At 35.8% G+C, this 110654-nt stretch overlaps 6 protein-coding genes across 11 annotated transcripts; 4 read left to right on the top strand and 2 right to left on the bottom strand.

The window, feature by feature from the left end:
- The first annotated feature begins 49940 nt into the window (after positions 1-49940).
- On the top strand, positions 49941-55784 carry LOC112052264 (ribosomal L1 domain-containing protein CG13096). Of its 2 annotated transcripts, XM_024091273.2 has the most exons (6): positions 49941-50064; positions 50181-50572; positions 51505-51643; positions 52765-53191; positions 53932-54100; positions 55671-55784. In XM_024091273.2, the coding sequence occupies exons 2-6, from the start codon at positions 50217-50219 to the stop codon at positions 55729-55731; spliced, it is 1152 nt and encodes a 383-aa protein (XP_023947041.2). In that variant the 5' UTR covers positions 49941-50064; positions 50181-50216; the 3' UTR covers positions 55732-55784. The 2 variants fall into 2 exon arrangements, with proteins under 2 accessions (XP_023947041.2, XP_023947040.2); XM_024091272.2 differs by lacking the exon at positions 49941-50064 and having other exon boundaries at positions 50071-50572.
- Positions 55785-55797: 13 nt separating this feature from the next.
- LOC112052263 (nibrin) lies at positions 55798-57946 on the bottom strand. The gene has a single exon (XM_024091270.2). The coding sequence runs from the start codon at positions 57761-57763 to the stop codon at positions 55898-55900; it is 1866 nt and encodes a 621-aa protein (XP_023947038.2). The 5' UTR covers positions 57764-57946; the 3' UTR covers positions 55798-55897.
- A 643-nt stretch (positions 57947-58589) lies between these two features.
- Positions 58590-68783, top strand: LOC112052271 (intraflagellar transport protein 140 homolog). The gene is made up of 11 exons (XM_024091281.2): positions 58590-58897; positions 59595-60815; positions 61123-62682; positions 63325-63499; positions 63961-64139; positions 64573-64758; positions 65252-65494; positions 65924-65996; positions 66696-66788; positions 67297-67413; positions 68648-68783. Exons 1-11 carry the CDS (start codon positions 58751-58753, stop codon positions 68740-68742), a joined length of 4089 nt encoding a protein of 1362 aa, XP_023947049.2. The 5' UTR covers positions 58590-58750; the 3' UTR covers positions 68743-68783.
- Positions 68784-69424: 641 nt separating this feature from the next.
- LOC112052258 (protein SDA1 homolog) lies at positions 69425-71789 on the top strand. Its single transcript, XM_024091267.2, has one exon. The coding sequence runs from the start codon at positions 69530-69532 to the stop codon at positions 71732-71734; it is 2205 nt and encodes a 734-aa protein (XP_023947035.2). The 5' UTR covers positions 69425-69529; the 3' UTR covers positions 71735-71789.
- Positions 71790-72135: 346 nt separating this feature from the next.
- Positions 72136-72992, top strand: LOC112052259 (ragulator complex protein LAMTOR2 homolog). The gene is made up of 2 exons (XM_024091268.2): positions 72136-72305; positions 72407-72992. Exons 1-2 carry the CDS (start codon positions 72238-72240, stop codon positions 72714-72716), a joined length of 378 nt encoding a protein of 125 aa, XP_023947036.1. The 5' UTR covers positions 72136-72237; the 3' UTR covers positions 72717-72992.
- A 6688-nt stretch (positions 72993-79680) lies between these two features.
- Positions 79681-108944, bottom strand: LOC112049686 (ubiquitin carboxyl-terminal hydrolase 7). Of its 5 annotated transcripts, none has more exons than XM_052884143.1 (23): positions 108512-108944; positions 108309-108438; positions 104563-104684; positions 103415-103743; positions 102952-103115; positions 100908-101025; positions 100149-100290; positions 99338-99512; positions 98421-98613; positions 97723-97876; positions 96853-96989; positions 95234-95330; positions 94500-94736; positions 92453-92726; positions 91629-91720; positions 89656-89813; positions 88533-88640; positions 87053-87230; positions 85983-86104; positions 84839-84974; positions 83424-83582; positions 82993-83086; positions 79681-82127 (listed from the first exon to the last, which is right to left on the bottom strand). In XM_052884143.1, exons 2-23 carry the CDS (start codon positions 108385-108387, stop codon positions 82012-82014), a joined length of 3384 nt encoding a protein of 1127 aa, XP_052740103.1. In that variant the 5' UTR covers positions 108388-108438; positions 108512-108944; the 3' UTR covers positions 79681-82011. The 5 variants fall into 5 exon arrangements, with proteins under 5 accessions (XP_052740103.1, XP_052740106.1, XP_052740105.1 ...); XM_052884146.1 differs by having other exon boundaries at positions 89656-89799; positions 91630-91720; XM_052884145.1 differs by having other exon boundaries at positions 79681-82112; positions 108512-108943.
- Between the last annotated feature and the right edge of the window lie 1710 nt (positions 108945-110654).

Below are 110654 nucleotides of genomic sequence, written 5' to 3'. Positions count from 1 at the left end.
TTCATAAACTTATTTTTATATTTTAATATATTCTCAGGTATTTTTTTTACAGAATAACATGGTTGCCGGTAACTAGTGTAATGATAGCCCAGTGGATATGACCTCTGCCTCCGATTCCGCAGGGTGTGGGTTCGAATCCGGTCCGGGGCATGCACCTCCAACTTTTCAGTTGTGTGCATTTTAAGAAATTAAATATCACGTGACTCAATCGGTAAAGGAAAACCTTCATACCAGAGAATTGTCTTAATTCTCTGCGTGTGTGAAATCTGCCAATCCGCATTGGGCCAGCGTGGTGGACTATACGTAACCTAACCTAACCCCTCTCAATCTGAGAGGAGACTCGAGCTCAGCAGTGAGCCGAATATGGGTTGATGACGAAGTACTTCATGTTTTTACTGTTGTAAACAAAAAAGATTTTCCTAATACCAATCAAACTTCGTTGAAAAGATGAAAATCATGTTCAGTTATTAACTTGGTAGTACTTAGCTCCAATTAACCTTAAATATAATTAATTAATAGCCTGCCAACTTCCAACAATTTTCAATGTACCCGCTTGCAGAACAAAAGGCAGGGCGTAGGTTAGCGGGATATCAAAATACTGAAAGTATAATATTTTCGTCGGCGAGTGGCTAATGCATTAATTTTAAGAACTGTTTCTATTTTTTATATAAAGTCGATGTTGTAATTTTAACAAGGGTGGTGATGATGTTGACAAGGGAAGGCCTCCCCCTATAGGAGAGGGTATATAGAGCTTAGATCCACCACGATATTTCAATGTTCGCTTAATTGGTTTCAGATCAAGGAGGATTCTTCTAAAAAAAAATCAGATAATATTCTCAGTCCGGATTTGGGAAGCTTAGGAGAGCACGTTATAGGTACCGTCGGTCCAGGAGGGCTATTCTGTAACCATGTTTACCTCGCAAGTGCGAGTTTTGAATTAAACTCTGTATTTCTCTTTCTATAGTATCGTGTTAGATTAATTATTGTAAAGATGTAAATTTACATGATGAAATTGTCATTTGAATTAATTTAATAACACAAATTTAATAAATAATTTGCATGCCAAATTGGCAAGATACATTTAACATCTACATCTACCGACCACCTGTATATATATCATGCATGTATCTGCAAATAAATAAATAAATAAATTGATTGATTGATTAAGAGATTGAGATAGAATCGAGTAATACAAAACATAGTTTCAGAATAGTTCTCCTGGTCATTATCATTAACATATTTAGACAGTGATTGTTAATGGAGTTAAATACGACTCGAAGGAATTTTGACCAGTTGGTCATATCAGCGCTCAATTTTTTAACGGGCGTTTATAAATATGTTCACACGACAGCGTTTTTAAAACACGACGCTTTTTTATCGAGCAATGTTGCATTTTCAACTTTGAGCGTTGGAAATAGACCATGAATTAAATTAGGAACGTTTTATAAGCGCCAACGCTGGGTCTTAAGAGCGCGCAGCGCGTCGGTACGATATGGATAAAATTCGAAGCGCAAACGAGACGCTGAATTATGACTTTCACGTGAGTGAAAAACACGGAGCGATTGACGCGCGACGCAAATTTTATGACGTGAGCGCCAAAACCATTTTTACCTAATTGCAAGTAAATTAAACAACATAACGAAAAACAAAATGGCCATGTTCAAGATATATACCTAATTTTCTATACAAAACAAAAATTTAAGAAAATAAGTTGCTTTTCCTGAGATTGAAAGCAAAATGTGAGCAAAAAATGTATTTTTCAAAAAAATAAACTATCGAGAAAAGTTTTACAAATTGTGTATTTTGTATAGTCATAACGAATTAACACTTTGAAATATCATTTACCCAAATATCCTAACCTAACTTTTAACCTAACTTTTCCAGAATCTGAGATCCAGAACCATTTATAATCACCAAATTACATATTGCACACTCTTAACATATCGCTTTTTTAACTTTCGTGCGAATGAGACGTAACGCCGCGTAGCATAGACAAGATCATGAATAAAATTCAAACTTAGAAACTATAGCATATTTTTACGATTCTTGAATCAGTTCAATCCATACCATTTTCTTCGAAAGAAAAACTCTCACGATAGTTAAAAATTCTTAAACATCATAGTTTCATGTATTTCTAATAGGTATTGTAAAAAACTGTCGAAAAGGCAGAATTTTTATACTTGAATTTGATGTGTAAAAAATGTGTCTTTTAAAAAACTTGAAAAAAAGCAATTACCAAATGAATTGTGCCGTTCTTGTTGATATCTGCTAAATTACTGCAAAAAGTCGCCAAGTTCAGCGTCGTAAACATTTTGTTTTACATTTTATACGGTGCAGTGTAATGAACTTTCGAACGTCGGGTTCTATTGGACACAAATCATTCATGAGAGATTAATTATTCCATTTATTTCCATACCTATTGCGAAATTGGGTGGACACTGGATATTCTCGGTGCATTTAACACTATCTCGATTGTTGCTCAATGTAAATTCTATTAGCGATAACAGCATACTCGTATGTATCCAACCTATATTGTTTGGGTATGTTATTAATGGTCACGTAGATATCATAGATTACCAATTTCAATCACATTATTAATATACCTACTTGCCTAATAAGCAATTTCGTTAAGTACCAACATATAAACTAACGTATAATGTTATTCCTATCCTACTGAATTCTATAGGAACAATCTTAATTGAATACATTAAAAATTAATAAGTAGTTACTTATATTTAATTACATCCGATAAGTACTTACATGTCTTGGTCTATTTATATAACTAATATCTTTGTTATTTGTGCGTTTATGTTTATAGTTCACATATTAAAAAATGTCACATTTAATGTAAGGAAGCTAAAACTGTAAAAAATTTCATCTAATTACGACAAAAGATTTTTTAAAGATTTTGAAATTTTATAATCTCATTTATTTTGCAAATATCTAGACAATCTTTGCTTTTTATGTATATATTAGTAAACATTGATCTTATTTACCCGAATGTATCATAAAAATCAATATATTCAAACCTAGTCATCATCCCCATTTATAGAAGTACACATAGTTGGAAGAGCCAATGAACGTTGGAGTCCTAAGGTGCTGGAATGGCGACCCTGCACTAGAAAACGCAGTGTTGGTCGACCCCCCACCACATCATACGATAACATATGATGATGATGGTGATAGAAGTACAAGTTACAAAAGATATGACAAATATTCTTTTTAAAAGAAAAGAAAAGAAAAAAGTCGTTGAAGGTCAATATTAAATAAGTATGGCGAATCCCAAATTTATAATGATAGCGTTTTACTTGATAGTTTTTTAGTTTATTTTTTCACTTACTTCGAAAGTTTTATTCCTACGAGCATAAATAGAAAGTAGAGTATGAGTAACGGTGCGTGCAACTAGATATAAAAAAAACTCTTGAGTCCCAATGACAAAACTCATTTTAGAAAATGCACTCTAGCTTTAATACCGTTTCATTATTCGTACCGGTAGGTAGGCTTCATCGAATTATAAGACGTAGTCACGACATAAACATACGCGTCGAATTGAAGGCCTCCTTTTTTTGAAGTCGGTTAATAAAATTACTAACCTTGACTTGACAAAAAGTAAACAAAGCATGTCAGTAATGAAAGCAGCTATGCTCCATATTATATTTCAGCGAGGCACAAAAAGCGGAATGTCAGCGCTGCGTGCGGGTGGAGCGCGAAGATAACTTGACGTACCGAAACTGAGAACAAAGTATCTACCTACTGGAAACTATGTGCTCCTGGTACCTCTATACCAGGAACACGTATTTTATATTTATTTCATTTTTTTATTTCAAAATTTCATCCTAATCGAAGACTGGGAGTGGTTCAAATTAAGATTTAAAGATTTATTACATACATAGTTACAAGTGAAGCTAATATAAAGCATGTAAACCCTTGCTTAGAGATTCTTTAAGTTCTCTGAAAAATCGTTAACGATGTATTTCGAAGGATTGTCACGAAGCTAAATGTCTGCGGCAACATGATTTATCATATAAATACGCAGAGGAAAATAATAAAAAAAAAACTAGCCGACGACGGTTTCACCAGCGTTTACCCTTTCCTGTGATAATACGGTGATAAAATATAGCCTATGGCACTTGAAAATATCGTGGCCTTGTAATGGAATTTTTACCCCCTGCAATACCACGAACTGTACCTCTTTATTATATAGGGCGGTTGAAGGTCTGAACCTTTGAAATCTGCTACCTTCCAAAATCACCATAGTCAAGACAGTCTAATTGCCTTACTGTACTTACATCCATATGTATAGTAGCCAATTAAAATCACAAAATAAGAAGGCCTTTCCCATTTTCAGCTCTCTGTGGAGCTTGAATCTCCTCTCAGGAGGGAGGGAATGAGTCAAGAGATTAGGCCAATAGTCCACCATGCTTTCAGCATTCATAAAATTAGGTACCTACTCGTATGTCTTACTATCAATATAAATTAAATATGCTACTATTTGTTTAGTCAAATTTTACCAAAGAAAGATTGGTAGACTGCTAATTTGCTCTTTTCTTCTGAAGTTTCTGAAACCAACCCCCTTTGAAACCCCCCATGAAAGAGTGTTACAACTTATTATAAATGTATGGCTTTATGAAATATTTATAAGTTAACGCAACATCCAACCGATCCTATAAAACATCTTGTTGAGTCATTCAATGAGCTATAAAATTATGAGGTGACTAAAGTCGCATTTAAATTTTATAGCCTGTTACGGTTTAGACGCGGCCCTTTACCGCCCTGAGAGCGTTATATTGTTAATCGTATTAGGACACACTTAGGTTGTTAGATATTATGTGACCTTATTGCTATTCTATAAAAGCTTTACCGTTCAGTGACCTATAAAATATATCGCCCTATAAACCTATAAATAGTACATTCACATACGCACATTACAGCTATTTTAAGGTTAACTTCTGGTTATTTACGAAGGTAAAGGTAAAAGAAAGAAGTTATTAATAGTTTTTACGACAATGTGTGAACTTGCTATTCTGTAAAAGGCTTCCGTTCCCTCGTTCAATGACCTATAAAATATTGAGGTAACCAAAGCCGCATTTATAGCCACGTTACGGGTTAGGATCGGCCCTCTTTACCTGTCATCGAAGTCGAAAGAGCGTTATATTGTTATCGCATTAGGGCGCCTTCGATATTCATTTGCATGTCGTTTGTTAAAATTTGTAACCTACAAGTATAGCTGCTATCTTTGAATGGTTACTTTTATCTGTTTAGCTTTTGAACGTGTCATTTTTGTTTTTATTGCTAAATATTATTTTATCCTTCGCGTGATATTTTTCTTATTTAAAATAGCTTGTATCACGATCATGTTCTAACATATAGACTACAAGCCCTTGAACAAAAATTACCTGTGAAATAAACCAACGTGAATAACGCTTAGAAGGCTGTTACTATATCAGAAAATAACTCTGAGCACTATTCCGCCATTTCTAAGCGGTACAATGGTGAGTAGGCTCGCTACGAGTGGCATAGTGCTAGGTAGGTGCATAGGTAGTAATTTTTAATTTAGAACATCCACGTCACTCATGAATTTAGGCTAAAATGTCGACTTTTATTTTGCAGTTACTTATACTAAGAAAAACGCTGATGACCTAAAATTGACTTATCGCATCTTCATCATCGAGTATGATGAAGATGCGATAAGTCAATTAGCATTGAATCTTCAATCACGTCAACTTTCAAACAAATTAATCCGCATCATAATCGGTCCATTCGTTTATAACCTACGATACCACAAACATGGAGTTTTCAAACAGAACTAAAAAGTGATGAATATTATTCATGGAATAATGTTCTTAGTTATTTATTAAACTAATATAAAAGAAGCGTACCTCTGCTAACTATGAATAAAAGGAAATTTATCTACATGGAAAAAATAACATTCATTATTTACGTGCGACCCTTTTAAATTTAATAGCTACCCCTATGTATACATATTTTAACGAAAGGATCGTTTTACTACCTCCCTTAAAAAACGGATGACGGATTCGCAGATGTGAAATTTACCCTTATTATTCCCACCATAGAGCATAGGCGGCCCTGTGACCCTGGGAAGATAGCAACTTTCAGTAGCACAAGCTGCCATAACCATTAACAACCCATAATCGGCTCATTGTTGAGCAGGAGTCTCTACTCAGAATGAGAGTGGTTAGGCTAACAGTCCACTACAGCCCAAGGCGGATTGGCAGACTACACACACGAAAGAATTAGGGAAATTCTCAGTTAAACAAGTTTCCTCACGTTGTTTTTCCTTCACCGTTTGAGCACATGATATTTCATCATCATCATATCAGCCGATGGACGTCCACTGCAGGACATAGGCCTTTTGTAGGGACTTCCAAACATCACGATACCGAGCCACCTGCATCCAGCGAATCCCTGCGACTCACTTGATGTCGTCAGTCCACCTAGTGGGGGTTAACCAACACTGCGCTTACTAGTGCGGGGTCGCCATTCCAGCACTTTGGGACCCCAACGTCCGTCGGCTCTTCGAACTATGTGCCCCGCCCATTGCCACATCAGCTGCGCAACTCGTTGAGCTATGTCGGTGACTTTGGTTCTTCTGCGAATCTCCTCATTTCTGATTCGATCACGCAGAGATATTTCTAACATAGCTCGTTCCATCGCTCGCTGTCTTAATCTGAGCCTTCTTATGAGGCCCATAGTTAGCGACCAAGTCTCGGATCCATAGGTCATAACTAGCAACACGCACTATTTGAAGACTCATGATATCATGATATTTAATTTCTTAAAATGCGCATAAGTGAAAAATTGGAGGTGCACGCCCCAGGCCCGATTCGAATCTATACCTTCCGAATCGTGGGTTGAGGTTATGTCCACTGGGCTATTGCGATCTGCTTTAGCATTGTTTTTGGCTTTAGGGTGTTGTTGGGGTTGCTGAGGTACCTACTGTAGTGCGAGTCGCATGTTCTTCGAGGCGCGGACTAATAGTTTCCATGCTATCATGCGTAAGAAGGCAGCTTCACTCCTGCCCAATACTGGAGAGGCTGAGCTGTCCAACAGTGGCACGTTGAGTAGCGGTGGTCACAGGCCTTATTAGTAAATAGATTAATGTAAGTTTTTATTATTAGGTCCTCTAACAATATTTATGTCTAGATTATTATTTTTGTAACCTATACTTTAATTTTTAACCGAAATAAAAATGCATTTCTTTATTTGGGACTAAACAGAGAATGATCTGTCAGATGAATCAGCACTGAGGTGTAGTGGAATAGAGGTACCGTCGATTTTCTATAAGGTCCCGGAGTCTACCAAAACGCGAAGAGAGTTGCCATCGAGGGGGTGGAAAAGTCTCACATACCCCTAGCAAGTCTCCCCTAGAAAGAGATTTTCCCCCGTCAACAATAAAAAGGATATAGACCTCAAGAAAACGAGAGCAATATTTAGAGCCCACAAAGCTGTTTGTTTGGCGGGCAGATAGTGATATTGAATTCTGTGACAGCAATTATCACAGGTTAATGACCGAGATCGTCTGTTTATCGTAGTCTCCGAGACACGTGGGTGTTACACCTGCCAACTTTCTGCTTCAGGATTATACTGAGAATTTTATTAAAAGAAAGAAAAATACAACAAGTTATTTTACAAGGGCCGAGTAATTTATTAGTTGATAAAGTCGATTTATAAAGGTATATTTAAAAAAAATGAAATATACTGACTCGACTGCCGATTACGGAGACTATTGTTTTCTATCAACAGACTATTGACGTCTATCTGTGGCGCATGTTGTTAGTGTAATGACAGATCTTGATCACGTGACCTGTCGATGCAAATGTCATTCATATACATATTTCTAGTTATCTAAGCGTTAGCGATCGTAGAAAGAGAATCGACGTGTCCCTTGGCTAGGGGAGCAGAATCGGTATCATACCTGTTCTCTTCATCCACGGCCGTGGGTTCGATTCCCACAACTGGAAAATATTTGTGTGATGAGCTTTGATACTTGACAAAGTAAGACGCTTCTTGTCATCTTCTAAACTACGCAACGCGGTTTTTATACAAGAGAAGAGGAAGAAGGAAGAGCCGTGACAGCCAAGTGGAAATGACCTCTGCCTCCATTTCCGGAGGGTATAGGTTCCAACCCGGTCCGGGGCAAGCACTTCCAATTTTTCAACTATGTGCACTTTAAGAAATTAAATATCACGTGTCTCAAACGGTGAAGGAAAAACATCGTGAGGAAAACTGCATACCTAAGAAATTTCTTAATTCTCTAGGTGTGTGAAGAAAGCCCAATCCGCATTGGGCCAGCGTGGTGGACTATTGGCCTAACCCCTTTTATTCTGTGAGGAGACACGTGCTCAACAGTGAGCCGAATATGTGTTGCTAATGACTAATGATGATCCAAGAGAAAGGTTTTAAATACGGATAATAGCCACGCGCAAAAGTCGCGAGCGTCAGTAAAATATAATTAAAAAAAATAGTTTTCTTCTATTTATCTTTTAATTTCAAATATTTCCTACAGGCAAGGAACAAAGGAAACGTAAACACGATGAAACATAACTTCTAAACCGCCAGCAAAACAAATAAATACCTTCTACATAATAAGATATAGATCTCAAAGTCAAAGATAACTTCCGGAGAACAGCTGATATCTTATTCTGTAGAGTTTCCTTTGTGCTTTCGACATAATAAATAATTTAGGTTAAGGTAATCTTTCCTTGCGAGTGCACAATGTAAAATTTATTCTTACTAGCACTGTAGGTACGTTCCCTAATATAACTTGTAAATTCCTGCGAATAAAAATTTCTGTCTGTGTATAATTTCTCAATCCAACAAAACCCTAGTTTCATCATTATCAACGCATATTCGGATTACTGCTGAGCTCGAATCTCCTCTGGAAGTTATTAGGCCAACAGTCCACCACGCTGGTCCAATGCGGATTTGCAGACTTCACACACTCAGAGAATAGAGAATATTCTCCGGTATGAAGGTTTCCTCACGATGTTTTTCCTTCAATGTTTGAGACACGTGGTATTAATTCTATAAATGCACACAATTGAAAAGTAAGAGGTGTATGCAACGGACCGGATTCGAACCCACACCCTCCGGATTTATAGGCAGAGGACATATCTACTGGGCTATCACGACCATCGGATCGGATATGTATACCGGGGTTTACATATCCGATCCGATGGTCGTGATATGGGCTTTGTTTTATTAATATTAGGGAAAAAAAATATTCTCCGAAAATGTACACTTTGATGAAGTTAGGCCATAGAAATGGCTGATAATGATGATGATGATGACACAAGCAAAATGTGTAAATGTGTTGAGGTACCAGGAAAAATAATTTAAATAATATTATAATAGAGGCTATAGCGATTTGCCGCCTTTGCACTTTAACTTCTATTATGCGCTTCCTTTAGTGTTACTATTCTTGTATATTATTTTTCTGTTTGGTAAAATCACTCTAATATGATAAAGGCGAAAGTTTGTGTGTAAGTGTGAAAGTGTGTAAGTGTGAAAGTATGTTTGTTCCTCTTTTACGCTGCGCTAAATTTGGCTGAAATTTGAAATGGAAATAGATTTTACTCTGGATTAACACATAGGCTACTTTTCATCCCGGAAAAATCCATGGTTCCCGCGCGATTTGTGAAAAACTGAATTCCACGGGGACGAAGTCGCGGGCGTCCGCTAGTAAAGAATAAATAAAACAAAGAGTGTGTCAGCTCCGACCCACGAATAGAGTTTACTCTTTCAGATCGACTGTCTAAATAGGTGTATGTTGCTCCTATGCTCTATGTACGTCTCAATACCTACGCCTGAAAAGTGAAAGGTGCGCAACCGAGGAGAAAAGGCCGCGGCGTGCGCGCCCGCCAACATGTGTACGCCGTTGGCGGCAGCGATGAAAGGTGCGCAAAATAGGTTGCGCACAAAAAAATAACTTTTTTCATACCAGGGGCTATATATGAAAAATCCATTCTTAAGGAGTAAACTCCAAAAAAAATAGTACTTATGTAGCACAAACAAAAACCATACGTACTTTATATACATAGAAAAGAATCCATCTATCAATAGTTAAGCCCATATTAACGTGAAAGGTAAATCAACAGCAAGACGAGCAAATAATGGACGAGATATCTCCGTAATGAGCGGGGAGAACTTTTATTACTTATGTTTCAAGGGACCATAAAAACTGGCGCAAATAGCTCGACTCTGCCGTGACGTATAAAACGACACGCGCCCTTACTTCTTGATGACATCATTTGCAATGGAATTATAGATACTCATTTGATATTAACGTTTATTTTCTGAATAGTTTAAGTGTACTTATTACTTGGTTATAAAATAAAATCCATTTGTCCGTAAGCCGAAAATCCAACTTTGTATTAATTGTTAAAAAAAAAATCGGTTGTCTGTAAAGTCGGTTTACTGACTATTGTTCAACGTGACAACGTCATAAGAATTAAATAAATAAAATACTGTTCGTTTTTCTAAAATCCTGTTAAATAATCTTCATAGACCAGAATATACTATTTCATGTAAAAAAAGTTGGAAACCCTAGTGCGAGGGAACGACGCATGACGTCATCTTTTTTCAATTTTACAGCCGGCTCCATCGAATTATAAGACGTTATCACGTCAAAAAACATTCTTTTCAGTAAATAGTAAATTTATTACACCTAATCAAAGTCTTGTGACTTCATTAAAAATGTTGGAAAGAAGTTTCTTATCACGCGTTGCGAAAGGGGGCTAGACAGAAATAATTAAGACCAAAAAGTTGTAACGACACTTTTTACCCGACTGCGTAAGAAGGAGGAATGTTTTTGCTATAGTTGTAAGCCGTGACCTAAAGACTGCTGGTGAGTTCTTGAGTGAGACTTAATAGTATCTGAACGCTAAGCCGTTAAGGGGATGACCGCGACTTCGTCCGCGTCAATTTCAGTTATTCGCAAATCCCACAGGAACCGGGAAACCGGAAATAGATTTTCCGGAATAAAAGTAGCCTATGTCTACGTGGTTTAATAGTTTCGGTTCGGTGTGACTCAGCAATATTCATCTATAGAACATCTACATTCGTGCTTATAATATTAGTGGGATTATCATAGAGGTATATCTTCAATCAATAGGGATAGTCTATGAGTTGATTGCTCGCGATTTTTATCATGAAACTTTCTGAAAGCTTTTTTTTTAATTTGTCAAAAAAATTTAATCGTTTACAGGAAACTCAACGTTGGGCATATTGGGGTCACAATAACCTACGCTAGATATAACATATTTAGACAAGGGTAAAATGTTTTAACATTATTCCGTGATAAAAATTATATATGGGGCGACCCTTTTTAAAATTTAGACAGAAGGTGACACGTGACAGATTATTGCCGGTTATGATGTGAAGTGCGAATTGTTTCCGAATACGTTAAACGAATAAAACTGCCTCGATGGTTTAATGGTTAGACATTGTGGATTCAGAGCACCTGGGGATACGAAATATTGAGCATTTTCTTTTTTACACTTGTAACGGATGTTGAAGGCTGTGTTATGCCACCATGCCTCGGAGAGCAGAGCTATCTGTAAACGTAGGCGTCTACTTGTATGACTTTCTATATCTAAAATCCGTTTGATGCGATGCGTCCAATGCGTACGGTGAGGATCTGTAAACGACCATAAGTCGCCCGTTCGGTTTTTATCATTAACATGTGATAGTGATCTTTAGAGAATTTAAATAAACTTCTCATCAGAAAAATCGAATTTTATGGTTTATGTCCTTATTCAACTCGAAAAAAATTTCAAGCCATGAAAAAATCACATGATTGTGGCAGTTTGACTATGACAGTGGTAAACGAAAATTTAAAATTCAAAATTAGAATTTAATTTGTTTATCATTTAAATGAAATAATTCACTATTTTGAGACAAACGTGTGTTTAGAGTTGAAGTACATTTCAAAACTAACTACATGATACAAAGTATCAAAAATGAACGTTTCTTAGCTTTTTTTTCATTTACGTGTTTCAATTTCCTTCATACTCCATACAGGGTAAAAATGACTCGTTAAACAAAATACGAAACCTTTGAAAATTTAATTTAATTTTAAAACATTAGGATTTGAAAACCTATTATATTATTCACTATTAAACGACATTTGATATATTTCTAATTATAGATTTTTTTCTGGTAATCCTTACAAAACATAAACTTGAAAGGTTGTTCAATTTTTATGATAAGAAGAGGAATAAATATGGAAAATCAATTCCAACCCTAAGGGTAGGAAAACAGGGCATGATTGATTGTTATTCCAAAAATTGTAATACAAAACCATACATTCACAACAAGTTTCACCCGCGAAGTTCCCGTATATAGCACTCGGGGATACTATAGCTTCCCAACAGTGAAATATTTTTTGAAATCGGTTTATTAGTTTCAGAGCCTATTTAATGCAAACAAACAATCATTCAAATCTTTCCTGTTTATTATATTAGAATAGATATTCGTAGTTCATACCCGGGCAATTTAGTTCACGTTGTACTAGCATTTTGCCATCTTTCTTTGACACACGGAAATGAGTAACGCTATCCTCCTCACAGTATTTGACTTCAAAGGATCAAGTTGGGTACCTACTTACGTAAGGCGCAAAACAGGCAACCTCTCCCCTGCCCCCACGTGACGTCAGTCGTGACGTCATAGCTACGTGTTGCTTCACCCGGAAACCACGGTGACGATATAATCTTATTTATTAGATAACAGACAAGGGACAGTTGTTAAAGCGCTTCATTTGTTGGGAGAAAATTACATCCAAGTAAGACTTTATTTGGATTATCTCGGAGCAACACAACAAGAACCTTCCAGAATATAATAATGTCGTTCATTTATATAATTAGTCATATTAAAGATTTGTATGAAATATAGCCCAGTGGATATGACCTCTGCCTCCGATTCCGGAGGGTGTGGGTTCGAATCCGGTCCGGGGCATGCACCTCCAACTTTTCAGTTGTGTGCATTTTAAGAAATTAAATATCACGTGTCTCAAACGGTGAAGGAAAACATTGTGAGGAAACCTGCATACGCATATCAGAGAATTTTCTTAATTCTGCGTGTGTGAAGTCTGCCAATCCGCAATGGGCCAGCGTGGTGGACTATTGGCCTAAACCCTCTCATTCTGAGAGGAGACTCGAGCTCAGCAGTGAGCCGAATATGGGTTGATAAGGAGGATGAAATATAGATTAGATTTATATCTTATTCGTTACTTGACGAATCTATACTAATATTATAAAGCTCCTTCACCAAACTGCCCAGGCTGCAATGTGTCCGAGTTTACCATATCTTAGTGGAATGTGTCCGAAGCGAAGTACAGTTTAAAGAGTTTGCTGTGATAAATGTTGTTTAAGGAAGCCCTGCCAGCAAAAACGCAAGATTTTTGTACAAAATAGTGAAAGATTATTTAGATAAACGTAGATAATATTATTTAGTCTTAAGATAGTTTTAGTTAATGAATATTTTAGCTTAAGTAGCATTACGAGAGTTACATAGTCACTTCAGTGACAAGCTCTTTAAAAGAGAATAAAAAAAAATAATTATAAAGCTGAAGAGTATGTTTCTTTGTTTGGTTGAACGCGCTAATCTCAGGAACTACTGGTCCGATTTGAAAAATTCTTTCAGTGTTAGATAGCCCATTTATCGAGGAAGGCTATAGGCTATATTATCCCCGTATTCCAATGGGAACAGGAACCACGCGGGTGAAACCGCGCGGCGTCATAAGATATAGATCTAATCTACATTTCATACAAATCTTACTATTCGTTACTTAACGAATACGATAGAATTACCATAACCCAACTATTTTAACAGCCCACCACTGGGCCAGGCCTCTCCTATATGTAAGGAGATGTGGAGCTCAGAGCCACCACGCTTCTCATGAGGCACCCATTTTCGTATTTTTTTATTTTATTGATTTGACGCAAGTGAGTCAATATTGTGGGTAAGGTAACGTTAAACCATGCCGCTAATTCCTGGGTAGTTTGACTAGGATCGGCTTCCACTATCTCTCTTAATTCATCGTTATTCACCTGTGTGGGCGGTCTTCCTCGTGGCTCATTCTTTAAGTCGAAATTTCCATCACGAAAGCGTTTAAACCAAAATCGCATGGTGTGTTCATTAGTAGACCCCTCTCCAAACGCAGCATTGATATTACGGGCTGTTTCTGCCGCGTTAGTTCCGCGTCGGAACTCGTATTCAAAAATCACTCGAATTTTCGCAGTATCCATCTTTCTTGTCTAAATTGAATAACAAAAACAATTAAAAGCCGATATTCAAATGTTTCACATTTTTTAAAAAAAGAACATCATAGAAACCATTTGAAAAAAGTTTCATTCGAAAACCTCAAACCATGAAGATTCTATGTCAATTCAAAAAACCTATTGCAATAAAACGGCAATTTCATACTTTAACCCCTATTATTAAATATCGGTAACTACATTTTAAGGATAATGACAGGGAACGGCAGCATAACGTGCTTCCCAACTCCCAGCTGACATTTTTTACTCAAAATATCTTAGAACAAAGAAAAGCTCAGTTAATATTCTATGGAGTCATGGAATGACCCAGTTTCTCAGTAACAAAAACACGAAAATATTAATTTACTTTAATAGTAATACTGGCCGGTTTTTTTCTTTGGTTTAAAAAAGCGCTAGTACACGCGCTTCGCTAATTTGTGAAAAAGTAAAAATTATTTCGCGTGCTTTTTCTTTTCGCTATATTGTTTTTATTTGAATATGTCAAGTAGTGACGAATTTATAAATTCGACACCGCCAGAAGCTCAAAGACTATAAGCCTTATACCCGAAAAATCGACCGACTTACAAAGAGTATCAAAACTTCATCATGGAAAACAAGCATACATATTATGTAGGAATAGGGTAGGGGTAGCGTAGGGGTAGGGTAGGGATAGGGAAGAAGTGCACATAGGTCAAAGCGAAGCTTGACAGGGTCCGCTAGAGTATATTATAAAACGTCGTATGACATACGTGCGGCGCAGTCTCTACTTTCTTTCTAGGTCTCGCCTCAGCTTTTTTATAAAATGGTGGTAAACAAAAAAAACCTTGGCTGAGTTGATTGTGGGCTCTTCTCGGACCCAGGCGCGTTTGGAACCCTCGTAACTTTAGTTTTAAGTTTTCGACTATTATTACCACCATTAGATTAAATTAAATTATGACATAATCTTGACCTTTCGAAAGTGCTTGTAAACTAAGCGTAATTGAAATAAATGAATTTTGACTTTGACTTTGACTTTTCAACTTACCGCACTTAGGTATATCAAATACTATATTTACGTAAAGTACGTAAACTTTATATAAATGAAATTTAAAATATTAGGCAGATATTAAACTGAAATGTTATAAATGTCCTTTCTAGAACAAAATTTAACTAGTTGACCGAAGTCCAGACCACGTAATAAGTAGACAAATTTTTTGCGTCTATAAAATTCCTGGCAATTTTCCAATCAGATGTTACAAGTAGGAGTTACACAACCCTCGTTCATGTTCGCATTTGCCAATACTGATTTGCAAGTTAGTATTCCAGGCTTTTATACATATTCGCCTACACATTGGACTAACCAATGAGAATGGTATTTATTTTTCTCAGGCTCTAAAGGTTTAATCAGGATTTCGGGCCGTTCTTTTACAAAACCCCGCACGAGAATCCCGGCAGATATACGAGGACGTGTTTGTCTCGACCCTTTTGGAAAAGTTTACAAGTGCGTGTTTTAACAACACGCTACGGAGCGAGCTTTAGTAGGCACTTCAGTTTTGTAGAATCCTGTTTTTTTTTTCGGAATAAAATACTTGTATCGACATCTGTTGGATTTTCAGACACCCTTACTTATTCTCTTTCTGGATCTATGTCATAGTTAAAAGTCATAGTTGAAAGTTTGTATGGAAAGTCTTCATTTTTAAAGTTTAGTTTGAAAAATTTGTTCATAAATCATAAAAAAAAACGAAATATTAAACCTCTAAACCACCTCTAAAGTGGTGAAATAGGGCTTGAAACTTTACAATGATTTCCACGCGGACGAAGTTGCGGACGTCCGCTAGTTAAAAATAATAACATGAATAGTTTAAAAAACTAAAAAACACTCTTGATACCCATATCATGGGGGTGCATTTCAAATAGCTTGTCCGCCATCTTGGACGTCCGCCGTATTGGATTGTGACTATTTTTTTCTTATTCCTGACAGCAACCCCTTTCATTTGATATTATGGGGGTGGATTTCAAACAGCCAGTCCGCCATCTTGGGACGAAGACCGGAAATTGAGTCAAATTAAGATTCCAAGATTTTCTTACACTACATAGTTACAAGTGAAGCTAATAAAACCGTGTTATTGAATTAGCGGAATGTTGGCATAAATTTCCCTTCTCGGTTTAATTATTGATTACAATGAAAGTTTAATGGTAACAACTAGGGCCAGCGCTGCTTTCTAATAAGGAGAGGGAATGGAAATGGCCTAATTAACTAGCACTGAAACTCAGTGAACAAACACAATCTCTACCTATGAAAAGAAATGTTCTCTAGATAGAATTTCGGCCACGGCATCTAATCTTACTGGGTTTAGCCAATTACTCAAGAGATTTTATAGTGTGCTCTCTACTAGTAACTGTAATGCGGCATGACTGGAATGAGATCAGGCGAAGGATCGACGGCTTAACGTGCCTTCCAAGGCATGGGGGTGTAATATCGCCAACAGTATACTACGTAAAATATTTTCAAAGGAAAACTCAATAAGGATTTATTTGGGTCGATCTGACGTCCGAATCCTGAAGCTAAAGATTCCACAGCGTATAGAATCGGTAAAAAATGGTAAAACAATTTGTACAACTTATAAAAGATAAATGAAATAGGTATCAACGTTTTGCTTGATTGTTACGCCATTTTCAATCGATAAATATATCAATTTGACGCCCATTTTTTTTATTTATGTATGAACACACGTAACTTTTGACGGAGTCATAGTTGGTCATATTTTGATAATTATTTTATTAGACATTATATTTTACTAGCGGACGCTCGCAACTTCGTCCGCATGGAATTGAGTTTTTCACAAATCCCGCTGGAACCATGGATTTTTCCGGGATGAAAAGTATCCTATGTGTTAATTCAGAGTAAAACCTATTTTTATTTCAAATTTTAGCCAAATCGCCGCAAAATTGACAAAGTTTCATACAAACTTTCATCCCCTATTTTATCCCCTTGGGGGTAGAATTGATCAAAATGTCATATGTCATAACATCTACCTGCATGCCAGATTTCAGCCCGATCCATCGAGTGGTTTGGGTTGTGCGTTGTTAGATCACTATGTCTGTCCGTCAACTTTGAGTTTTATATGTTTAGACTAATAATATTAATAATAATAATTGTTTATTTGCAAGAATTATTGTTTTTTACAACATTCCACTAAATTAATAGTGTGCAAATATAAAAAATACAAACAGTCACAATTACCAAAATAAATGAAATAAGATTAAGAAAAAGATAAATACAGTCACAATGTAAGTAGACTATGAAGATATATAAGTAGTTATCTTAAATTAATTGAAATGTTTTCATTAACACATTTAAGAAACAATTGGAGAAATTAACTGTTACTTACAAACTAATTTGGTAACAACATAGATACTCATAGTTACAGAATTACTTTGTAATATGCATTTAAATGTACCTATAATCATTTCAATTATTTAATATATTTTGATATGATTTAAATATTACATAACTGGCGAGAAATATACGCACAGATTTTCTAGTATAGGCAACTTACGTAGTAATGTATAATAAGGTGGCAAAATGGTTAATAACGCCATTAGGTAGCGCTGTTATTGTGTTATTATGCTATTGTGGTTCTCAAATTATGTGTATGAATGTAACGAGCAGTGAATCAGACGGACTAGAGGTAATGTCTCTAAAGCTACGCATTAACATAAAATAAATTATACGTGAGCGAAGTGGGACTAAATTATGTTTTATTTACCTACGTTATGGGGTTCGCTTAACTTGGATCGCGAAAATAAATTTTAGACTGATTCTCTGAACCAATCAACCAAATATTTTAAAATAAATATCGTGAAAATTTCAGTTTTTACCCGACTGCTTTAGAAGGAGGGTAATGTTTTTCGAGTGTATGTATGTGTGTATGTATGTTTCTTTGACACACCCTACAGCCCAAACGGCTGGACGGATTATGACATATGAGGTGTCATATCAAATAATACTTTCTTACGGGCAGAGAATGAAATACCAATATTTGTCACCGCATGAGGCAACATAAAGAATTCAGTCAGAACTATATATAGATAGCTTAAGCAGTCGGGTGTTTTGTTTTTATAATAATGTTTTTTTTGAATAACAAAGTGAAATGTTTTATTTGTCTGTAATTATAGATCTTATAAAATATCTTATCTCAACATTATCAGCTGTTTTCACCACTTGGCAAAGACCTCTTATAAGGAACTTCTAAAGAACACATTTTTGATCTGCCTGCATCAAGCGGCTCCCTGAAACCTAGATGCCATCGATCCACCAAGAGTGGGATCCACAAATAGTGGGGGATCGACCAACACTAGGCACCGATGAGGGGTCGCCATTCCACCGTAGTTCCCAAAGGCCATCGGCTCTTGGAACTACGGCCCCGCCCATTTCCAATTGTCCAGCTCAGAGTATTATAGTAGAAAAAAATACTATTCCAAGAGATATATTGTGTTGTACTGCGGTGTTATATTAAGTTCACAAAGCAGCAGAGCGCACAGTGTCGGCCAGGCGATGTATTTTGTTCACAATTCTATTGAATATTTAATATAACCGAGCCGCCAGTTTTCTCGGAAAGGCGATGTTGTAACACTCACATAATCAGAATTCAGATTTCAAGCTTAAGTAAATCCAAATGTTTTCTATACCTACATGTACTAGAATGTGGTGTTATTTAGCTGAGGAGTAGGACTTCCCGAATTGGAGAATCTGATTGGGAGAATGTTAGTCAAAGAATCAGTCAAGATCTTTTTTACTTTACTTTGGTTACTAATTGTCTTGAGGTTCAGCCGTTGCTTGTTACCACTTTACTGATAAAAGACGTATTTTCGCCGATTAAGCGTTCCGGTACCCGGTTCTATCAGATTACATTGTCACCTAACATCAAGAGAGACAGCAGTCAATGCCTAACAAGGCCCTAACCTTATCAGGCGATAGACGTCCACTGCTGGACGTAGGCCTCTTGCATGGACCTCCAAGCACAACGGTCTCGAGCCGCCAGAATCCATCGACTCCCTGCAACCCGCTTGATATCCTCGGTCCACCTAGTGGAAGATCGACCAACACTGCGCTTTCCGGTGCGGGGTCGCCATTCCAGCACCTTGGGACTCCAACGTCCATCGGCTCTTACAACTATATGGCCTGCCCATTGGAATTTCAGCTTCACGACTCGCTAAGCTATGTCAGTGACTTTAGTTCGTCTGCGGATCTCCTCATTCCTGATTCGATCACGCAGAGAAACTCCAAGCATAGTTCACCCGCTGGGTGACTTTCAGCCTTCTAATAAAGCCCATAGTTAGCGACCAAGTCATTAAATAAAATAAAAAAAATTACCAACATCGAAAACATGAAAACTCACCCACTAAAGTAAACAAAATAAAGTCTTAGATTATAATCTAATCCGGTGATGTTTTAACTAACGCTATCCACCCACAGATGAATTTTAAAATTATTACAATTAAACATTCTAAAGTTTTACAATTGAACATCTAAGGATGTTTGTTTTCGGAGTGAATATATAAATTTTCTGTCATGGCAGGTTGCCACGTCGTAGGTGTTTTGAGGAGTAAATTAGCAAAATAAATCAATTATGTATTCATTATTCTCATTAGATGTTGGAAAATGGATGACTTTACACCCCTGTGACTCGGAGAATACGTTAAGCCATCGTTTATTATCACTAAGACTCGGCAGTAACAAATTAATAGCCCACTAAGCCAACTGCATAGCAGAACCATCGTCTTAACTCTAATGATATAGACATAAGAGATTTGTAGTCAATAGTGATTTTTAATTAGATTTTTGACGCTATTATATGATTATGGTTGGACGTTGGGGTCCCAAGGTGCTGTAATGGCGACCCCGCACTAAAAAAGCGCATTATTTGTCGACCCCCCACCAGGTGGACTGACGACATCAAGTGAGTTGCAGGGATTCGCTGGATGCAGGCGGCTCAGGATCGTGATGTTTGGAAGTCTCTACAAAAGGCCTTTGTTCTGCAGTGGACGTCCATTGCTTGATATGATGATTACGATGATAATATTATTATAGTTACTTCATGAAATGCTAGAGCGTATTAAGGCAACGGTTTACATGGAGTAATATGGAACTATTATGCAATTCATTCATTCCCTATCTATCAATTCAGTTCAATAGTAGACAAGTGTCACCTGACTGGATATTTGGCAATCGGTGGACGTTATTTCATACAGCAGTAGAGAATATTCCTAATTATAGAAAATTATGAAGCAATATTGCAGGAACAGCTGTCGAAATTTATTGAAATTGCTTTAGATTGTACCACTGTTTGGCCCAGAATTATCCCAGATTTCACCCGCATGGTTCCCGTTCCCGTAGAAATACGGGGATAAAATATATCGTACAGCACTCATGGATAGTGTAGCTTCCCAACAGTGAAATATGTTTTGCAAATTGGTTTACTACTTCCACAACATATTCAAAACATGTAAAGAAACAATCAAATAGTTCCCCTTGATTAACCGACTTCAAAAAAAGGAGGAGGTTATCAATTCGTCGGAATCTTTTTTTTTTATGTATGTTCACCGATTACTCGCAGACGCCTGAACCGATTTAAAAAAATCTTTTTTTATTTAAAAGGGTTTGTTTTCCAATTGGTCCCATAGTAATTATGTCAGGATCTGATGATGGGATCCTGGAGATATCGAGGGGAACTTTTAAAAATCTTAAAAACCGCGCCTAGCTACAAACCTTTTGAGTCATGAACAGCCGTTTCAAGAAATGAAAGAACACAATCTGAAAAACCTTTATCTTAATGATATTCTATCATGGCTTGAATTAATACATCACCGTGTTAGCACCGCCTTCAAACTGAGCAGTAGGTAGAACATAATACGATTTTATTTTTCACTTTTTTCGGTTGAATTTTTTTTATTAAAATTTTTAAATATTAGTATAGTTACAATAATCGCTACAAACATTTCCCGTGTACCTACCTCTACTGTGTTGACAAAATTATGTTTATCTACCGAAAAATAACAAGCTTACTCAATAAAACAACGTATATGATATACAATTTCAGATAAAACTTCCAGCCCAAGTTCTGCACGTACGTAAGTTCAGTACCATTGTTTTCTCTAACAACCACCTCCCAGTGCTGGGACGTTGTTTGTTGTAACAGATTGCACTCCGCGAATTCTATTATTCCTGCAGATTATAGTTAAGAAAGACCATGTGTTACTGTAAACTTCTCTATCCAACTAGTTAAGAAAGAGAATTTTTGGTTTTCAAAAAATAAAGGAATATATAATTTTTTAACACGAAAATTAACTATTAAAATTATTACTGCTAATTTCCAAAACCAAGACTACAAATTAAAGAAAAAAATATTATTATAATAACAAAAAACCTGACTGCTTAAACATAATGAACTGAAAAGAGAAAACAAGTATCATACATACAATTAAATTCAAACTAAATACTTTATGTTACCGCATGCGGTGACAAACAAGGTTTGGTAGATCTTTATCCCTATGTAAGTATGTTGTTGGTCCCTGCAGCATGAAAAAGCGATCTATGTGATCTATTGCTGAGCTTTTTAGCGAAGTTGTTGTTAGATCAAAACGACACAATGTAACGAAAAAAGATCCTGACATAAAAAAGGGGACCACCCTTTAATCAAACCCTTCAAAACGAAAAAAGAATTTTCAAAATCGGTCCATAAATTACGGTATTATCGCTGGACATACATAAAAAAAGAAAAAAAGAAAAACATACATACAGCCGAACGTAGAACCTCCTCCTTTTTGGAAGTCGGTTAAAAATCGGTTGCCTCTAAAGTCGGCTTACTGACGATAGTTGAACGTGACAACGTCATAAGAAAATACTGATGGAATTATTGCATTTTTCGAAAGAAAATGTACTGTTTAATAATCTTCATAGACCAGAATATACTTTATTTCTTGTAAAAAAAGTTGGCAACTCTAGAACGAGGGAACGACGCATGACGTCATCTTTTTTCGAGCGTGCAGCCGGCTTCATCGAATTATAAGACGATGTTACGTAAAAATATAATCAACAGAGTTATTGCAACATTGTTACCTACTGACGTTATGTACCTATGATAAAAAGAGCTGCTAGCCTACATTTTTTAATCATGGATCAGTCGCAAATAAATAAACTGTAAATAGTGCAGGTAACATTTACACGATGCTATAAAAGACACCCTCGGTCACCTTATATTTATAGCTCATCGATTCAGGTCGCTTTTATAGCCTCACTGCGGTCTAGATTAAACCTCTGACTCTGTGCTTTGTACGCCCGCTGTTCCTACTGACGTTGTGAAACATGGGGTTTGCCCATTTAAATCTGGAAACCACTGCGAATATACATTTTGAACGACATACAACAAGACACAATCGTAACAGATATACTGTAGGTATAATCTCGTACATACGTAGGTAAATGCGTGCAAGTCCCATTAAAATCAGTTTAGCCGTTCCAGAGACAAACCCGGGACAAACAGTCAATTTTTTTATCTTTGTTTTTAATACCGTAAAAATCACGAGCGCGGCATAATGAGAAGATGTTGTACTCACCAAGTATGAGTTCTTGCTATAATTGGGTCGGTTTATGGAAAAAAACAACATTAGCAATACTCAACCTGTAAGTAAAAATCTATAAGCTCTTGGCAAAAACAATTAGTTTGAAATCAGAAGTAGACATTTAAATTTTATACCATCATTCATCATCATTAGCAGCCCATTTTTGACTCACTGTTGAGCATGAGTCTATTTTCAGAATTAAGAGGGGTTAGGCCAATTTTATGTAAATTACATGTATTGATGTATAGGTATTAATTTGGAAATCAGCAAGCGTTAATGAGGAAATTCATGATACAATATGATGAATAATCTTAATATATAAATGCGAAAGGTCATCATCACGAAATCTCAAAACCGCTTAACGTACAAAGATAAAATTTGGCAGGGAGGTATTTTATAGTAGAGGTCCGCTAAGAACGGATTTTGCGAGAAGGACGGATTAAGGAGGTCTAAAGGCGGACGAAATGGCGGGGGTCCGCTAGTAAATGCATATTGCTATTTTCAGTATGCTCAGGAGACATAAATTCGATAGTCTAGTCATTATCTTCGGAGTGTGTAATGTGTATGGTACATCCGGTCCATCCACTGGGTATCGGAGTGTAACGTGCGTTTAGAGTATTTAATCCGTGTAAAGTTTTGGTTTTGCGTTTAGAGTATTTTTAGTCTGATCCGTGTAGCATTGCCGCATAAAGCTTGATGAAAGTAGCAAAATTTTTATATATTTCATCATATAAAATGAATGTACATACATGGTTATAATAATACTCTGTGATTACACGTATTCTGTGAGAACATAGTTGATCTCAAACAGTATTGATAAAACTGGCAGCGTGACGGTATATACGCTGCCTCACAAATAACTGAACTCAAGTCATCAAATACGAACACTGAGACCTCCCCTCTAAAATAACATAAATAATGAAAGTTTATACTAAGTATCTTTAATTGAGGAACTTGTAACATATTAGTGTGTCTAATTGGAGCGTTTGGAAATCTTGGAGCCTTATTTTCAAGCTTACAATTTCGCTTTTAGTTCTCCATGAAACCGTATGAACATCCGAACAATAAACAGAACTATTCTTATTACTTTTCTACTTGAGTATTCTTATAATTTTTGCTTGCATGCACACAGTCGCGTGCATTGTAAACTTTACGAGTGTGTACCAACATACGTAATATTACATTTTATATTTGTACTTCGGTTTAGGTTAAGTTTACTCTACAGTAGTACGATGCTGCGATTTTGAAACAAGCTCTCTGATATAAAGGTTTCAGCTTGTTTGCTATCCGGGTAAAGTTATACATGAGACCGTTCCAGCCTCGAGCTATTTCGACTTCTCTCACTTCTCTCCCACTATATCTATATACACAGTTTTGGTATATTTTTCCTCATATTTCGCAGTTGGACTAAGAGTCTGCTTAGCCAGACTAACCTTGTTTTATGAAGGCCAAAAGTTTGTTAGTTTAGTCTCAATATGCTTCCGACCGAATTGTTTTTTTTTTCGACCGCGGCGACGATTCTCATGGTGAGATTAACCAGGAACGCAAACTTAACCTAAACTAACGCAAGGAGATATCATAATGCACAAGTGTGCAACTAAATGTGCACTCTCTTTTCCCTTACTCTCATAGTCCAATGGATGGTAGATCGACATAACCGATGAACGATCAGGCGCAGTACTGACGGCTTTACGTGCTCTCCGAGGCACGGGGGTGTACCAACACCACCAACTTCCCAACTCCAGGCTGCTATTAAGATTTTCCTTGTAAGAAAAACGTTTTTTTTTTTTATTCTTTACAAGTTAGCCCTTGACTACAAATTACAATCTCACCTGATGGTAAGTGATGATGCAATCTAAGATGGAAGCGGGCTAACTTCTTAGGGGTAAATACACCCCCCTTTTCGGTTTCTACACGACATCGCACCGGAACGCTAAATCGCTTGTCGGTACGTCTTTGTTGGTAGGGTGGTAACTAGCCACGGCCGAAGCCTCCCACCAGCCAAGCCAGACCTGGACCAATTAAGACAATCTCAATCGGCCCAGCTGGGGATCGAACCCAGGGCCTCCGTCTTGTAAATCCACCGCGCATACCACTACGCCACGGAGGCCGTCAAACGTATTTTTTGCTGGCCGGACTCGGGATTTGATCCCTCGACAGTGGACCTCACTGTCCGTAGCTAAACCAGCTAACTACGGAACTAATGAGACAGTAGTATAAACTATAACCATAGATGCCAATTATGTTTTCGACTTAGATGGTTTTGGAAGGTAGCAGGTTTTAAGGAACCTACGCCGACCAAGAATAAAGTATATTTTTTAATATTTCAATCAAAAACTACAAGACAGATTTTTAAAATTCTTTCACCATTAGAAAGCTACGTCTTCACTCAGTAACATTATCTATGTTTAATCTCAACTCAACTCAACAAAACTCAGTTTGTAGACTACACTTGTACCAAGCAAGAGCAACCTCGCATACTCGTAATTCATTATTATAACCATTTTATTACAAAATCTCGGCGGGAACGCAAATCATTGTTCTTTTAATTTTTTCTTCTCTAGCTAATAAAGGTGTTTAGAAGTAAAATGTAATGAAACTTTCTTCTTGCTTAATAACCTATAATTAATATTAGACTAAGCCACAGTGAAACATGAAAATCTGGCCAGGTTTAATTCATTAGTAAATTAGATTATTTTTTATAGTTATCTTATTATTTTTAACTTTATCAAAAGCCCCGATGACTAAAGTCAAGTGTGATTTGGGATATTAAGGCGGCTAATAACCCTAAACAATAATTTCCATACACTGTGAAGTGCATCATTGATCCCGAGTTTCTCTATATTTGCGGTACCTCCTTACAATCTCAAAAATTATTGAACTTTTTCCAAAAGCCGTACAGTAAAATTGTTGCAAAAATTTTAACTTATTTCTTTGTGTAAGTTTTACATAAAACAGACAAGCTGTTTCCAAGAAATCATTAACGTGATAAAAACAGCACTTTGTTCTTCAGAAACTGAAGTTTATTATAGTAGATTTTTTATATTTGGTTCAAGGAATTGGTTAACAATATATTTTAAAGTAAATTATCTAATACTTAGTAAATTGATGTTTTATATACCTACTAGAAAATATAAAAAGTTTGTATTCATTTAATCTTTATACATACAACGTACCTGAATGAAGCTAGTAAGTGTACCGAAGTCATAAAGTTTACTGCCGCACATAAACGTACATTAAGCATACATATTAAATTTCACATGTCTGCTTGGGGCATACAATTTATTGTATTTTTGTGGTCGCACTACATGTTAATCTGTACTAATATAATAAAGCTGAAGAGTTTGTTTGTTTGATTGTTTGAACGCGCTAATCTCAGGAACCACTGGTCCGATTTAAAATATTCTTTCAGTGTTAGATAGCCCATTTATCGAGGAAGGCTATAGGATAATATATTATCCCCATATTCCTACGGGAACGGGAACCACGCTGGTGAAACCACGCGGCGTCAGCTAGTGAAGTATATATATATATGTTAGGAAAATTAAAACATTGTAGTTTTAACGTCTTCCGTAGCGCAGTAGTATGGTCCTGGGTTCGATCACCGGCTGGGCTGATTGAGGTTTTGTGAATTGGTACAGCCGCCCTAGCCAAGTGGCAGTTCGATTCTCTTTTTACGATCGCTAACGCTTCGAAAACTGCTAGGGGGGCAGGTCTGGCTGGTGGGAGACTTCGGCCGCGGCTAGTTACCCTACCCTAAAGACGTACCGCATTGCGATTCAGCGTTTCGGGCTGCCATCTTAGATTGTACCATCACTTACCATCAGGTGAGAGAGTAGTAGTAGTTGTAGCTAACATGTAAAGATTAAAAAAAGCTTTATACTAACAATTTCTTACTGTAACATAAAAAATATTAGAATTATCTACTTACTTTTCAGAGAATATAATAGCAAATGGTAAGATATCCTTGAAAGAAAGAAAAAAAGTAGGTAAAGTAGTAGTAGTAGTTTTTTGTACATCTCTTAAAGAGGAATTACATTGTTTTATTGTATCTCGAAGACATTAGGCGTCATTTTCGATGAAAACTCCCATACCACACACTATTTTAAAAAATATTAGCTTTGCTTTAACTTTATCCTTAGGTACTATTCTAATTTTGTTGTTGTTACTAAATTCAATTTTCATCCTTCGTTCCCTTAATATTCGTAACAAGCACTGTACAAAACTTTTGCTTTACGTATAAATATGATTAAGAAAGTATACAGACTATTACAGTATACATCCCGATGTTGGCAAGGGTGTTGCATACATAATAGCCAAGTGCTTTATGTGAGCGCGTCTCAATGAGGGTCCGGTAAATCACTCAGCGCTTGTCATCTATTGTTTTACAAAGCGGTATACACTTTGTATGCGCAGTTCTACAGGCAAACTACTTTGTTACTGTGTGTAATAAACTATCAACAATGTAGGAATTAAAAGCACGATTAGTACAATAATAAACAGCATTGTATTACAAATAATCAAAAAGATCACCTAAACTACAGTAGGTATACATTTTTGACGTGAAAACGTCATAAAATTCGATGGAGCCGACGGTATACTTTAAAAAACACGACTCATGCGACGTTATCTCGCTCTGAGGCGTTCCATTTAAGGCTTGAAGTGCAAGCAAGAGCGCGGATCGAGCGACAAAGAGGCACAATCGGCCTCCGCGTTCGGCAACGTTCGACATCAGCTGTCTCTCTCCTACTTGAGTGAGCAATGCGTCCGCGTGGACAGCTGCTATACATTAATACATTTAGATGTTTTCGTCGAGTATGAACTATGAAGTGAAGTGAAAAGTGAATGTGTCAATTGTTTATAACAACGATATAAGTATTTTCTTATGACGTTTTCTCAACTTTACAGACAACCAATTTTTTTTTCGTGGGGGGAAAATCTTCATGGACACCCGTTTTGGTAGTGCCGATCTCCTATCGGATAAAAACCCCCCTACCTCAAAAAACACTGGTGTACCATTAGCCTACCCAGTCGCCTATCAAAATTAGTTGGATTGGGGGGCCCAAATGAAGGATAAAGATTTCTCACAAAATAAACAAAAATACTCCCTTAAAATAAATATAACAGTGACTTAACCTATGTAGGCAACATGTAGTATGTTTCTAACTTTTGGGCGCACGCTTAACCAGGAAAAAAAAAAGAGATTGTGCATAATCTACATTTTACTAATCTTTGCTTTCAAAGGGGCCCCTGTAGTTCGGGGTTATCTTTGCTAATATATAAAGCTGAAGAGTTTGTTTGTTTGTTTGAATGAACGCGCTAATCTCAGGAACTACTGATCCGATTTCAAAAATTCTTTCAGTGTTAGATAGCCTATTTATCGAAGAAGGCTATAGGCTATATATTATCTCTGTATTCCTACGGGAACGAGAACCACACGGGTGAAACCTCACGGCGTCAGCTAGTCATTGATACGGCTGATACTACGGTAGCTACGCCCCTGAGCCTACCACCTAATCAATACCTAATCAATACCTATTAACAATGAGTCACAAATCATTATAAAAATTTCAGCTAAAGAACATAATTATAAGGAATCAGTCGTTGATATTTTCAATATCAAACATTTACTTGGTGCTGATTGAAAAGAAAATTGTACGAAAGGAGAAGTATAAATATCTCCGTAATTAATCCGGCGCGACTGGGGCTCGCTTCAACTCGAGCACGGCGACCACTTGTCCAGTGTCGACTGTCGAGTGCCACAAGTCGCCAGCTTCATTGATATTAATGTCGCAGGTGATCTCAGAATAAGGGGCTAAATTAGCGTGACCTGCACCAATATACACAGCCGTTCATTCAGGAAGTTTTCAGTATATAATTTATTAATGTTTCATGTATTTTAATTTGTTTTTTTTTATTGAGAAAGAATACAATAAGGAACTTAAGCTAACTTATCCTAATAACTATACAAATCATGCCCACGTGGAATGGTGGCAAGAATACTGGCTGCATTTTCGCGCTGGACAGGCTGATCCTTTGCGCAAAAAATGAGCCAGCCCTTCTGTCATGAGTCGAGGCAACTAGCCGCGGTGAAATGATACGGTAAAATTTTTTGACACTGCGACTCCATGGTCCAAGGGTCTCCACGGCAAAAGGTACAAATATGTAACTCTCTGTCAGAGAGGCATACTTGAGCCACTTACCGGTTTCATTTGTTTAAAGTTGCTTGAGAACTGACTGCCGACGATATGAAGAATTTGTGTTATAATACAAATGGCAAAAAAATTACATAGTATTTTATTTGTATTGTCATTTACCTAGCAGGTTGTGGTGTTTGTTTGATTGAACGCGCTAATCTTAGGACCAGTAGGGTCCGATGTAAAAAATTCTTTCAGTGTTAGATAGCCCATTTATCGAGGAAGGCTATAGGCTACATATTATCCCCGTATTCCTACGGGAACTGGGAACCACGCGGGTGAAACCGCGCGGCGTCTGCTAGTTAATTATAATGTCAAATACTCAAATATTGGATCAATGTCAAAACGTCATGTATTTATTGATATTGTAAACAGCTGTGAATTTTAATTTTAATTTTATAGAAATATGCAATTTATGTGCTTGTATTGTATAGTGATTATATTGTAATTTGTTTATCTGTTATATTGTAAGTCTGTACTTTGTATGTGTTTTGGCTTAGCTGTAAGCATACTAAGGATATATAATAAATAAATAAATAAACAAATGTAATAGTTTATGTCTATTGTTCTTTAAGATTTTTATCTTTTACTTACCTAAAAGTAAGAACTGAATTGCTACTATATTTTAACATTAAAATATACCATTTACCTAAGTATTATTTGTCTTCAAGTTTTCAGGAATTATTTGTCTTCAAAAAACCACTACCTACAAATAAATAGACTTGCAATAGAAAATAACATGTCAAGAACATCTTATTGAGTGGGGGCTTCTATTGGCAGCAGAACCTATTTTTCGACAAGCGAATGACATCAAGAGTTATTGCGATCCACATAGAAAGCCTTCGGCTGCATTTCGACAACATCAGGGTAAGTAATCTGTCACTTCAGATCGCCTGTTTAATTACGTCTGATAACCAAGCGCAAGTTTAACAATAAACTTTTAGAATCTAAAACATGACATACTAGCTACAGGATGTCAGCGACTAGGTGCGCAAAAATGTTTACTTTTGTTTGAATATTTTTGACTTGACAACGTCTTACAATTCGATGGAGCCGGCTACACACTCGAAAAATGATGACGTCATGCGTCGTTCCCTCGCTCTAGGGTTGCCAACTTTTTTTACAAGAAATAAAAAAGTATATAATAAAGTATATTCTGGTCTATGAAGATTATTAAACAGTATTTTAGAAAAACGAATATTTTCTTTTGAAAAATGGAACCATTCTATCAGCATTTTCTTATGTTGTTGTCACGTTCAACTATCGTCAGTAAACCAACTTTACAGACAACTGCTTTTTTTTGTAAGAAAAATCCTAATAGCGTTTTTTTTTCTCAAAACTCGAGACTTTTTGTTTTTTTTGAGTTTTGTCGCCGCTTTCAATATTTTTGTAATTTTATTAAAAATACTAAGGACTACGTCTTACTCGTATAATAGCTTAGTTATATCTATCACTGTCTGCTTGTTATTGAGACTTCGATTGAATGTTAAAATTGAAATGTATCCTGTCTACAGTTTTATGACCTCTACTACTAGATCTCTTCGCATAACAAATTAATCTGGGGATCAGAGCAATTTTGCTCTACACATCCGCCGATTTTAAAGGCAGTAAAAGCTCCTTCCACTTGAATATGCAAAACTCGGATACCGATCCAAAGGGTTCGCTCATAAATAAAAAGAAACACTTTTTCAGACGTAAGTCAATATTTTTGTTTCTATAATATTAGTGTGCGGAGTTCTTTTACGTTGACATAACTATTTATTTTGCAGACAGATATTTATGGTATCGGTTTACCTCCATGCGTTCACTATTCAACATTCATTGCAGATAAATTATTAGGAAAAACATTTTTATTAGTCTTTTTATTGGCCTTTTTTATTTAAATACTAGCGGACGCCCGCGACTTCGTCCGCGTGGAAATCAATGTAAACTTTCAAGCCCTATTTCACCACTTTAGGGGTTGATTTTTAAAAATTTTTGAATTACATTATATTTCATATATTTTTTATGATTTATAAACAAATTTTTAAAACTGTGACTCTAATAATGAAGGGCTTTCCATACTAACTTTCAACCTTCTCATTTTATTTTCGCAATAAAAAGTATCCTTAAACCTCCTCCGTATTATGGTCTTGTAAATCCACCGCGCATACATCTACGCCACGGAGGCCGTCAAAGCCTCTCATTCTGAGAGGAGACTCGTGCTCTATAGTGAGCCGAATATGAGTTGTGCGAATGATGATCTTAATCGAGTTATATGTGGGTTACAATGACTAATGACGGGGCTCACTCCGCTCGTGAGATCATATCGTATCCTTAATCGCGCTTAGCTCTTTGGTCATGTTCTGTGATCATCAGGGCAGCAGATTTTTATGAAGCGCTAGTTTAAAAAAGCATAAAAGCAGCAAAATTACCTCAGCAGCGATTTCCCACTCCACCGCGACTGATTATAGTATACTAACTGAACGTAGAGCAGCAATTAGTAATTTTAAATATATAATTATTTGTCATTACACGATAGCCATAAGTGCTGGAATGGCGACCCCGCACTAGTAAGCGCAGTGTTGGTCGACCCCCCACCAGGTGGACTGACGACATCAAGCGAGTCGCAGGGATTCGCTGGATGCAGGTGGCTCAGTATCATGATATTTGGAAGTCTCTACAAAAGGCCTATGGCCAGCAGTGGACGTCCATTGGCTGATATGATGATGATGATGATGACACGATAGCAGGGATGGCCACCAACAGAAGCCAGTGGAAGGACCCGCAAGAAGTTGGGACCGTACCAGAACCACGATCTTCAGTAATGAAGGAACGACTGCAGAGAGATTTGTCATTATACATTTATATTTATATTTATGGCTATAAAAAATATGTCGTGACGTAAAATATTTTGAAACCCTCTGAACTTTGATAGTAGAAAATACTTTGATTCTTCAGCTATCCAATGATGTAACTTGAATGGAGATAATAGTTACGTGTCTCCCCAGATTTTGTTACATTCGTTTTTTTGGATTGAAAGCTATGGAAGCAATTTTAAAGGCGTCACGTCAAAATATATTCGACGTCTCGATGTCGTCCATTTAATATTCAAAGCAAGACACACGAACACATGAAAATCTATACCCATATAAAAAATCCAACGTCGTGTTTTGACTGAAATCCGTAAGCCTGTGTATTGACAACGGCCAGCGTAAGTAGCGTCTAGCTGGAAAGATGCCAAGATTCACAAAAAAGGCGCTAAAATGCTGACTCTTTGCGTTTTGCGGTTTTCCTGACTATTCGTTTGTTGGATACCACAAATCTTTTTCGCAACTTATTCCTGAGACTTGACTATTTGTTTTGCATTAAGTATTCATATAAGCAGCGATTCAGACATCGTGTCGGAATACGTAATGTTTAATCAATAAAGAAAAACCTGAAAAATATCATAACGAATACGAAATCTACACAGGTTAATAACACTTGTATGGTAATACAAACTAAGACAAGGAAAGATAGTCAAATAAAGAAAGTATACGATAAAACGCTTAGATCTTAGATATACCTTAAGTCATTATACCGTAGAGAAATGGATTTCCAAACTTAACTATAATATTGTAAAGTATGCATGTTCTTTGCATGCCTTAGACTAGGAATATCAAAATCATTGGTCTTGGTGATACTCGTAACAATAAAAAGATAACTTTGAGCGCTTTAAGTGAAGAAAACGGCCATTTACTGCTCTTATTCGCTAAGGAAACTATAGAAATGCTGGATATAATAACAGAAATTAGATAAGAAAGATAATAGATGAAATAGATACAATTTGCTGATTTAATTTACAATCTGTACAAACGGAAGAAAACATAGAAATTCACACGCTTAAATTGATTACAACTACAGAAAAGAGATGTCAAGACAAACCCTACACGTGAGTAAGGTATTGACGAGACAAATTAAATAATGTCGCGTATATTGTGAGGATATAACTTCAGTCACGTAGTTACAAAGTAATATATAACATTTCTACCCTCAACTTCCAATAAGAGTCTAGCTTCAGTATTTAGGTACCTGTGAACACGTACCCTTCATCGGTTTTCTATCTTTTCTATTTATAGTTCGAAAACTACATGTTCTCATTATAGATTAAGAGGCAGTAACAGCTAGACTGTCCTCATTTTAAAAAAGGAATAAAGTACTTCTAATTACACCACAAAGAACATACAATACAATAGATACAAAAAAATCCATAATAGGCGACCTTATCGCTAACAAGCGATTTATATCTAGGGATATAATTTCTCATATTATGCCGAGGAAAATGTAAAAAGGTACGCTTTACCTTTATACTTAGACGGTTGAGGGTCTGAATCCTTTTATACCTGCGACCTCCCAAAGTAACCACGGTCCAAACTCCATAACTGGCTACTGTACTTACCTATGTTAGGACCACGAGTTGACAAACTATCAGCTTTTAGAGATAGGTCTGGCTGTCACTGGCTCTCGTCCTATTAAGCTATACTTTTAATTCAAATCATTACCCTGGCGTTTTGTGAACGTTAAGCGTTCGTCTTCGATATGCTGTTTATAATATTTCGTCGCGAGAACGTCGTCATTTGTTATTATCTGTGTGTCTGTCATCATCATTATTAGCCTATTTTTTCGGCCCACTACCACGCCTCATCCTCCATATCCCTGCTCCATATAGGAGAAGAGATATGGAGCTCAAACCCACCACGCTACTCCTTCGCGTCCTTATGTATCTCATGCTAAATAGAGTCGGCTAAGTCAACTTTTGCGTTTTCTGTGTTCTTTGGTCGGCTACATACATACATTACATATTACAAGCTATTTACGACCTTTTATTTTATTCTCCTCTTTCTTTTCCTCTAAATTTAAAACTGAAATTTTGCACAATTTTTTAAAACTGGTGTCAATACAACAAATTGATATCAATAACTGTATCCTGTAGCCAGAAATGTCTGTAATCAAAAACATTTTCAAAAAAGCTGTTTTTTTTTTTTATTTTATGCGTTTCTCATTTAAACTTACGGAAAGTTCATTTTGTATAAAACAGTAAACTTTTTTAATAGCATATCCAAATATTTGGAAAGTACTTGGTACCTACTGAACAATTTCCGAGCTCCAAAATTGAGTTTAAGACCAAACTGCAATTTAAGTTTGAGAAACTAGCTTGTGTAAAGTGTCAAAGATGAAAAATGATAATGAAATATTATGCCACTCTTTAGTTTAATTTTGGTAAAATCTCGTAGATTGGTAAATTAATTAAATTAACATTGTTTTCTGAGATATTCTTGTAGTGTGATGTATATTTTTGCATAAAATCAAAGAAAATTTAATATTGTATGTACTTACTCGTATAATATAAAATTGTAGAGAATCTTTGTTATATTAAAAACTAGCGGACGCCCGCGACTTTGTCCGCGTGGAAATCAATGTAAACTTTCAAGCCCTATTTCACCACTTTAGAGTTTTAACTTTAAAAATTTTTGAATCCTATTATATTTCGTATTTTTTTATGATTTTTGACCAAATTTTTAAAACTGTAACTCTATAAATTAAGGAATTTCTATACAAACTTTCAACCCCCATTTCACTCCCTTTTTATTTTATTTTTGCAATAAAAAGTATCCTATAACCTTCTCCGTATTATGGTCTCAACCCGTGCTAAGTTTTATTTGAATTCATTCAGTAGTTTCAGCGTGATGCCCGAATAACAAAAAAACACGGACAAACAGATAGACAAAAAATCGAAAAAAAAATATTTTTTTTATTCTAACAAAAATTTTCAAAATATCATCCATGTACAGAATGTACAAAATGAACAGAATTCGTATTACAAGTATAGATTCTAGATGGCGCTAGTAGTACTCTATGCCACGGTAACGTTTGTTACAAATGGTATAAGTAAAATCCCAAATTGCGAATAAACGTATAGAATTCGACCAGTTTTATTATAAGTATAGATCACTCTTAATAGCAAAATGAAAAACTATTTGTTTACCCTAGAGCCATATTATGCTATTTTATTCACGACGGTACGTTATGAACGAATCCATGGAACATTTTTAACAAAAGAAATGAAAAAAAAAATCGACTAAGTCCGTAAACTATGCGGCCAAAGAAGCGAATGTTCGCTAGCAAGTTCAATATATTAAAGTGCCTATAACTTACCTGTACTATCTAAAATTTTGATATTTTTACCTTCAGTAACAGCTTCTGAAGGTAAAAGCTAAAGCGGAAGTCCAATTTCCCTCGCTGTGCAACTGCAGAAGTGATAATATTTGGTATATTGATGAGCTACTCGTGTCCGAGTGTAAGGTTCTTTTAGCAACATCCGCAGAGTGTTATGTAACTGTAAATATTGGTATTAAAACTTGTTACGTTTCGCTGCTAAAGCATTGGATAAAGTAATGGAATAGTGTATTTAACCAATCACAAGATATTATTTCGAATTGACATGCACTGTGATTGTTAACGTTAAAAATAATATAACTATATAAAAATTTTGCCAAACAACCGTTTGGTTGAGGTTTAGTGTTTATATGACGTCATGAAACAGATAAAATATAGTGCATCATGGCCGACAGCGTTTTGGCTCGTATTGTCAAAAAATATTTTAATATTGAAATTTTTATGTACCTATTCACGTCTCAAAAAATATGATATTTTTTTTTCAATCTAGTAGAACAACAATGAACGATTAAAGACTATTTAAAAAAAGTGTCAACTATATATACATATAGCCTATTCTGAGTTTTCAGAGGAGACTGAGTTGTTAATGATGATGATGGTGACGATGACTTTTTTTTTGAAATTTTCATCTTGCCTCCGAGAAGTGACCTCTATATTCAAAAATTTCAGAGTTTCAAAATTTTCCCGAAATCTTCAAGTAAAAAGCTAATTTCTGTACTTTTTTAAAATTTTTAGATAGAGTAGTTTCGGAGAAAAAGGGCAAGGTCAATTGTCGAATATTTGTTAAAATAACTTGAAAACAATTTATTTTAAAATCCTCTTATCAACATCCGTAACAACAGATTAAGACCTTTAATCTGTTGTTACTATGAAATTCACTATGAAGTTTGTAAAAGTTTTTTTTCAACTTTCCATCTAACCCCCTATAAGTGGGGCACTATATTCAAATGTTACCTATTTACGATACATCCTTATAATTGGGTCACAAGAATTGAAATGTGTACCAAATTTCAACTGGATTGGTCCAGTACATTCGGAGAAATCAGACAGACATTAAAATGTGCGCGAGTGATATTATAAGGGTTCCGTTTTTGTACTACGTACATTCGGAACCCTAAAAATAGGCAAATGATAGTAAATCTATAAGCGCACCTCAGAAAATGTACGCAAATATAGCCGCGAGCATTTTCTACTTGCCTATTAAGGTTGTCTAGGAAAACTCGTGACTTTATACTCCTAACTACGTGACTTTAGGTTACAGCAAAATTAAATTCAACGCCGTGCTTCATATTTTATTGCTCGTGTAAAAGCTGAATAACTATCTCTTAGGTCAATGCTTACACGTGTATCTACCTACCAACGTCTTTCCCACGAGTGATTATTCTACGGGTGTAACAAGTATAACAATCCATGTATTTACGTAGGTATTGGAACGAAGTTCCTTAACTTGTTTTCTTTTCTTCTTGCCGATTCGCATTGAACATTGCTGTCGTGACGATTATTTTTGGAATGGAATGGAATGGGATGATAGCTATAGCGATAGAGATAGCGATAACTTCGTTCCATCCCTTGTCCACTGTCCCTTGACACCTCAAGTTTTTTTATTACTATAATACGGCTGAAACTCACGTGAGCTCAGTCGAGCATACTCCGACGTTGAATCACGTGAGTTTTAGCCATGTTTTATTTAGCCATTCAATAAATACTAGCCCAGGATCCATGGAGCATTTTTACAATTGATTACTATCAAGTTAATTTTCCATAAGAAGTGACTAGCTTCATCTTGATGAGACGCTCTTTAGCTAAATTCTGGTAGCTAAGGTTTACCAGGTAACGAAAATTTCTGAGCGTCGAAACAAGATAATGTACCACGCAATTTGTAAGACATTGTGGCTGTTAAGTTGTATAACTATTAATTAAATTAACATCAGTAAAACCCCAAAACAGTTGGTTAGTAACAACTTACTGGTAGCTGGGGTATACGGATGGATTTGATTCAAAATGGCAATGAGCAAACTTTGACCTCAGGCCCACTGCATGTTGGCGTAGATTTTAAAAAAGAACAGGAATGAACCGAGCACGTCGCTCCCTGAAATCCGACAAATTGTAGCCGGTCAAACATGGCCGCTTGAACGGAAGTTTGATCTTTCAGGTCTTTTAGGAAGAATAAGTGAAAATGCAAATGTCGTCGCTTTTAAAACGAAAAATCTAGTTGTTGTAAGAAATTATGTAACAATAGTATTGGTATGATCTTCTTCTTCTACTTTTCAATCAATGATCTTAAAAGTTTCAACTTTAAAAGGGAATCGGGAACGGAAGGCATCAAAACCCAGTTCAGGCACAGTAATCAATTAAAAGCCAGAGCATCATATATTACGTAACTAGCGGACGCCCGCGACTTCGTCCGCGTGAAACTCGATGTAAACTTTCAACTACCCCTACCCAACTCTACCCCTACCCTACCCTACCTCTACCCTATCCCTACCTTTCCCCTACCCTACCCTACCCTACCCTACCCTACCCTACCCTACACTACCCTACCCTACCCTACCCTACCCTACACCTACCCTACACCTACCCTACAATACCCTACCTTTTCCTGAATTTTCTTTGCTATATACCTCACGGAGCCCGAGACCTTTCCAACGAATGCTGCAAAACCGGTTCGTGCGTTCTGGAGTTATAGCGTCAGGAAGGAAAACCCGACTTATTTTTATTTATACGCAATGTTCTATACGTTTTTAGGATTCCGTAGTCCACAAGGACTACGGAATCCTAAAAACTTATTATAGTTGCGTCATGTCCGTCTGTCCGAAAGTAGGATATAATTATAATTAACTATGCTAAATAGAAATTGCTATTTAAAGAGTAATAATCGGCCAATTTAAAAAACGTAATGGAAATCAAAAACTGCATACTAATTCCGTTGTTAATTAAAAAGATAAAGTTGTCAGTACGATAACTCAGAGTCTGTTAAAACTAGAAAGATGAGATTTGGTAAGGGTATGTATACTAATTACGTCTATACAGTGGTATAAAGAAAATATAAAAAAATTGGGGTTCCTTCCCTACATGCAAAGTGAGGATGAATTTTTTATTATCTATCCTATAGCGTGGGGTATCGTTATCGGTATTTTTGTGCATTACATAAGTGATTAAAGTGCTTATTTCAGCTACGGAACCCTACACTGCGCGTGGCCCGACACGCACTTGTTGATGTTTATAATTGTTTTTCACCGATTTCTTATTTTTTCTTAAAATTACACGTGGTTTTCTGACCTTTAATAAAAAAATACGGTATTTTCTGACTTACTTTGATTTTATTTATTTGACTTATGCGGGTGAAACTGCGAGGCGTCGTCTAGTGTTAAAATAAATAACTGTTTATAATGATCAAAAATATATCCGTGTAGAGTTCTATTAAACGAAACATTTCCATTAATGTAAGAATGCTAAAGGCTATAAAACTTACAAAGAGACAAAGGATGTCAACTACTCCTAACATAAAGGAATTTCCAATTGCGATATTATAGCATCTTAAAACTGAGCTCATGTGTACACAGAGTATTCAGTTCTTGTAAATGTATAATACTTTTGAAAGATTAAATGGAGTGTCATGTCAAATTGCATCATCTGCTTGTAAAGCTGATATTCTATTCTCGGAAGACGCTAACTTTGGTTGTAGTACCTACTAAGGTGTACAGACAAACACGTTTTTGCGTGAAACTGAAAGAGCGTTGGAAAAGCAGAGACGTATTATTAAATTATTTAGAGTGATACAGGGGGAGGCGTTTGACGTCGAAAACAAAAAACCGTTTAAAACCAATCACAAACAGATAGTGATTTATAAAAGGTATGGCATTCGTTCTCCCTTTTTACTATACTATAGAGTCAATCTATATAATAATGTTTGTACGCTAAAACTCGAAAATTTAACTACTGAACCGATTTTCGATAGATAATTTGTGTGATTGTTTGTGTGAAGAGAAGTGACGAGTGATTTTGAGAAAAGTTTTGGTATATAATTTATCAAGATTTTTAATTATGGTGATAATTGTTGGTAATTTCATTTATTAATCAATTTTGAAACTATTTTTTTTTTGTTTGAAATAATATACCTACTTCCAATTTCGTCCCATTTTATTTTCACGAGTTTATTATGTGTTAAAACCAAAATAACTTAATAATAACAAAAAAAAATTAACCAACTTCTCTTATACCTATGTCCTTTCTATTGAATAGAATAGATCTACTAAAAATTCTGTGTATATACATGCCATTTCTATTATACTAGCTGACGCCGCGCGGTTTCACCCGCGTGGTTACCGTTCCCGTAAGAATATGGGCAAAATACATAGCCTATAGCCTTCCTCGATAAATGGGCTTTCTAACACTTAAATAATTTTTTAAATCGGACCAGTAGTTCCGGAGATTAGCGCGTTCAATCAAACAAACAAACAAACTCTTCAGCTTTATAATATTAAGTATAGATTAGATTAACTTTACTTTCAGTATTAAAGCAGAAAAGGATTAGAAAGGATCAAAGTGGCAATATCAGTGAATGGGTTGGCAGTGCAACATTAACTTTTACTGCAACCAGTAGCGGATACAGAGAGAGGAACATATTTTACGACATATAAAACTGATGTAACAGCATGTGCATTAATGTTTTATATGCAATAAAACTGTCCCACCTATCTTTCAGTTAATTCCACATTACTCAATTTACGAAACTACTTAATGTACAGAGAATATATGGTTCAATAATTCATTGTGCTCGATTGTTTAATTAAACATTATAGCTTTACCCAGAAAAAAATACTAAAACTGATTAAGATTGGACTAAAGGACGCTCGATAATCCCCTGAGAACCTTGCGACCCGAAATCCTTTGGGGACCATGGATTTCCTCGGCATAAAAGTTGCCTATGTAAGTACTTACGTACGAGTAAGATACGTGAAAACCCAGTGGATATGACCCCTGCCTCCGATTCCGGAGGGTGGGAGGCAAATGCACCTCCTACTTTTCAGTTATGTGCATTTTAAGAAATTAATTATCACGTGTCTCAAACGGTGAAGGAAAACATCGTGAGGAAACCTGCATACCAAAGAATTATCTTAATTCTCTGCGTGTGTGAAGTCTGCCAATCCGCATTGGGCCAGCGTGGTGGACTATTGGCCTAACCCCTCACATTCTGCGAGGAAACTCTAACTCAGCAGTGAGCCGACTATGAGTTGATAACGACGATGGAAGTACAGACAAGGGCTGATACATTGAAAATTTCAGCCATATCGGTGCAGTAGGTAGTTGTCGTAATTTTAATAAAAAAATACAACTGACTTCAAAATTATAAAAATACTAAAAAGCGAAAAATAACATCGTATGTGCTACCTTCTCAGTTGGCTCAGTGCGATCATTTTGAAGGCGGTACCAAGGTAGTGCTGTGTTAATTAAAGCCGTTTACGAAAGAACTGTCTGAAAACTGTTTTTATGATTTAAACGGCTTGAAAACACTTTCGCTTAATTTTTTTAATATTTATTTAATACTCTTTATTTGTACACCACAAAAAATAAAAGAAAACAAGCAAAACAGAAACATAAGAAAAAGTAGAATACAAAAGGCGGCCTTATCTTAGTAGCGATCTCTTCCAGGCAACCTTAGGCTTAGGAACTTATTAGGACAACTGTAGGTGGTGTGTACGTAATAATAATGTACATTATACATACATACAAATAACTACACACTAATACATAAACCATAATACACAACTTATATAATAATTATAAATATCATAAAATAAACTAATATATATAATATGTCATTATGTCGTATGATAAATATTCTAATAAAATAAAATATGTAACTAGTGACTAAGATAATATGTCTTAATATTAGTTTATTGTGTATTGTGTGTTTTATAAATTCACTTGTAGGTATTACCCGTTTTTTTTTTCAAATCACTACTGTATCAGTAACAGGTTATACATATTACCATGTACGTCATATAGGTATATGCCTATAAATCTATTGTTAACAACGATCAAGGCATATAAGTATACACAACGTAATACGTACGATGTAAGTACTAACAATAGATTAACGATATGCCAACACATGTTGCCGTTGTATAAAAATACGGCAGAAACGTGTGTAGTGTATGCCGTCGACCGAAGCGATTACCTCACCCTTAATAATTTATTTTCTCTAGCTTACAAAGTAACACAAAGACCAGTTTAATCTGTTAAATAAAACATTGTCTGTTACAGTGGGGAGAAAATTGCCAACATCACATTTTCAGCTTGTATGAAATTTTTGTTTTGATCTAAGATGTATGAGATATTACGGTGTAAAGACTAGGACCTGACTGGACTAAAATCTGTCATGGCCAGACCTACGTAAAAAAAAATGTGAGCTGTCACGGGACGCCTGGCAGATGTGAAACATCGACATTATTTTGTAAAAGTTAAACAACACTGTATACACTATAGGTATCCGAGCTCAGATTAGCGAGAGAGATGGCTTAACGCCGGATCGAGTGGGAGAGAATCGCACAGTCGATTGCGCATGGCGACGCGTCGCCACACCGTACACACTACACTGCATATAGACTGTATATATATATATATATATATATATATATATATATGACAGAAATCGGCCTTACGTGCGTGCATAGATGCTTCACATCAAAAACCTTAATGTTTTCAGTCATTCTCCTACCATAGGTAATTGCGGTAGGCAACTATGACTTTTGAACCATGGTGTTTACTTTTTATCCCGAAAAATAGTACGATAGGATAGTAAAAATCCAAAGTCACTGTGGTCGAAGTCACGGGAATCAGCTAGTTGATGAATAACGAAAATCCCATCAAAATCAAATCAGTATTTTTTGTATACTTCGTGGACGTACTCGTAAAACCGTTTAAAAAGGACGCATCTGTTACAAATGTTATTGCTGTATATAAATCTCTGGCTATAGTAAATTAGCTGTACCTAGGTACATAAAGAGAAAATTTATTGTAACATGTATTGTTTCGGTGTGTAACTGAACTGCATAGCCGCACTAAAATATTTATCACGCAATATTTATAAATATATAAATATATCATTACTGACGATAGTTGAACGTTGACGTGAACGTGATGGAATGGTTGCATTTTTTCAAAAGAAAGAGCGAGATATACTTGTATAAAAAGTTGGCAACCATAGAGCGAGGGAACGACGCATGACGTCATCTTTTTCGAGCATCTGGCTACATCGAATTATATGACGTTGTCACGTAAAAAAAATTAACAATACCATAGATTTTGACCAAGATCCTGCTAACAGATGATAGATCAACTTGCTAACTTCCGCAGCCACTATCTTAATCCATATCCATATTTATAGCTCAGTATACTTATATAATACTTATTATATAAATACCTGTGGTAAAAGTATAGGCTACAGGTATACTATAAAAATGAGGATGTCTGACTATCGCAAGCTATCTTTCCGTCTATCCTAATATTATAAAGAGTTGAAGTTTGTGGTGTTGTAGTGTGTAATCTCTGGATATACGGAACCGATTTTAAAAATTCTTCTACCATTAGAAAGCCACGTTGTTTGCGAGTGTCATAGGCTATATTTTATCCTCGTAATTTCGCGGGAACGGGAACAACGCGGCTGACAACGCGAGCGTCGGCTAGTCATTACATAGTATAAAACAAAGTCGCTTTCTCTGTCCCAATGTATGCTTAAATCTTTAAAACTACGCATCGGATTTTGATGCGACTTTTTAGTCTTAGACTTTAATAGATAGAGTGATTAAAGAGGAAGGTTTTTATGTATAATAACATCCATGGTACCCGCGGGATTTGTGAAAAGCTGAAATCCACGCAGACGTCCGCTAGTAATTTATGTATAAAATAAGTAATTTGCATTTCACAGAGACCATTAAATGTTTACTTAAACGGTTATAAAACATCAGATGCTGAACGAAATTAAAAAAAAAAACAACCTTTGTGCAGACATTGATAACGGCTATGGCAATTAGCGACTTCTTAGCCACCTTTAATTAAAAGCTCTCGCTTATTGCCTGCAGATGTTTTATTAGAAGTCATACAATCTGTTCCCGCAGACGTCGGTTTCGCCATACCACAGTGAACTTGCATTAAAAGGCTCTTAAACCAGTTAAACCGCAAAGCGCAGCTCGAGTTATTTATAATGTTATGCGTAATTTTTAAACCAAGTCATTTAAAAGTCTGGCGTTTTACCAACCCTCGAGTCTGTACTGAATTTTCAGACGAAATAAATTTAGCACGAAGTAAGTAGTGTTTTTAAACGCCGAGGTTTCCGCAGTCACACCTACCTACACACATGGATTTAGAATGAAAGAGATAAGTTTTACTTTAATTTTGAAAACAACAATCTATAGTGGAACCCGTTTAATGCGAATTCGCAGGGACCCAACTAAAAACGCGTCTTAGACGGGAAAGCGTATACGGGATAGGTATGGGTGGGGATACTGAAAAATATAACGACTAATACAATACATACTGACATGTATACATACATAGTTATAAAAATTTGTGTATTTGGTGTAAAAACAACTTAATTATGGTACTTAAAGTAATCACTTTCTGGTATGATCATTATAGAGTATCAAAAAGATTTAGATGCATTAGCAATTATGAAATTTTCAATTAAATAACACTTTTGCAGTGCATCTTCAAAATTTTCAGTTTAGAATCGCATCATGTCAAGGGTCGTTTGCTGTCAGGGTATTTCAGTTCTTTAAGATACCATGTATTATAGTCTTATCCTGCAACCTTGTTTAAGGACCTTTATGATGTCCTGATCTTTCTGTTGTAATTTATTTATCGCATTAAAAATTACACGCGTGTGACATGTAGGCGTATTAAACTGGATGACGAATCGTATTAAGCGTTAGGAAATGTATGAAAACATGTCTCAAGTTGTAGGAACTGGCGTAAAATTACCTAATAAGCGAGAAATCGTTTTAAGCGTGATCGTCTTAAGCGGTCTGTATTCTTGACGGTCAAGCTGAGAGAGGACTTTGAACTTATTACCTTCCTTTGTTGAGTTGTCTAGTCCCTTAACCATGGAGCGACCGGGGCTTTTATATTAAGAATCTTATTATATTGTTACGGAGTTACCAGCGATACAAGTGAACTATAGTGAACTCGGCTAAAATTTTGGACTACGAATTGCCTATGTTTGGAAGTGTGTATTGATAATTGGATTAAGGAGTGGAATAAAGTCTTGCACGATTCACCAGGTGTTTAATTCCAAATCCTCGAACCCTAGTTCGTAACAATATTATGCAGCTGGCTCTGAGTAGGTATAATAAGTTAACTATAAATGTATGGGTAAGGTAAGTTACAGTTATTGTTGATTTGACTCCATCAAACTCTGGCGGGACTGTCAAAACAAACTATAACTAACCTTGTTAACTACAAAGTAAATTTCGCTTGAATTAATAGCTCACGGGCTATCACGCAACGCAAGTTTTGTTTTCCTGGGTATACCTACCTAAAACGTAAGGGTAGGCTGGGATGATAGGAATTAAAATAGGAAGGTAGCATTACAAACTACAGTATGCCCGGTGGCGTGCACTTCATCCTACTAAACGCGAAAGTTTGTATGGATATTTGGATGTTTTTTTGGATGTTTGTTACTCTTTAACGCCACTGCTACTGGAGCGATTTAGATGAAATTTGGATGGAAGTAGATAGATAGACAGATATGGAAATAGATAAATAAATGCCGTTTCTGAAAGAACCACAGAAATTTCGTAATTAAAGCGGCTTGAATTAAAACATCACTGGCTTGGCACTGCCTTCAAACTGATTAGAAGGCAGCACAAAGGTAAGATGTTATTTTTTGCTTTTTAGTTTAGGTTAATTTTTGAGTAGGAAGTCGGTTGAATTTTTTTTATTATAATTTTTTTAGGGTTCCGCAGCCACAAGGAATCTTTATAGTTTCGATAAATCTGTCTGTTCGTCCGTCCGTTTGTCCGCGGCTTAGCTCAGAGAAAGTTGTCATTCAATGTGAGTATGAACATTACCGTTAATTTCAAGTAGGATGGTGCGGGTGACAGTTTGTTTCACTCTTCAAAGTTTGCCGCGATTCACGATAATAGTACGTATTATGAACGTCATACAACAACTGTCACCGTACTTATGCTATCTGAAAAACACTATAAAAAGTCGTAAAATAAAATCTTCACAAAAATATTTTTTAGGGTACTTTTTCAAAAAAAGTTCGTTTTAACGTTTTATGACATTTTTAATTCATCTTTTATTTTGTCCATAATGGGGACAAGGTAAGATCGTTGACCATACAGCCTGAGTTTTATGACATTTTTTGAAGTCGATTTGTTTGTTAGTTCGTTTGCTTGATTTTTAAGCTTGTTGGTACAGAAAAAATTATTCAAAAATATAATACAGCTTCAAATAATACTTCGCCGCTTTGGTACACCGGCGAACATTTTGCCTTAGAAGAGTGATAAAAAAATGTATTTTTCTTCAAGAAACATACTTTCATTAAGCCAATTATTTAACTAGATCCATTTATTTATACATCACATTATCATCTCCATATTTGTACTTTAATACGGGGGTAAACCTGGATTCCCTTGGCCGACCTAGTATGGGCCAATGGAAAGTCCCCTTGGCATGTGTATGTAGGTATGTAAGTTTGTTACGAATTTACGCCGGTTAATACTCGTCTAAGTTCAGCCCACATTGTTTTTGTAAAACCTGTTGGCCACATCTTTTCACAGTTTTAAATGGATACTAGCAGACACCCGCGACTTCGTCCGCCCTTAGATCTCCTTAATCCAGACCTCCACGATCTATAAACTACCTCTCCACTAAATTTCATATTTGCACGTCAAGTGGTTTTTGAGATTTCCTGATGAATGACCTTTCGCATTTATGTATGAAAATTAAGATTATTATTTGGAAATCTATTCTAATTTTGAAGTGTCTGGTATAATTATAATTAATCAACAATGGCCAATGGGCTAAAAATAGTCACGTGTCATCTTTATAGCGGTGGAGTCTTTATAGCGCTAAAAATGTTAGTATTTCTCGTGGAGTTTTTGTAGTGTGCGACAGTTTGGGATGGGGGCGCGCACCGCACAGGGCAAGTGGAAGTGGGCCTTTGCGTCAGGCCGCCGTTTTTTGTCGACCCTACTTCAAACGCGCTAGAGGACTGTTTCGCTTGCTCTCATATTAAACTACGAGCGCTTTAAAGTTTTAAGACCAAATTAAAGCTGCAAACAAAACATTGCGGCGCGTGTAGGTATTGATTTTACTTTTCTGGTGTAAATTGCTTTTATTTGTTTTGTTTTTTGGCCGTTTTTATTAAACGGACAAGGTTGTTGATTCTACTTGTACATAATACCTATCTAAATCTGTGTATTTCTCTTAGGCTCAAAGAAAGGATAATAATAAAAAAAATAATTCTTAAATAAAATATTTCGAATTTCTTTCTACACTTCTGGACTGAGCTTGTTTTTTTTTCTTTTCAGTTTATTTATATTTTATGCAGTTGGGTTTTTTTTTTATTTGTTTAATTTATTTATTTATTTCTCACTTTTTGTAACGATAGATGGTGAATTTCAGATTTATTTGTTACGTTTGTTACATGTTACAATGTGCGATAATGTTTATGTACAACCGAGGTTAAATAAATATTCAAAAAATTCTACGGAACCCTCGGTAAGCGAATCCGACTCGCACTTATCCGATTTTTAAAATCAATATATTTAATTTGGTCTATTTTAGGTATTTTGTAACTTCACAACATAGGTCAACCTGCTCGCACCCTTACTCTGTCCATAGACATCCGCCTCTCGTATTTTGTACAGACAATCAATAAACAACGTTTTCATTTCTCATAATCGGAAAGTAGTGTTGTTTTGATCTGAGTAATGGGTGGAAAATGCTGCTTCCCTCCACAGGGAGGGAATAACTCATACAAATTACTTCCCACCTAAGGGCCGGAATGAACTTTAAAATTAGAACTGCTGTCATCAGCTGTGAAAAGTTTTACGTTTTTTTTTTTAATTTGTCCCCAACTAAATTCGGGGACAGGCAAAGATCGTTGACCATACAGCCTGTTATGACGTCAATGAAGTTCTTGAGGAAAAGTTTTATGTAAAAAATAAAGTAATTATAAAAAAATGCTACGGCCATGTGAGTTTCTAAACAGCCAGTTTAAACTTAGCGCAAACTTCTTAATCGGAATAAGCCGCAACAATAACGTCTTGAGTTCCTTAGATAAAATTTGAAAAGTCGACATAAATTGGCGGGATACTAATAATCTGTTACATAACTGTGACAAAACCTAAAAAAATAGGTAATGATTAAAAAAGTATGATAACAATTAATTTTAAATATCTTCTATATATATAAAAAGAAAGTCGGGTTTGTTACAACACTTATAACTCGAGAGCTGCTGCTGGACCGATTTTCATAGTTTTTGATTCGTTGGTTTTGTCTCCGCCCCGAATAGCAGAATACATCTTAAAAACAATGAAAAATGGTTTCAGGGGTAGAAGAGGTGTAATGTAGGGGTAGGGTAGGGTGGGGGTGGGAGTAGGGTAGGTTAGGGGTAGGGTAGGGGTAGGGTAAGGGTAAGTAATAATAAGGTAGAGTGGGGGTAGCGTGGGGGGAGGATAGGAGTAGGATAGGGGTAGGATAGGAATAGGGTAGGGTAGGGGTAGGGAAGAAGTGCACATAAGTCAAAGCAAAGCTTGACTGGGTCCGCTAGTTATATATATAGTATTTAATATTAAAAAAAAATCTAAACTGAATTTTGTCTAAAGTTATATTTGTTTCCGAACGACCATTTGCCGTCTCATTTCTCCTCGCGCTTTCTCTCTTTCTCTCTCCCCAAAACGGTGAGTTAAACAAGACGTTTTTAAGGTGCAGAGTGCTATCTGAAGTTTTATTTAAAAACCATATACCTAAACGTGAACCAGTAATTTTATCTTGCAATAAGCAATCTTGGCATTCTACCAAAGGAAAAGTGAATTCGGATGTAAAAAAGTGAAGTAGGATGATTTAAACGTAAGTCATTAACCTGAGAGAGAGAGGGGGAGAGAGCCGCCTAGCGGGGAGTAGCCACACCTCTCAAATTGGACGACTGCTTTACCGGCGTTCCAAGAGCGGGCCAAATAAATAGACGATAATTATAATTTCCTCGTAATCGAAATGAATTTTTCTCATATTCGAAATGAAAAATAGAGTGTTTAACACGGGTAAAAGAATCAATTCTTTCCACCCTCGGTTAACAATCTACTATTTCATTTCTCATTCTCGGAAAGTAGTGTTTTGATCTGAGTATTGGTGGTGGAAAATGGTGCTTCCCTCCACAGGGACGGAATAACTCATACAAATTTTTTCCCACTCATAAAACTTTAAAAACTCATACAACTTTAAAAATAGAACTGCTGTCAGCTGTGAAGAGTTGTATGTAAAAAATAAAGTAATTCAAAAAAATGCTGCGGCCAGAGTATAGAGTAGTTGCGGCCATGTGAGTTTCTAAACAGCCAGTGTAAACTTTATAAATCTAAATAAGCCGCAACACGCGTTTAGTTCTATATTTAAAACTAGCGGACGCCTGCGACTTCGTCCGCGTGGACATCAATGTACACTTTTAAGCCCTATTTCACCACTTTATGCTGAAAGGCCTGAATTTTTAATTTTTTTAATTATATTTCGTATTTTTTCAAAACTTTAACTCTAATAATGAAGGACTTTACATACAAACTTTAGACCCCTATTTCACCCCCTTCTCATTTTATTTTCGCAATAAAAAGTATCCTATAACCTTTTCCGTATTATGGTCTTAAACCGTGCCGAGTTTCATTTGAATTCATTCAGTAGTTTCAGCGTGATGCCCGAATAACAAAAAAACACAGACAGACAAAAATTCGAAAAAAAATATTTCCGTCGTCGTTCCGTTCGCTGTATCTGCTTATTGTTCTATACTCTGTGAATTTAAGCATAGAATCTGAAAGAACCCGAATGAATATTGTCAATTTTGTCAGTCTGACCCAAGGAATATATTTTACTCAAGTGGTCTGACCCGTGGAAAGAAGATACTATTCTTATCTATGGTCTGACCTCAAAGTCTGCAAAGCGGTCACGCGTCGAGATATCGAATATCGACTCGCCTTGTCTCGCTTCTAGAGTCCGTGCATAAGTTTTTTTTTTAGAGAATGCTACGGATATTGTTCCGTTTCATATCATCATCATTAAGTTACATATCATTTGTAAGTAGGTATTTCTAACTTAATTAAAACAAATTTGTAATAAAAACATATAAAAAAATATTCAAAAAGAATCGATTATTCTGAGGGAACAGCAAAACATCGATCAAGTCAACATTACACGTCTATGTATTGCGAATCTTGATAGTTGTGGATCAGGGCACAACTATCAAGATTCTAGGGCACGGTAGGGCATTATATTTATTGGTATATATTAGTTTTCGATGAGTGAGCTTACCTCGTCGCCCACAAGAAACGACAGACAATTTTGTTGCAGAATTTGGGTGCGATGCATCTCCATATCTAATTTGTCTATGTTGTATACAAATATACCGATTTTAATGGGCCGCTCTACCGGTTGACGGTTTCGCACTATGACGGTCGAGCTTCGGCTGTTAAACTGTGATCTGTGCGGTCGAGCTTCGCCTGACAAACACAGACGACAAATTATGCTGACAACTCACAAACTGTCAAATGACTAAATGAGATTTGAATTTTGAGGTTATATATATATATTTCAATTTTCATACTGTGTTAGGTTATGTTGTGTTATTTATATTTACTGCTCGTTTAATAAGTAATTAAATAACGTGATTATAGTTTTGCATTAATTACAGTTACATACGGAATTCCTAACTAATTCAAGGAACAAAATGGTATCCGTAAAACGTCCTAAAACACAAGTAGAAAAGGAACATGTGAAAAATGAAAAAATCAAAAAAGCTAAAACTTCCGAGTTAAAAAAAACAATACAAAAATCAACATCACCATCACCGAGTATTAATAAAGTAATAGATAAAACTACTCCTACAATAAAGAGAATGAAAAAATCGCATTTTAAAATGCCATCAAAAGTAATAACCGATGATCTTGTATCGGCATGTTTAGTTGCATTAGAAAAATTAACAACTCACTATGACAAGAAAAATGCTATTTTTGGTGACGAAACACAAATATTCATGGAGATACGGTGTATTAAAATTCCAAATACTAGAGCCAATGCAAGATTGTAAGTAATTAATTAATGTTATATTCCCCTCAAATAACTGTAATAGTGCGAAATCTGGAGAAATATACTTAATATTTCATTTTTAACATTATGGACGAAATTTAAAAGAATATATATTGAAAAATTACCTAATATTCACCATTCATCATTAAAAGCCTACTACAGCCGATAGCCGTGTGGCTAGGCCTCCCTCCTTTATGGAAGAAGGGATATGGAACTTAGACCATCTACACTTCCTTAATTTTTTAACTAGCACTATCAGATGTTAAAGATTATGACAGGGATCTGCTTATTATGCTCTTGTGCAACACAGGGCACCTTATAATAAAAGGAAAGAGAAATTTATAATATAAATGTGAATTGCTAAATGTGTTGCTAAATGCAAATCTCAAGAACGGCTGAACCAATTTGGCTAATTCTTTTTTAGAATATTCCTTGAAGCACAACAATGGTTTTTACACAGTTTTTTTTTCGGTAAGGGTATAGTAAAGTTAGGGTAGGAATAGATAAGGGTAGGGAAGAAGTTCACATAAGTCAAAACGAAGCTTGATCCGGTTTGCTAGTAATTAAATATTTACAACAAAAAATTATGCAGTATTTTGTACTCAGTTTATTAATGACTAGCAGACGCCCACGACTTTGTCCACATTTAGACCTCTTTAATCCAGCCCTTACAGTAGTATTGTTGTAAAAATGGAGTAACTTCACCCATTTTCCCAATATTTCCTTTAACTGCTCTGCTCCTATGATGAATTCATAATGAAAAGTATACTGTAACCTGCCCAGGAGTATGAAGAATAATTGTACCAAGTGTCATTAAAATCCGTCAAGTAGTTTTTGTTTCTATAACAAAAATTAACCTCTACAGATTTATTATTAGTATAGATAGATAAACCAAGTTAATCTGTTTAAATAACAATAAATCATTTCAGTTTTTTACCTCACACTACTGTGTCAACAACTGGAGAGGTGTGTCTGGTGACACCCGATTTGAAGAAAGGAAGAAAGATTGACCATGAGCCTACTGTAGAACACTGGGAAGACTTGTTAAGAGCGGCTGGAGTTAAATCTGTAAGTTTTTATATTAATATGAATGAATGGCTATTGCATTTTGTTCATTTTATCTATACTAATATTATAAAGAGGAAAACTTTGTTTGTTTGTTTGTAATGAATAGGCTCAAAAACTACTGGACTGATTTTAAAAATTCTTTCACCATTCAAAAGCTACATTATACACAAGTAACATAGGCTAAATGTTATTTTGGAAAAAATAGGGTTCCGTAAGATATTTGGGTTTATCGGACACAAGGTGTAAAAAATCAACTAGAAATGTAGGGTAGGGGTAGGTAGGAGTAGGGCAGGGGTAGGGGTAGGCTAGGAGTAGGATAGGGGTAGTTAAAAGTTTCCATCGAGTTTCACGCGGATGAAGTCGCGGGCATCGGCTAGTTTATTATATTATTAGTTGTATGTTAAGTATGGTATATTGTTGAATTCTTAATATGTTACAATACCATCTATACTTGTAGAGAGGTCAACTCTGCACATGAAATATATTTCCAAAGTAACTTCGAGGGAGTGATTAGTGATTGATACTGATGCCAAAAATGCAATCAGTAAAATTTTTGTCTGTCTGTCTTTCTGTATGTTAGTTATAGAAGCAAAAAATACTCGACAGATTTAATGAAACTTGTGCAATTATTCTTCATTCTCCCGGGCAGGTTATATTATACTTTTCATCAATAGGAGCAGAACAGTGTAGAGAAATATTGGAAAAATGGGAGAAGTTACTCCATTTTTACAGCAATACTACTGAAGGGCTGGATTACAGGACAAAGTTGTGGGTGTCCGCTAGTATCAAATAAATACTTTTCTCTGGAAATAAAGTATATGAGTGTGCAGTGCAATATATTCATTATATTATTGCTGGTGCTGGTGCTAATATATCAGTTTGCTGGGTTGCAAACTCTGAAGTTTTAGTGTTTAGTGAACTGTTGTTCTATCGTGTTACATATTTAGTATGGATTATAATATAATACCATTGTTTTACTATACCATACATTTCTTTATTGTAATAAAATTTCATTTTTTTCTTTTAAAAAAAAAAATATAGTTTTTGTCACTGCTTATGTTACAGTAATCATTACTAATAATCAAGTCATTTGGTATTCAGTAGTTACTTTTATTTTTCAGGTAAAAACTGTTCTACCTATGAGGCAATTGCGGGTGGAATACGATCAGTATGAACTCAAACGTAGGCTGATGACGCAGCATGATTTTATTATGGTCGACAACAGGATATTAAACCATGTATCGCACATATTAGGAAAGATGTTCTTCAAAAAACCCAATATGCTAATACCAGTGAAAATAAATGAAAAGAAAGATTTGAAGAAGAACATTGATATTGGTTTGCGCACAGTTACGTTGCGCATAGCCGAGGGACAGACATCAATGGTTGTAGTGGGACACACAGCTATGCCACCGAGTCATATAAAAGAAAATATTTTGGCATTAGTAAAACAGTTAAAAGATAAATTTCCTGGAGGAGAGCAGAACATAAGATCGCTGTCAATAAAATTGCCGTTATCATTGTCACTACCACTATATCTTACGTTGAGTGAGTTTTCATAAGTTTATAGAAATCTTTTGTGAATTTTGTAATTTTTTATGAACAAATTTTAATAGCAATAACAAATTTTAATTTACTTTATATAAAAGAATCTTCGAACTTAAAAGAAGAAGAAGATTCGAATATAGTTCGAAGAGCCGATGGACGTTGGGGTCACAAAGTGCTGGAATGGCGACCCTGCACTAGTAAGCGCAGTGTTGGCCAACCCCCCACCAGGTGGACTGATGACATCAAGCGAGTCGCAAGGATTCGCTGGATGCAGGTGGCTCAGTATCGTGATGTTTGGAAGTCCTTACAAAAGGCCTATGTCCTGCAGTGGATGTCCATCGGCTGATATGATGATGATGATGATGATGATGATGAAAAGAATCTAGATAAACTAGTAATCACTAGCAAAGTGGAATAAAAGAAACGCTGAAGACATATTATGTTGTACAGACCAAATCTGCACCAACCTCTCATACCAAAATTATATTAAGCTCTATAGCAACAAGCTAAGCCCCATAACACAACATCTTTTGAAAACAAGTTATTAGTAGGTCTAGGAGTCTAATCTGAATTAATTTAATTTTACTGTATTTTATTTAATTGTACTGCATAAAAATAAAGATGCTAGCATAGAGTACTTGAAACTAACAAGCAAAAGGCAACCTTGTTACTAACAGTGATTTCTTCCAGACTTACATAATGAAGGAAAACTATATTTTTTATTTATTGTTTTATTGCAGGGCCAGCAAACTCTGTTGCAGCCCCCAGAATCAAGCAAAACAGGCCAAAAAGCTCTGTTATATATGAAGATGAACTTACAACTGAACCAGGAAGTATTGTTCAGGTAGCTCCAGATGGAACTGTCAATTTGAAAAAACTAAACACATCAAAACCTTCAAAAGAGGAGAGGTAATTTCTTGACCTTTTTACTGATTTGATAGATTATTTGTCATTACATACCAATATACCTAGCTTACTTCAACAACACCACAAAATATCTCATGCAGATAAATCAACCTTTTGCGGCCAAACCAGCAATATATAAGGGTTAATTTACATGAGCGGCAACTCTACCGACGAACGCAGTCGACTGCAGTGAATATGACCTCAGCCTTCAATTAAGAGGGTATAAGTTTAAATTCACTCTGGGGGCATCTACAGGGATTTAAAAAGGGTCATGTTTTCGGCGCTGTCACAAATTGCTCATAAACGCTCCTTATTGAATTGCACGAAAGAATGACGTCCTTGTTGTGTGAAATTGTGAGATTTGTGTGTGCCAATACCAATCTAACGATTTCATGCATGCAATATGTAGCGCCGGACCTAGCTGAATCTCCAGTGAAAACCGTATGAAAAATCGTTCAGTAGAACCAAAAAAATACTATTTTTTTCTGTTGCTCATTTCTTATCTCAACCCCAACTCAATTTCTGTTAGTTTTGTTCAAAGTACAGACACTTGATACTACTCTACTGTCATAATATAGTATAGAACATACATAATCTATACTTGGTACGAACGGTATAACGAAACTTGGTACAATTATTCTTCTTACTCCTGGGCAGGTTATAGTATACTTTTGATCGCGCTACGATTGATTGGAACAGAGCAGTGAAGGGAAATGTTGGGAAAACGGGAGAAGTTACTCCATTTTCTAAGCTTCCGTCGCCGTCGCGTGGTAGGGTAGTGGTAGAGTAAGGATAGGGTAGGGGTGGGGTAAGGATGGGGTAGGGGTAGGGGTAGGGTAGAGGTAAGGTAGGGTTCCACGCGGACGAAGTCGCGGGCATCCGCTAGTCTATTCTAATGTTATAAAGTTGAAGAGTTTGATTGTTTGATTGAACGCGTTAATCTCAGGAACTACTGGACAGATTTGAAAAATTGTTTCAGTGTTAGATAGCCCATTTATCGAGGAAGGCTATTATATTATATCCGTATTCCTACGGGAACGGGAACCACACGGGTAAAACCGCGCGGCGCCAGCTAGTATAATATAACATAGTTACGATTTATGTTTTTTTTGTATGTATTATTTAGCCAATATTAACTTTATTTATTTACCTGAATTTCCGTGAAGAATTTCCGAAGAGAGCCGTGATAGCCCAGTGGATATGACCTCTGCCTCTGATTCCGGAGGGTGTAGGTTCGAATCCGGTCCGGGGCATGCACCTCCAACTTTACAGTTGTGTGCATTTTAAGAAATTAAATATCACGTGTCTCAATCGGTGAAGGAAAACATTGTGAGTAAACCTGCATACCAGAGAATTATCTTAATTCTCTGGGTGTGTGAACTCTGCCAATCAGCATTGGGCCAGTGTGGTGGACTATTGGCCTTACCCCTCTCATTCTGAGAGGAGACTCCAGCTCAGCAGTGAGCCGAATATGGGTTGATGACGACGACAACCTGAATTTCTCATGAAAATCAATATATTCAAACCTAGTTATTAACCTCATTATGGTTTCTAATTAATAATATTCTTTCAGTGAGTTGGACAACGAGGAAGCAGAAAATGAAGATATACTTTCTAGTGATGATGACAATTGAAACAATTTGATTGTGAAAGATTTTACTTCTAAATAAATGAAAAATACTATTAATCATGTCTCTTAATGTAACAAATACAGTCAAATCTAAAGCACATTACAAGTTTTTTGTTAATTATTATTATTATAAAGTATGTAATAACTATTTTATATCAGCTGATTTCCTTCTAGGATGTCACTGTGGTTTCCCCTGCCACATTGGATACAGAATTCTCTTTATTAAAAGATGATTGTGGAACAATAGTTACTTGCATTTTGATTGGCCAAACTTTTTTAAACTTCTTGAAATTGTTTATTCCACTCTGTGGAGGTTGCACCTCTAGTGGCTCCCTTTTTACAATCAAATCAGGTTTTACTAAAACTGTTATAGTTCCTAAATCTATATTACTGAACTTGGTATCCAAGTCAGACACATCTTCTTTCTTTATTTTTGTTGTAAATGGCATGTCTGCATTGATCTTCATTAGTTCTGCTAATTTAGAGCCCCTTAAACTGTTTATATCAATCTTCTCATCATTTATTGTCTTGTTTGTGAGACAGACAACATCTTCATCTTCATCAGAAGCTTCTGCAATATCATTGCTAGCTTCTATGGCAGGCTTTTTGTTTCCATTATCAACAAAGTTAAACAACTCATCGTCATCCATATCAGTACTATGTTTTCTCTTCAATGGCTTGGATAAATTCAATTTCTTGCTTTGGTCATTCTCATTGGACCCTTTATCAACAGGTTTCAAAAAATTAAACATTTCGTCATCATCATTGTCGATAGCAATTTTTTTAGATGGTTTATTTTCTAAACTATTCACATCTTCGAAAGGTCTCTTCTTTGTTTTATTTTCTGTAGTTTCAACTGCAAACTTTTTGTTGATGTTCGATGAATTACTATCATCATCACTGAGCTTTCTTTTAGATGCACCAACTATGTCATAGTTTGAGCAATTTTTAATTGATAAGCTTTCATCAATAATCACATTTTCTTTCTTATTTATTGCCCGAGAGGATTCCTGGGACTCTTGAGCCAGTACATTTTTTGTAGCATTTTGGTTTGGCACCTGTTTTACGACTTCAGAGGGGAAATTAAACTCGGGGTTACAGTATTTTTGCTTAGAACAGTACAATATAGCCAGGCCAATCTCGGAATCGGGCACAACTCTTTTGCCTTTGCTTTTTAGATGATTAATGATTTCTTGAATTTCATCCTTTTGATTCTGAGTGTCTTGGCTTGCGAAATTCAAATTATATTGAATAACAATTACATCGCCCTCACAGAGAGCTGATTTTGTCATATTTGCTTCACTCCACAGAAGAGGTGTTGCAGAACTCTTCATTAACACTGGCTTATACATTTCCAACTGCCTGCTAGAAAAGAATACCACTGATTTCCCTTCAAATAAAGAACTTCTCTCCTTATTTGGAAGAAAAGACACAGTTTCTTTATTGAGTGTAGATTCTAATATCTGTGGAACAAAATCACTCGGTTTTGGCAAAGCATTGTTATTGGAGACTGCTTCTAAGCACTTGTTCCAATATTTAACTGTGACAATGTGGGAGTTTTGCACTAATGCCAACACCACTTTGATTGTCAATGTAATAGCAGGCATAGTCAAATATGCACAAGTGTCATCCCATTCATTTTTCAGAGTTCCTCCTAAAGAAGTGATGAGTATTTTGAGATTTTGTAAATTTTCTCCTTTCAATGTGGATGTGCAGGTAACAAAGTTGATCTCTTGGACTTTCCAAATAGAACCCATTTTACCAAACTTGACGACATCAGTAGAATTGAGTTTTGTTAAAACGTTTTCTTCAATTTTTTCAGAGTTATTTACATAGGTTCCATACTTAGAGCCCAAATCCTTTAAATACAACGCTCGTTCCGATATTAATAAGATAGCATGTTTTCGACTAATGGATTGGTCACTAGGTATAGCAAAATTACAATTTTGGGCATCCACACTCCTTCCGATAATGATGTTTTTGTCCGGCAAAACATAAATGACTCTTTGATCGCTTTCCGAGGTTAGGTACCACATTTTAGAAAAATATTATGTACCAAGTTAATAATGTTTCTTAACCTTTATAAATTAAAATTTAAAACCCTTAAATATATCACAAAACAAGACAAAACCGGGGCAGAAAACTGAAAATGAAAATTCGAATACGAGAGCCTCGTAGGCCAAAAGTTTATCCCACAGAGATTCACAAACAATCACAATAAAATATAAATTATTTTACTCTTTGGATTCACAGATAAAGAAAAGACAAAGAGTATAAAAAGTAAATCACAAAACCATAGAGTATAAAGAGCATTCAATAAGATCTATTTTGCGGAGGCGTCAGGCGTCACCTCAGACCAATAAAAATTGGTCTGAGGTCGTCACCATAGATTTACATCCGTAGACAGAGAACATCATTTTATTAAAATCTATTTCATTATAATTTTTGTAAACTGATTTTTCATAGATAATATAATAGATAATGGAATGTTTTGTATTACTTTGTATTAATTAAATTTTTGTTTTTGGTAACTTTAAACTGTTTTTTTTTGTTTCAAACTGATTTTAAATAATACGGAAACAAGCATGCAGTTTCTGCTAATATGAATATGATTTTATTTCTGTAGTTTCTGTTCTGTTTTATTTATTAATTTAGGTCTATGATCATTTTTCCAAAAACTAAATTACACAATCCAAGTTAAATTAAAAATTGATAATATCTATTTGTTTTGATTTTAGCTTTGAGATTTTACTTTCTAATTCATTAATTTAAAAATGTTCAAAAAAAACACCTAACATCCACACTTCCACAGCCACACAACACACAACTTTTTTTACAGCTAGTAAAAAAAGTTGAACTGGTTTCTATGGCAACGAATATGAGCGGTACAAAACAATGATAAATGTCAAAAACAAAATAAAATAAATTTAATTTTCGCTTGATTCAGTAGTGAGAAAATAAATAGTATATTTATTATAAGAAAGAATCTCAAACCTTTAAGAGTATTTATTAACATTTAAAAAATGACTCTTTACACAGACACAAGACTCAATTTTATTGATAATAATGTCGTTACAACGCTAAGTTCCTGGCATCCTGCATTACCTTTTTTAGCTGTTGGGTCTTATAACCAGGACAAAGGTGGATTCGTTACTATTTTTGACGAAATGGTATGTGGTACCTATATCACGAATATTTTTTCTTCTTAGTTCTTCTATACTTTTTGTACTTACCTAATTTTTAGATACACTTCCTTTATATTCACCTGTTAAATGAATAATAGCCTATCTGAATTCGGATCTTGAGATCCTAGGTTCGAGTCCTGGGATCAGGCTCTGAAATACTTATTGATCTTTCTTTCTTAACAACCCAAATTTGGAAAGTTGGTGGTTGGTTACATCCTTGTGCCTCAAAGAGGCTGTTATGGTATTGTCCTGGTCATAAATATTAAGATTTGGCTAAAATCGTTAAAGGTTTATGAATTACTTCCCTTAGTCAGTAGTCTGCCAACTTGTATTGCAGCACCGTGGTGTGACACTCCCAATGGGCCTCGCAGGCCGGGGGTTCGTGTAGCGATGAATGAAAAACCCACGACTGATGCACCTCACTTCCCCGCACGCACAATTTCACACCCGCGCAGTCTTTCCCCTTCGCCGGCATATCATGGAATTGTCCTCAACAAACTTGCCAGACTATAAACTCCAAATGCCCTCCAATACATAGGAATTACCTGGCTTATTAATGGGCTAGTCCAATAGACTGATTATGATGATATAAATGATATAGTGGTTGTATACTTGGACAATCATCTCACAGCTTCTACTTCAATATTGCTAACAAAAGCTTTTCAATTTCCTCTTGTTACAGGGTCACGCATTAGAGGGCTGTGATTGGCCAGTGTTATTCTCAAACCAAGTGACAGGCTTAGCCTGGCACCCAACAAGAAAATTGCTAGTGGTAGGTTGGGATGGAGGTGAATTGTATCTTTGGCTTGAATACTCATGGGCTAGGCTGGAAGCACCACACAATTCAGCTTTAACAACAGTCACCTTCAGTCCAGGAGGTGGTAGACTACTGGCTTCTGATGCTGCTGGCTCACTGTCTGGATGGCAGGCGAGTTCTGGAGCCCCTTTGACAGCTTTCCACCATCAGCTGGGTGATGTCATCACTCATGTTAAGTTCTGTGCTCCACATCCCACCTCTGAGTCATCTATAAGGGGATTGGCTCGTGCAGCAGTTGCAGGTGATGAAAATGCTCTGGACGCTTTAGCAGCTTGGCGACCTCGTACCACAGCCAAACTGAGAGAAGGGCTTCAACCTGACAACCATGCTTGCTATGCTGCTCAAGATAATGGAGTCATTTTATATATTGATCATGCTGGAGCATGCTCTGAAGTTTTAAATTCTCCAGGGAATATAGTATTTATGGATATTCTGAGCTCTGTATATCTCCTTGTCGCTTGGGAGACTGGTGGTGCTCTCAGTTTGTCAAGATTTGTAATATCAAGTGATGGATCCCTAACAACAGATACTCATGTTCGAATGTCTGCAAGGAATGGTCAATCTATTGTGCTGGCAGGAAGCTTTTGTGTAGCTGTCATCACAGGTGATAATTTAATTAGAATTTGGGATAGTGAAACTGGCGACAATGACGTTTTACCCAATGATGGTGATGAAACTGCCCCAGGAGATGTATTCACAAGTATTAGCTATTGTAATTTAAGTGATACTCTTTGCTGTGGTACTTCACAAGGAAATTTATACCTGTGGAGACGAGACCATAGAAGTAAGTGGAAATTAATCAGCAGTACCTCTGTCAAAGGCACTGTAAAAGAAGTCACCTGGGGTTCTGAAGGCCTAATGAACCCATTACTACATGTCAATTGTATTACTAATGCATTTATACTTCGAGAACAAAATGTATGTTGGGGTTATTCCAATAATATATGGATGGTACAAAAATCTGCTCAAGAAATAGCTATAACAGGAAAAACTAATTTATCATCAACCATAAACACCTCAATTACCATAAAGGCATTGGCTTTCAGGGAGAATTATGTAGTTTTAGGTGATGGTAAAGATGTACAGGTGAGTTAAATCATACATTTAATATGCGCGCCAAAAGATAACTAGATAATTTAGTCTACATAGCATTCTCTCTGTCGTCGGGCAATGTTTAGTGTATCTATTCAAGAATATCGCTATTTACCTATGTTGTTGCAATGGAAAGAAAGAGAGTGATTTGTAGAAAAAATTCTCTTTATATCTTTGCGCGCATAGACTAACTGTCCCTAAGTAGGCCTAATATGTATGTACTAAAAATTACTTCTTTGAAATACTAAAACTTTGGTTTAGATGAAACCCTAAGAATTTATGAATCTTGAATTTTTTTTAGGTATGGATGCGTAATAAAGATAATGAATTCAAGTTTTCACTGATTCGAACATTTGCATGGAAAACAGATGTTCTAATATTGTATAATGATCTGATAGTTGGTATTGTGAGCCCTCACATTGAATGCTATAACATAGCTGGTAATAAAATAGGCATACTTCCTAGTACAGAAGGGGAAGGCGAGCCAATAGCCATAACTAATACAAATAAGTTTATAGTTATTGCAACTATTGATGGTACAATAAAGCTAGCTGAAATTACTAAAAAAGGGTTAAGAATGCCATTTCCGGCGAAAAATTGTTATCAGATGATTGAAGATTTTGGTGAAGTTATGAGGTCGTCAGTAAACGCTTCTGGACTCTATATTTGCTTGAGCATCGCTAATTCAGGATTGGCTCCAGATCCGAGAATTTATTTATGGGATGTAGCAAACGATGTCATCAATAGCACTCTTTTATCAGACACTAATTTAGCTCCGTATCACAGCGTGCCAATTGCAATAGTATGGGATAACAATGACTCCCGACTTGTTGGAATTCATATGCGTTCTTCAGAATTCGATCGAATTCATTTATTCTTTTGCCACGACAGTAAACTTTACGAGTACAAACATTGGTGTCCTATTTCAGAAGATTACTTTTTATCTGACTTTATATTATGTAGTCTATCTACTCCTCATATAATAATATTAACACAACAAAACATTAAAAGAATATTAATGAACGAGTTCGAAGATTCCAATGACCACGAGCAAGCCAAGGTTAAACAAGTGCTAAACTTTATTTATTATATGACAACAGGGCATTTAGAAAAAGCTGTTGTTATGGGTTCCAACATAACTGGAAGCAAAATCTCGATAGTGTGGGACAGTTTAGCGAAGGCGTGTGTATCTCTAAAACGACCTGACGTCGGAGCTATTTGTTTGGGTAAAATGGGAAACCTTAAAGGGGCTTTGATGATGCGCAAAGTTCTAAATGACGACAACATGGACGATACATCTAGAGTCGGAGTCTTGGCAGTTCATTTAGGCATGATTGAAGAAGCAGAAAAGTTGTTTCGTGAGGCTCAGAGGCCAGATCTGGTCACTCGTTTGATATCGGCAAAAGAAGGGGGGCTGAATGAAATAATAAATGGCGAACAGGAAGGTGAAAATATGCTCCTCATAAAAAGTGCACAACATAAACTTGCGAAAGTGCTTTGGGCAAACGGTGAAACCAATGCAGCCCTGAAGTTATTCGAAAGTGCCGGGACTTTAGTCCCTCATGTGCCCAGGATGCTCATAGCTCAAGGTCAGGCTTCAGTTCTCGCGCAATACGTTATCACGTCAAACGATAGTAATCTAATCACGTGGTGGGGACACTATCTCGAGAGTATCGGAGACCTCGATGGAGCGTTAGAAGCATATTCAAAAGCAAATGATTTCGGAGAACAAACAAGATTACTGTGTCACATGGATAGAATAGATGAAGCAGAAAAAATATGTCACAAAAATTCGTCATCTTTGTACCAAATGGCCCGAAACTTAGAAATGAATGCCAATGAAACTGAAAATGCTGTTAAGGTATGAATTTTATGGGTTGCCTACGGTTATTAGATGTTATGAGAGAATTTGAAATCTATACTCAGGCCGAACTTATGTAAAATAGAGTGGAATAGAAAGAATAACAACTCTTGTTTACGATAATACGGGTCGCATTATTGTAGGTCTTAATTTTCATTTGTGGGAATCAAACCCACGACCTTGGATGCAGAAGTTAGGGTCACTATCCACTGCGGCACTTGATCATAAAATTAATAGTTGCCGTATGATTAAGCTGATAGTTACCACTAGCGCACCCAGTCAAACATCGCTTTGACAACCAATCGCAAGAAAGCTAACGGCGACCAACAGACTTTTTAGACGCTTAGGTACGAGTATTTAAAATAAGGCTTTTTATTAATCTGTAATCTTTTAGGGTTCACTTACACAAACAGCATTTTGCCAACTGCTACCGGCGACTGGCGGCTTGTGTAAACGAACTCTAACCCCCCAGTAGAAAAAATAAAATTAATGTACGCGATTGTTTACAAATCGGGTCAGATTGTGCCTTTTAGTAGGGTACCGAACGTACGTATTTGATACTTAATCAAGAACGTTTTAAAACATTAAACAATAAGTTTTCCTCTAAAACTACACAATCAATACATACACCTAGTATTGCAGATGTATCTAAAGTGCGGGGCCGTATCGTCCGCGATACGTGTGGCGGCAGAGGCGGGCGCGTGGAGCCTGGTGCGGCGCGCCGGCAACTCCTCGTCACAGCACGCGCTGTATGCAGCTTCGATACTGGAAAACGCGGGACAAAACGAACACGCCATAGCTTTATATCAAAAAGCCGGTGAGATTAGAATTTAATTAATAGAATTTGTTTCACATATGGTAATTTTTACTAATATCAATATTCCCTACACTTTGGATTGTAGTAAACATCGATGAGTATTCGTCTGTAAATTATTTTTTAAGTAAGTTTAGTAAGATGTGTATGCTGCCATCTACAGGCATAGTGAAACAGTGTTTGTTATTTTAAACTTCCAGTAGATGGCGTTCATAGAGAACTTTGAAACAATCCCTTTATGTAATAACCTATTGCGAGGCAGTTATGCTGGAGGCTCATAGATGGCGCTTTTTAAAAAAGATTTACTTCAGCCGCGTGGTCTAAAGCACACTTGTTTTTTCTCATATTTATGTATACTGTTAACTAATAATATTTTGTTTTATACGTTATTTGTCACCCTTCAATGCGAACGGTTTTTGGGAAATGTGAAGAATAAAGGAGTACCAAATGTTAACCATTTCCAGGTAAGGCTCACATGGCGTTGAAGTTGGCGCTGAGCTGCGGCGACACGGACGCCATGCTGGCGAGCGTGCAAGCGCTGGGCGCGCGCGTGGAGCCGGCGCTGGCGCACACGCTGGCGGCGCATCTGCGGCGCGCCGACCACCACGCGCACGCCGCCGCGCTGCTCGCCACTGCGGGGAATGTAAACACACCTTTATTGTAGTTAAACTTTAAACGCACGCTTTTGACTTGGGGAGTAAGCTGGAGAATGCGTTACGAAATGTGTAATCGACAAGTTTTGAAAACGCCATCTGTAGTAACACTGCTAAACTACAGAACAAGTAAGCCTTGCGCCGAACCATTTTATTTTTAACGGCATTATTGTGAACTAACTTGCAGGATCTTGTGAAGTCGAGCAAGTACGACACGAGAGATGGCGCTACTAGTTTTTGAAGTTTCTCTTCCATATAACATTTTATTTTTGAAAGAAGTTTTACTTCGATCGTGTGGTCTAAAGCACAATCGTCATTTCCTTTAATATCAATTGCTATTTGAATAAGAGTTACTTACAAATACCAATTTGTAGTTAGAAGGCGTATTTGATACAGAATATTTAGGTTTTAGCATTTTTACAGTACGAAGAAGCGTTGGACATAGTGGAGCAGTCTACGGCGCCGCTGTCGGAGGAGCTAAGTGAGAAGCTCGCGGCGCCCGCGGGCACGTCGGGCCGCGACGCGCTGCTGCGGCGCCTGGCCGACGTGCTGGGCACGCGCGGCCTCTACCACCAGGCGGCCAAGCGACTGGCGCACATCGGCGACAAGGTGACGGCACTAGACACAGTGGAGCAGTCTACGGCACGTCGGGCCGCGACGCGCTGCTGCGGCGCCTGGCCGACGTGCTGGGCACGCGCGGCCTCTACCACCAGTCGGCCAAGCGACTGGCGCACATCGGCGACAAGGTGACGGCACTAGACACAGTGGAGCAGTCTACGGCACGTCGGGCCGCGACGCGCTGCTGCGGCGCCTGGCCGACGTGCTGGGCACGCGCGGCCTCTACCACCTAACTAAACTAATTAAATAACTAAAATTGACAGCGCCTTACACAAGTGACAATAAGACCGCCATTACCAAATGACATAGCGTCATTTGGTAATAAAGACATTAGCGCCGCGTCTGGTCTGGCTGACTCTTTTATGAAAGGACTCTCTAGCTACCTGCTGGGCAGTGTGAATAGACGGTGTCTGTGGGCGTCTGCCACGCTACTTGTCTGTGACGCACTGTGTCTGCAGACATAAGCGGACCGTATTGCGTGCAGGCGGGCGCGCTCCGCTGGCTGATGCGCGCGGGGGACGCGGACCGCATCGCCACGTTCGCAGCCGCGAGCCGGGACCGCGGCACGCAGCTGATGGCCGCCGACTACCTGCGCCGGCGCGCGCCCTGGCGCTCGCGGCCCGACCTGGCGCGACACGTGCTGCACTTCTACACCAGGGCGAAGGCCTACGGGAAGCTCGCCGCCTTCTATGCAGAGTGCGCCAAAATGGAAATTGATGATTATGAGGTGAGTAGTAAACTGTACTAATTTCGTCACCTATATTTCATCATTCATCATCATTGATCCATTCTTTATTCCTCCCTCCTTATCATCATCATTAACAATCTACATTTGGGCTCTCTATTGACCACGAGACTCCACTCAGAATGAGAGGGGTTAGGTTAATTGTCCACCACCAATGCGGATCGCCAGACTTCACACACATTGAGTTAAGTTAAGATATATTCTCTTCTGCCCCCTTTTAAAAGAAGGGACTCAGATTAAGGCGATCCGCCACTTAATTTAGCGCTAAGAAAAACGCATGCAAAGATTTAAAGCACAATGATGTAGGTACGGGTTTTAAGGTTTGATTTATTTGATTATTATGAAAATTTTATAATGGGAGTTGACATAATTCTTACACTATTTTAATTGACCTTTGTAAAACTTTTTCAGAACTACGAGAAAGCGTTAGAAGCTCTGAAGGAAGCAACGCGATGTATTGCGAAGTCATCAGATACTGAATCAAGTAACATGTGTATTCTTAATACTTCTTCTGCTACTTCACTTCTTGTTCTACTACTACTTCCTCTTCTTCTACTACCTCTCTTCTTTTTGATCTTTGGTAGTACAACTTCTGTATACCATGGATGTAATTGTACATAGTTTTATGATGGCATAAGCGCGTTTGTGTGTAATATAAGGGAACATTAACACAACAGGAACGTGTGGTTAAATTATTTATAGTGGTAAAGGGGGAGATGTGTGAAATCGAAACCAGTTTAGCCGTTGCGTAGCAATCACAGCCATGATAATTTATAAACCTGTTTCTACTTTGATAACCTTCAGTTTCACACAAACGCGTATGTCAATCGCCTAGTTACACACCTTACTATTTCAACGAAAACCAAACTTTCTTGGCCTTGCAGCAAAAAATTGAAGATCTAGATTCTAGAACCATATGCTTTTATATTTTAACTTACTTTTGTCTGGATTTTTATCTTCCTCCTAACAAGTTAGCCCGCTTTCATCTTAGACTGCATCATCAGTTACCATCAGGTGAGATTGCAGTCAAGGGCTAACTTGTAAAGAATAAAAAAAGATCGCTTCATCTTAGACCTCATCATTGCTTTCCAGCACGCATGAGTCAAGCGCAAGCCTAAACAAACAAACAAAAAAAACAATATTTAGAATGTATGATCTATACTGACAGTATCTAATGATGCAGGTGCTCAGACGATCGCACTCCAGGAGCAGGCGACGTTTGTGAAACGTTTCCTAGATGTCAAGAAAGCATTGCAGAGTGGAGAAATCAACACAGGTTGCTTTATTTTATATTTTTATTCACTAAACATGTATTTTTACTTTTCTAATTTATAATTTCTTTTTCCTTCAACTAAGCAAAAAACGTACAAGTGGATACAACATTAGTTCACACATAGTTCTATATGTTTGTAGACAGATAAATATATATGTTTAAAAAAAATGAGCCCGCATTTTTTTTTTAGTTGCAGGGAAGATTTCAATAATGATGGTTAATATCCATCGATTACCTATTAAAAAGTGAATCACAATCACACCACTTAACTAAATAAATTAATATGATTAGGTTTGAAAAAAAATTGTTTGTGTCTGTATTTTTCCTAAAAACTACTGATCAGGTTCGAATAGTGTTTTCGTTGTTTAAATGCAGTATTTTTTTATGGAAGGGAAGGGAAAGTGGTTTGTCTTAATCCTTGGGCAAGTGCTTTGACAAATTGTGCTTTTTTAACAAAAAGGAGAAGGTTCTACTTTCGGCTGTATGTATGTTTTTTTTAATAATATTACAGGAATAACAAGTGGACAGCAACTCATTCATGCGGTGAGCGGCAGGCCAGGATTGATCACAGAAGAGAAAGTTCTTCGGTTGCTAGTGCAGTACTCAACAGAACACCCAGATGGAGACAGTGAGACCTCCTTTAACCTTTTCTTTATTTTGCTACTTTCAAGATGAAAAAGATTTCGCTGAATCCATAAAATTGAATTAATATTTAAAAAACTTATACTAGCCATACTCAATGTGCACTGTTAATTAACGAAGGAAAGTAGAAAATGCATTATTTGCTTATTTTATACTAGCGGATGCCCGCGACTTCGTCCGCCCTTAGGCCTCTGGCTCGGGCTCGGGCTGGATTAATCCAGCCCTTACAGTAGTATCGCTGTAAAAATGGAGTAACTTCTCACGTTTTTCCAACATTTCCCTTTACTACTTTGCTCCTATTGATCGTAGCGTGGTGAAAATATAGTAGTATGGAGTATGAAGAATAATTGCACCAAGTTTCGTTAAAATCCGTCGAGTAGTTTTTGTTTCTATTACAAACAGACAGACAGACAGACAAAAATTTTACTGATTGCATTTTTGGCATCAGTATCGATCACTAATCACCCCCTGATAGTTATTTTGGAAATATATTTCATGTACAGAATTGACCTCTCTACAGATTTATTATAAGTATAGATTGTTGTTTTATAAAATGATATTCAAAATATATTGATCATCATCATCAACCCATTTTCGGTTCACTACTGAGCTCGAGTCTCCTGTCAGAATGAAAGTGGTCAGGCCAATATTCCACCACGCTAGCCCAATGCGAATTGGCAGACTTCACACACGCAGAGAATTAAGAAAATACTCTGGTATGCAGGTTTCTTCACGATGATTTTCCTTCACCGTTTGAGACACGTGATATTTAATTTCTAATTAAAATTTCTTTTCTGTGCACATCCAGTATGGCTTTAGTATACGCTTCTGCCCAAGTACCTACTTTAGAAAAGTCAAATGTTATAGTATGTAATTAAGTAGTTACACACTATAATGTAGTAGGGAAAAGCTGAATATACATATTGTATATCTAAACTCCGCGCCACGTAATAAGTCCCGCGGTTAAAACCTGAACCAAAATTGACTTTACACTAATGACATTAAGACCGCCATTACCTAATAACAATGAGCGCCAATAAGACATTAGCGCCGCGTCTACGGGACTTGTTTCGTAGCGCGGAGTATACTTTTGGTCGATTTTTCACGTCAAAGACGTCCTAAAATCCTTTTATCTCCAAAAACTCATTTAGCTCACATTGCGAATTTCTCAGATCTGTGGTACGATACTAAGTAACTGAGTAAATTTATATTTATTTCAGAATTGAAAAGACAATTGAAATTATTACAGCAGCCATCTAAGGAAGACGACGTGTCACAAGAATCACCGGAACAAAGCATTGAAGAAGTTATATAAACCTGTACGTAATTAAATAAAATTTGGTTTACGTTTGTTAATTTTATTTTAGAAGCTAACCCTTCATCATCATTATCAACCCATATTCGGCTCACTGCTGAGCTCGAGTCTCCTGTCAGAATGAAAGAGGTCAGGCCAATATTCCACTACGCTAGGCCAATGCGGATTGGCAGACTTCACACACGCAGAGAATTAAGAAAATTCTCTGTTAAGCAGGTTTCTTCACGATGTTTTTCATTCACAGTTTGAGACACGTGCTATTTAATTTCTTAAAATGCACACAACTGAAAAGTTGTAGGTGCATGCTCCGGACCGGATTCGAACCCACACCCTCCGGAATCAGAGACAGGCACTTAGGTATCACGGCACTAACGACTAAAATGATCAAAAAGGAATTACATTTTTAGCTTTTACATTAATCTCTTGTTCATTCAATCGATTGATTAGAAATAATAGTTGTACTATTAATATTATATTTTATGATTAAGATTGTTGAAAATTATAAAAGGTACAAATAAATAAATTTGAGTTATGTTTCCTTTTTTGTAAAAAATGGAGATTGTAAACTGTCAGGCTCAAAAAGGTTGGAACTCAGAGCCGTAAAGTTAGTTTAACAAAAAATTTGTGAAATGTCAAAAAGATGCCAAATTGAGTTTGACTTTGACTTTGACGTTTACAATGTAGTGAAAAGTTGAAAACTTGAAAGCACGATTAAAATTTTAGGTTAAGTAAGAAATCACTTCACGTGTTATAATTTGTGTATTTTATTGTTATAAAAACAATAAAAATGGTGCGGCATAATAACCAGTTACCCAACAATCTAACCCAACTCCAAAATCTAATAAAAAGGGATCGCGACTCATATAAAGATGAGTTTCGTCAGCAGCTTGCTCATTTTGAAACGACATTGGAAATATTTAATTTAAACCCCACGGAATATAATAAAAAATTAGACGAGCAGGCAATGTTTTTGGCGCAAGTAACACAGTGCTACCAGGATGATATGAAGCAATTCCCACAAAAAATTGTGGACATTTTAAAAACTCACAACACAACAATGCATAATGAAATGAGACTCTCACTGTGTAAGTGTTTAATATTACTTCGAAATAAAAATTTCATCACCGCTTTTGATTTGCTGGAGTTGTTTTTTTCATTGATAAAATGTCAAGACAAAAACCTCAGGGAATACCTGAAGACACACATTATAAGTGACATTAAACACATGAACATGAAACACAAGGATATGAAACTGAACTCTACCCTTCAAAACTTTATTTATACCATGTTACGTGACTCAAATACAAAAACAGCAAAACTTGCAGTTGATATTCTAATTGAGCTTTATCATAAAAATATATGGAATGATCACAAAACTGTTAACATAATTGCTGATGTGGGATGTTTCTCTAAGGTTACTAAAGTAATGGTTGCTTCATTGAAGTTTTTCTTAAGCAGAGAGGAAGAAGAAAAACCTGATTCTGATAGCGATGACGAAATTGATCCAAAAGATACCATGATTGCAAACAAATTCAACAAGAAAACTAGAAAAAGAGATAAAATGGTTGAGAAAGTCAAAAAAATAGCCAAAAAAAATAAAAAAAAGAAACAGAAAGCTCCTATATTTAACTTCTCTGCATTACATTTAATTAATAATCCACAAGGATTTGCTGAAAAATTATTCAAACAAATGGAATCCTCAAATGAAAGATTTGAAGTAAAGTTGATGGCCTTAGATGTGGTTTCAAGGTTGATAGGGTTACATAATCTGTTTTTATTTAACTACTATCCATTTATAGCCCGTCTAATAATGCCACATCAAAGGGAAGTCACTCGTATACTACAATTTGCAGCACAATCAGTGCACGAATTAGTTCCTCCTGAAGTAGTTGAACCAGTTATGAAAGCTATTGCTAATAATTTCATCACAGAAAGAAATTCCACCGATGTCATGGCAGTTGGCTTAAATGCAGTTCGAGAGATCTGTGCACGATGCCCTTTGGCTATTGATGAAGATTTATTACGAGATTTAGTCCAATATAAAGCATACAAGGAAAAATCTGTCATGATGGCTGCAAGGTCTCTCATTCAGTTGTATAGACAATCCATGCCTACTCTTTTACACAAAAAAGATCGTGGAAGGCCATCAGAAGCAACAGCCGAACTTAAAGTAAAAAAATATGGTGAGGTGGATGCAAAAGATTATGTGCCTGGTTCAGAAGTGCTTTTAGAAAAGGAAGAGGTAAAAAATAAGAATAGTAAAAAAGTAAATAATAAAAGTAAAAACAAGTCAAATGATTCTGATGATGAGTGGATTGATGTAGGGTCATCTGATTCAGAAATAAATATTTCAACAGATAGTGAAAATGAAGATGATGAAAATAATGCTGAGTTAGAAGAGGAACAAACAGATGAGGATACAGATGGTGACGATGATGAAGAGGTAAACTCTGAAGAAGTAAATGATAATAGTGAAAACACCAATGAAGCTGAACCTGTAATAAAAGATGATGCTAAACCAAGGAAAATCCTAAAAGCCAAGAAACCTAAACAAAATATAGAAGAAAAAATAAAAGTAGCACGGGAGATTGCGATGGATAAAATATTTACTGATGAAGATTTCAAACGTATTGAGGCAGCCCAGATAAAAAAATCTATAACTGGAGTGAAACGTAATAGAAGTGTAGTAGAGGAAGAAGAAGAATCTACTGAATTGGTGCAGCTGTCTGCTATTGAAAACATTCATAAAAAGCGAAAGCATGACAAAAATGCTAGACTTGAAACAGTGCTTAAAGGCAGGGAAGAAAGAGACAAATTTGGTTATAAAGACCGTAGAAAAAATGCTAATTGCTCTAAAACTAATAGAGAAAAACGTAAGACCAAGTCATACCAGATGGTAAAACATAAAGCAAGAGGTAAAGTTAAGAGATCTTTTAAAGAAAAACAAATAGCATTCAGGAATTATTTAATCAAACAGAAGAAAATGCGTTAAATACTAAGCTTGTTTGTTAGTTTTAAAACTTATAATAAAGTAACATTTTAAATTACTTCATTTTATTTGTCCTGTGACTGCACTTCTTAGTTATATTTTAATACATTCACAACACATTCTGTGGAATACAAAGCTAAACTAAACAATTTTACTTAAATAGGTATTATATTATAACAGAATCCGGAGGTTATTTGGGGTAGGATTTATTATTTTATTCTTTGCCTTTTCCACTTATTGACCGAGAGCCTGCGTAGTCAGACAGCCCTTACACGTGACATTCATTGGATAAGTCTTTCTTCATAAAGCGGGATAAGCAGGCGCTCGGTCTACAACTTCGCTGATCTCAGCATATTTTCTCTATGGCACCAAGATAGCTGTCAATGTCAAATTGACTTTGTTTTGACATTCTTTGCTGGCAATTGGCATTTTGTGGGTGCTTTTTATTTTTTGTAATAAAATTAATAACATTTCTAATAAGTAAAATACTGTATTTAGCATTAAAAATGCTAAAGCCGAAAGCTTTGACGCAAGTTTTGAGCCAAGCAAATACTGGTGGAGTGGAAAATACGCTGTAATAATCAACCATTTTTGTACCTCTTAATCAAACATCGCCTTTCCGGTTTACTTTTATGCCTAAAAAATTTATAATACTTATTATAAAATAACTTTCAGTTTACTGAATCACCAAGGAGCATTGTTGGCATATTCTGGCTACAACGATAAAGACGCAAGAGTCACAGCTGCCATTGCAAGTAATGTTTGGTCAGCCTACGAGAAAAATGGTAGAAATGTATTCAAGGAAGATAAACTGCACTTAATATTAGTAGATTGTTTAAATGGTAAAATAGCAGTTACTCAAGTAGCTAATTTACTGTTATGTTTATATGCAAAAGAAACTGTAGGCTTTGGAATTCTCAAAGAAAAAATAAATGCAATTGCTCAGTACTTGGAAGGTCCATTAAAACAAGTTGCTAGTTCATAATATTATGTATATTTCAATTATATTTCTTTGGTACCTTGACATATTCAGATATTGCTAGTGTATTGTCTATATTGAATGCAAGATACTATTTTTAGTGTAATGTCTACTGTCTTTCTTTTCACTCCAAACAGTATGTGAATGTGTTAATGTGCCAAGAAAATAAATAAACAAATAGTATCAATGTTATATAAATAAATATTCTTTTTTGATAGTATATAATAAATATAAAGTAAATAATAATTATTAATTTAAGATATTAAAAATTTATAATGTCCAGTAGTCTTTTTTTATTATCTTTAACGGACATTTATTTTAAGATACAGGAACAAAACAAAATTATGTAGTAAAAGCTGACTAGCCTTAATTTTTTAGAAAATTCATCATCATCATTTTAAGCAGACAAGCCCTGCTGGATAGAGGTTTCTTCTTGTAAGGACTTTCAACACCAGGCTTGTCTTTCTTGCATCCATTGGCTCTTGGGACCCCAACACCCACGACAGCTCTTCCCATGTGCCTAGATAATTACCACTTCCTGACTTGTTGAGCTGTCAGTTGAAAATTCTTTTGTCTTTGTAAAATGCATTATCTTATTAAATAGAACAATACCAAATATTGTCATCATCATCATCATCATATGGACGTCCACTGCAGGACATAGGCCTTTTGTAGGGACATCACGATACTGAGTCACCTACATCCAGCAAATCCCTGCAACTCGCTTGATGTCATCAGTCCACCTGATGGGGGGTCGGCCAACACTGTGCTTATTAGTGCCAGGTCGCCATTCCAGCACTTTGGGACCCCAACGTCCATGGGCTCTTCGTACTATGTGCCCTACCCATTGCCACTTCAGCTTCGCAACTCGTAATCCAACCAAATCTTGTATGTAGGTCACATTTTTAGTTATTAAATCGTAAAGAAGTAATGCTATTGGATATTAGATTGTACTTAGTTGCATTTCTGTATGAAGTAGCATGGTTCTTCCAGTCTGAAGAGTATGGTTCCTGGTGTTTTACTGGCACATGATGAATAATAATTAAACTTACGCCGGGACTTTAAGTGTTCTTCTTTACACATTGGGGCTTAGTAATTATAGTACAAGCTCCGGCACAAGAAATATATACCCTCATCATAGGTTAATTAAAATGGTACACTAGTTAATAGAATATACCCAAAAGAATTGAAAATACAAATACCCCTATCAGTTATTTAGTTGTATAATGTCAAATCAAAGCTTACTAATGCTTAACTTAACTATTAGGCCTTTGAGCTGGCTCATGGTTTCATAGATTTTGTATGAAAATTGGATCTGGACGCATTTTAACTAGGCAACCTATTTGCAATGTGTCACTGAATGTTATCTATCATTTATTTCTCATCACTAATATCCAACTAACAGTTCAGGGTATATATTTCCAAAGGCGAATCTTACCAATATACCGGTTTATTCCCTAACTTGTACTTAATTATTATTATTGACATTACTTTATATTACATTTTACCTGCATTGTAGGTTGTGTTTAGCCTACAAGTCTTTGGATCACGAGGTCCTGAATTTGAGCACTTGGCAGGGGGCAATAAAATTTTGACTAAAATATTAAAGTAGCTGGAATACTTTAATATTTTAGTGAAGTACGAACGATTTTTGGGCGGTAAATCCAAAAAACTTTCGTACTCGACTAAAATACTAAAGTAGTCCGAACTAGGCATTAGAACAGAGATTGCATTAAGTCGTCGGTCCTGACATTATCACCTTTTTACTGTTAACATTGGAGTAAGAAGTGAGTCTATATGTATAAACTCTATTTTAAGGAAATGAGTCTTTCGGTACTTAGATAGTTTTATGCGCAGAGCATGCATAGAGGAAGAAACAAAAATACATGTTATGCTTAGATGCAGAGGTGTATTTGAACAACGCGCAGCACACATTGGCTCCCCACTCCCCAGCAGCACTTCACAAGGCATTCGATGACCTGGATAGGGTAAGTAGGTATCTGGAGCGAGCTTGGTTGGCTGTAGTGAGTCCAATAGGAACCAGAACCTACACACAACGGCCACTTAAATGGCCAAGTGCGGAAAAAAGAAAGAAATAAGCCTGACTCGGTATTGCACCTAATATATAGGCTGATAGTGATTATGACGGTCGTATTTGTATAGATCATGAGTTTAGACCATAGGTACCTTAATTTTTTTTGTTCAGACCGCTTTCAAAGTTTAGCTGGTTCTGGAGGCTAAAATTTTACCTAAAATCTTGCCTTCCGCACTCGTGGTAAATTCTTAGATCAAACAATGGTGCGTTGGGGCTAAATCGACAGCCACACGAATTAACGGATTTCGAGAAAAAAAAAACGAGTGTGAATCGATTAGTACCTAATTAATTAAAAAAGTAACTAAAAAAAAAGTAAAGTTTGCCAATCAAAAGAATGATTCCAGCAAACTAAACTTTTTGATATCTACTCACAGCACAAGGAACCAATCAAACCTCACTTATTTTATTTAGAAAACTCTCCAATCTGAGATGAAATTTAAATGGATGAAGATCGTATCTAATACGGATGTTAGACTATTATGATTTATGATTATCAGCCATACTTTTGCGTTGTACTTTTTGTGTATTTCAGTATGTTCTCACTATTATGTATTTCTAACATATTACCCTAAAAAATATTTTAAAGTTTTTAAAGAACTACAACGTTTTTACTAAAAACAAACTTTGTGTTTGATTGCCTAATACTTTACTCCTCTACTCCTTATTTCCAACCAAAATATCAGGTTTGTAGTACTTCGAATAAGGCCACCTTTAAAACAAACCAAATTAAACAAATATAGGATTATATTCAGAGAAACATTCAAAATCCAACATAACAAACTCTGGAACGAGTCCCATAGTTTGCGTACAAGCTGCGTAAACTCACCTTCACATGGGGTTTGAGATGGATCAACAGGTATTCAGCTATGTCTATAATCCCATTTGCCCTATATTATAGGTTTGGCAAGTTATTCAAGCCACTATGTTTCTATTTTTGTCTCAAAATACCGCAAACCTTGTTAATGAAATAGCGCAACCGACACACATTGTTATAAAAAATAATAATAATAATAATAAAGCATCACTCATAATGATGCACCAATTGTCTAGGACACGTGACATCTCTTAAACAATGTGAATAAGTTACCTAAACTTGTCATAAAAGAATAAAATAAAGGGTATAAATTAATTAGTATCGCAAATCACTAAAAACGTCTTAAAACTTCTAAGGCATCTTTACGAAAACTTACTGTATTTTTCTTAATTTATTACATCATATATATACATAATTTCGACATAATCATTTATTAATAACGTAACATTTCTCTGGCAGGTCAAGTAAAAAAAAATAATTAAATAGTAACATATTAATTAATATACATACATGTTCCAATGACAATGGAGGTTTTAGCCAAGATGTTCATTTCTGTGCAGTTGAAACTGAAAATCAGGTTTTCTGCTGGTTAAATATTAAAAAAAGAATTACATCACACTGACATACAATATGACTGATATACAAAACAAATACATGCGTTTTAGTTACTTTGAATATACATATAATATATTATTTGGTAATTCGACAAACAAAAAATATACATTACAGCATTCACAATTGTTACTTTTTTAACAACAAAATAGTAAGTATACAGGAGGGAACAAAGTGTTTTATTATGACTGTAATATGAGTTTAAAAAAATCTACATCCTGATAACCCAGTCCCTATTTACAAAATTCTCTAATTGATATCACAATATATTGAATACGATAATATTTTGTAAATGATAAAACGAAATTTTAAAGCTAAACTTTCGGGATGTAAACTACTGATTGGTAACATAACAGTGTAATGATTTTTATAAAGGAGAAAAGTTTGATTCCAATCACAGAATAAAGAATGTCCAGAATGAGTCTTTACAAGCAGCGTGGTAAAGCCGAATGAAACCCATAAAAAACCAAACGTCAAGTCGCGCGTCTCCTAGCCTATCCGCATATACAAACTTTTTTCATAATTTGTATTACAAAATTTAACAATAACTACGTAAATTATTAATAATGAATAATAACCAATAAAAAATACTCCATCTTATTTCTTTAGTTTTTGTAAACACTTTTTAAAATATATGTATTTAAAAACACAAGACGCCATTTTTCTTGAATAATATTGAAAATTACTGATGCGACGCTTCGTGTCGTATTGACTCGAGAATGAATTCGTTTTTTAATTTTGTATTTGGAACGGCTACGACACCCGTCGTTTTCCTTGCGCTCTATCTGCCTATTATTCTTTAATCTATGATTCCAATATTAAGATACAACTGAAAAGAGACATACTGGTTACTATAACATAAAACTAAACTGCATAGCAATAGACAAAATGATCGGATTTACGATAAGGTCAATTCAGACTACACTATACATTTATGGTATACTTGTAATATTGGTCATTCTACATGGTATGGACTAATAAATTATACAAAATAATAATTAATTACATTTTCTCAGCTGAATGATTGTATGTAGCTATATATACCTATTTAAACCTATATCTTCTAACGGTCGGTCACGGTCGAAACACTAGGACCGTGGGGTCCGAGTACACGCTTTATTTACAAAGAAATTGCAAAGCGTTTAATCGACACCTCCCGTGACCAGAAGGCTGGCCTATATTTAGGCCAAAGAATTAGTATTGCCATACAACGTGGCAATACTGCCAGCCTTCTGGGCACTTTACCTATGATCGTCGATTCGGACGAATTCTACGACGCCTGAGCCTTTAGATATAGTTTAAATTTAGTATATTTTCTTTTTAATTTTTATAATATGTAGTTATAGATATTTAGGTACGTAGTTTTAATATTATTGTAAAACTTTATAAATTTGAATGAATAAAAATTTAATACTATAATAAAAAAAAAAAAAAAAAAAAAAAAAATATCTTCTTCATAATTAAGTAAATGTATAAAAGCGGTTATGGATTCGTTTATATAATTGTTTAATTGAAATGAAATAAAATATTCAATTCCTTTTAAACAATTTCATATGAGTCGAGCCAAATCACAATTTTGCTTTAACAATTTCATATTGCAAAATTCCATATTCGCTTTCAAGCAAATTTTACAAACATTAAAAATTCTTACTGTTTTATGTTTTGAGTATATTTTTTATTAAAATAATGATACACATTTTTATTTGTTAACCACAACGATAGGTATTGTGGGCGTAAACGTTTAATAGAAACGTTTTTGATGAATCAGCTTTGTCACTAACATTACACTGTATTTACATGCAGCTGGATAATCATATTTTTATTTAAACTGATGATGTAAAATAACTTTTGCCGAATTACCAAAAGGCGCTAACCGTTTTATGAGAATCTTAATAATATGTAGCTTTGAGAACATATTTGGCAATTATTACAAGGCCGTGAAATAAGTTTCAATCAAAACACAATACTTTTCAAACAACACTAACTTTAGCACTAAAAAAGTAGTTTATTCAAATGAAATACAGAGCAACGAGATATCACACATACAACGAAAAAATGTTTGACATTTTGATGTCATGTTGCTAGAATTCTATGATTGCCAGAACTCGCCTACCTACATCCAGAGATATAGACAATCTGTAGTATTTAAAAGAGAGTACTTTACAGAATACCATAAGGTAATGAATGAACATAAGTGAGTTTAAATTTATATTCCTATTCACTGCGAAAATCCGAATGCATGCAACAAAAACTTGCCTACAAAATCCCTAAATGTATGTTTCTGTAAAAAAATATTAAACAAAGCATGCATTCTAACACTGATAGAATTTTTCAAATCGGACCAGTAGTTCCTGAGATTAATTAGCGCGTTCAATCAAACAAACAAACAAACTCTTCAGCTTTATAATATTAGTATAGATACGCGCCAAAAGATGTCTTTAAAGGAAAACTCCTTACTACCAATAGTTCGCCTGTTTTACTCACCGTGAATATTATATACACAAAGTTTGAAGTAAATATATTTTGATTCTGGACTGATTATCTGAAGATAATCTATTATTATTATTGGTGTTGTGATGTTACATATAAAGGCAATTTTTGGGAATCTATAGCGAACATCATATCGACAGTAAAATACATTTTTTTCTTACAGAGTTCGCCCGCAAAATTATCTATGACATGTGGTTTATTTTTCTCATTGTATAGCACGTATAAAAATACTTATATTTGGCGTAACTAAACACATTGTAACTTTACTATGACAATAGTTTTTGCTGTAAATATATGTGAGAATGAATAATTAAATGAAAAAATAAATATTGCGTAATATGATAATGTTATAAATGCCAAAGTGGTTTGATGGTTTTCTTTTCACGTAACGTAATAAGGCAAATCCATGCCACGTGAATATATTTCTATTATTTATAATTGTAAGTGAATTGTACAGGTTTATACTACGTAAAATATTACACGTAACGTAATTGTTATGGATAACGATGCCACAGGAATATATGACGCAAACACAACGTAATTGTTTTTGCAATTCAATGCCACAGAAATATACCTACTATGCAAAATATTATATTACACGTAACGTAATTGTTTTGAAAGTCGATACCACAGGAATATATTACGCAAAATATTACACGCATTGTAATTGTTTTGAAAGTCGATGCCACAGATATATGTCGCAAACACAACATACATAATTGTTTTGCAAATCAATGCCATAGGAATTTACTACGCAAAATATTACACGCAATGTAATTGTTTTGAAAGTCGATGCCACAGGAATATATTAGGTACGTTAAATATTACACCTAATTTTTTTTGCAACTCAATGTCACAGGAATTTATCACGTAAAATATTCTAATGAAATTTTATTTGACCTGACACGCGTGACCTCTCGCTTTTATTTATTTATTTATTTATTAATAATAGATTGGGATAGTTGAAATTGATAAAGTAATTCATTATTTATTCATTCATATAACTTCGATCATTTATACATATTAAATGGTTAAAATAATATTAAACAAATCATTTTTTCACATAAAGTGAACACATTATTTTATTTTACGTAATTAAGCCTATCATTTTATTGCTTTATATCGTGTTTATTTAATATCCGCGACGATTATAGAATCATATTAATACACAATTTATTAAGCACTAGCATTCCTACTGATAAATAATTGTGAATCTCGCGTTATGACTTTACTTCAAATAAGTTATAAGTACTACCATTTTTACAAGTTACAAACAAAGTGTAAGTTTTTATTATACATTATATGTTGTATGTATATTCTTAATGTATAGCAACATGACTTAATTTCACTGATGTATAAATCCAAACTGCTATTAGTTTAGTCGTAGATCTGAATTAGAAACGACCTTCACCCATCTGTTTAATTGATGAAAAGTGTTTTATATCACAACTTAGAACATTAACAAATTTTTTTTTAGCTCGCGCTTGACCACAATCTCACCTGATGGTAAGTGTAGAAGTGGTCTAAGGTCCACCTTGCCTTGCGTAGAATATGCCTACTTTCCCAGTATAGTTGTAAGAATTGATGAGTTATATCCTAGTCGTGCATATAAGAAATAATAATAATTTACTATGAGTAAGTTGCTAAAATATCTCCTGACAAACTATTGTTAACTATTATTAATTAACTATTATTAATGCTAGTTTTATCAGGAGATTTTTATTTTTAGGCAAGCAATTCGCAACACATTTTTTAACATCCAAAGGAGATGGTTCATTTCAGGTCAACCCTGTATCATTAAGATTTAAAAAATACAAGGATTTTACTAAAATCTAATTAAATAAAAAGAAAAAATAAAATAAAACCCAAGCTTTTGAGTTGTATCAAGATGGCGCCCTTAAACAACTATGACATGACAATTGACAGCAAACGTCAAATCGACTACTGCATTGAAAACGTCATTAATCCGCCATTATTACCCATATTAGTGCTGCATTTCTTGCTAATAAATATTATTTCGAAAGAATTAAAGTAAATTCGTAGATTTGTTCAAAAATAGTTTAAAAAATATTTTTTTTATTTCCGCCAGGGTACAATGATTGATCCTGGGCTCCATACAATTTTAGACCATCTCCTTTGATATGAAACACTTTCCACCCATCAAACAGATGGGTGAAGGTATTTTTTAACTCAGATCTTCGACTATTCCGCTCTGAACACGAGGCGTATAACTACAGTGTACAACTTATAACAAATTACACCTGCGAATTGCGCCATGTTGCAACTTCAGAGCGGAATAGTTGTTTGGACAATATTTATTTTAATTATTTTTTTAACCAAGTTACTACTCGGCAAAAAAAGTACAAGTTTAGTATGAATAACATTGATAGCATATCTTATAAAAGTGCTAGTACTGATTAGAAAATCATTTACAAAGAAGTTATGTAAAGCTGGGTATTCACTGTTCTATTGTACATAACACGTTTACAGTTTATATGTGCTTTCCGAGTTAGAATTTGTTTATTATTAATAGATTTTCCCACTAAAATTATAATAACATCTACAAGAGTAGTTCTGCTGTATTTAATTATTATTAATTTGTACCTCACACACACAATCCAAAATGCTGCCAAAGAAAACAAAGAAATTGTAAAAAAAAAACAAAAATCCAAATTGACTGTTTAGTGTGTAATTTTTTAAAGTTTGCGACTTTACTAACCACACAATTACTTTTTTTATTATAATGTTAAAAACAAAAACATATGACGTAGCAAAAGCATTTGAGTTTTAACTGAATAAAATAAATCACACAGTGTATACCCAGGTATACATATATCAAGGCGACATAATACGTAAAATAAATAACTTAGTCGAAGTATAGTGTGTACCCAGCTTTATATATCGAGGCGACGACCGTAATACGTAGTATAAATAAGTTTAGTCGGTGTAACGTACAGTAAAATGTATTTCACTATACTAAAGCCAAAATCGAGGAGTACTGTTTACTAACAAACAAATTACAAATGAGGGTAGAAAACGCTAGTCATTTCATTAATTTTTCATTTTAAATTATGTATTGTTGTTTTATTAACGATATCTAATTGTTTTAAGCTTAATAATCAAATTTATTTTCATTTCTTTAAGAAGTTAATTATAATTATTATTAGGTGTGAAATTACTAGCGATTTATACCCTCATTTTTAAATTGTTTGTTGGTAAATAGTATTCATCGAGTATGGCTTAAGTACAGTCGTGTGTGTGAGGAGGTTGGTGGCAGTGCACGCACTGCATCAGTTGTAGATCTTGATCGCCTTCTCGAGGTAGTTGACGCGCGAACGCTTCGGCGTCTTGTTGACGTGCTCGAGGCCGAGCCAGGGCCGGACCGTCGCGTCTGGAAGGGACAGATCTTTGTTACGTTTTAGCGCGTGTTCCGGTGTGAATGGAGTCCATGCGATCTCTCCGCTCCAAGGTCCCCTGCATCCCTCCAATAATGATTTACGCTACTGTCTACAACCCTCCAGGCATAGGCGTATGTAGAGGGGGAACCGGGTGGACCGTGCAGTGTAGAATGGTCCAGTGCCCACTCTAGAATTCTAGGCTACCGATTTAAAATTCTATGATGGACGCCAAAATACAAAATATACAAAGAAAAATCAATAAAATCAGTCGTTCCGTTTCAGAGGCCAGCGTCCACAAACATTGTCAATGAAAATTTCTTTAATTGAGTGTCAGCTCAGCGGCATGAACGGGGCCAGGGTCACCCTAGGAAATAATCTTAAATACGCCAATGCCTCCAGGTCCTTCGGAACCGACTCATCGCAATAATGACTTACATAGAGATCTCCCTACAATAGCCTAATATGAAACAGCTCTCGAGAACTTATTTTGAGAGAGCCGCTACCCACCCCAACCAACTAGTAAATGGGCCTTGCAACTCCACCGCCAATCCCCACACTGATGGCCAAAAAAGTTCTTTACGATGCTGATGACGACATTGCAATACATTCACCCATCCACTCTGCTTTTCCCATCAGGCGATGCTTTTGCTTTTGCCCAAAACCTCAATAAAATATAAAACACATTTAAAAAAAGTAAACCAAATCAGTTCGAAATTAAATCTTCATACCATCATAATCATTGTGAGCTATATTTGCTTTTTTACGTATTTTCGATAAGCCAAATAAATTAAAAAATAAAACAATCAAAACCTACACTGAATGAATGCTTTTTGTAGATGTAAACAAGGTAAAATGTGGTGAATATATACTCACTTGCACTACTGTTTGGTCTGAAGTCCAATATGTTGATTGTCGACCCTTCACTTAAATAATTAGGTCTGCCATTCAACACTATGGCAAAATTGTACTGAAACAATAAATTTATATGTTAAGGCTACATTCCACTAAGCGATCACAATAATCACACTCGTGATTGCACTCTTTCCACATGCTTGCATAAACACATAAACTCAAGTGGAATGTCCTACAAATTGCGTGGTACATTCTCTCGTTCTGACGCTCTGAAATTTTCATTTCCTACTCAGTTAGCTACCAGAATCAAGAATTTTCTTAAATAAAAAAGTTGATCGTCTCATCGAGATGAAGCTACTAACGAAAAATTAGCTTGTTAGTAATCAGGCGTACAAAATGTTCTAGGGATCCCTGACTAGCACCCAAGATAGTTTAAATTAAAAAAAAGCTACCTTTTCCCACTCCTTGTCCGGTATGTCGAGTTTCTGCTGCAGGCGGTCCTTGAACGCCTGGAAGGGCTCGTGGTGTTTGACGCGCGTGAAGAACGGAATGCCGAACGTCGCGTACACTTGCTTGTGGAAGTGCGCGCAAGGCACTAGCAGTTCGTCCTCCTGTGTATCAAAAAAAATTAAATAATTTCACCATCATCATCATCATCATTATCATCATCAACATCATCATCAGCCGATGATAGATAGATAACTAGCGGACGTCCGCGACTTGGATGGATGGATTTTTAGGGGTAAAAAGTAGTAGTATATCGAGATTAAAAAGTTTTAAGTGATTCGGTTCAGTAGTCGCAGCGTGAAAGAGTAACAAACATTCAAACCATTAAATCATCAGTTTTTATCAAATCTCGGGAAACCATAGATTTTTTCGGGACAAAGAGTAGTATGTGTTATTCCAGAGTAAAATCTATTTCCATTTCAAATTTCAGCTAAATCGCTTCAGTAGTAGCGGCGTTAAAGAGTAACAAACATCCAAACATCCATACAAACTTTCACGTTTATAATATTAGTAGGATTTTGTTTATGCCCATACAAATCTAACGATCTCACGAATCGATGACGTCATCCTGTCGTTCTAATCAGTGTGGAGCGTTTTTAGCGATCCACAGCAGCGCCGCAAATATGACCCGTTAAATCCTTGTAGTTCCAAATGCAATAATAGCAGATACCCTGTTACTTCTACAAAATTGCTTTACTATTTGCATACTCTTAACATACATACAATCCCCATAGACCAAATAACAAAAAAAAACCTGTCATCATCCCTATTCATCCGGCGAATTAAATATATCGTTATCTCTTTCGTTGCAATGGGACATAGAGAGAGAGAGAAACAGAGATTGAGCGATATTTCCTATCACGAAAAAACGTATCTCAATACTTCAACGGCATCTCACGGTGCACATCTGAGGCCTAAAGTGGGTTATTCAAAGAATTCCCATTTTAAAGATGGTACTGACAGTGGCAGTTTGATACTGTGACGATCACGTTAACGTAGACGCGAATTTCTAAGGAATTGAAACAGCGCCATCTAATGGCACTACTGCACAACTGTTTGAATTCCATATAAATTCGCGTTTACGTTTACGCGATAGTTACAGTGTGAAAACATTGAAAACTAGGCACACTGATCCGAGAAACGTCGGGGCGGCAGTTTAAGAGAAGCTATATTTGCTTGAAGATAACGTGATTGGAGGGTCACAAAGTAGTTTTGTAGGATTGGTTTTTTAAATACATGTAAATTAATTTTTTACAGATTACAGTCCATGTTTTGACTACACTACCGAGTCTATTCCTCTCCAATCGGCTAAAAGACGGACAAAAGATAAATAATATACAGTTAAAATGTAAGCACGCACCGATAGATTGACTTCGTCCCGCGGTATCTCCTCTATTCTGTACAGTTTGGGCGGAGATATGGTCACCTGGTCCAACGTCAGCTCTGGCTCCGGCCCTGGTAATACTTTGTGACACGACAACTCGACAATTCGTAATCTGGTGACATTAGAAAAAAACAAATTGTAACACATCAGTTTTTTTTAAAATATTATTTTAGAGGAGTTTGGTAATAGTACATTATGATATAAGTGTGGTAAGTTGAAAATAACAGCTGAGGCGATATTGTTCGAGCCAAAGGCGAGAGCTTTAGTAAGGAAGCAGAGGTTGTAATTATCAAAGCGCACGTATATCATACGACATTTTATAACACATTTGAGAAGAAACACACTTTGAACATACTTTCTGAAAATGAATTTGCATCTTCACAAGGCATTTTTGTGCCAAAAAGCATGGGATGTAGGAGAATATATTTGGTAAATCAGAGTTAAGGTTCATCAGTATAAATTAAAAAAAAAATGTACTGCTTACAAAGCTTTAAAGTACGAACGTATATAAGTAAAACATAATTCAGTCCTTGTCAATAGCCAATCTGTTCCAGGAAGCCGGTTTGAATTTAAATGTAGTGGTCAATTGACTGACCAAGTGTGTTTGTGTGTGCAAGATGAAGATTCGTTTCGTTAAAGAATGTCCCTTCAGTTTCACACACCAATGCGTATGTTAAATACTTGTCTGTACATTTTTACCACTACATATCTACAAAGACAAACAGCCTACCTATGAGATCTTCTTTTGGGCATGATACATGGGTGCCCGTACCAAAAGACCTCCCTCTTCCACAGTCAATATAACAATTTATTGTCACAAGCAAGAACGCACGCACGCACGCACGCACGCACGGACCAACGAACGCACGCACAGACGCATCGCGCAAAAAAAATACACCACACACCACTCTGTGTTATTTCATAATTAAAAAAAGCTCCTAAACTTTTTTATAATTATAGATTTTCAATCCAATTCCGAATTTATTACATTTTAGAACTTCCGAAGCTAGACAAACAATACAGGATTGCAGTAAGCAGATTCTTTTTCCCCCCCTCTCCTCTCTCATAACACCTTTACGTAATTTGCAAATAAATATAAAGCCAAATTGATAGAACATACCTTCCGGAACCTTCCGGTGACATTTCTACAACTTTAGCTGCTTCCTCTAATAAATCTGCCACTTTGCCACCTTTATTTGGATATAAAATTAATTCTTTATCTTCCTTATAATTCGGACCAACCTGAAAACAATAATTGATATATTTCATTATATTACATTCGATAGATAGTAGAGAAATAGAACGATTGGGTCTGAAGTTGTTAGAATGGCGGCCCTGCTCCTGAAAGTACAATGTTACTCGACTAGAAGCTATGGGGACTGACATCAAGAAAATCCCAGGGAGGGGTGCAGGTGGCTCAACACCATAGTGTTTAGGTGGAAAGAAATCCTTCCAAAAGAGCCAGCAATGGACGTCCATCAGCTGATGTAAAGGTTTAAAGGAGATGGTCCATTTCAGATCCACTCTTGTACCCTGTATCATTTAAATTTTAATAATACAAAGATTTTATTAAAGTGAATAAATTTAACTAAATAAAATGAAACCCCAACTTTTTGAGTTATACCAAGATGGCGCCCATAGAGCAACTATGACATGACAATTGACAGCAAACGTCAAATCGACTACTGCATTAAAAGCGTAATCAATCCGCTATTATTACCCATATTAGTGTTGTATTTCTTGGGAGTGAATGAAATATTATTTCGAAATTCGTAGATTTGTATAATCAAACAAATAGTTAAAACAAATATTTTATTTTATATTCGGCAGGGTACAATGACTGATCCTGGGCTCCATACAATTTTGGACCATCTCTTTTACATATCTCAAATCTTTAGTTTTGCCACACAAAAAGTAGATTAGTGCTCCCATATGTCTTAATTCCAAAATTGATTATCATCTTTTCAGTAGTCACAAATCTTTCTGTTCCTTATATTCAAAACATTTGACAATTAATGCTGTGGTGGAGTCCAGGTATCTATCGCCATTCAAAATTTCTGCCAAATTAATTTAGTAGCTGCAGTACAAACTTTAATATTCTGGCAGTGTGATTATATAAAGGAATCTTTAAAGAAAAACAGTTCTAACACTAAGTAATAGTTGTTAATAAAAAGAAAATGTACAACTTACCCATAAACATTTAAATTGCCTCTTGTTGTCTAATTCATTAACTTTAATAGATAAAATCTGATAAAACAATTTCTTAGGGCACTTTGGTTTACAGTACACTAGCAAGTCCTTAAGTATTCCGTCGTACGAGTACCTCAGTGGCAGGCCGGGAGTGTCTTTGTAACTGAAACCAGAATCTCTATAAAATAAATAAGTAGAACAGTCGCTACCTTGTCAGTTTATAATGTACTAGCTGACGCCGCGCGGTTGCACCCGCGTGGTTCCTATTCCCGTAAGAATACGGGGATAGTATATAGCCTATAGCCTTCCTCGATAAATGGGCTATCTAACACTGAAAGAATCTTTCAAATCGGACCAGTAGTTTCTGAGATTAGCGCGTTCAATCAAACAAACAAACAAACAAACTCTTCAGCTTTATAATATTAGTATAGATAAATACTTATTTTATGTACTTTTGATAACAATCTTTCTTCCCTTAGTCCAATCAAATTAATCCCTAAAATAGAAGTAAGTACAATAATTCCAATAGAGCTAAAAATTGGTATGAATGTTTAGAATACTATTATAAATGAATTGAAAAAGTCCCCATCAATGTCCCTTGTGCAAAAAATTGTATAAAAAGTTTGCAAAAATAGGTTTTTCGCGTTTTTCAGCTAGACAGTGAGATTTACAGCAAAAATAGTTCAGACTAAAATTATAGATTATCCGATTTTCTACAAAAAATGTATCCACTCTATAGGTAGATTATGTCGTCTTCACGACATAGGAGAATGACATAGCGCCACGATCAACATCATAGTACACAAGATCATAGGCCCACGGGACAATGTATGAATAAAATAATTCAAGTATGTATTGTAATTATTAGCTGTATACAGCCTGTAGTTTTACATCACTGTATTTTCTCACATGCTTATTATACAGGATGCTGGGGAATATTTCCCATAACTCTGGTGTTATTTACCGAAAATAAATTAAAAATGTTCAAGGAACATGTGTTCAAAAATTTATATTTTCAGGGTAAATAAAATTTCTGTTGAAAATAGTACTTAAACTGTGCCCCATAAACGCATCCTTATAATTATGACGTAGCCACGTTTTACGTATTTTAAAATGTTATGTTACACGGATAGTCGGAATTATTTGAATTACTTTGTATGAAAACATAAAAAGTATTTATTTTTTAGTTAAAGAATATTAGTTATGCAATTCGGCTCCTCTATGTGGACTCGTCTACACCTTGAAGTTATGGGAAATAATACTCCCGAGCACCCTGTATATAGTTATTTACACAATACTCAAACGAAAACATATATATTTTTTTTCATTTTGGTTATGTCTGTTCTGTTCATCCGGGCTAATCTTTGGAATGGTTAAGCCGATTTTAATGAGACTTTTACTGCAAGACAGATTAGATTTTTGAGCAACATATACTTTATATTCTGGTAAATCCAAGGTTCTTATGACAGATAATACTAACTTTTGACATTTGAAGAATTGTATTAAGAATGGATCCACATTTAACCGCTGTCCCACCGCCCGCGCCATTTGATCGTAGCGCATTTGCATTGACAACTCCATAATGAATCTGAAAATATTTGTACAAATCTTACTTTTCACCCATAGACAAAATATAAATTGACTGGCCCCATAGCCGTATTTGAGCACTATTATAATTTAGAAGGGCCACTTTTTAATTGTACATAATCATAAGTGAATCTCGGTTCTGATATGATTGGTGTCAATAATAGGCTAGTTGACACTTTTTTTTAAATAAATAAAATAAAATAAATAAAAATAAAAAAGCCTTTTATTTCTTGTCTTACAAGTAACTTATAATATTATAGACAGATTAGTAATACAAGAGGGTGAAGGCCTCCTCCAGTTCAGACCATCTCTGCCGATCTTTGCCTAGTTGCCATGTATTGCCAGCGATTTTTGCGATGTCGTCGGACCACCTACCAAGTGGTCGGCCAACTCGCCTGTAACCCGGGGGGCCTGACCACCACTTTTTTTAAATGGTCTTTTATAATAAATAGTTCATTATCATTCTACTAGACTACTTTTTAAATATGTTTTTGACAATACGATGAGTCAAAACGCCTGTCGGACATGACAGTCCATATTTCAACTGTTTCATGACGTCACTATAATAACTCCCTTACAAACGGAGCGTTTGACAAAAGTATTAGTTAACAATTAGTTCTACGTTTAGTACATCAAGTGTGTTAGTGACGTCACAAAATAGACGACAGCGTTTTTGACGTTTGGAAATTTAAAAAAAAATACGTGAAATTAAGTTTTATAAGAAATCTTTAACTTTTATTAATAAATATCGATACATTTCGGATCCTTTGTCCATGTACTACACGAAATTAATATTGTTTATATTAAATTTGATATGAGTCAACTACCCTATTAAGTTACAGAAAATATGTGAGCAAAAAAGGATTTTAAAACGCCTTCAAGAGTTAAGAGGTCGATAAACCACCACAGAAGGTGCGGTACGAGGTCAACAAACCTCGTACCGTACCAGGGTAAAGTACAGAAAAATCAATGCCACAGCGAACGTGTTAAAAAAGCCTCCTGTATGTATCACTGACCCGGGATCGTTGGGCACCGTCTTGTCAATGAACTGCACCTCGACCTTGTAGAAGATGTACTTGAAGTAGTCCTGGCAGGTCGGCAGCTCCAGGTCCTCGTGACGGTTGTCTGCCCGCTCGAACACGATGATGTCGCCGTCCATCAGCTCGTCCAATACCTGGCCGCGTGCACACGACTCAACCCGAGGGGCGGCTGTTTCCGTCCCCCTCACGCGTACGCGAGCACAGCGAGATAGATATACCAACTCTAACATAACCCTGGTCTTGATCGACTTGTACGGTTGACGGTACGATGCCGTGTAGAAACCGAAAGGAGTGGGGATTTTCATCCTCCTCCTAACCAAGTTAGCCCACTTTATTTCACTTTACGGCCTCCGTGGCGCAGTGGTGTGCGCGGTGGATTTACAAGACGGAGGTCCTGGGTTCGATCCCCAGCTGGGCCGATTGAGGTTTTCTTGGCTAATTACCACCTTACCGACAAAGACGTACCGCCAAGCGATTTAGCGTCCCGGTACGATGTCGTGTAGAAACCGAAAGGGGTGTGGATTTTCATCCTCCTCCTAACAAGTTAGCCCGTTTCCATTTTAGATTGCATCATCACTTACCATCAGGTAAGACTGTAGTCCAGGGCTAACTTGTAAAGAATAAAAAAAAATACTATACTTTAAATAAAGTAAATTCAATTTGACCATGGTTTGGGTATGATGATTCTTAACAAGTAATTAGAAAGATATCTATCTCACTTTCGATCGCAGTTGTACGTATGAGAGACGGAAGCAATTTAACATTTTTTTTCAAGGTTAGTCATAGACTAACGATTTAAGATTTAAAAAACTGGCAAGTTTACTATTACATACTCGTATAATGGAAGATACTTGTGTAACTTTTTGATTTTTTGACGCATGACTTCGTCATTTCTTAACCAATTAAATTTTTTTTGTTTGAAAGAATATAAATATAGTATGTATATACTTCCACATTAGTCCCATTTAATTTTCATAAAAATCGGTTGCGTTATTATGTGTTAAAATTACTGAACTGATTTTTATGAAAATTAAATGCTAGGACACACTAAAAACAGAAAAATAAAATATTTTTAACAAAATAATTGAATTGACTTCAAAATCACAAAAACAAACTAAAAATCGAAAAATAACATTGTATGTGCTACCTCCTGATCACTTTGAAGGCGGTGTCAACACAGTGATGCATTAACTAAAGCCGATTAAATTATAAACTTTTAGGATTCAAAGACTGTGGTTCTTTCAGAAACGGTTTTAATTAATACATCACTGGCTAGGCAATATGATCAGGAGTTAGCACATACAATGTTATTTATTGCTTTTTAATTTATTTTTGTGATTTTGAAGTCGGTGCAAATTCCTGTATGAATGGAACTGAACCTTTAGTGATTATTATTCATAAAAATTACATAGTTATGTGTATGACTACCCAAATAATGTTGTTTAAACTCTAGTTAAATGTGCCGGTAAGTTTCATGCATTAGAAGGTGAATGTAGCTTTGATCTTAAATCAGAAATTATAAATTAACTCCTGGTATTAAATATAATATGTTAGTATAACTTCTGAAATATTGCTTATAAAAAGTACTTGTTGATCAACTCCATACCTCTGGCATCTATATGCGCTTGTAAAAATGGTTTTATTTTTCTAGTAATAATAATTAACACAGGCCAATAAAATTGTGGCCAATGTAAAAAAAAAAAATATTTACAGAACAATAATTATAAAGGTTAAAAGTAATTTTTGATGTAATTATTTTTATTCCTCTAAGTAAAAAATGAGTGTTAACTTCACTCTGATTCATCTCTAAAATAAGGTTTTTGTGACCAGAAATGCTCCATAAATTCCATTTATGTAGAAAAAATATCAATATATGAGGTTAACTGGACTTTTTATATATCCTGAAGAAAGACAAAAAAAACTTTTAGAGTAAAACTGATAAATTATACCTTTTCGAGTGGTTCACTGTAGTTGTTGATTTTTTCTACGAAGTCCGGCTTAATCTCTTCATATAAAACTAGAGGAGTGTCGGGCGGGAAGCCTAAATAACAAAAAAATATGCATTATACATTTTTACTTTCTACTTAAGATTTAATTTTGTTATTCAAGTATCATTATTAGTTGACAGAATAAGCAAAGGGTCCACTGGTGTTAAGTTAAAACCCATAGATAACAGAACACTGCAGGGATACAAAATACAAATTACATACATACAAAATTTTCTTTTGAAAAATGCAACCACTCCATCAGTGTCACGTTGTCACGTTCAACTATCGACAGTAGACCGTCTTTAAAGACAACTGATTTTTTTTTTAGGCAAATGCACCTCAAACAGCAAGTATTACTCATAAAGTAATTTAATATTGTTTACTGTTACAGATAAATGGTTGTCATTTATTGTCAAAATTATTAAAATGAAGTTTTTAAATATTTTTTTATTATATTTTATCTCGCGAAATTAATTTTATTCATAAAATGTTGAGCACTTTTATGACAAAAAAACTAATGCTAAGATCTAAAATATTACCTTTCGTTTTTAGATGGATGATAAGCGTTATAAATTATATTACAGCATGTGTGTTTTTGTTTTATATCTTACAAAAAATAACTATAATTTTATTACGTCTATATAATTATGTTTTTAGGTATTTTTCATTTTACCCTACTCAAGCAGAATGGGACACTTTTTCGTGCGTGCAGCCGGTGTTCATTTATAAGACGGCATCACGTCAACAAAAACGAAAAAAAAAAAAAAAATGTAGAAACATCTCACCAGCACGTTTGTTGAGTATTGGTATAAGATCGGCCGGCTTGCTCGCTATGGGGAGGTAATGGTGCCCGCAGTAGTGTATGCGCTTCTGCTTGGGGTCGTAGAACTTGAAGAACAGGACCACGTCGTTCTCCTTGTCGAACGGCGGCAGCGTGCTGAACCCAGAGTCCGGGGGTAACATCTCCAGGAATATGTTCCACGGGTTCATGTTCTCTGATATGTCTGCTACCGTCTTGCTTTGGTCGTTCGTGATGTCTAGACACGTTGGTCGACAAGTCTGTGAAGATTAATCATATTCAATTGTTAATAAAGAACTTTAAATAGTTAAAAAAACCAAATAGTTTAAAGATCAAGTCACGTGACTATTTTTTCCCCTTTCATTTGATATCCATATCATGGGGGTAGATTTGAAACAGCATATTGGATTTGTAATGACGTTTCTTAGCTAGTCATGTATTGTCATCAGAACTAAGAGCGTGTGCAAAATTTCATCTTAATCGAAAACCGGGAAGTGGGTGAAATTAAGATTAAGTGAAGAAAAAAAATATTATTTTATCACACTAATATTATAAAGGCGAAAGTTTGTGTGTAAGTGTGAAAGTGTGTAAGTGTGTAAGTATGTTTGTTCTTCTTTTACGCTGCGGCTACAGAAGCAAATTGGCTGAAATTTAGAATGGAAATATATTTTACTCTGGATTAACACATAGGCTTCTTTCATCCCAGAAAAATACATAGTTTCCGCGAGATTTGTGAAAAACTGAATTCTACGCGGACGAAGTTATACTTCATATAAGTACCTCATTTCACACATGAGTTAAGCAAAGACGACAGCACACAAATAATTGTCAATTTGACATCGTAAATAAAAAAACGGCGTTGCCAATACGTATTTTTGTAAATCCCTACAAATCGAAGCGGAAACTCCCCAAATTGGGGGAAGAACATTATATCAATTCCCCAAAAAAATCTCCACCGTTTGAGGAATTCCTCGCAAGTTGGTAATGCTGTTATTGATAATAAATAATTGTTCTTCGTTCACTCGCCGTTCTCAATCGCACAGTTTACAAACCAAAGTCAAAAAGCGTCTGGTGAACAGGAAAAAATAAACGCTCCTTGTTCAAACTACGTTTAATATTTGACAGGCCGGTTATGTAAACGCCGTTTAAATGAAAGTCGGTGAACTCGGGTCTTAGTAATGTATAATAGTAGGGGAGCCATGGATGCTAAATTTGCAGTTACTCGAGCGTCATGGGGACCGATTACATTTGGTAGATTAAATTATAGGAAGAATAAATGGTTATTTACTTTTTTCGATTTTAGCGGCCGAAAAAAAAACTAGACTATAAAAGTAATTTTTATTACTTTGGCTTACTGAAATTGTCAGAAAACTTAAGCGACTAATTGGCAGGTTATCCTTCAAAATAAGTAAAAAATTAATCGCGCTCGTAACTCAACAACTAAAATATAAGCGTTTCATTAATTTTAAAACCCTCCCAAAAACGTTACGCTCAAATCAGATTTTCGAAAAGTGCAGTATTTAGCTATCAACTCACCTACCTTACCTTAATTTGACGTGCTGGTTGAGTATTTCTGAAGTAGTACTCACCAATACCGTGATAGCCCAGTGGATATGACCTCTGCCTCCGATTCCGGAGGGTGTAGGTTCGAATCCGGGGCATGCACCTCCAACTTTTCAGTTGTGTGCATTTTAAGAATTTAAATATCACGTATCTCAAACGGTGAAGGACAACATCGTGAGGAAACCTGCATACCAGAGAATTTTCTTAATTCTCTGCATATGTGAAGTCTGCCAATCCGCATTGGGCCAGCGTGGTGGTCTATTGGCCTAACCCCTCTCATTCTGAGAGGAGACTCGAGCTCAGCAGTGAGCCGAATATGGGTTGATAATGATGATGACTCACCAATATTAAGGGCTCATACTTGGTGGATGTACTCAACAACGTGCAAGGTGTAGTACCTCATGTTTATCTGCCGCGCTCGAGTAACTGCAAAAATCCACTCTTCGGCTCCCCCAGTATAATCAACAGACCTGGTTAGAGCGCGCGCTGAAGGGCCAAGGGCGCAAATGCTTGAGCGGGTAGCGGAAGTTCTCCGCCAACATCTCCATGAGCTCGGCGACGGTGGCCTGCTTGCGCACGCGGAACACGCGGTAGTGCGCGCGCTCCGGGTCGTACAGGTCGTTGCCCTGGTGCCCGTCGAACGCCTCCTCCAGCACCACGTTCACGTTCATGTACAGGTGCGCTTCGTTGCGCTCCTTGCGACGTATCTGAAATAAATATGGCCATGGCATTAATAGATAGCTTACATTATTAGAATAGTTTACATTATTAAAAGATCGTTGGTTTACATAGGATGTTGAACTGTGTACGTGGCGGCACCTGAACTGGGCCCTAACTGAAAATCAGTGATGCATACTTTTTTTGTATAGGAATTATGTGGTAAAATGCTGAGTTAGGGACTTTTTCTAGGTTGTGCCACATATTGCAGGGCGTTTTTCTATTATTGATCTAGCTATAAGCTATGTATTTAGAATTTAATATTGTAATGTGTGGCACTACCTAAAAATAAAGATATTTCTTTCTTTTTTTCTTTCTCTAAGGACCGAACCTAATCATTGAGAGCAGGCCTGGCGCGGTACCCTAGGGGGTACTTAAACAGGCGAGTGTTGCCGCTCGGACCGGACGCTATTGCACACGCTGCGCGACGTGCCTCGCCCTTTCGTTATCATTCGTAATATTATTTAACCAAAAAGACATCACATACAGTTTCAATCCTCTTTTCTTCCGCAAGCCTCTCGCTGAGTTCCGTCGGTATGTCTGCTTGTGTCACTTCTTGTAGCACTGTCTTCAGCTGGGAGTCTCTGCGAAAGTATTTTCATTTTATATTTTATGTGCAAAACAAACTGACTATATCGAAAGACAGTATTCTTTGGATTATAACATGATCGACACAGTCGAAAGAAGCACAACACTGGTCGAGAGTTGTGTTTCTTTTGTCGTTGGTTATAAACAATAGCTTACGTGTGATAGAGAATAAAATTGTGAGAAAAATGTATGGTTTTATTCTGCAAACTAATATCGTAGTGTTTATCACAAAAATTAGGGCCTCAGATTTTTGTTAATGTCTAAAATAAGCGAAAGTGATATTGAAAATCTGAAAAATGATTCGTCAAGACGCGTAAACGCCGGAAAAAAATCGCGACAGTTTCAACTTGATCTTAACGGAACCAGCTACCATCGACAATTTTTTTTCTTAAAATAATGAGAGTTAAGTGAACTAACCTTATGTAAACAAGCATGTACACCACTGTACCATCATTGTCTAATCCTACTTAATATTATAAACGCGAAAGTTTGTTGGATGTTTGTTACTCTTTAACGCTGCTACTAAAGTTCTTTGGCCACATCTCCAGAAATCATGATTCAATAGAGCGGTTGATAGTGCAAGGGAAAGTCCAAAGCAAAAGATCCAGAGGTCGATCTCCAACCCGCTGGACGGATTTAGTTAAGGATGCTACACACTCATCTTTGGCGGAGTGTACTCAAAAATGCAGCCAATCGCCAAAAGTGGAGGAGTCGATTAAGAAGAAGGAAGCCGCTACTACTGAAGCGATTTGGCTAAAATTTGGAATAGAAATGGATTTTACTCTGGATTAACACATAGGCTACTTTTTATCACGAAAAAAGAAACCGTGGTTTCCCGAGATTTGCGTAAACTGATGATTTTAATGATATGAATGTTTGTTACTCTTTCACACCTTGACTACTTAATCAAATTAGCTAAAATTTGGTATTGAGATATATTATAGCATGGATTAACACATAGGCTAAGGATGATGACAGATTTTTTAAATTGTATGTAAATTAAGAGTATGCTAATAGTAAAGCAATTTTGTAAAAGTAACAGAGTATCTGCGATCATTACTTTCGGAGCTACAGGGATCTAAAGGGTCAGATTTGCGGCGCTGCCGCGGATCCCTGAAAAACGCCCCATACAAAATGGTACGAACTTATGACGTCGTAGGCAATTAGTGATCATTAAATTTGTATGGGCGTTTAAACAAAATTACTAATATCTTTGTTATTTGTGTGTTTATGTTTATAGTTCATGTATTAAAAATGTCACATTTAATGTAAGGAAGCTAAAACTGTATGAATTTTTATCTAATTACGATAAAATATTTTTAGTAGATTTTAAAATTTTATAATCTTATTTATTTTGCAAATATCCAGTCAATCATTGCTTTTTATGTATAAATTAGTTAACATTGACCTTATATACCCGAATGTATCATAAAAATCAATATATTCAAACCTAGTCATCATCCCCATTCCACGCGGACGAAGTCGCGGGCGTCCGCTAGTATAATATAAACAACAAACCGGATGTAAACGAGCATGTAAGCGTTGGTGCAGTGGCGCACGGTCATGGCCATGTCCTCGTCGTGTCCGCCGTAGTTGTACTCGATCGCCTCCTGCTTCGTGCAGCGGGACACCACGTCGTCGTCGAACTTGCACCACTGTACCACCACATCATTCTTATTTTCATTTATGATAACAAAAGAGCGCTTGTTAAGTAAGATATTTGACATGAATAATTGCATGGATAAGATACAGATGAAAGTCCGATCTGTCTTTGAGCCAGATCAAAGTCCGACCTGTCTTTGAGCCAGATCAAAGTCCGACCTGTCTTTGAGCCAGATCAAAGTCCGACCTGTCTTTGAGCCAGGTCAAAGTCCAACCAAATCTCAGATTCGTTGGTTACTGGTAACACGAACCGTTAGAAGACTTTTTTTTTACGGGCTAACTTGATAGGAGGAGGATGAAAATCCACACTCCTTTCGGTTTCTACACGACATCGTACCGGAACGCTAAATCGCGGTACGTCTTTGTCGGTAGGGTGGTAATTAGCCACAGCCTAAGCCTCCCACCAGTCAGACCTGGACCAATTAAGAAAACCTCAATCGGGCCAGCCGGGGATCGAACCCAGCACCTCCGTCTTGTAAATCCACCGCGCATACCACTGCGCCACGGAGGTCGTTTACAATATTTTATTACAATGAATGAATAACTACTGGCCCTTAAGACACGGGCTTACCTATACTACAGCCCTACTCTTTGAATACTGTTTACCAACAAACTCTTCAAGTATGGCTGTAGTATAGTTTAAGGGCCAGGATGTCATTGTAATTCTATACTGAGTATTTCAAATAAAAATTTCTTATTCTTTCTTATAAGCAATATGAAGCTCACCTTGCCATCCCCCTTAGGGTTGATGAAGACGACGTAGTGACCCCCGTGGTTGTCCCCCGAGTGCACCAGCACCGCATGCAACGTGTAGTCGGCGGGCGTCTCTGGCTTCTCTTGCAGGTACGCGTCCAAGTTTATGTGCTCGTAGAATTCAAATCTAACAGATTAAATAATGTTTAATTACCAGTAGTTATGTGTTAGTTAATTCGCTAACTCTTAGGTAGCTAAATCGATCTCCTATTAAAAAGTGGATACTTTTTAATAGGAGATCGTTGCACTAGGCACTCAGTTAGCTAACTCACCTACAGTCAGCCATTTAACTGTTACATAGTAGCTACCTAAGAGTCACAATCAGCGACCAAAAACGTCCCCACTCAATGAGTGCCAAACACAACTCCTTGGCACTCAAATCAAGTAGTCGCATTTGCAAATTCAACCCAAATTCCTATATGATTATTATGTAGCCAAGTTTTACTTATGTTAAAATGCAAAAATAGATAATACAGTGTGTTACATGGATAGTCGGAATTATTAGAATTACTTTGTATGAAAACATAAAAGATTTTATTTTTTAGTTAAAGAAATATTAATTATGCAGTTCGGCTCCTAATATAAGTGGACTCATCAACACCTTGAAGTTATGCGAAATACTCCCGAGCACCTGTATATGTATATTTTTAATTAATTTAATATTATCTCACCTATCGTTAAATTTAACGGAGCTATCAGTGATGGGGTCATACTGGAAGCGCATGAGGTGCAAATGCAGCACTGGTGGGAATGAGGCGAAGATGACTCCCTTCTCAGCCTCCTGCAGGCCGTGCTCGCCCGCGTCGTACTTGTTCTCGCCGTCCAGAGTCTCCGTGCTTATATAGTCTTTGAATGACTCGTCAACTGAAAATCAAACACGATAGATGACGTTATTACTGAATAGACACATTTCTAAAAGGGTCATAAATTGTTCATTATTGTTCTACTAGATTGAACAAAAGTTATATTTTTTCACTACTCTTGTTCAAAAACACTGTCATATTATCGCTCCACAGTGGGACTAAAAAACCATTTCAGCCTCTAGGGGCTAAAGTATTTTGGTTTTTTTTTAATTTTTGTCTGTTACAAGTATTAGCCAAGTACTAGCCGCCTACTTATATATAACGAAGGAGGTTTTATACGTAAATAAAATCATCATAGTTAAGGCCCTGTCTGTTTGATAAAAATAAAAACTTGAAATTGGAATGAAATGCAGCAATCTTGTCTGTGGAATGCGTTCATTTTTTTAATATGGTTTTTAATGACTTGCGAATTTAAAGAGCGAGATTTGAAGACATGGCTGTACGGTGTAATACCTTTGCCGTTTCCTCACGTGAAAGAATAAAGAAAAATAAAATTAATAAAAAGCGAGAATTTAAAAACAATTGGCGTGAATAATTCACACACACTTGATTTTTTTAAAGAAATTCATTGTGAATTTGTGACCGTAACTTGCATATTTTGCAACATTAATTGTTATTGTTTTCTTCATCTAGTGAGAATGGTGACCCTAAATTTCATCCATATCAGCATACCTTGATTTGTTAAATGCTACCCTTTGAAATACTTGGAAATAAATAATACATACTGTTTTTCTTTCCCTTGATATTCAATTGTATATCATAGAATGTTTCAACCCTAGTACTGGACACATTGACATTCTTGCACTTGATGTATGACGTCATTTTGCCTTCGAACAACCTTGGCACTGTTCCTTCCACACAGGTTCCTTTCATCTTACTCTCCAACTTATCTAAAAGTACCTGAAAAAGCGTACATAAATATTTTACATTATATTTAAACCTACACTCAAGGTCACAAGTCCTGGGACCTGCTCGAGCTGTTTCCTCTACCACAAAATGATGGTACAATCACTGTCGCTGCTTCTCGCCACATTATACTGGTTAGTAACAACTTTTAATAACCTCGTTATTGGTACAAATTGGGAGGAGGGTAGAGTAACAAAAGTTGTTACTAACCAGATGTTTCATTACTGTTGATTAATTAATAGTTATACAACTTAACAGCCACAATGTCCTACAAATTGCGTGGTATATTATCTCGGTACAACGCTCTGTAATTCTTCTTTCCTGGTAACTCAGATAGCTATCAGAATCAAGAATTGACGTAAATAAAGTTGCAAGCAAAAAGTTGATTGTCTCATCGAGATGACCTACTCACGAAAAATTAGCTTGTTAGTAATCAATTGTACAAAATGTTCTAGGGATCCCTGGCTATATGTTGTGGCGCGCATTATATAGGCTTCTTTAGAGGATTTTTTTAAAAGTAAGGTTGCATCGTGCTGGAATGGCAACCCCGCATCGGAAAACGCAGCCTTGATCGAGCCCCCACTAGGTGGTAGAAAACTCGATATTATGTTATTAAAAAATTACACTTACCCTTAAAAATTCTTGTACATCATGTTGCATAAAGGAATCGAGAGTCTCCCATCCAAAACTTTTCGTAAGTTTCTTCGTGCCCACAGGTTTATCTGAGAATTGTAATTCGTAGAACACTCGTTGCAGCGCCAGGGCGACAGACCTAAGGAAAAATTTTGAAGTCACTCAAAAAGCCTACAAATCTATCTTAAATCTCTCTGTATCACTTTGATTTCATCTCTTGTGATCGCCACTCTTTTTTAACAATACAGCAGCTGTTTTAATGTATGGTTACATTATCACTTCTCTAATATACAGAGACTACAGAGTGTGCCACATTAGTCCATTGGTTAAATCAGTGGAGTTTCTAAATTCACAGTTCATTTTGACCGTTTCATAGACAGAAATAAAGCCCTATTTCCTTGATATCTGAAACCACATAGGCTAACTCGACTATCTGGCAGGCTAAGTATAAGCCTCAGTGGTAAAGGGGCCAGATTCATCACTGAGAGGTGGTAGTTCAAGCCCTGCCCACTCAACTATTGTTGTACCCACTCTTAACATAGTGTTTTCTGACTAATTGGGGGGAACAGGAATATTGGTCATATTTAAAAGATTTGGCAATATTCTTTAAGAAAATCATTAAATACATTATTTTTTTGGGAATATTCTCAACGAATATGTTGATAAGTCATTACATATTTATCCAGGATAGACTTATAGGCAATTGAGCTATATTTAACTATGAGTATAGTGGTTAATGTGGTTAAATAAATTTACCTGGCAGAGTCATCAGATTCAGTAGGCATTTTGTACACTGCTTTTCTCAATTGATTTGTAAAATACAAAGTTTGTAACAATGAGTTCATATAACAAGTTGCGCCCTGGTTTTTCAAACCTGAAAATAAATGATTGATATGAATAGATTTTAATTTTTCTTTTTCTTTATCATTTTCCAATCTTCTGTTCCCTTATCTATATTTTCTAGTGTGGTAGTTTCTCCAATCGAAAGCATAGTCTACCTAAAACCTTCTCAGGTATTGTGTGTGTTATAATATGAGCGGGCCCGGTCAAGCTTCGCTTTGACTCATTCCCTACCCCTATCCTATTCAACTGCCACCCTATACTATTCCTACCCCTACCCCTACTCTTTTGTGTCTACCCAAGTTTTTTGTGAAAAACAGTACAGGGTATTTATATTTTTGAATCGCTTACGATTCTTAATTCACAAATCATGACACGTATGCATATACTGACTTGCGATTTTTTGCCTATAATACTGTTTCTAAAGAGTGGAAAAATAACATTTAGAAACGATAAAAACCACAAGCAACCAATTCATTAATGAAATAAGACTTCAAATAAATTACTCAGCATATTACGAGTATGCTTATTGATTTTCATGTTATTTTTATCGCAACTATTTACAAATTTTCGTCGAGTTATCAAAAGAAATGTGAATAGAAAACGTAGTTTGAAATAGAAAAGAACCAATCATATTTTCTGTGTAGGTGTAGGTGTAGGTACTCATTTCCATTTGAAGCGTTCGTAAGGCGATAACAATACCGAGACCGCCTTCAAATCAATAATTGAAAAGAAATAAATATCATACAAAGAGAGGAAAGTAATGTGATCAACGTGAAATAAACTTCATTATTTTGTTATAATACACTATAGCTTGGCAAGTTCGTTGATGACACTCGCATGATATGCGGGCGACGGGGGAAAGGACTGCGCGGGTTTTAAGTCGTGCGCGCGGGGCATCAGGAGTGTCACGAACGAATTTTGTTGTTCTAGGGATCCCTGAGTATATGTTGAATTTTTCAAGCTATAGCAAGATGCCCCGCGATTTAACCCGTTAACGTGAATAAAATATAGCCTATGAAGCTCACAAATAAAATGCTACAAACGGTAAAAGAATTTTAAAATCAGTTCAGTAGATTCACCGCAAATAAATATTTGTTGGCTTCGGTCAGCCCGTTCGATGCCGCGTTAAGGCAAGCGAGACATGCAATCCTATGATTTTCCTGCCAAACTCCTCCACTTCTATACTTACTTAACCCTTCAAGTGCCTTGACACTCAACCTTTTGCTTGCATTGCTTAAGACTAAAAAGGTTGAGTGTCAAGGCACTTGAAGGGTTAAGTAAGTATAGAAGTGGAGTAGTTTGCCATGAAAATCGTAGGAATATGTAAGTTGCGTTTTATTTTCATTTATTTGCATGCATTTATAGTTTTATTGCATTAAGTAGACCTTTTTCTTTTCTAGGTTATGCCACATATCGCAGCATTCTTAAATAATTGTGATTCTTTCTCTGTTATATGACGATGATGATGAATTCGAGGGTGTCTACTGGTTTATAATAATGGGAAAATTAATTTATTACGCAGTACGAAGATTATAGACAGTAAATAATAGCTAACAGTGGTGGTTACTGTGGTGGCGTTCACTTTACGGGTTGACTCATATTTTTTACTTTATTTATTTATTTTTGTTTGATTTTACCTAATTTGTCAATTTAGTTTCCCTTATATGTTAGTTTTGTTGTTTATTACTCTGTTCCTTTTTGTTTCTCAATTTTTATTTTATTTAGTATAATTCATATAGTTGAACAAATATTGTTTTAAGTTAACCATAGTTGTAGACACGTCTGTGAATACACAAGGTTTCACCTGAAAACCAGCACCACAGCTTGCTGGGGCATTGTGCTGAGGTGGATACCTTTTTTGTCCACAATCATATAGATTTATGTATATTCTGTTTGTTTCTTTTATTACTTGTGTACAAATAAAAATATATTCTATTCTATTCTAACACCAACTCACCAACATAACCCGTGTGCTTCTTGGAGTCCCAGGAGACCCCGTGAGGGGCCTCCGCAGTAACGTGGACCTCGAGGGTGATTGAATCATCCTTGATGTATCCCTTATCACTGTCCAACACGTCCGACCACGACATGAAGTGTGAGAAGCCCCAATCATTTTCCTTACTGCAAAAGAAACATTCAATTGCAAGAAGTGTCTAGAACATTGCTGTAAGGATACAATATCCCATTAAATATATAATAAAAATCATGACATAACTTGTCATTCTCATACCATCCAAATCTTATCTGTAGCTAAAAGTGAGATTTATATCCAAGTAAATCAAAATCCTTCAAAATTCGTACTTACTTTCTTCTAAAGCAAGTTTCATGATTGTTTTAACAGAAAAAGGGTCATAAGAAATATGGTAGCTGAATTAAAAATAAATGACATGCACAACTAAAAGTAAATAAATTGAACCCACCTATAAAACAAATGCTGAATTTTTCTATAAAACGGTTCAGTTTCTGGCTTGTGAGAGATAAGTCGAAGCTCTGCCATGGCGTAGCACGACCAGCTCGACGACTCACTCTCACCATTGCACTGGAGGAAGAAACCCAGAGACTTCTGTTGCTGACGATCAGGTGACGGCGCCTGTCGTGGCATCACCATGATCTTCCACGGCAGGTTGCGAACGTAACATGGAGGCGATAGAACAGAATCCTTGAGGTTTCTGAAATTAAGTACTGTGAACTGGAAGGTCGCCTCCGAACGTGCTTCGTCGTCTTCCATTTCAGCATCTAAGCACGCCAACTGAAAAAAAAAAACAAAATAATTCCAAATTAACTTATAATTAGACAACAAGGTTTAAAAGAACTTTTGATCAAATCCAGTTTTATTTTTTTTATCATCCCAAGCTTAGAAACCAAATTTAACTGAATAACAAAAGCTTAGTTTTCCTTGAATCAATCATTTACTTTAACTATAAAAATAAATAATTATTTTTAAAACAGAATGTTTAAGATATGACCAAAAAGCTAATTGAATAAAAATATTTAGAATGACAAAACAATAGAATTCAAAAAATGTGTTATATGTTTTAATTATATTAATTACATAAAAGTATTAATAATTAATATTGAATTTTTCATGTTACTAAGCTTAATGACATTGGACATTGGCTATTGAGTTAATAAAAAATATAAAAATTTTATTACATTGGATCATTTGACTGATTTACAGATTAATTTTATTACCAAGAACACAAATTCATTTAAATATTGGATAGAAGCAGGTGTTACTTTGCGAAGTTTATCATGAGTATATAATAATTTATTTATTTTGCTATTATCCGCGAAAAGTCGACGAACCCATGCGACAACGTCACCCAGGTCCAAAAAAAATACTCTCTACGTATGTTTCACCCCGAAACCAAAGCATCCTCAGGAGATGTTGACTCTACAACATGCAATTGCAAAGTAAATTTGCATGGGTTCTTCGGCTTTTCGCGGATAATAGCAAAATAAATAAATTCTTATATACAAATTCATTTGTCTATATGAGATGTTTCATCAACTGGGCAATATTAAGTATGCAAAGTTTCTCACCTTCAAACAATTTTAAACAACTTACAGGCATGTCTGATGATGAAGTCTCCTGGTTTTTCATGACATCGTTCATGACTACGCCACCGTTAGGCCCCTTCATTAGATCTTCAACCCAAATCTTGTCTGTGGCTGTCTCTACAGTTTCCACTAAAATAAAAATTCGTAATTTAATATGTAAACTACACTACAACCCTACTATATGTGTACTGTTTACCATCAAACAAGTTGTAAACGAAGGTAAAAACATTTCATAACTTATTTATTTTAAATTATGTATTATTTGTATATAAAATGTTATTCAAATTTATTAACTATATCTAATTGTTTGAAGCTTATTAATGGAATTAATTTTCAATAATTTAAGACAAAGTTAATTATAATTAATAGGTGAGAAATAACTAGCGATTTATACCCTCATTTTTAATTTGTTTGTTGGTAAACAGAAAACATTGAGTAGGGGTTTAGTATAAATAGACACCCTGATAATATAAACACTGTACTCCTTAAAAAAACCATACTAATATTAATCAGATTTAAATTTATTTATGGCAGTGAATGCAAGCTATGGGCAAAATAATTCTTTCATAATTCTAATGACAGTAATTTTGAAATTTTTTGACATATTGACCAGCTGATAGGTGCCTCTTGATACTTGTCATAACTAACAGGCTGGTTGTAAAAAGTATTTACATATATGATTATAAATTATACTTTTCAGTTTGCTACTTTGCAATAATAATATTTAAGCTTTAAAAATATTTTATCCTTATCTGATAGATAAAAATTCATTCAGTTTACAAATTGTAATATATGAATGTATTTTATTATAATTTTTTCCAAAACTAACTTGTGTTTAACAAGTGTCCCAAAATTCAAAATATATACAGAACCAGCACCAGATGGTAATCCTGCTTTATTTTAGGAAAATGAATAAAAAAAAATACCTTAATTTTTCAAATTACAAACAAAAATTGTTTACCATTGAAAGTTGACACCCATCTCATCATCATCCACATTATCATCATTATCAGCCGATGGACATTCACTGCTGGACATAGGCTCTTGCATGGACTTCCAAAAACAATGGTCTCGTGCAACCAGCATATCTATTCACATATCTCTCTCTCAAGCATAATATTAATTTAAAAAATTGTGACCATGATAGTTATTAATAGTGGGGTGTCAATTTTAAAACACAATTTTTGAAACTGAATTCAACTAAAATAAATAAATAAAAATAAAATAGCCTTTAATTTTAAACAGCTTTTGGTTACATGAGTGTTGTGTTTGATTTGATTTATTATATTATGTCCCGCTGTTCAAAGTGTCTCCTGACACAACTGAATACTCAACTAAATCTAATCAATATTTAGGAGTATTTAATTAAGAATAATATTGTATTTTACAGCACTTGTAAATTAAGAAAATAACAAAGATTACAAATCATACCAGAAATCATCATGACAGAAATGATCCTCTTAATCATTTCTCATATCTGAGTAATCTCATCTCATAATTTCATAAAAAAATATGAGATGAGATTACTCAGAAAACAGACACAGAAACAAATCAAAAATAGTTTTTGTATTTTCTTATTGGCCCTAACAATTTTTTATTGCTATATCCTATGGAATGTATTCAATTATGAAATATCTTAATATTTTTAGATTGTTTAGGTGTAAGTAGAGACTTTTTTGTAGTAAACATGTGACTTGTGACAGCTATTCTTTCCTTATCAGTCTAAAATATATTTATTATCAAACTAAATGTACAACTAGCTACACCTATGAAATCTTAAATTATACATTCTTATTGAATAAAATTATGCTAATTTAATGAATAAGATCCATATATGCATTTCAAAATGCCCCAGTTGTATATTCCCTGAAATATATTTCTAATTCACACATTCTTAACACTAGTGACACATTTATGGTAACTGAAGCATAAGTAAACTGGTTTGCAGATCTTAAAACTGGTTACATACAAGTGCTGTAAACAAAGCTTCATGTAGAAGTTCTATGTATGAAAATACATAAACAAAAACTGAAAAAATACTTTTTGGATCAACCTGTATAATGTTATACTACAATATTGAGCCACATAGTTAATTTATTTTACTACTATCTAGTGAATTTTTTGGTGATACTCTTTATTTTTAATATTGTATAATTCCATATATACACTGTGCTCTGGTTGTAAATAACAAACAGTGCACAGTCCAAACAGGAAAATCAACTGTGGTTAGGCTTAATTTAAATATTGTGTATTTTGTAGAACAATTAATAAATAACTTTTTTTTAGATTAGACAATATTATAATACAATAGAATTATCAGATTTCTATTGTTTTTTTCCTCCCAGCCTTCCTGGTACCGCAGTATACATGCATTAGTTCAGGGAGGAGGTTTTGTCTTTCACTTGTTGTCTTATAATATTATGTAGCATTTTTGCCCCCGTAGCCCAGACATCCTTGTTCTCCAACATATATGGCACTAAGTTTGCTTTAATTAAGGGTTCATTGACTGGGTGTGTGTTACTGCATCCCCCTTTAAACTCCAGGCACCCAAAAATTGTATGGTTGAGAGTGTCTACTTCTCCACAAAATGTGCAACATTCACTGCTTGCTTTGCCTATCACATGCAAGTAAGTATTAAATACTCTATGTCCAGTCAATGCTTGTGTTATAAGCTTATCCAACTCTCCATGCTTTCGTTCTACTCATTTCATCAGGTCTTAAATAAAGTCCATGTTCCATTGCTGTTTTCTACTTTCTAGCCATTCTGTTGACCGTTCTTGAAGCATCCTCGGTGCCTCTTTCTTTGGAGTTCTTTTGGCCTCCCTTTTGTATTTTTGTATTGCCTTGCTCTTTCTGTAGCTAATTTGCTGATGGGTATTATCCTGCTATCACTAGCACTGCTTCTTTGGAAACTGTTATGTACGCCCCACAGATTCAATAGGCTTTGCAGCGTTCTATCCAGCACATTATTATATTTAGTCAAGTCTTGAAGTGCCGGTGCCCCTTCTATTGATTGTGTATTGATCATTGTAATACAATATCCACACTGCTACAAGGATTACCCAGGGCTGTTAAAATAGGCTGTTAATAACAACTAAAGACCAGATCATAGAGTATTTCATAGTATTTGTCTTTTCTTATTCTCTAATTAAATTTAGTGTAAGCTCTGTTTATAATTAATTATAAATTGTTTACTCTAACTCCTAAATTAAGAATAATTTCATTTTTGCACTTTACATTGTTGATGATGACTGAAATTGCATATGAAAAAACAAAAATATGCCAAGTCCACATTTCCAGATCTGTGTTGTAAAATTTCACAAAAATAAATTAATGCTTACCTACTCATTATGATAGATTAGTACATTAGTTTCATACATATATGCTAAAACAAAGCAATCTAATTTTAGATTTTGACAACTTGCACTTTCACAACAAAGAAGATTGTAAATTTCACTTTACTTTACATGTACTTCCACAAGATATAACTACTATCCAACCCAAGTTCACAATGAAAAGCTATTTGTATTACTTGAAATTGAGGTTAAGTATAAAAATACCACCAGAATATCTTAAATAAACTGTGCACAAAAGACACTAAACACCTGATGTCACGATGTCATAACAAATTTATCAATTACGACTGGTTTCGTGTCAATGTACGTATGAAACACATAGGTTACACAGCATAAATATGAGTCAATTTCCAAGCAGAATTTTTGGACTAAACGCTGATATGAATGCAGAACTCACCTTCCTGCGTTTCCATCTCCTCAACTTGGTTTACATTAGGGTCGTGCTGCTGCCTGTCCGGTGCAGGCGTATGATTCATGTTATCCGGGCGCGCCACCGGGGACTGTCGCCCACAACTCTTAGATATTTCCTAAATAAATGTATCACTTTAGCAAATGGCCAATTGTACAAGTTCTAACATCCGTCTATTGCTCTTCACCTACCTTTACCGCCGCGGGATTGCTCCCTTTGGACTTGCTAAATATTCGTTGTACGAATTTCAACGGGCCCTTTTCATCGATTCGAGCACCCTGCGCACCCGGGCTTTTACTTTTCTTGGAAGACAAGGTGTTAATTTTCAAAGAGTGTTTACTAGCGGCGCGGCCGATGTCTGCAATTTTCAACACAAGGGCCTGATAGCAGTGTACGCTAATAGCACATTCCTAATCTTATAATCATTGCCTGAAGTACATAATTGACATGATATAACGGCGAAGTACAAAATTTCACTATCGTATTCGAGTTATAAAATATTTTCGCAAAAATAAACAAAATGGTGGATATCTAATTTAATTTCTTGCTTCGAATGTATGGCCCGGTTTTGAGGATCGACGAATGCACCATTTTTTCCACAGACTACTTTTTACTTTAGTACTTTATCATTCTCTCACATTCACTGTAGTGATGCCCTGCCCATGCCCAGTGCCCACTTTCGCTGTGACTTTCGGTTTTGCGATTTATTATATTATACATTTATGTATTAAGTAAAAGTATAGGTTTTAACGTGGTGGACGTTTCTCTGAGTTTCAAAAATTAGCTTGTGCCTTATATTTGTCTTAATTTTACATTTTGGATATCCGTATAAAATAAATACAAAATTTTAAATATATTTGTGTAAAATAAATAACGTGAGCTACTTATTTTATTTTTAGTTCTGTATAGGTTGTATAAGCATTATGGCGTATATTGGTTCATGGATGTGTTCTTTACAAAAATACTCAAGTTTATAAGGTGTAAGCAATGACAATGAGATGAAATTTCTACAGAAATTTCAATAAGTCTCAAGTTTCCTTTGAAGAATGTAAAAAATCCAGTTTTAATTACGCTTTAATTTTTTTCATCACTGTTAAAGTAAACCTATACAAGAATATTTACGATTTTTCTGTATACATTAATATAGGCAGCACTAATTATTTTAAAAAGCTGGATTCCAGTGTCAAATATTAACATAAAAAAAATTTTAATAAAAAAAATTCAACCGACTTCCAAGTCAAAAAATAACTTTAACTAAAAAGCAAAAAATAACATCCTACCTATGTGCTACCTTCTGATCAGTTTGAAGGCGGTGCCAAGCCAGTGATGTTTTAATTAAACACGTTTTAACTACAAAATTTATGTGGTTCTTTCAGAAACAGCTTTAATTAAAACACGACACTGGCTTGGCACCGCCTTCAAACTGATCAGAAGGTAGCACATAGGTAGGATGTTATTTTTTGCTTTTTAGTTAAAGTTATTTTTTGACTTGGAAGTCGGTTGAATTTTTTTTATTAAAATTTTTATTTTTTTATTTTTAGTGTTAGCACACCTGCTGCGTGTGTACAGTCACAACCTATCTAAGTGGAAAGTTCTTATCAATACAAAATTATCAAGTCCAAACACAAGGTAGCTACTGTGAGCCGTCGAGGAGTTCTCTTCACTGTGCTTCGTCTTCATCACCAGACCCTTAATACAGTCACAATCCATCTAGGTGGAAAGTTCTTATCAATACAAATTTATCAAGTCCAAACACAAAGTAGCTACTGTGAACCGTTGAGGAGTTCTCTTCACTGTCCCTCGTCTTCATCATCAGACCCTTAATACAGTCACAATCCATCTAGGTGGAAAGTTCTCATCAACACAAATTTATCAAGTCCAAACACAAGGTAGCTACTGTGAACCGTCGAGGAGTTCTCTTCACTGTCCCTCGTCTTCATCACCAGACCCTTAATACAGTCACAATCCATCTAGGTGGAAAGTTCTCATCAATACAAATTTATCAAGTCCAAACACGAGGTAGCTACTGTGAACCGTCGAGGAGTTCTCTTCACTGTCCCTCGTCTTCATCACCAGACCCTTAATACAGTCACAACCCATATAGGTGGAAAGTACTCATCAATACCAATTAATCAAGCCCAAACAAAAGGTGACTGCTGTAAATCGTTGACGAGTTCCATCGTCTGTGTTTCGGCTCCATCATCAGACCAACTCCAAACCTTCATAAAATTGTAGTGGTTTAAAATATCTTATGGAAACACTAACAAACGCACTAGCCGTCCCTACAACTTTCGAAAGTTCCCCTCAATTTCTCCAAGATGCCATCATCAGATC

The sequence above is a fragment of the Bicyclus anynana genome, chromosome 11 (assembly GCF_947172395.1).
Source record: "Bicyclus anynana chromosome 11, ilBicAnyn1.1, whole genome shotgun sequence".
Taxonomy (NCBI): Eukaryota; Metazoa; Arthropoda; class Insecta; order Lepidoptera; family Nymphalidae; genus Bicyclus; species Bicyclus anynana.
Note: the sequence above shows the minus strand (reverse complement) of the source record. Positions and strands in the feature narration are given on the sequence as shown.

Coding starts and splice junctions, on each gene's coding strand:
- LOC112052264 (XM_024091273.2), top strand. CDS start 50,217: ATGGTATCCGTAAAACGTCCTAAAACACAAGTAGAAAAGGAACATGTG. Junction 50,573..51,504: donor ACTAGAGCCAATGCAAGATT/GTAAGTAATTAA, acceptor AAATCATTTCAG/TTTTTTACCTCACACTACTG. Junction 53,192..53,931: donor ACCACTATATCTTACGTTGA/GTGAGTTTTCAT, acceptor GTTTTATTGCAG/GGCCAGCAAACTCTGTTGCA.
- LOC112052263 (XM_024091270.2), bottom strand. CDS start 57,763: ATGTGGTACCTAACCTCGGAAAGCGATCAAAGAGTCATTTATGTTTTG.
- LOC112052271 (XM_024091281.2), top strand. CDS start 58,751: ATGACTCTTTACACAGACACAAGACTCAATTTTATTGATAATAATGTC. Junction 58,898..59,594: donor TTACTATTTTTGACGAAATG/GTATGTGGTACC, acceptor CTCTTGTTACAG/GGTCACGCATTAGAGGGCTG. Junction 65,495..65,923: donor TGGAAATTGATGATTATGAG/GTGAGTAGTAAA, acceptor AAACTTTTTCAG/AACTACGAGAAAGCGTTAGA.
- LOC112052258 (XM_024091267.2), top strand. CDS start 69,530: ATGGTGCGGCATAATAACCAGTTACCCAACAATCTAACCCAACTCCAA.
- LOC112052259 (XM_024091268.2), top strand. CDS start 72,238: ATGCTAAAGCCGAAAGCTTTGACGCAAGTTTTGAGCCAAGCAAATACT. Junction 72,306..72,406: donor GGTGGAGTGGAAAATACGCT/GTAATAATCAAC, acceptor AATAACTTTCAG/TTTACTGAATCACCAAGGAG.
- LOC112049686 (XM_052884143.1), bottom strand. CDS start 108,387: ATGAATCATACGCCTGCACCGGACAGGCAGCAGCACGACCCTAATGTA. Junction 88,641..89,655: donor ACGGTGCCCAACGATCCCGG/GTCAGTGATACA, acceptor AAATATTTTCAG/ATTCATTATGGAGTTGTCAA. Junction 86,105..87,052: donor GGCAATTTAAATGTTTATGG/GTAAGTTGTACA, acceptor TATTGTTTTCAG/GTTGGTCCGAATTATAAGGA.